This window comes from Notamacropus eugenii, chromosome 6 (genome assembly GCF_028372415.1).
Source record: "Notamacropus eugenii isolate mMacEug1 chromosome 6, mMacEug1.pri_v2, whole genome shotgun sequence".
Classification (NCBI taxonomy): domain Eukaryota; kingdom Metazoa; phylum Chordata; class Mammalia; order Diprotodontia; family Macropodidae; genus Notamacropus; species Notamacropus eugenii.
The window spans coordinates 369,226,445-369,367,802 of record NC_092877.1 but is presented as its reverse complement, the minus strand read 5'-3'; the positions used below and the strand labels follow the sequence as shown (position 1 = coordinate 369,367,802).

General features: G+C 41.6%; 2 protein-coding genes and 1 long non-coding RNA gene across 4 annotated transcripts in view; 2 read left to right on the top strand and 1 right to left on the bottom strand.

Moving 5' to 3' along the window:
* The window catches only part of SLC33A1 (solute carrier family 33 member 1), a 15,797-nt gene extending 14,650 nt beyond the window's left edge, over positions 1–1,147 (bottom strand). The window contains exon 1 of the mRNA XM_072618664.1: positions 385–1,147. Within this exon, the coding sequence (XP_072474765.1) occupies positions 385–1,147 (763 nt within the window). The remainder of the gene's footprint in view (positions 1–384) is intronic.
* A 22,339-nt stretch (positions 1,148–23,486) lies between these two features.
* GMPS (guanine monophosphate synthase) lies at positions 23,487–88,027 on the top strand. Of its 2 annotated transcripts, none has more exons than XM_072618663.1 (16): positions 23,487–23,643; positions 46,471–46,652; positions 48,483–48,597; positions 54,063–54,160; positions 55,624–55,727; positions 60,410–60,603; positions 61,749–61,914; positions 65,516–65,667; positions 67,270–67,443; positions 75,514–75,619; positions 77,528–77,643; positions 79,008–79,133; positions 81,835–81,950; positions 85,739–85,869; positions 87,503–87,675; positions 87,905–88,027. In XM_072618663.1, the coding sequence occupies exons 1-16, from the start codon at positions 23,617–23,619 to the stop codon at positions 88,004–88,006; spliced, it is 2,082 nt and encodes a 693-aa protein (XP_072474764.1). In that variant the 5' UTR covers positions 23,487–23,616; the 3' UTR covers positions 88,007–88,027. The 2 variants fall into 2 exon arrangements, with proteins under 2 accessions (XP_072474764.1, XP_072474763.1); XM_072618662.1 differs by lacking the exon at positions 23,487–23,643 and adding an exon at positions 42,698–42,817.
* Positions 88,028–125,912: 37,885 nt separating this feature from the next.
* Positions 125,913–134,263, top strand: LOC140510215 (uncharacterized). The gene is made up of 4 exons (XR_011969150.1): positions 125,913–126,153; positions 126,531–126,624; positions 127,559–127,696; positions 128,096–134,263. It is a non-coding gene; the product is annotated as an uncharacterized lncRNA (long non-coding RNA).
* The last annotated feature ends 7,095 nt before the right edge of the window (positions 134,264–141,358 follow it).

Sequence of the window (141,358 nt, the reverse complement as noted above, 5' to 3'; positions counted from 1 at the left end):
CCCAGAAGACTCCTCACCCCCTGCCGCCGCTGCAGCCTGGAGTCCTCTGTGAGCTCCGTGGGAGCAGGCGCCGGCTGGCTACTTGTTTCACGTTCTAAACCCGTGCTTTGTTACTGTTACACTTCAGCTGCTTCTTACGTTCTGATTTCTAGGGAGCCGCTGAATAAGGAACGTTATTCATTAGGAAATCACCCCTGGAGGGAGACATACTGGTATTCTTGTAAATCTATCTCCACTTCTGACCGAACCGAGCAGTCACCTGGTCGGGATTAGACCCTGTTCGGTATCACACTGTGCGTCCAGCGCTTCAAGGTCAATGTACAGGGCACGGCACCCGCTAAGTGCCCGCACAGCGCTCTCCCCCAGACCCCACGCCCGTCTCACCTGAGAGCGTCACGATGCCCCGCGGCTGCGGCTCCGAGCGCAGGTACTTGTTGCAGAAGTCGGCCGACTCCAGCGCCAGGAACAGCACGTTGCCCAGGAAGTAGCCGGCCGTCTGGCCCACGGAGTTGCAGGTGGACGCGTAGCCCACGTTGTCCCGGGACAGCATGGTCAGCGCCCAGCCGTCCACGGCGATGTCCTGCGTGGCGGCCAGGAACTCGAACAAGAAGAAGGCGAGCGTGAGCGCCACGACGTCGGGGCCGTGGGCGCCGCCCAGGAGGCGCTCCACCTGCGTGGACAGGTAGATCATGAAGAGCCCCAGGACGTACTGCGTGGGCACGAGCCACGACTTGCGGCGGCCGAAGCTCCGCACGTACACGGCGTCCACGAGCGGGGCCCAGAGCAGCTTGAGGCTGAAGGGCCAGAAGACCAGGCTGAAGAAGGCCTGGTCCGTGTAGCTCACGTTCTGGCTCTGCAGGATCAGCGGAATGCTGCCGGCCAGCCCCAGCGGGATGCCCTGGAGCACGTAGAGAAAGAGCAGCAGCAGCAGGCTGCCCAGCTCGCTCCGGTAGCCCCGGGGGGGCCTGGCGCCCGCGGCCCACAGCAGCGCCTCCGTGTCCCCCTCGCCGCCCACGCCGTCGGCCGGCGACTCGTCGTCCCAGGCGCCCGGCGGCGGCGGCGGCCCGCTTTTCAGGTCCAGGCAGTGGTTGACGGGGCCGGGTCGCCGCTGCCGGCTGCTGTCCTTGTGGGAGACGGTGGGGGACATGGCCGGGCCAGGCCGCGGGGGGCCCGCTTCAGGGCGGGAGGCGGCGCGGGCCCTTCTGGCCGCGGCCCCGAGGGGCCAGGCTCGCGGCCGCGGGGCGCCTAGGCAGGGCCCGGGCCGGCGTCCCGGTCGGGGCTGCCGCGCCGGGCCCCGGGCTGGCCGAGGGGGCCGTGATGCTGCGCGGGGCGAAGGCGAACTCGCCGCGGCCGGGCCGAGTCGGGGGCCTGCGGAGGCGGCTGCGGGCCCGGCTCGGGAAGCCGACCCAGCACCTCAACTGCTCCGTCAGCCGCAGTAGCCGACGCGCTCCGTCTCTCCCTTCCCTGAAAGGATTCCAGAGATACTGGATGACTTCCGGCGGCGCAGGACTTCCGGCCTCGCGCGGCAGGAAGTGGTCCTGTTCTTAAAGCCGTCCTCTTTCGGGCCGGCCGCCCCAGGCGGACCAATCAGGATCTCTCGCCCTCGCGCGGGACGCCAGAACGACTGTTACAACCTCCGGCGCCTGCTGGGAACGTTTTAAGCGCTGCACGGAGCCTGGGGGCGGGGCCGAGCGCCGAGGCTGGCGTCGGCCCCGACAACAACCGGAGAGCGTGGTGAGCTTCCATTGGCAGAGCGCCGCGTACGTCACGTCCGGGGCGGGGCGCGCAGCTCCGTCGGCGTCCTGGGCGCCTGGAGAGGTAGCGTCCTCTCTCATAGAGCTTCCCCGATCTCGGAACGCCTACCTTCCCAGGTAGGTAAGAAGCGCAGGTGCTAACGTAGGAGAAGCGCGGAGGCCCCCGCTAGCCTCCAGGACTCCGCCGGGGCTTGTCGTCCGCCTTGGAAAGGGGAGGAAGCGGAGGCACAGAGAGGCGGTGCCCGCGGCAGCCTCGAGCTCCGGCCTCGCCGGCCCCGGGCCTTCTCCGCAGACGGATTCGGAACGTGGGCCCCTTCCTTGACGACAGGACCGTCAGAGGGCCCTGCTGGTCACCGGGAATATCTCTTGGGTGCCCATTGCGTGCCAGGCTCTCGCCTCGACCCGGGGGTACCGAGGAAGGAAGGAAAGAAAGAAAGGCTGAAGGGTTCCTGGCAGGAGATGCGATCCCGCCTGGCATCGTGGGCCGCTGGACCGGAGGCTCCGGAGGAGAAAGTGAGGCCAGGGCCGGGGGCAGCACCCCCCACCCAGCACGGTGTCCGGCGCCAGGCACGGCATCGCCTTTGGGGAGGACACACAGCCACGACACGGCCCTCCTGGTCACCCGTGGCCCTCACCTGTATTCTTCAGTTCACTTACTTTCCCAGCATCTCTTGTACATGTCTCCTCTGACGCTGTCATCGAGCCGGTGTGTGTCTGGACAGTTGTAACAGCCTTCCGACTGGCCTTTCCGCTTCCAACACGTCTCTTGGATGGCCCATCCTTGATCCTCATAAACCACAGGCCGGCCCACGTCATCCCCCTCTTCAATAAATTTCAGTGGTCCTCTGTCACCTCGAGGATCAGATACTCAGATATCTGTTTGGCATTAAAACCTTTCATAGTCTGCTTTCCCCTCCCCCTGTCAGGGTCTCTTCACACCTTTCCCTCCATGCCTTCCTCTTCTCTTCAGTGACTCTGGCCTCCTTGCTGCTCCTTGCATAGGACACTCCATCTCCCAACTTGGACCATTTTCACTGGCTGTCCCAGTGCCTGAACCCTCCCTCCTCTCTGCTGCCTGCCTTCCTAACAATTTTGGCTGAAATTTTAAGGGCAGCTGAGTGGCACAGAGGAGAGCACCAGGTCTGGAGTTAGGAAAAATAGTTCAAATCTGCCTCAAACACTAGCTATGGGACCGTGGGCAAGTCACTTAACTCTGTGTGCCTCAATTTTCCCATCTGTAAAAATGGAGAAGGAAATGGCAAACCGCTGCAGGATCTCTGCCAAGAAAATCCCCAGGTCTGACAGGACTGAAAATGACTAACAACCAAAATCCCACCCTTTGCAGTAAATCTTTTTCCAGTGCCCCTTAATCTTAGGGCTTTGAGATTCTCTCCAGTTTCTCCCTTATGTACCTTGTTTGTATGTAGTTATTTCAGATCTCCTCCATCAGACAGGGATTGTTTTCTCTTCCTTTCTTTTTGCCTGTTTTTGTTTCCCTAGTGTGCAGCTCGTTACCAGGCACAAAGTATATGCTTAATAAATGCTTATTGACTTAATACCACAGACCCCCATAACTCTTGATGCTTTTGGTATTTAAAGATCATTCTTTGGTTATTTATTGGCATATGAGAATAATGTCCCTTTGAACCCATGTAGGCTAGTCAGAATTGTTATTGATAATTTCAAGAAATCTTTCGAAACCATGACATCTGTGAACATACCAAGGTTCCAAGTCTTACTACACCTGTTCTCTCCCACACCTTCCCTAAGGAGCAAATTTATGTTCTTTTTCCTAAGTTTCCTAATTTTCTAATGGCATGAAAGAAGTCATGTGACCCCTTTAAGTTGAGGGAGAATATAAAAGACTAATTACCTTTCTGAAGGGAAAAAAAATGAACATTGTGCTCTGTGCTGTAGGTACAAGTCTGTCACTAATAAATTTTATTAATTTATCATTAATCCAAGCATTGTTCTACTCAGAGAAATGTCCAAACTGACAGAATCCCCTCATGCCCTGGATCATCACAAGTCTTTTAAAAATAATTTTATATTTTTTATTCTGGTCTTAACAAACAATAACCAAAGCAGGAATTTACATTTACATAGTGGTCCAGAAAAGAGATTGTATGTGAAACTGCAGCTCCCTGTTACATAGAGTTTGCTCTTCTTTTAAGTACAGGGTATGCCAAAAGTCTTAGCACTATTTTAAGCTTTAGTAGCAAAGCTTTTGGGCCCCATTGTATATAATAAGTTTGATTTGTGGCTTTCAAAACTGACCTGTTTTTCTGTGGTTAGTTTTGGCTTTTCTGCTTTCTTTGCATTTGAAAAATAGATGCCTCCATGATCTCTCTTATTTTTTTTTCTTGTTTGCTACTCTGCACCCACTCAAGCAAACCATCTGCTCACCCCAGCATTGGAAAAAGAAAAGCCAAGGCCTTGCTGGGCTGAGGCAGTCAGCTGATATGTTTGCATAGCAATGCAAAACCAATTCCCATATTGTCTGTGTCCACAAATGTATTTCTCATTCTGTGTTGTGAGGCTGTCTCACCTCTCTGTCAAGAGCTGGGTAGCATGCTTCCTCATCATCAGTATTCTAGAATCACAGTTTTTGTTGCTTTCATTAACGTATTCAAGTCTTTGAAATGTTTGTTGTTGTTTTTTTTTAAATGTTCCTGTATAAGCTGCTCTTCTACTTACTTCGTTCTACATCAACTCATACAAGTCGTAACAGGTTTCTCTGAAACTATCCATTTGAACAGTTCTTTTTTTTAAATAGCATTTTTTTCCCCAATTACATGTAAAGATACTTTTCAACATTTGAACAGTTCACAATGGCATGATAATACTCATAATGGCATGAGACTTCTGTTTGGTCCGCTCTGATTTTTAGGGAGTTTGTTGCCTGCACAAGGTTTTGTTTTTCTCTTGTGCCAAGCTATTCTCTTAAAATTCTTTTTACATATATCATTTCTTTTTTTCTTCTTTTTACTTTTTCCTCTAATGTTTCCCTTTCATCTGTAAGTTAAAAAACCACATTTTCAACTTCTTCTTAAAAAAAAAAAAAACTCCTACATCATCTCTCCTAGGAATTCTAGTTGATGTTGTTCCCAAGCCATGTTTTACTTTGGGACTTGGTTTGTTGATGTTTTGGAGTCATCCTTTTCTGGGTTTGTGACTTGAGCATCCCTGTCATCAGTTTAGTATCTTTAGTTTCTTTTTTTTTTGATTGTTGATGTATTCATCCAGCCTACTTCCTGACTGAAATTGATGTTTGGGCCAACCTCTAGGCACATCTGGGGCAAATATCTGGTCCAAGCGTCTGCTTATATCCTTCTTCTTCTTGGGAGAATTGTGTTTACTTACTTCAAGATCTCAAGGATAGTTGAGACTGCAAGCATTACTGATCCCAGAGTGATGTGATCTGGGGTATACACAGGAGGGCCTGCTGTAGAGGTTCTTAGATCTGCTTTTCTGAAAGGAAAGCAATTTTTGAGGGGTCAACAGTCTACTTTAATTAAGCACAACCAGAGAGAGAAGCACCAACATCTGGGTTTTCAAAGCAAGGGGGCTCCTAAGTGGCCAGTCTCATCTGGCACACAAACCTTCTTCCAAAAACTAAACCCCAAAGTAAAACCTCACCTCAGATTATTTATACACTTTGGAGAGCCAGAGGGCATCACAATCCTAGAAAACCAGTGCCTCATTGGAAATTAACAAAAGCTGTGGGCCTTCCAACAACAAAAAATCTCCCCTAATCAAGCTTTCCTTAATGGGCAGGCCGATTAATGAGTGAGGAAGATCTTGAACTCTCATTAGCATTACACCCTCTGATCTGAGTTCTGCAAGTTCCAGAATTAAGTGTGGGTCTGTTGTCTTGTTCTTGTTTGGAAATTTGAGTAAACTGAGTCATAACAAAGATAGGAAGCCCAGTAGAGAGGTGGACTGGAGGGTAGCACTGAGACCCTGCTCTCCTCTTGGGATCAGTGTTACACTTCTCACTTCTGAACTTTTTCTTCTCTCAGTACATGGCTAGGATTCCACCATGCCTAGGTGCAGGTTCCCTCCTCAGTCCACTCTGAATCTGTGATCTGGAACTGGGTATTACTGAACAGAGCTGCCATATGGCATTTGTTTCTGTACCATGAGCTAGTTCTAGGATCCCCTGGGATCTCTTCCTAACCTAGGGCTTCTTGCTCAGGTGCCCGGTCTCAGCTGTCTTTCTATCTCTGGCTGCTGAAATGCTAAACACACAGTATATTCATGGCCAGACCCCTCTGCAATGTCTGAAAACTTCTCTGTTTGTCTTCCTAAGATGATCTGGGCTGGAAAAATGACTTGCTGTGATATTTTTTTTCTTGAATTTTCAGATCAGAATTCAGTCTGGTGCATTTTTTAGATCTTTGTGAAGAGGTGGTGGGAGAGCTAGACTGTATTTCCAGCTACTGAGCCATCTTGACTCCATTTCCTAAAGATCTTTTCTAAAAGATGCTTAAGGTTGGCTGGCTAAGCATTCTCAACTGAAAATCTTAGTGGGGAAGCACACATGGATATTGCCATGAAAGAATTCTCCAGATTCCTCAGAGATATCCCTAGAACCTGATGGGGAGGAGTTGCCCATTTCTGAGGCCTGAACCTCCTCAGTGGGAGTAAGAATTGGAGTAAGGATCTTGAGAACTTAAATGAGCTACAACTAGTTGAGAAGTAAATAGATTGTGAGTTCCTTGAAGGCAGGATGATCTTTTGCCTCTCTTTGTATCCCCAGTGCTTAGCACATAATAGGTGCTTAATGAATGTTTATTTAATGACCCTAAGTACACTTGACAGTGCCTCAAAGGTGGAATAATTGACGGTAGTAAAAGTAAAGGAATCCTAAAAAAACCATCAATCACCACCTGAAAGAGATCCCAAGTTGAAAATTCATAGTGACATTATAGCTAATAATTATAGCAGCAGGTCAAGGAGAAAATATTACAAGCAACAGGAAAGAAATCATTTAAATATTGTGGAGCTACAGTCAGGATAACAAAAGTGTACATTAAAAGACTGAAGGTCTTGGAATCTGATATTCTTAGGAGCAAAAGAGCTGACTTTGCAACCAAGAATAACTTACCCTGCAAATCTCAGTGTAATCATGCAAGGGAAAGAATGTATATTTAATTAATTAAAGGACTTTCAGGTATTCTTGAGGAACAGATCAGAACTGAACTGAATATTTGACCTACAAGAATCAGGAAAAACATAAGAAGGTAAACATGAAAAATCAGTTATAAGGGGTTTAATGAAGTCAAAATGTTTACCTTTTTTGGGGGGAAAATGTTATCTGTCACTCAAGAATGTTATCATTACTATCTATATATGCTTGAAAGAGCATATATAGATAGAAGGCTTGGGCTTGAATTTGATTATGATGGGATGATTCTAAAAAATTGGGTAGAGAAAGGTAAAATGGAGCAATTATTTCATACAAATGAGGTGTGGATGGAAGAACTGTTACAGTGGAGTGGAGTGTTGAAGAGAGAGATGGGAGAGTTGGTTCAAAATGTGAATGAATTCATTTTGACCTCTGTAGCCATTGGGAGCTTTATTGATGCAAAAGCAGCGGGCCTGAGATTTAGCAAGGAGCTAAACAAAGGCAATGATATAAGAAAAGGATCAAACTTAGATAGTACGATTTTAGGGTTTCTTTATGGGTGTTGGAGATCGAGGGTCAATCTTGCAAGATAAAGACACCGGATGAGGATTATGAATGGCACAAGATAAGGGAGATAAGGAAATCCCATTTCCCAGGATGAGGAATGGGGACAAGGAATTTTGTGGTCCAGGCTAAGGGGAAGTTTTGTGGCAAGGGGAGACTTTAGGGCACCTTGAAGTTAGGAAATAAACCATGGGCTTCACAAAGTCAGTCCTTAATATTATTTTTAACTCTTAGGGCACTGTTTGTATCCACATCAGTAGGAGTACAGGATGGAGGGCTGGTAGTGCTAGAATCTTATTTTCATCAGAACTGGGTTAAAGAGGGAATAGCCTAGGCATAAAAGTCCTCTTAATTTACAGAAAAATGGTAGGGTGAGGGGATAGGATAAGGGAGGGATTCTTAAAAGGGTGTGCAGATTAAGAAATAGAAGGGCAAGGGGACAGGATAAGCAAGAGGCAGAAGGGGTGAAGATTAGGTAGGCAGTAATCAGAAATAAATTAGATGCCTGAGGGAGGGACACCATAAAAAGATAGTGTGTGGGATACCTCAGGTCCCTACATAAATCAATTACTCAGAGGCCTCTCAAAGTGATGACAGAAAAGAGATGTATTCGATTCTCGAGTATCTGGACAATCCTACAGTAGTTCACCTGGAGTAGGAGAGCCAAAGACAAAGAAAAGACAGTGATTTATATAGACTCTAACGCAAGTCCCTCCCCCCCCACTGACCATTATTCTCATTAGCTGAGAATATGATCTTACATTCTAGACACAAAATCTAACCAATCCCTTTTGAAATGAAGACATTGAAGAATTAGGTAAACTTTATCCAATCATTGAGACCCTAATGTACTACATAGTTTTATATCCTTATATGGAATTATTCTGTTCTAAAAAATATAGTAACCTTGAGCCTCTCAGTCTTACCTCACCCCTGGGAGAAGAACTACAATCTGAGAAGTCTTCACTAAACCTATCCCACTCAATAGGAAGAGAAATGAGGGAAACCAGGATGAAGGGGAATACACAACTAGTAATTACAACTTTGAATATAAGTGGTATGAACTCACAAAATGGAAGTGGATAGCAGAATGGGTCACAAACCAGTTTGACAATATGTTGGTGATAAGAAACACATTTAAAGATGAGAGACATATACATAACATAAAAATAAAGGGCTGAAGTAGAATTCATTATACTTCTGCTGATATAAAAAAAAAAGCAAGGGTAAGAATCATGATCTCAGAAAAAGTTAAAGCTAAAATAGATTTAATTAAAAGAGATAGAGAGGCTACCTTATGTTAAAAGGCACTGTAGATAATCAAGTAAAATACTAAATCTATATGCACCAAATACTATGACATCCAAATTTTTAAAGGAAAAGCTAAATGAATTACAAGTGGAAATAGATAGCAAAACTATAATAGTAGGGGGCTTCAACATTCCCCTCTCAGAACCAGGATAAATCTAACCAAAAAATAAATAAGAAGTCAAGGAGATGAACAGAATCTTAGATAAGCTAAATATGATAGATATCTGGAGAGAATCTAATAGGAAATAGAAAAGAATATATCTTTTTCTCAATGGTACATGGTACCTTTACAAATATTAACCATGTATTTTGAGTAAAAAATCTTTGTAGTTCAGTTCAGGGAAGCAAAAATATTAAGTGCATCCTTTTCAGATCATAAAGCAATAAAATTATATTTAATAAGGGACCATGGAAACATTAAAAATTAATTGGAGACTAACCTAATCTGAATGACTCAGTTAAAGAATAAATCATAGAAGCAAAAAGTAATTTGTTTAAAAAGAATGATAATAATGAAAAAAACATGGGATTGCAGCAAAAATAGTAATCAGGAAAATTTATATCTCTAAATGCTTACATCTATAAAATAGAGAAAGAAAAGATCAACGAATTGAGTATGCAATTTAAAAAAAACTAGAAAAAAAATTAAAAATCCCCAATTAAATACCAAATTGGAAATCCTAAAAATTAAAAATGAGATTAATGAAACTGAATGTAAGAAAACCATTGAATCAATAAATAAAAGTAGGTGTTGGTTTTATTTTTAAAAAGCAATAAAATAGATAAAACATTGGTTAATATGATTTTTAAAAAGAAAACCAAATCACTAGTCTCAAAAATGAAAGGGATGACCATATAACTAATGAAGATGAAATCAAAGCAAGTGTTAGGAGTTATTTTGCCCAATTATATGCCAATAAATTGAACAGTTTTAGTGAAATGAAAGTATATTCACAAGAATATAAACTGAAGAGGAAATAGAATATCTAAATAAACCTATTTTAGAAAAAGAAATTGAACAGGTCATAAATGAGCTTCCTAAGTAAAAAGCATCAAGACCAGATAGATTTACAAGTGAATTTTAACAAACGTTTAAAGATCAACTAATTCCAGTATTAAATAAATGATTGAAATGATAGGCAAGAAGAAATCCTACCAAAATGTTTTTGTGAAATAAATATGGTGCTGATAGCTAAACCAAGGTGAGCCAAAACAGAGAAAGAAAATTATAGACCAATTTCATTAATGAATATGGATGCAAAAGTCCTAAATAAAATACCAACTAGTAGACTACAACAGCCTGTCACAAAGATGACTGTTGGGTACTGGCCTTCATTCTCAAAGAGGACCAATGACACCAGGAAGGATACGTCTTGACTTGCAAGTGAATTGGATTTAAGTGAGGCAGTGCTGTGCATAGGGAGGAAAAGAGGAAAGGTGTAAGTAGGAAAAGAGGGAAGGAAGAAATCCACAAAGATTATATATACATTGTGATCAAGTGGGGTTTAGATCAGGAATGGAGGGATGTTTTAATATAAGGAAAGATATTGACATGATTCGATTATATCAATAACAAAAGTAACAAAAATCATGTGATTATATTAATAGATGCAGAAAAAGATTTTGACAAAATACAACATTCATTCATATTAAAAAGACGTGAAAGCTTACGTGTAAATGGATTTTTTTCTTAAAATGATAAGAAGCATTTACCTAAGACCATCAGTCAGCATTATTTTTAATGGGGATGAGCTAGAAGCCTTTTCAATAAGATTAGGAGTGGAATAAGGATGCCCGTTATCACCAATATTATTTAATATTGTATTAGAAATACTAGCAAAGCAATAAGAGAAGAAAAAAATCAGAAAAGGCAATGAGATAATAAAACTCTTTTGGATATATTTGGAAAATCCTAGAGATTCAACTAAAAAGCTAGTTGAAACAATAATTTTAGCAAAGTAGCAGGATATAAAATAAACCCATATATAAATCATCTGCATTTTTATATATCACCAACAAAACCTTGCATGAAGAGATACCCCATTTAAAATAACTAGACAACATAAAATACTGGGAGTATATCTGCTAAGATAAACCTAGGAACTACATGAACATAATTATGAAATATTTTTTATACAAATAAAGTCAGATTTAAATAATTGGGGACCTTTTAATTATTCATGGTGGGCAGAGCCAATAAAATAAAAAATGATAATTCTGCCTAATCTACTTATTCAATGTCACCCCAATTAAATTATTTTTAAAATATTGAGCTAGAAAAATAATAAAATTCATTTGGAAGAACAAAAGGTCAAGAATATCAAAAGAATTAATGAAAACAAATATAAAGGAAGGAGATCTAGCAGGACCAGAATTTAAATTGTAATCGAAGGCAGTAATTATCAAACTATCTGGCACTGGCTAAGGAATAGTAAGGTGGATCAATGGAACAGAGCAGACATACAATACACAGTAGTAAATGATTATAGTAACCTTATGTTTGACAAATGTAAAGATTTAAGCTTTGGAGATAAGAATGCACTATTTGGTAAAAATTGAGAAAACTGGAAAGCAATCTGGCAGAATTTGGGTATAGACCAATATCTTACACCATTTACCAAGATAAGGTCAAAATGGATATATGATCTAGATATAAAAGGAGATACAAGTAAATTAGAAAAACATGGAACATCTTCCTTATCAAAATTATGGACAGGAGAAGAATTTATGAATAAACAAGAGAGAGCATCGTGAGATGTAAACTGGATAATTGTCATTGCATTAAATTAAAAAGGCTTTGTGCAAATAAAACCAATGTAACCAAGATTAGAAGGAAAGGAAGACACTGGGGAAAATAATTAATAGACAGATTCTCAGATAAATGTTAGAAACGCACTTGACAGTGAAAAGTATCAAGAAAAATTTATTAGAGTTCAGAGGAATTGAATGCCTTGGCCAAGGTGCACTCCACCCTTCTCCAAAAATGGGGAGAGAGAGAGAGAGAGAGAAGGAAACATGGAAGTGAGGGCATTTTTATAATGTTAGTACAGGACAGATCCTCCCATTAGAGGATGGATTGATCTGTTCTCTTTCAGGTCACAATCTTTTGACACACCTATGGTATGTCATTAAGCAAGTGCAGTTGGATTTTTAGGTGGCCCTGCCAGTTTTTATTCAGTAACCTTAGGGGCTAATGACTTTTGTGAACATTTAACCCCTGCTCTTATGAGTTTCTGACCTTTACCTGACTCTGCTAGTTCACAACTCTGATTAACTATCACCACTGAAAATTAAGAGTTTTGACCCTGTGGAAACAATTCCTTCCTCTGTTTCCCACATAAAGGTCTAACATCTCAAATATATATAGAATATTGTCAAATTTATAAAAATACGAGTCATTTCCTAATTGATAAATGGCCAAAGGATATGAATAGGCAGTTTTTGGATGCAGAAATCAAAGCTATTTATAGTTATATGAAAAAAATGCTCTAAATTATTATTGATTAGAGAAATGCAAATTAAAACAGCTTTGGGGTATCACTTCATATCTATCAGATTGGCTAAAATGGTAGATGGGGATAATGACATATGTCAAAAGAGGATGTCGTAAAACTAGGACGTGAATACACTGTTGGTGGAACTGTGAACTGATCCAACCATTCTGGAGAGCAATGTGGAATACTGCCCAAAGAGATATAAAACTATGTATACCTTTTGACCCTGCAATACCACTATTAAGTCTGTTTGCCAGGGTATTCAGAGAAAAAGGAAAAGAACCTATATGTTCTAAAATATTTATAGCAGTACTCTGTATGGTGGCAAAGAACTGGAAATTGAGAAGAAGTCCATCAGTTGGAGAATGGCCAACCAGATTGTGGTGTATTAATGAGGTCAGGGAACCATAATGATTAGGTTTGGGGTGCTTGGGGCCCCAAAAAATCAACATGCCAGGTCCTGCCAAATGAATTCGACTCAAGCCTAAAGATTTGCCATATTGGGTTGACTCTTAAGAAGCCTAACTATTTGTGAGGCTTGTATTGACAAGCCGACCAGACAGAATCCCAGCTAGACAGAATCTAAGAAGGATTAAATCTGAGCGCCTTCATGAAGGCGAGATGGAATTTATATACAGAAAGACTGTGACCTCCCACAGTGGGGGTGGTCTAGTAGTCTGGGAGGAGAGGCCTAAGGAGGATCTTCATGGAACTGGGGTAACTAGTGAAGGCAATTGGGAGGTATTAGACCATGGAGGGCTTGGTTGGGAAGTCATCAAGGATGGGCTGGGCTAGGTTAAGGGTAACAGATTTGGGTATGAAAAGTCAGATTAAGTGGGAAGATTCAAAGAATTTTCCAGAGTCTATACCCCATCAGTACGATTGTGATGGAATCCCACTGTGCTGTGAGAAATGATGGCTACGTTGATTTTAGAAAAACATGGAAAGATCTGCATGAAATAATGAAGTGAAATGCGCAGAACAAAGAGAATGTTGTATGCTCTGCCTAACCATGAATGATTAAGCTATTCTGACTTATAAATATTCAAACCAACTACAAAGGACATGAAGGAAGGTGCTCTCCATCTCCAGAGAAAGGATATAAGGATAAAAGTATGCACAGTACAGTTTTACCATATACACATACTCATATACATACATATAGATATATATCCATCTGTGTGAAATGGTGGCCTGGAAGGAGAGCTTGGAACTTAAAATGTAACAAAAAATTTTAAAGTAAATTTTTAAAAAAATAAAGGGATCCTGCCCTCCCATTCACCATTAATGTTTGTTCAGTTGAATTGAATGACTAATTCTACTTCCTGAAACAATTTGAAAGCTTGATGGTAAGGCATTAGGGCAGCTAGGTGGCACAATGGATAGCGTGCCAGGCCTGGAGTCAGGAAGACTGCCACAGACACTGGCTGTGTAACCCTGGGCAAGTCACTTAACCCTGTTTACTTCTGTTTCTTTATCTGTAAAATGAACTGGAGAAGGAAATGGCAAACCTCTAGGATCTTTGCCAAAAAGATCCCCAAAGGTGTCACAAAGAGTTGGGAATGACTGAAATGAGCAAACAACAGCAAAACATTGCTGTGTGTCAGCCACAGTCCACAGAATTATCTAAACACTCAGGAAAGGGAAAATTTTTTCTATTAACGGAACTTGGCAACAGCAGGAGGAAACAATGACTTGGAGAACCTTATGCCAGTAAGATAACAATTTAATTTTGTTTTGTCTTTTTCTTAATGAGATGTAAAACTTTCAACTCATCTGCTGTTTCATCGTGTCCCTGGAGTGTAGCAGCTAAAACATCTAGTAGGCAGAGGAGTATCACACACATCCTCTCTAGCTGTCCGCCAGCTGAGTTGAATGGAGACTCTATATGAAGAATGATTAATCAAAAAGTGTTTGGCAGAAGCTTGCAGTTGAAACACATCCTCATTGGCTATATTTTGAGACTTGCCCTTGTATAAATTTTCTGATGCCTATTATCATAATACCTACTACACAGACATGGTGTGAAAATAAATAATGGAATGCATAGGAAACATCTTGAAGTCCTAAGAATAAATGTACCATGTAATTTTAAGGTGTTCTCTTTATTGGTGGAAGCATCTCCTAAACAGACACGCTTCATTTCCTACCCATTCGTCAGTTCTGTGAGGTGTCATGTTATTTTCCTCTCCTTGTCCCTTTTTAAATATATGAACAAAAGCTGAATCCGCTTAATGACTTTGACTAAAGCATTGCCAATACCAAATTCCATCAGAACAGTTCACCCTGAGCAGTATGGCAACATGGACACAGCCATGACAGTGTCCGCAGGGGCTGATGCTAAATGCATCTGCAGATCCATCATTACGTAATTCATTGAGAGTACAGATCTATTAAATACTGTCATTAGTTGTTGTGTTCCTGATATTTCCATTTCTGCCCATACAATGAAACTGTTGACTCATTCAAAATTCTTGGCCTCCTCTCCAACTAACCGTAGTATGGCGAGATTCAGTCTATAAGCTGGGTAGTGCTGTTGTAGAGTATGCATCCAATGCATTTTTCCTACATTTCCAGTTCAATTTAACATTTATTAAGCACTCATTACCCCATACCTTAAATGACTTCAGTCATCTGTCACCCCATATGTTATGCAGACCACTTCATTATGTCAGCACAAGACGATTCTAGACATCTTTTCCCATGAAAGACTGAGAGACTTGCTAGCTTCTGTCCTTCATTGTGAACTTATATTTGGATATATAAATCATTGAGAGTCACATTGTGGAGTTAAACATTTCTGTCCCTAACTTCATGGACCTTTCCTTATTGCTCAACTCTGTGTTTTTGCAGTTGATTCTGATCTAGGTCATATTCTGTGAAAGTTGATGACTAAATTAAATGTATTCTACAACCTCTCAAGAGTTCCAGGCCATTTCTGTGCACTGAGCATTGTGAAGAGGACTTATTTTGTGTGTTCAATTTGTAAAATTTACGTTGCATTTAAATGTAAGCTTTTTAGCTTAGGTAGGCAGATGAAAATTTTAATTAATGATCAAATATTAAAATATCTTACATTTCACTAGAGGCTATTGACCCTTGTAACGCTTGGTAGTAAGGTTTCCATTTTTGATTTTTAATTTTGCTTGGGAAAATGGATATACCATATGGATGTCACAATCTGCTGTCACATGCCAAACCAGTGGGGAAAGGGATACCAAACAGCAAACACTGAAAATCACCTCCATTGTGAGATACGCTTATCTTCCCCAATGGAGTCATTATCTTTATAGTCATGGTGTACAGGTACAATCTTTTCTAAGAAAATCTGATATTTAGAAATTGGAACTTGTATTATTGGAAATTGCATAATAGTAATTTGCATTATAAAATGCTGCTTAAAATGACTTATCACTTATAAGCCATTTCACTTATATATCACTTATCACTTATTACTTATTAGTATCACTTATATAGACATTTCTTATTGAATTTGAAAAGATATAAAACATTTTTTCTGATGCTGTACTTTTCACTATAAAAATGCACATATGACAGTATTAAATGAGTTTCTACATGATTAAAACCCAAGTATTACTATTTTTTAGCATCATATTGATTCCTGTAGGAACTTTACATTTAAAAACTTCATTGCATTTTATTTGGAAAAATTCCATAAAGATGACTAGCCACCCCTAGTGGAAAAAATTGGAATTACATGAAAGCCTGAATCATGTATCTCTCCATACTCATCTAGTGGTATTTTTCTTCATTAATACATATTGAACAAACTATTAAAATATTTGCTATAATGCAAATTATAATTTAAATTATTTTATTATAAATACTATTATTGATTATTCTTGATAACTATTAACCAGGGAGTTATTTTTATTATTATTTTGTTCAGATGTTTTTAGTCATATTTGACTCTATGACCCTATTTGGGGTTTTCTTGACAGAAATACTGGAGTGATTTCCTTCTCCAGCTCATTTTACAGATGAGGAAACTGAAGCAAACAGTGACTTGCCTGAGGTCTCATAGTTAGTAAGTGTCTCAGGCCCAAGCTGAACTCAGGAAGGTAAGTCTTCCTGGTGCTTTATCCATGGCACACCCTAGCTGCCCATTCTTGTTCACTATTAACCAGAAAAGTATTACATTAAATACAGAATGATTTTGGGATTGATTAGCTAAATGGGAATTAACTACTTCGAATAAGTTAATTTTGTTACTATGAAATGCGAAAAAGAGTAGCATTAGATGTAGTTGCTGTTAAAAAATGAGGCTGCTTTTTAGCAGTTGTTCCAAACCTTTTCCTAATCTCCAGTCTTTCCATATCTCCTGGCCCAGGTCTTGCTCATCCTTAAAAATATCCTCATTTGACCTGCCCATCCCCTCAAGTTATCCTCCTTCATTTCTTTTCCCTTTCAGAGCCAAACTCCTAGAAAGTACTACTTCCACTTTTCCACTCACTCCTCCTTAATCTAACTGCACTTGTCAAAGTTACCAATGTTCTCATTAATTGCTAGCTCTGATAGCTTTTTCTCCATCTTCATCTTTCTGGACCTCTCTGCAGAATTTGACATGGCTGACCGCCCTATCCTCCTGAATACTTTTGTCTGGGTTTTCTTAACACTGATTTCTCTTCATTCTGCCGGGCTTATTGATTGTTTCTTCTTGTTGTTTAATTATTGCAGTCATGTCTGACTCTTCGTGACCCCATTTGGGGTTTTCTTAACAGAGATACTGGAGTGGTTTGCCATTTCCTTCGCTAATTCATTTTATAGATGAGGAAACTGAAGTAAGCAGGGTTAAGTGACTTGCCCAGCGTCATAGAGGTAGTAACTGTCTGAGGCCAAATTTGAACTCAGGTCTTCTTCACTCCAGGCCCTACACTCTATCCACTGTACCACCTACCTACCCTAAGGGCTTCCCCCTTACCACTTGGTATAAGTCAAGGAGTCACTTTTCGCTTCAGACTCAAATACTGCAAAAAGCCCCATCTGGTGCTCAAGTCAGGCTGTCTTGGAGATGTGGCAGTTCCTCTTCCTCAGTCAATAGAAAAAGATTCTTCCCAAACATGCTAGGCCAGTGTGGAAAGTCCTTCATGCTCCCAGAAGCAGCTCCCTAGTGGATGACACCATCTTGGCAAACTGATGGTACTTGCATGTGCTACAGTCTTCTATGATAGAAACATTAAGCTGCAAGACTGCTAAGCACTTTGGTGCTAAGTGCACCAAAGTAAATATGATCCCAGCAATCAAGGAATTTATATTTCTATGAGGAATGATACCTTTAGAGCAGCAGCGCCTGGAGAGGGAGGTTTGATTTGGAAAGTTCCTGGAGTGAAAGCACAGGGGAACTAGATTGACTTACCCTTTCTAGGATAAATGTCAGCTGATAGTTCCATAACTATAAAGGTCTGGAGGGGAAGGGGAGGTGGCTTTGGAATGAAAAGTAGTATGGCTATAGCTAGGCTTGGATGTAGTGGACAATGACCCTCTTGAGGCAATGCCTCATCAGGAGGCCCTGTGGGATTTATTGAAGTGAAGAGAAAGTTAAAAAATGAGCTTTGGCAAGAAGGCTTCTTTAGAGGATGGACCAAAGGAGGAAAGGCTGGGCCTTGATGTAGAGTTTTGAGGTTTGAAATGAGGGAGAAGAGGAAGCTCCCTTTGGTTGGCCTCTCTTTGCTTCATAAAGAATAGAGTTCCTTTGTGGAGGAGGGTAGAGGGCTAGTATGGGGCCAGGGCAGAGAAAATTTTGAATAGCTCTTGTAGGGAGTGTCAGTTGGGAAAGAATTAGAGGCCAGCTGCCCAGCAATGAGAGCTTGGTTGGGATTAGATAACTTTGGAGTGAGCCTAGTTGGCCCCTCATTGTTCGTGGGATGGGGACAAGAGGACAGTAGCTTGAAGGGTTAAGACTAACAGAGTTGAACTGATCAGTCATCGAGTCAAGCGCTGGAAAGGGCACAAAAGGAGGCCAGAGCAGGAGTGCTCCACTGAGGTACCAGGGGGTAGGGGTAAGGGTTCCTGGTGCAGGAGAAGTGAGGCAGCAGGGGAAGCACAAGGATAGGAGGTTATGATCAATGGGCATATTCAGATTCCCTCCTATGAGTGTAGGAGTTGGGGAAGACTGAACTGAGTGTTAGACTCTTTGATAAAAGAAGCGGAATGAATGGCTAGGAGACTATAACAAGACCTTATGTGACAGAATGATGAAGGCGGGAGCAGGCAACCTCAAAGCAGACAAGGTGCAGAATGATGGGTGGCAAGTTCTGTCAGGGTTACTGCGGGGCTCTTTTTTAGTAGGGATTCTTTTGTTTTTCTTTTAAACATTTGTGTTTGAAGTTTGGGGTTCCAAATTCCGTCCCTCCCTTCCCTTCCCCCCTCCCTGAGATGGTAAGCAATCAGATATAGGTTATACATGTGCTGTTATGTAAAACATTTCCATATTAGTCATTTTGTACAAGAAGACTTGAATAAAAGAAAAAGAATGAAAGTGAAAAATAGTATGCTTCTATCTATATTCAAACCATCAGTTCTTTCTCTGGAAGTAGATAGCACATTTCATCATTAGTTCTTTGGAATTGCTTAGATTATTGTATTGCTGAGAATAGCTAAGTCATTCACAGTTCTTTGTCAAACAATATTGCTATCACTGTGTACAGTGTTTTTCTGGTTCTGTTCTCTTCACTATGCATCAGTTCATGTAGGTCTTTCCAGGTTTTTCTGAAATCATTCTGCTTGTTATTTCTTACAGTACAATAATATTCTATTACAATCATATACCACAGTTTGCTTAGCCATTCTCCAATTGATGGGCATCTCCTCAATTTCCACTTCTTAGCCACCACAAAGAGAGCTTTAGCAGGGGCTCTTAATCTGGAATCTGTGAACTTTTTTAAAAAATAGTTTGGTAATGATTTGGTTTCCTTTGTAATTCTAGTATTTCATTTTATGCATTTAAACCATTCTGAGAATGGGTCCATAGGCTTCACCAGATTGCCCAAGTCATCCAGAACCCAAAAAAGGTGAAGAACTCATGCTCTCAAGTACATGGTGTCCAAGATCTTCTGTCTCTACAAGATCTTGTCACTTTCTCCTCCTTTCTTCCAGTCTCTGATGAGGTAGCCCCCTCCTAGTCAAGGAGAACTCCTCTCTATGTGCCCTTGAACCCATCTCCTCATGTCTTCTCCAACAGGTTGCCTCCTTAACCATAATCTTTTCTTTCTCTAATCTTTAGTCTCTTCCTGTCTACTAATTCATTCCCTACTTCCTTCAAGCCTGCCCAGGTCTCCCCATTGTTATGGCAGAAATACGTCTTCTACTCCATATGGTAGATGACTTTTGCCAAATGTGTGTTCATCCTTCATTGCCAAAGAAGACCATGCCATCAGAGAAATAATGACATGACTTGCCACTTGACTTTGTTTTGAGTGAGGGAGGGCTGTGCAGGTCACCAGCCTCACTTCTCCTCCAGAGCCATCTGAATCCAATGACCAGATATTCATCAGGATGACTGGAGATGACCCAGGATGAGGCAACTGGGGTTAAGTGAGTTGCCCAAGGTCACACAGCTAGTGAGTGTCACGTGTCTGAGGTGAGATATGAACTCAGGTCCTCCTGACTCCTGCACTGGTGCTCCATCCACTGCCCCTATTTTTGTCAAATATATATTTACTGTAATACTGCAATCACAGAGGTAAAAACCTAGGCTTTGTTATTATGCTTAAGTACAGGTCCAGGCCTCAGAGAAAACCTGAACAATCATGAGGGTTCTGACGAGGCTTCTTACAGACAAAATTATGGCAAAATGACAGAAAAATAAGTCTTTTATACATTGTGATCCTGTACATTCCTCTTAGGCTGTAAAAGTTAAAGAGAAGGTAGATCCATAATCCCACACTCCTTCAATGTCATGAAAGTTGAACAAAATTAAGTAGAGTAATAATCTCATATATTGCCTTAAGGAAACAAATTTTGTCATAGATAAACTAAGTCAGGTTACAGATTTAAACTGGAGGATTCATAAATGTTGTTTTTTTCCCCGGAGGACCAATGACATCATGGGGTGGTGCATTGCTTCTGGAGTGAACTGGATTGAAGTGAGGCAGAATTGCACAAAGTCATCAGCCTCACTTTTTATTCCAGTACCAAAACAAAAGTCAGGACAACTGGCAATGGCCTGGGATGCAGTGAACTCAGTCTTCAATGTCTGATCCAAGTCTAAGCACCTACTTCCACTTTCTTCATGGCCGTGGATCAATTTGTTCTCATCTGCCCATTCTGCTGGGAGACGTCTTCACATGCTTAGAGTACACATCCCCTTAACTCACCAAAGGGTTTGAGACCTGTCCATTCCCCTCCACCAGGTTTAGCCTGTGGGTGAGACAGTTTTAAAGGGGTGTGGTTGCTGAGAATGCTTCTTGGTATAGAGGTGAAAGTAGAGTGAATGTAATGTTAATTAGAGAGTTAAAGATTTTCCCCCACCCATTTATGGGTCTGCCCTTTAAGAGAAGTTTGACTGGGAGGTCCACACCTTTTGTTAATTTCTAATGCACTGGTTCTCAAGGGTTGTGATGCTGTCTGGCTCTGAAAAGTGCATAATACTCTGAGGTGAGGTTTTACTTTGGGGCTTACTCATTAGAAGTGTTTGTTTGGCCAGACCGGACTCTGGGCAACCTCTAAGGAGTGGACTTCCCCCTCCTTTGAAAACTCAGATGTTGGTGTTTCTGTCTCTGGTAACTATGTATGTGTGGTCAGGCAGTTGGATCTGTCTGTTGATCTGTGATCTATGTATTCCTTATGGTCAGATAGTTGAAAGCCCTATCTCTTGGTTGATCTTTGTTTCTCTGTATTTTCTCTTCTGAAGTTCAGGGTGCTCACTTTTTCCCCTGAACTAAGTGAATGATACATGTGCTTGACTAAAGTAATTGTTGACCCCTCAAAAGTTGCTTTCCTTCTAGAAAAACAGATCTAAGAACCTGTACAGCAGGTCCTCCTGTGTATATCCGGGTCCTTGCTGATATAGTGAATCAGTTGTACATCAAAAGTGGAAGAGCAGCCCTCACACCACAGATGCTTATCCACCCTGAACACCCCTTACACCTCACAGATAGGCTGATTAAGGAGAAGGATTTATATATCTTTCCTCTGGCTTCTTATCTAAGGAATGCTTGAGGCTATGAAGTACATTTTTACATCCATGTTTTCATTAGGTGAGGTAAATCTTAACCAAAAGTTGCTGGAGAACTAAAAGGAAATAAAAAATTTAATATCATCCTTAAAAAAGCCTAAACAAACCTTCACTAGAAGGTACCATGGCCTCAATCCTTTATCTCCTCATGTTCATTATCTTCCCCTCTAAACTCTCCCTTCCTCTTCTGCCTTCCCTATTAGTGTAGAGGGTAACACTATCCTTGCAGTAGCCTTAGGGGGCATCTTGGATTCCTCACTATCTCCCACCACACCCTCTTTCCCCCCAGCTGTTAACAAGGCCTATGGATCTCACCTCTGCAACCAGTCTCAAATACAGCCCCTTTTTCTCAGGACACTGCCCTCACCCTGGTGCAGGCCCTCATCAACTCACCCCTGAATTATTGCAATAGCAGCTGGTGGAACTGCCTGCCTCCAATCTCTCCCCACTCTAACGTTTCCTCCATATAGCCACCAAAGTGGTTTTCCTAAAATACAGGTCTAGTCATGTCATTCCCCCTACTCAGTACACTCCAGTGGTTCCCTGTTGCCTCTAGGAGCAAAAGCAAGATGCTCTGGCATTCAAAGACCTTCATAACCTAGCCCACTCCTACCTTTCCAGTTTTTTTATCCTTTCCACCCTCCATGAATTCTTTGAACCAATGACACTGGCCTCCTGGCTTTTCCATGAACCAGACACTCCATCTCAGCTCAGGGCATTCTCTCTGGATGCCTCCCATGTCTCGGACACTCTCCCTTCTCTGCTCTATCAAATCCCAGTGAAAATCCCATCTTTTACTGGAAGCTCCTCTTCTCAGCTCCTATTAATTCCAGTGCCTTCCCTTTCTTAATTATCTCATATGGGCCTTAAACACAGCCAGAAAGAATCTCAGCTAGACAGTCTGAGCTGGATTGAATCTAGGCACCTTCATGGAGGCGAGATGGAACTTAAATACAGAAAAGACTGTAGGAGGGATCTAGAGGTGGTCTGGTAGTCTAGGCTGAGGGGAGGAGGGGTTTAGGGAGGGTTTTGAGAAGTCCTAGGAGGACCTCAGTGGGACTGGGGTGACTGGTCAAGGGTTGGAAACAGCTGGAGATAATCAGGAGATATCAGACAATGGAGGGTTTGGGTGGGAAGCAAGTGGGGTAATCCAGAGGTAACAGAAAATGGAAGGCCAGGTTAGGCCAAGGGCAACATATTTGAATATGAAAGGCCAGATTAAGTGGGAAGATTCAAGGGGAGTTCAAGGAGGTTCCCAGAGACTGAGCCCATCACTAAGACATTTAGGTAAATCACTTTATTTTCACTGATGGAGGAACAGAGTCCGGAGGACTTTGGTTCAAATCCTGCTGGCCTCACGCAGGTGACATTTGACTATTGGATGGTAATTTTAGCCTGAGCCTATTTCCTCAACTCCATGATATCTGCTGCCATATAATTCATGTCTAAAATGAGATAATGCATCTAAAAGGCATTATAAATGTCAAAAAGCTATTATTAATTAGAGTCGCAAAACAAGTGGTTTATGTCAGCCGATGAACAAGCTTTTAATACCCCGGTACTGCGCGCGGAGCCTTGGGGGGTACAGAGAAAAGCAGCCCCTACCCTCAAGAAACTTCAGTTGTAATGGGGAGCCCACATATGCAAAACATATACAGGATATACATATACATATATACACACACACAGCGTGAATGGAAGGTCACTTTCGAGGGGACGTACGGAGGGGTGGGGGAGCTTTGACAGCCCTCCCCCCATCATGAAAACTAAGGAGCCTCGTGGAGCCCAGATACGTCCTGCATCCGAACCCGGCTCTGCAGATTCCGGGCCGGTTCCCTTCATTCCAATGCGGGCTTAGAACACGTGCCCACGGCCCGCGGGGGGGTCGAGGAGCTCTCCAGGAGCCTCGCGGGCCCGCGTGTCCATCCCCAGAGCCCGCCGGGCCCCGCCCCTCACCCGGCCGAGCTCGGGCTCCTCCCAGCGGCGGCCCCCGGAGGCGGTGGCTGCGTGCGGGAAGCTCCGCCCCGCCCCCTCCTCCCCTCCCCCTCCCGCTGCCCCTCCTCCTCCTCTTCCTCCAGCCCGCCCCCTCCCGCCGGGGCCCAGAGACGAGGTCGGAGCGCCGTCGCCGCCCGCCCCTCGCCGTCTGTGCCGCCCGCGCCCGCACCCATGGCCCTGTGCAACGGAGACTCCAAGGTCAGTGAGCGGAGCCGCCGCCGGCCTGGGCGCGCGGCCTTGGCCCGGGCTTTTCGGGCGCCGCGGCGGGAGAGTCCCCGGTCGGGGCCTGCCTCGCTTCCCGCCGCCGCCGCTTTGTTGGGACGCGAGTGTGCGCGCGCGGATGTGAGCGAGTGAGTGTGAGTGTGAGAGTGTGAGTGTGTTACTGTCCGGACGTGGGGGCTCGTGTCCGGCGCGCGCGTCCTGGGCCCGCGGGGGCCCGAGAGGGGGCGCGCGGCGGGGGGCGCAGGGCGGGCAGGGGGAGCGGCAGGGCCGCCTCCTCCCCTCCCCCAGTCGGTCCGTCGGTCCATCCGCCCGGCCTGGGGGTGACGGGCCGCGTGGCTCGCCCTGGCCCACGTGCGGAGCAGCGCCCCGCCCGGGCCCCACGTGGCTGCCCAGCTTGGGCCTGGGCACGTGGGTGGGGGCCGAGAGAGGAGGGGGAGAACCCAAGGCCCTGGGCACCCCCACCATCCCGCGTGGCTCACCTGCCCTCCGTGGGATCGGCCCCTCCCCCACCGATCACTTGCCCTCTGGTATCGCCTCGTCCGCCTCCGCCGTGGGATCCGATCTCTGGTCTTCCTTCACCCCCGCCATCTGGTTACCGCTCCTCGGATTCCCCCCAACCCGCGGGGCCGACCCCTCCTCACCCCCCTCCCCCCGAAGCCGGCCTTGTTCTCCTTTGGCATTTCTGACTCTCGTGCCGAGGGCTGAGAGTGAGCAGAGTCGGGTCTGGGCTTCCAGGCCAGGAGCGTCCCTCCCTTCACCCCGGAAACTTCTCGGAAAGGCCGCTTGGGCACCACTGTCCGTGCCCGGGCCCCCCAAGCAGCGCTGCACGAGGAAGGAAGCTTAATTCGTATATGGAGAATACAGGAAAAGCAGCGCGCGGTCCTGAGGAGGACGAGGTGACCAGGACCCTGGGCCCTTGCTCGCCGGTCACATCACTTCTTGGACCTTAGTTTGCTCATCGGTAATGTGGGGATGATACATGCTTCCTAAGGCTGCTACATAGTATCATAGATTTGCGGTTGTAGACGCCAAACCCTTCATGTTACAGAATACGGATCTGTCTGGGTCCCTGGAAAGTTAAGTTACCTCTGACAGCTTTAGAGGCAGCGTTTCAACGAAAGCCCTCTGACTCCTGGGCCACTGCAGAGAACGTCCATGAGTTGCTTTGCAAACCTTAAACATCACATTACTATTATTTTCATAGGTTTAATGAACAAGAAACATTTTAAGACCAATTTATATTCCAATTAGTTTCAGTAATAATTTAGTGCATATAAGTCACTTATAATTAAAAAGGGACCTTTTTGCTCCAAACCTGGAGGTTTGCCCTCATCCCCCAATGAATGTTACTAGTTTAATTTAACTTCTAAACCCCGCTCCCCAGTATAAAGCTTGTAACCCTTTTCCTTCCTGTTTTCGTGTTATCTGCTTCATAGCTGGGACCCACTCTGGAAATTTATGGGGTTTGAGGATGACCCGACCAGACTTGATCAGGATGAGGTGGGAACGGGTCACAGTTTGTTGGAAGGTTTGCACAGTGCTAGGAGAAATAAGTAGTGCAGGTAGAGTTTTGCCTTAATTTTTACAAATAAGCCAACTGAGGAACTGAGAGGCGAAATGATTAGGGCTTATAGATTTACAGCTGTAAGGGATTTTAATGACCTAGTTCAACCCCTTCATTTTACAAATGAGGAAGTCAAAGCCCAGAGGTTTAGTGACTTTCCTAGGATCATGCAGGGAGTGACAGAAGGTAGAATTTGAACCCAAGGCCCCTGACTTCAAATCCATTGTGTTCTGTCCACTGTGATTAATGTGCTGATCACACAGCTAAGAAATCATTTAGGGGGAATTCCAGCAGAGTGCTCTTGACTCCAAATGCTGCTTGCTGTGTTCCCTCTGCCGCACCTACTGCCCAAGGGATATGAGTTTTAAACGCTGAAGACCCCAAATCGAAATAATTTTGAAATAGTTGTGCCCTAGTGGAATTGTTAATTTCTCCCCATTTAAAGACATTTGTTATCTCATAGTATTATTAAGTCCTGGTTTTACTGGTAGATCAGATTTTAAAATTAATCAGGGCTAAGTTGATGAGACATATTAAATAAGTCCTAGAAGTCAGAATGGGAGTTTCAGTGGCCCACCGTTGTCCTCCCCACATTCCCCAAAATGTATTGTCATTACTAACTCGTTTTAACTCTGTACTCCTTAAAGTTGTGCCACTTAAGTCACATTCAAAGTGCCTGTTTTAAAAATTATTCAAGGGAAGTTGATGGTGAATTCTTTTGTAAAATGACCCATGGTGGGTTTTTTGGTTTTTTTTTTTTTTTACTTTTTTAAAGCAGGACAGCTTTATTACATAGATTCTGTAGACCTTTCAGGGATGTAAAAATGTGGTTTAAAATTTCACCTTTTTTGTTCATTTAAGTAAACTAGAACTATAAATAAAACAGTTATTAAGTGTTTACTATGTACCAGGCAGCTGGGGGTGGTGGCACACACCAGGAGTAAGTAATCCTTTTTTCTGGGGAGGCTGAGTCTGATGGATTGCTTGAGCTCAACAGTGCTAAAGAAGGGTGAGTGTGCTAAGTCTGGAACTAAAGTGTTGAATACCCTGGAGGGGTGGGGTGCTACCAGGCTGCCCAAAGCTCTGATCAGAAACAGCAGGTCAAGGCTTCTCCATTGATTTGCTGTGTGATGGACCTGTTCGAGAGTTGGCTATTATTTTCTCTGTGGGTAAGCCAGGGATTCCTGGTCTCAATTTAAACCAAGATGAAACACTTGTTTCCAGGTACTGCCAGAAATGATCGTGGCATGTAATTAATTCAGCATCTTTATACGGATAAGGAAACTGAGTCCTAGGGTTACAGAGATGAGACCTCCATCTTCGAGTTAATGCAGCCATTTAGATTGGGGGAAGTGGTTGGGGTGTTTAAGGCTAGAGAGGGTCTAAAATGATGGGAGCCCAGGCAAATCTCCCAGTCAAAAACATCTGGTGAATTCTCTTAGGGTGCTGCTGTTACTAATACAATGACATTTTTGTAAGGTCTTCACTTTGAATTAAAACACAGAAAATAAAATTTCTAGTCTCTCATTAAAATCTCAGGTTATTTTATTTTTGTTACTTATAATTTCCACAAAACTCTTGTTTTTGTAGGAAGATCATTGGACCAGGAGTTACGTGGCCTGTATTTCTTATTTAGATTGGGGAAATGGACGAGTGGCAGGGTATCTTATTTGACTTCTCTTCCAGTGAAGATGACTTATTTCACCTTAGGAGACTATTATTTTGGTATGAAATGTGAAACTTCTGGTAGCTTTTTGGGTAAAAGGCTTTAGAAATGTCCACTTAGGAATTGTATGTGGAGTTAAATGGCCTGTTGTGGAATGTGAATAATTTAAGTGTTTCAATTAAATATTGCTTGTATAGTGAGCTTATAGGTGAGTGATGACCTGTAAGGTTTTTGAGCTACTTATTCTTGAAAGGAAAGACCAGTGTGTCCTGGTGGATCAGAGCTGACCTTTGAGTTGGGTTCAGGTGGAGCCTTTGAGACATGGCTGTGGGATCCTCCCTTAATGAATTTCTCACCAGGGTCTTCTTCCTATACTATCCCTGGTCTAGTGGGAAAAAAAGTCTGCAAAATAACTAAATAGAAACTTTAAATTATGCTCAGGGTATGTAGCATATAAAAACGTCTTCTGATCACATAATAAATGTAGTCAGTTGTATGTGAGAGGTAGGAAGACCAAATATTAAACTCATTTTCACAGAGAGAAAACAAACTTGGAGGTTAAGTAGCATTTATATGGCTCCTACTGTGTGCCAGACACTCTACTAACTGCTTTACTGATATCTCATTTGATCCTCACAACGACACTGGGAGGTGCTATTGTGACCCCCATCTTATAGTTGAGGAAACTGAGGCAGATAGAGGTTAGTGACTTGCCCAGGGTCACACAACTGGTAAGTGTCCAAGGCTGTATTTGAACTCAGGTGTTCTTGGCTTCCATCCCACAACTCTGAATTGTCCGTGATGGAGGTAGGATTGTCTCAGATTCCAAGTCATGTCTCAAAGACTTGTTATTTCAGTCTTAACTTTTACTTCAGTTCCAAAGATTCCCAGGCTATAATGGTGACTGGAACATAGTAAGTATGTAATAATGGCTTATTGAATTCAATGTGTCAAAAGACACTGGGTACATGCTGCTATTAGTTTACTTTCAGTGGCATTATGTTGCAAAAAGTTGGAAACTTTGAAAATTCTCCAGGTAGTAGGCTATTATTGAATGAAGAAGACAAAACTTGTTACTTGAGAAGTTTTTATTTTGTTTTGTTTTGTTTGTTTTTAAAGGACAAATGTTTCCTTTTAGGTATTGAAAACTTTTTGAAGGTCTTATTTATGAAATACAAAGTAATTCCTTACAAAGATTTGTGGGAAACCACGAGGAACTCTCCTTCACCTCTAATGGTGTTTGGAGTAAACTATTCCTCTGCTGTCTTCAAAACTGTCCATTGATGAATGATTTTAAGGCTTTGTAGACTCCTTCCCCTAGGGGCATCTGAGGTTCCCTCTTCCTGCCTCTTCTCTCCCAAGAAGAGCTTGCTCAGTTTGGTTCTGATTGACTGGAAAGGACCTTGGATCATAGCCAAGAAACTGGGACTTGGGTCTCAGCTCTGATACTTACTTTGTCCGTGGGAAATCACCGTGTTGCACTGTAAAAACAAAACTAAGAATCTATTATATAATTCTTACCCTTCCTACCTTAGTTGCTTTCAGGAAAGAGCTTTATAAATATAGCACTATAATGTAGCCTTTATTAAGGGCCTACTGTGTGCCAAGCTATATGCTAACTATTAACAATAGAAAGGTAAAAACTCCCTGCTTTCAGGGATATGCTAATTCTTTGTCAAAGGAAATACCATCATGCATAATATTTAATGGAGTCTAATTTGATTAAAATTCAAAATGGTAAGATTATTTTAATTAATGTAATATAATTATAAACAGTGAACCAGTCACTATCATTTGGAAATATTTAGTGTCTGTTACGAAGTACCCTCCAGAATCGGCCTCCAGGGTTCATTCTGGGGAGGTCCTGTTAGTAAATAAATCCTCTTGGCTGGAGACAATTCTACTGTATATAGTTCTGGTCAATTTCATTTGTTTTTATGTCTGGATGTATGTTGTGTCATTGGTTTATGGTAATTAGAAAGATTTAAAGCAAGTCCATAGGTAATTTATCTTCCCTGAGCTACCAAAATGGCACCAAGAAGTTTAACTTGGGATAGTTTGAACTTTGTTTTTAAAATCAAACAAGTGTGTTAGAGATGCACTTGACACACAAAAAGGTATTAAGGAAAATTTATTAAAATAGAGTTCAGAGGAGGGAGGACCTTCTATGTTCATTCCTTTGAATGAACAGGTAGTCTCCCCAGTAAGGCTACCAGAAGACTACAACACGTTTAGAATAATGGAAGCTTCTTAGAGTGTTCCGAATTTTTTTTGTGTTTAGCCGGCCACCATCCCCTGGCCATGTGACTTTATGTTCTCCTCTCTGATAGGCTTTCCCCCAAACAACTCATCGAACCTTCGAACAAGTTTCTGATCTTTAACTGACTATACTAGGTCATAGTCCTGATCACCCAAAACTGGAAATAGAACTTCCTTGTTTCCCACAAGTGGTAGAGGAACTGCAGTGCTCTCTGCTCCTTGATTGCTTTTCTCATTAGTATTTCCAGCTGTATAGCATTTCAAATGTTCCATTTGTCCCTTCTCTTGGAAAATGACATCTCCTCCAAAAGCCATGGAGGATCTCCCTCTATGCATGTACAGCCTCTGTTTTGTAGGAAAGAGAAACGAATTCAAAGCCTTGGCATTGGAAGGGATGGTGGAGGCCTCTCAGTCTAGTCCATACTCTCATCTCTGTTGCCATTTTACAGATGAGGAAATTGAGGTTGAGTGACTTGCTCAGGGTCACACAGCTAGTAAGTGTCTGAGTTAGGATTTGAACTTGGGTCTTCCTGACTCTAGGCCCAGCTATTTGTGCACTGTGGTGCCACCTAGGGGCCTGTATCTTACTTTGCAAGATAAATATGCTTATGAATAATTTTCAAGTGAATTTCTTTATTTCAAATCCTGACTTTCTATTGACCAAAACTGTACTTTTTGAAGGGGATTCTCCCCTTTAAAAATAACCAACTTGGTTTTCAGATATAACAGAAATGCCAGGCAAGAAATTATTTAAAGTCAGATTTGAAGAAGCATTAATTTTTAATAGGAAGCAGGTATTCAGAAAGTTATAATGTTAATGCAAAGCAACTATGGCTATATTTTTTTTTTTGTATTTGGCACAGTATCTCAAAGTCCTAAAAGGAAAAAAGAACCAGTACCAGTTGCTTAACTGAATGGAACCTGATGACAAAATGAAATGTGGCTAAGCCCTGACAGGCTGTGCCCTCCTTGCACTGTGGCTTTCCAGGGGAATGCTCCCACCCTTTTCTTAGCACTTAATGGAAGCTTGAATGGGCTGATTTGTGCTAAAGGAATAAGATGAACATAGAGCTGAGGTCATAACTTGGAATGTTCTGGGGAATGATCTGTTGGGGACAGGGCATCTTTTACTGAAACCTGAGCCCCATACTCCTTGAAAAGCAGTTAAAAGGGTTCTTCAAAGTACTCTATAACAATTACCTGACTTTAATCTAGGAAGACTAAATTTTTATACATAGTAAAACCTTAATTACTTGTAATCTATAATTAAAGGATTTTCCCCCATTAAACTTTTTTTTTGAGAGAGATAAGAAACAAAGGCTAAAACCAAAAAGGTTTTCTAATTAATCTTTAGTTAACTTGAAAGGTTAATTTGATCAAAATATTCTTTACATCGAACATTCTGGTTAAGTGCTGTATTTTAATTTTTTATTGGGATTTCTTGTTATATACTTCTTGAAGAAATATGCAGATTTTTTTCAGGGTTGCATTTTAAAGCTCACAGAAAGATAAATGGAATGAATTAACATTTTTTTTCCTAATTTAATGTATGCAAAGAAGAACTTTTAGTGCTCTTCCCATTAAACTTGGCAAAAAATAAGACTGGTAAATAATTGTAGATGGCTTCCACATTAGGTTGGTGCCCTGAATGAGAATAGTATGCTCTGCATGCCACCTAGTTGCATATTTGTAGGCATCAGGGAAAGAATCAGTGACTTGCCCAAGGTCTCATAGGTAGGTTAGTAGTTGAACTCAATTAAACCTTAATCTTCTGTCTCCTATTCTGCTCTTGGCTGTGTTTTCCCAATAAATAATTATTGATGAAATGATAAGAAAATAAAGGCAATAAGGGACCATTGATTTTTAAAGCATTTATTTAATATTTCCCCCAGTTACATATAAAAACACTTTTAACATTTTTCTTTAAACTTCGAAGTCCATATTTCCTCCCTTCCTCTCCCCTTCCCCCATTGAGAAGGCAAGCACTTTGACATGTGGTATACTTGTGCAGTCATGCAGAACACTTCCATATTAGTCATGTTGTGAAAGAAAAAACAGACCAAAAAACTTGAAGAAAAATAAAGTAAAAAGTATACTTTGATCTGCATTCAGACTTCATCCATACTTTCTCTGGAGATGGGCAGCATTTTTCACTGTAAGCCCTTAGGAATTGTCTTGGATCATTATATTGCTGAGAATAACTAAGTCATTTGCAATTGCTCATTGTACAATATTGCTGTGACAGTGTACAATGTTCTCCTGGTTCTGCTCATTTTACTTTGCATTGGTTCATGTAAATCTTTCCAGATTTTTCTGAAATCATCCTGCTTGTCATTTCTTATAGCACCCCATCCGTTTGTGGGTTCTGTTGCCTCAGAATTTGTTTTGAAGCATTATTTAAAGTTGTTTGGAGGGAAATTTGGAAAGGTTAGGCAGGTCCCTGCCTCTTTGCCATCTTGGCTCTGCCCCCTCATGGATGGTTCTTGAGGAGGGGTGTAAGTAATGTGACTAAATTTTTCTTATTCTTCCTTTTGTAAGTTTTAAAATTTATTTTAAACTTAAATATAAAATAAAGGAAGGAGAAAAAAACCCAATGCCATGTACATAAAATTAATATAAGAAAGGATTCAATATAAACAATAAATTTCATTTCAAGCAAACTTGCATAGTAAATAAATACTACACATTGTTTTCAAAGCTATCCAGCTTTTCTTTGCTTCCTTGTGAGTTTTCTTTTGTTCTCTATTGTGCACTTTTTACTTTATTCCCCCCCTTCTCTGCTTCTCAAAGACTGCAATTAAGCATGGAGATACATATATGTATGTATATGGTGTGTGTATGTATGCATGCATTCACACATAGATATCTATAAACATATACACATGGGCATATACATTCATACGCATATGTAAGGCTGTACTGTGCTTATTTCCTCCTAATATCTGTTTCTCTGAAGGCCGATAGCATCTTCCTTCCTAAGTCCAAGTCTGTCCATGTTTTTCTTTTTGGTTTGTTTGTTTTTGGAGGGGGGGATGTCAAGGCAATTGGGTTTAAGTGACTTGCCCAAGATCACAGAGCTAATAAGTGTCTTGTGTCTGAGACTGGATTTGAACTCAGATTCTCCTGACTCCAGGACTAGTGCTGTATTCACTGTGCCACCTAGCTGCCCTATCCATGTTTTTCTCAATCAACCAGCTCATCATTTTCTACACAGCAGTATTCAAACCCAGTCACATTTTATTTCAGAGATTGTCTGTAAAAGTTTTTTCTGCCCAATTTTCTGCATTCCTTCTGTCCTTGGCTAAATAGGTTTTATACAAGAAAATTTTAATTTAAAATAATAAAAATTATCCATTTAACACTTCAGCAATGTTCTCACCTTATAGTTTAAGGTCTCATACTGCTGAATTTACAATTTTTTCTGACTCAGTAAGATAATTTTTTAATAATGGCTAAATTGTTCTTAGGAAGACAGTCTGGCAGTGATGTATAGGATGTGTTGGAAAAGAGAGGCTGGAGTTAGTCTAGGAATGAGGGATAGTGAAGAAAAGTATGAAAGGCAGCGTACTGGTCATGGACAAAGCTCTAAATGTGGTCTCAGAAGAGGAAAAGAGCCCTGGGCTCAAGGCCCACCTCTGTTTTCTCTGCTGTAAAATGAAGCAGTTGGGCCAGAAGATCCCTCAAGTCTCTTCTAGCTCCCAATCCATGATCCTGTAAGCTGGATTAGAATGAGACCTCTGCTGCATTTCTAACTTGGCAAAGTTGGGTGACCTCTTTGGTGGGACTCTTCTTATCTGTAAATGAGAGGATTTACAAAAGGCTTTCCAGGGTCTCTTCTAACTCTCAGTCCTGTTACCAATCATAGTTAGAAATCTTTCCTCTCTGCTTCCTTTGTGAGAAGCCAAGAGGCAGCCCCTCTTGGCATTCCTGAATTCACATTTTACTACCACATAATTTCTACTGAAAATACCTTTAGTATCATAAGGAAATTTCTGGGCACTGCCATGGTAACTTAGTGCTAATGTTTGTAGTATCTTCTTTTAAGGTAACTTGTGTCTGAAGAAATTGCTGATTCTCCAAATCAGCATTGATACCAGTTAGTTACCAATTTGATATTGATTTAAAGTTTCTTGAACCATAAGCTGCAGTAGTCTTATCAAATATATTCATCTTAATGCTTTATTGTGCTTATTTTTTTCTTGGTATTTTTAATTTTGCTTTCAGCAAGTAAACATTTTATCAGGTGCTACTTGTGTAAAAGAAGAAAAATGGGATGGTGTGAGTGCTGTGGGGACAATGGGAGTGCTTCAGGAATGGCTCCAGTAGAGCCTCTTTCAGTTTCTACCCCTATTCTTACACTGACTGTTTTTTCCACAAGGGAGGCAGGGTAAAAGGAAAACGGAGCCATCCAGTGTTGAATCTTACAAGTGATGGTAAGAGCTTTCCTGTAAGAGACTGAATGGAGGTTGAATTTACCTCTCAGGTTCTGAATTTTCTGTAAGTATGGCCTAGTTAAATTTGAGTATTGCCTACTCCCCCGAATGCCATTGCTCATAACCTGTGCAGGTCATACCTCCCGCACTGAAACCTCAGTGGATTTGAAGACTAGGCTGCATGGTTAAAAAGAAATGCAGCTTTATTACATACACACATGGAGACAGTGAATAAAAAGACAAGCCCTTTTCTTGGTTAGATGACAGTGGTTTATCTGTTCCTTCCTGTAAACCAGGATTTTCCAGACTATTTTCTGCGTTGTATACAGGTGTCCCAGGTGAATGTGTCAATGCTGGTGACATTCGCCTTCTAAAATAATATGAAATAATTTAGAAAAAGTGCTGAATGTCAAGGGCAGGTTTTCAACATGAAAATCAGCTTTATTTCTCCTGAGGTCCTTTATAACTCCCAGAGAGAGAGGGAGAGAGAGAGAGAGAGAGAGAGAGTGTGTGTGTGTGGGGTGTGTGTGTGTGCGTGTGCGTGTGTGTGTCCTCTGTTTTGTGTTAGAGTTTTATTTACAGTGTAGAGAGGCTTCCCTGTCCTCATCCTTATCTTGGGAGTGTTGCATATTCCTCTACTCCCTGGCTTTAGAATTTATAAAGGTTCTTTCCACATATTTCAAACTACTGTGACTATTTTGTAGCCAGGACATCATCTTAAATATATTCAACACATACCGAAAGGCCTGTTTGTGTCATGTTTACTTAGAAAACAGTTATTCCACAGAAAATGGAAAGTAAATTATGTTCCACTTATTAAGAATTCTGAATTGTGGTGTTCAGAAGAAGAACTTGCACTGTATGACTAAAAAGCCTTCTGAACCTCACCCAGTGGCTAACTTATCTCCATCATTATTGATTATGTCTAGTAGAATAGTTGGGACTTTTTCTCCTTCTTCCTCTTCCTCCTCCTCTTCCTTATGCAACATTTGATATTAGACACCGTCTTTTTCTTGATACTGTCTCTTCTCTCTAGGATTTCCTGATACCGTTCCCTCCTAGCTTTGCTGCTACCCATCTGACTGCTCCTTCTCTGTTTTCTTAGTTGAATTCTCAGCTAGCTTGTACCCACTGACTGTGACTGTCTCCCCAGGCTCTCTCAGATCCCTGAATATTCAGTTATCATTTCTGTAAACTGAACTTTATCTTACTTAAACTATCTCCTCACTTTCATTCTCACATCTCCAGCTTCTTATTGGGTATCTTGAGTTGGATGTTGGAGGGATCTCCCCTAGGAACAGGAAAGTTGCCAAGCCTAGAGGCCTGTATTGGGCTACCCGAGTCTTTCTTACCTGTCCAGGTCTTCGGCTGGCCACGCCGGATGCACGTATGAGAGAAAGGACGTTCCAGAGTCAAACAGGGGTTGAGCTTTATTACAGGGTTTCGGTTACAAGTGCAGGGCGTCTTCTTTCTTAGAACGAAGAGGGGGAGATTTCCTAAGAAGGCTAAGCTTAAGGGATTGGAAGTAGAAGTACAAGCGGGGAGAGAGGGGGAGGGGAGAGAGGAAAGAAAAGAAGCGGAGCCCTACTTTTCTCTTTGGCTCCACACGTGCTAAGAGAGCTTTTAGGCTTCCTCATTCCTACTTAATCTTCAGCCACACAGTTTGCATCTCAATACCGTGCTGTTAGGTAACTAGGTGTGCTCCAATCCAGGACGACCTCGAGGGCAGGGAGACTCCACCCATCAGGTATCTCCGGGGGAGAGGCGGAAATACCCGAGCTAGCCGAGCTAGCTCGGTCTGACCTTCTCGAACCCCCGCTGTTCATGGAGGGCCTCGTAAGACTCTAAGATTTACAAGTCCCACTTTTACCTGCCCGAGACTGTCCACACGGAATTGAGCTTCCAGTCCCAACAGAAAGTGAGTAGAGTTTATTTGGAACAAGACACTCTTGGTTTTAGTCTTGGAACTCAGTTCCAGGCCATGTAGGCTAAGGATTCTTCTCAGCCCTGAGTTGGGTTTGACTGCACTAGGTCTGGATCACTCCATCACTGTTTGGAGATGGAGACATCAAGTAGAACTCAGGAAGAAGCTCATTTTATGTCCCTGTAATTCATAATAACAACTAGCCTTTTTGTAGCATCTACTGCATGCTGGCCATTGTGCGAAGCACCTTTCCAATATGACTTCACCTGGGCCTCTCAACAACTCTGGGAGGGCGATGCTGTTATCATCCCCAGTTTATTGCTGAGGAAATTGAGACAATCAGAAGTTAAGTGTATGGCCAAGGTCACAAGCTAGTAAGTCTTAAGCTGGATTTGAACTCAGGCCTTCCTCTCTCCAGAGCCTGCACTCTATCCTCTGCATCAGCCAGCTGACCTATAATTCATGGCCGTTCTGGTTTTTCAAATTGCTCCTCAGTAAAGATTAAGCAATTAAGTAATAAAAAGTAATAAAGGCTCACAGGGGGAATGATCATAGAAGGTTAACGTGTCTACTAGGAGTTTAATAAACATTAAAAAATGGATGTCTCTAGTTTGTTAACAGGCATGTTTGTGTAGTCTGCTTAGTGAATCATGCCAGTAGGTTGTGTTCATGGTTAATAATTTAGTTTTTATTCTATGCGGTAACATATTCTCATAGTTTTACACGTCTGGGGATTCTGGTCTGAATGGCATGGCTTGGACTGTTGTGCATATGAAAGCAGTCAGCGTGTCAAACAAAGGAAATGGTTGTTTACATTCATTTTATTTGCATGATTTCCTTCCTTTCTCCATTGTATTGTTCTTAAATAGAATGAAGCCTAGGATTATGTGAACTTCTGAATCCGAGTTTTAACCATAACCCTCAACTTACAGAAGATATACTTTAAGGGATGAATTTAAATATATAAATGAAAAATTCCTTTGGAGACTTGGTTTCTGAAAGTTTTTAATATGTGATAGCATTTATATGAGAGGGTCAGAGGAGAACTTGGCAGGAGGGTTCCAGGGCAAAGCACTTGGATAGGATTAGTCAACCAGTAAGCATTTATTAAGCACCTGTGGGATGCCAGGCTGTGTGCTAGGTTCTAGCTATACAAGGATAAAATAGGAAGCAGTTCCAGCAGTCTAACCAGAAACCTACCTGTTGGTGCTCTAATCCTGGGTCTCCCCGCTGCCCACATTTTGAGGGGAGAGACCATAGGGGCATATAGAAGTATAAAGAGAATAAATACAAGTAGCTGCAAAGTAATTAAGTGCAAGATAGTTTGAGGGGAAGAACCTGAGCAATTGAGCAGATCAGGATTTCTGATCTAGGACTTCCCTTTCCTTTTGGTACATTTAAAAATTTTAAACTTAAAATATGAGAAAAGAAAAGAAAAACGTTGCCATGTACACAGTCGCCATAAGAGAGGATTCAGTGATTCAGTGTAAAACAATACATTTCCATTTCAAGAAAACCTACATAATAAATACTACTACACATTGCTTTAAAAGATGCCCAGCTTTTCTTTGCTTCCTTGTTTTCTTTTGGTCTGTGCTGTGCACTTTTTACTTTATTCCCCCCCAAGAAGCCTGCAGTTAAGCATAGATACATATATATATACACACACACACACACATCTGTACACTCATACACATATATGTAAGACTGTATTTTGCTTATTTCTTTCTATAATCTGTTTTCTGTGAAGGTGAATAGCATCTTCTTTCTTCAATCCAAGTTTTTCCATGTTTTTCTAAACCAACCAGCTCATCATTGCCTACACCATAGGAATATTTCAACCCAATCACATCCTATCTGAGAGATTGTCTGTGAAAATTTTTCCCCCTAATTCTTGTATTCCTTTTATTCTTGGCTACATAGGTCTTGTTTATACAAGAAAGTTTTAATTTAAAGTGATTGAAATGATCCTTTTTACCCTAAAACAATGTTCTTACCTTATAATATAGTTTAAGATCTGATACTGATGAATCTACTTCTCTTACATCTTTTCCCTCCTGGTTTCTTTGAAGTACCTGACCTTTTCTTCCAGATGAACTTTGTTGTTATTTTTCCAACTCAGTAAAATAATTTTTTTTAGTAATTTAATTGGGATGACATTGAATAAATTAGATACATTTTTTCATTTTAAAAATTATTGGCTTTGCCCACTCATGAACGATAAATATTGACTTCACTTATTTAGATCTGAGTGTATTTGTATAAAAAGTGTTTTTTGTTTATGTTCATATAGTTCCTGTGTCTGTTTTGGTAGGTATGTGCTCATGGTTTTATACTGTCTAGGTATTTTAAGTGGTCTAAAGCAATATTGAATAATATTGCTGACACATAGTGTACTTTCTCTGTTTTTCACTTTTGATTAAATCTATTTTAACTTTAAATCTGTCTGAGATCATAATTACTATCCTTGTTGTTTTTACACACTAAATTCTACCCCTGCCCTTTATTTTGTCTTTGTGTGTCTCTCAGTTTTTATTGTTTCCTGAAAGCAACATATCGTTGGGTTCAAATTTTTAATCTGCTTTCTGTTTCCTTTTTATGGGTAAATTCATCCCATTCACATTCTAAACTACAATTACTTGTGTATTTTCCTCTTTCCTATTTTTCCTCATTCTTCTCCATATTCCTATCCCTGCTAACCCCTCCACTTTACTTTTACCCACTACCTTGTCCTCCTGTTCCTTAACCTACCCACCCCCTAAGAATTCTGCCGTTATCCTCTCTCCCTACTCTGTTTCCTTGCCCTCTTATTTCTGGACATAGAAGATTTTTATATCCATACATATATATGTTGTTTCCTTTTTAACCCATTTCCAGTGAGAGTAAATTCTAGCATTACCCGTCCTCCCCTCTAACAGCTTCTTTATCAGTTTTCCTTGTATGCCTCATTTGTGTGAGATAATTACTCCTGTTTATCTCTTCCTACAGTTTTTATTTTTTTAGAATTGCCCTGTCATACATAGCTCAGCCCATGCCTTTCTTTCAGACTACCAAATAAGAGCACTGCTAATATTTTCACATAAAAAAGATTACAGTTTGATCTTTAATGTTTACCTTATGTTATATGTTGAATTTTACCTTAAGTTTTGGGGTTTTTGTCACAAAAACTTGAACATCTTTGAGTTTGTTAAATATCTTTTTTTTTCCATTCATAATTATACTTGACTTTGCTAAGTTACCCTTGATCATCATCTCTGCTCCTTTGCTTTATGGAATATAGTATTCCAAGACTAGCTGCTAGGGTCTTGTGTAATCCTTATTGTAGTTGTAGTTCCATGATATTTAAATTGCTTTTTTCTTGTTTTTCCAATATTTTCTCCTTAACCTGGGAGCTTTGGAACTTGGCTATAATATTCTAGAAAGTTTTCTTCCTGGGATCTCTTTCAGGTGGTGATTGCTGTATTTTTTTTTTTTCCTATTTCTGCTTTGCCTTCATGTTCTAGAACTTCAGGGCAATTTTCCCTGATAATTCCTTTTTTTATCATATCTGACCATTCTATTATTTTTTATTGATCTGTTCTCCAGATTGGTTGCTTTTCTGATGCTTCACTTTCTCTTTTGTTTTTTCATGTTTTTGATTCTGTTTTATGATTTCTTGGTGTCGTAGAATGTCATTAGCTTCCCCTTGCCCAAGTCTGATTTTCAGGGAAGTATTTTCTTAATTGTTTCTTTTTTCATAATTTTCTTGGGTTGTTTTATTTTTTTTTTCTATTTTTTTTCCCTCAGTCTCTCTTATTTGATTTTCTTTTTTTTTTTTAATTTAATTTGCTTGTTTTCAGTTTTCAACAGTTATTTCCATAAGTTTTAAGTTTTCTCCCTCTCCCTCCCTGAGATGGAATGTAATCTTATATGGCTTCTATACATACATTCTTATTAAACACATTTTCACATTAGTCATGTTGCATAGAAGAATTAAAGCAAATGGGAGAAACCATGAAAAAACCCAACTGAAACATAACACGAGAAAATAGTCTGGTTCATCCTGTGTTCCAGTTCCATAGTTCTTTCTGAGAATGTGGATGGTATTTTGCCTCAAGAGTCCTTTGGGAATGTTTTAGATCCTTACCTTGCTGTGAAGGGCTAAGTCTATCAAAAACACTCCTCGTACACAGTGACTGTTACTGTGTATAATGTTCTCTTGGTTCTGGTCATTTCACTCAGCATCAGTTCATATAAATCTTTCGTTTTTCTGAAGTCCACCTGTTTGTCATTTCTTATAGCACAATAGTATTCCATTACATTCGTATACCACAACTTATTCAGCCATTCCCCAATTGATGGGTCTCTTACTTGATTTGCAAAGTCCTTTTTTAAGTTCTTCTAAAAACTCTTTGTGCTTGAGACCATTTGACATTTCTCATTGAAAACGGAGTGACTTTTTTAGCTCCATTATCTCCCACTAAACAGTGAACCCAGATCTGAATTCCTAGAGTAGCTGTCTATGGTTGGGTTCTTTCTCCTTTGCTTACAAATGTATGGTTATTTTTTGTTTTATTTTATGTAGCAGCTGTTAATGTAATTAAGTTGTATTCCTGAGATTTGAGGAATCATGTAACAAGCCTTAGGTCCTTCTTACTGTTATTTTCTGAAGTCTGTCTCTGGGTCCAACCTTGGGCTCTCCCCTCTACTCCTAAACCACAGCTAGGGCTCCCAGGCACCCTGTTTCACAAATGATCTTATTTCCTGAGGTCCCTCTGGTGGCTGCAAACTGCAGCTGTTCTTTCTGCCCTGAAACTGAAACCAGGGCCTCTGCTCCCCTGCAACTAGCAGAGTCTGTGCCGCTTTGCTACTCCACTCATCGTATGTGTGCTAGCTCTTTCTCCCTTCATCCTGAGATGTATCTAGGCAGCACTGCTGTGTTTGGCATGCCTGGACCATGCAAGGTTGTTCAATCTTTTCAGCCATCAGACCCCCACACGGTCTGCAGGATGAAAGTTTCCAAGGCTGGTCCTCTACCCAGCTGTCCCCAGGGCTTGTGGTTAGTTGATTCTGCAGAGTTGAACTTGGGGTGTTTGCACTTTACTGAAGCCAAACCTCCAACCCTGGAGTTCAGGTCTTTCCTGGAGGTCTTCTCGTATTGTCTTAGGAGGACATCTGCCTTAGTCTTTATTTGTGCTCTGAAGCAATGTTCTGTTCTTCTTTATGGGGGAAATTTGGAGGGCTGAAAGTTTTCTGACCCCCCCCCCCCATCTTCCCAGAAGCCCCTCTCCTTTTTTATTTCAAATTTGGTTGAAGGGGAAAGTGGCCTTCATTCTCTTCCTCCAGCTTTGCTGAAAGAAAACAATTAATAGCAGACAATAGTAATGTCACAGTAACCTAAGATTCCCTTCAAATAAGTACAAAATCCACACAACCTAGAACATTCCCTGAAGGCCTGTCATTACAAAATACCTTAATTAGTGTTTAGAATAACTAAGAACCATAAAGTAAATATTTCATGATGATCAACATGCCTACTCTTTTTGAAAAAGTGGTATAATGCATCAGATATTTTAGACAGGTTCTGTCTAAAATGGCTAAAATAAAACAAGTTAGTACTAGAGCTTTAGTGTTCCTTAAAACCTCAGTTAGCCAGAACATTTCCTTCCTGAAGGATGCAGATGCACTGTATTCACTTGCATATCTCCTATCTCCTTCAACTCTCAGTAAAAAATCCAAAATTTTTTCCTAAAATCCCCTTGTAGCCATCTAGTCCTCATATGCACGTACATAGCTGCCTTTGGACCTGACCACTGGCCGAGGTTAAAAGTTTCCCAGGCAGTTCTTCCATCGAGGAATACTTCATGTAAGAAACTGAATCGCTTCCATTTGAATTGTCTTAGGAAGATTCTGAAGATCACCTGTCAGAATAAGGTACCAGACGCTGAAGTCCTTGCTTGAGCTGAACTGCCAAGTATTCAAACTATGCTTCAGAGAGCGCAGCTCCGATGGGCTGGCCACGTTGTTTAAATGCAAAATGTACGCTTGCCAAAAAGACTGTTTTATGGAGAACTTGCATGGAGCAGGTGATCACATGGTGTCCAGAAGAAGTGATACAAGGACACTGTCAAGGTCTCTCTCAACAATTTTTTATTTGACTATGCAACATGGGAGACACTGGCACAGGACGGCTCAGCATGGCGTGCCCACATCAGAAAGGGTGCTGTGCTCTTTGAGCAAAGCAGAATTGAGACAGCACAAAGTAAACGCAGGATGTACAGATTTGGGATATCCACCCCAAATATTCATATGGACTATCTGTGCCCAACCTGTGGAAGAGCATTCTGAGCTTGTATTGATCTGATCAGTGACAGTTGTACACACTGAAATTTCACTTTACAATGGTGATGTCATTTTGGTCCCCTTCAAAGACTAAGGACAATAACTAACCAACTTCACGTAAGGCAGGCTGAGAAAACTTTGGACCTTGGTGCCACCAGGGCTTGACACATGGATGCTCACTCCAGGTCGTGAAGAAAAGGGGATACTCCCTCTGCTAAGGGCCCAAGACCTCTGTCCTTAATCATTCTACCTGCTTCTCTTCTTTCTATCTTCCCTGAGCTGTCCATGGGTCAAGGGGTATACAAAGTTTTATATCTCTTTGGGCATAAATCCACATTGCTCTCTGGAATGGTTGGATCACTTCCACCAACAGTTTATTCATGTCCCGTCCAACATTTGTCATTAATCCCTTCTCATTTAGCCAGTCTAATAGTTGTGAGATGATATCATAAAGTTGTTTTAATTTACATTTCTTTAATCAATAATGATTGAGAGCATTTTTTCATGTAACTGTATGTAGCTTTGATTTGGTCATCCCAGAACTGTGTGTTCATATTCTTTGAACATTTAGCAATTGGGGAATGATTCATTCTTATGAATTTGACAGAGTTCATCTTGTCTTTATTTTTTAATAGTAGGGAAATGTTTTATAATCTGTCCTCTGGGACCATGATTGGCCATAGCATTTAATGCGTCACTGAGTCTTTGAATACTGTTTTTATCAATGCTGTTATCATCATTGTGTATATTTTTCTTGTGGTCTGCTGTCTTTGCTCTGTGTTAGTTTCTGTAACTGCTGCCAGGAATCCAAATTCCTCATGGTCATTATTTCTTACGATGCAATAACATTCCATTATATTCTTATGCCATAGTTTATCCAGAAAATTCTAACAGATAGGCACCCCACTGTCTCTAAGATTTTTTGCTATTACAACGAATACTGTTATAACTATTGCTCTGCTTGGTGTTATATGCCCAGTCAGGTGAGGTCATTGGGTCAGTCCATGTGAACGTCTTAGTAACTTTTTCTCATAATTATATTATGCAGTGGCTGGACACATTCATAGCATACTAAGAGTGTGTTAGTGTGCCTGACTGCCCTTTGTCATCTTTGCAGTTTGTTGACTGTCTGTTAAAACTAGAATTTACATTTCTCTCAATTAGTGATTGAGAACATTTTTTCAAATGGTTTTTGATCATTTTTAAGAAAATTGGTTTTTTTGTAAGATCTATTGGGAAACTTCTTAGTCTTATGTATTTGTATTCCCTTCATGTCTTTGATTTCAGAGGATTTTTAGAAAAGTTTGATGCAAATATTTTCTCCCCTTGGCAGCTTCTCTTCTTATTCTGGACACATTGATTTCCTGCAAAAAAAATTTTTTTTTAAATAATTAAAATTGTCCTTTGTCTTTATCCCATTTTTGTTTTGTTTTTTTATTTTTATCAACAGCTGTGAAAGAAACTGCCTTTTTTCCATTTTTAAAATGATGTGACTACATTTTGGGAAGCTAGGCTGCACAATTGTTAGAGCACCAGACTTGGAGTCATGAAGACCTGAGATCAAATCCATCCTTAGATACATACTAGCTGTGTGACCCTGGGCAAGTCACTTAATCTTGTTGGCCTCAGTTTCCTCATCTGTAAAATGAGTGGGAGAAGGTAAACCCCTCCAGTGTCTTTGCCAAGAAAACCCCAAATGGGGTCAGAGTCGGACACAACTGAAATGATTGAATAACAGCAGAATTTACCATTATGTTGCAAACATGTGTTTGAAATTCCCATTTTATAAATGAGCAGACAGATCCAGTGGCTCTTCCAGGTGGACACATCTCGTAAGTCAGTGAGAGGCAGGAGAGATTTCAGATTCTAGTTTCCCTTTACTCTTAAGTCCAGTTCTTTATTCATGATAGCAGGTTCTTAAAAAGAAAGTATATCATTCTTTTAAAGCTTGGATCAAGTGTAAGGGATGGAAGCTTAATGGGTTGTACTTCTTGAGAGAAGACAGGCAACGCTGGCGGTAGTACAGCAGGTCATGGCTTTACCTCAGCTTGTCATTCACTTCTGTGGCAGCTTCCGATGTTGTGCCTACGTAGGAAGCTAAGAGGACAGTGAAAACCTTTGGTCATGATTTGGGTGTGTCTGTCTACCATCTGTCTCATTCAGCTGTGGGCGAAATTGCATTGTAACTGTCCTCTTTAGCATTATCCTTCTTGTGCCAGCCATTGCCTTACGGAAACAAAAAGTTGTATTTTAAACTTGTGTGCATTTCTCTCTCTCTGTCTCTCTCTTTCTCTTTCTTTATCTTTCTTTTCCTCTCCTTTTCTCTGTGCACAGTAGTATTATGTTACATTCATTCATAAGCAGTATTTTGTTCAGCCATTTCCCCCATTGATGAACGTCTCCTTAATTTTCAGTTCTTTGCCACAACAAAAAGAGCTACTATATAACAATTTCTGTGTGTAGGAGGCCTCTTTTTCTTTATAGGCCTGCTAGTGGTAGGCTGGGTCAAAAAGTATGCATTATTTAGTAAGTTGGGGTATAGTTCCAAACTATTTCTAGATGTTTGGACCAATTCATAGCTCAGGCAAGAGTGCATTACTGTATCTGTTCTCCCAACATTTGTCATTTTCTTTTTGTTAACTTTGCTCTCATACCTACAGTAGGTATGAGAAACTCAGACTTGCTTTAATTGACTTTTCTCTAATTGTTAGTGATTTGAAGCATTTTATCATATGATTATTTTTAACTGAGATTTCTTCCCTTTAAGAGGTAACTTGTTCATATTCTTTGACTATCTGTCATTTGGGGAATGGCTCTTATTGTAGATTTGAATTCATTCTTTTTATAGCTTGGTAATGAGATCTTTATCAGTGAAACTTGGTAAAAACAATTTTTTCCCCAGTTAACTGTTTCCTGTCTAATTTTGACTGCTTTGATTTTGTTTGTGCAGAAACAATTTAATTTTTCATAATTAGAATTAACCACTGTGTCTTGTCTACTATCCCTTGTTTGGCCATGAACTCATACCCTATGTATAAGTCTAAAATGTAGTTTCTTCTTTATGCTTCTAATTTGTTTACGATATTTGTCATATTTTCATTTGGATTTTATCTCTATATGTAGTGTGAAAGATTGCCCTGTACCTAGTTTCTGCTAGACTGACTACTTCATGATTTTTTAACTACTTTAAATTCTCCAGCAGTTTTTGTTCTTAATCCAGAAGTTGGGGTCTTGGTTTGTCCAAATACAAGGCTACTTGGCTCTTTTGCTTCTGTATATTGGGGCCCACGTCTGTTCTATTGATAGACCCCTCTGTTTCTTAACTAGTACCAGGTCATTTTGGTGACACCGCTTTGTATTAGAATTTGGGATTTAATATTGCAAATTCAGTTTCATGAAATCCTTAGAGATGCTTCTTAGAATTACATGTATTAGTGTGAAAGTAAATATCTTAAATTGATTAAATATGTTTGATAGAGATTGATGTGATGTACCTCTTTGTGGTCAACAGATAGGAAGACCTAGATCTGTTGTTTGTCTCTAGACCTGCAAATGACTTGACGGCCCAGGAAGTCTGAGTCTTACTTTTGTCCTGAGATGTAGGGTCTGTGTCTTCCATTAAGCGCAGGACCGGAGATGGAAAAATCTTCTAAGGATGATCCGGGTCTAGGCTGGTGTGGAGTAGAGAGGGCTTCTGTGAGTGAGACATCCTGGCTATGGGGAAAGAGCCTTGGAGCTTGGGCCATTGTTTGAATCTTGCCTCCATGGTTGCTAAGTGAGCTGTGATCATGGTCAACCCACTTCACCTGCTGGAGCCTCAGTTTCCTCATCTTTAAAATGGGGCCATTATTTGCACCACTAATCTCATGAGGTGGCTATCAGGAAATTGCTTTGTAAATCTTAAAGTTCTGTATAAGTTAGTTATTATTATTTTTTGCCCCTATTAAACTCCAGTAGATTTTATTCTCAAATTTTATAGATGATATATTTATTCTTCACCATTCAGCACTAATAGCAACTCTCCTTTAGGTTTTTTCATAGACATTATCTTTGTTCCTATGGAATGGAGAGATATTGGCTTTTAAAGGAAGTTTGTAAGCCTAATATTTTAGAATTAAACGTTGTTTAAATGGCTCATGAGAAATCCCGAGACTGGAGGGAAATTGTCTTGGAAAGGCCAGATAGTAATTAATCTTTTCCTGTTTAAAAATTGCCTGGTTTGGTGATTCACAAATTGAGAGGCTAAAAATAGTGAGGGCTTTGGTTGTGGGGGGAGGCTGTGAGTTGGAAGAAACAAAGTGTGGTCAAAGGACTGACTTTGAATTTTTGGTTGGAGATATTTTCAAAAACTGGATTTCTATCAAGTGGCTTAGTTCAGGCTTGAAAACAAGCTGTGCATCCATTTTTTTTTTTGCATTATAGGAGGAAGGTTTTTCATTTTCAGTTTTTAACACTCCTCTGTGGGGACAGTTATTGTTAACTATCCTTTTTTGAAGTTATTTTGTACTGGTGACTCACTAGCTCCCCAATTACCAATTTTCCCTTCTATATTTATTGAAGTAGATGCTGTTACTCCTCTCTTTCTCTCAGTACTCATTCTCACAATTGAAAATCCTTTTGTAAATTGTATTCACAGTTGGAGAACGCTGGAGGAGACCTCAGTGATGGTGGACTCCACTATGAAGGGGCCGTTGTCATTCTGGATGCTGGTGCTCAGTACGGCAAAGTCATCGACAGGAGAGTGAGGGAGATGTTTGTGCAGTCGGAGGTCTTCCCTCTAGAAACGCCAGCATTCGCCATTAAAGAGCAAGGATTTCGGTAGGCTTGGTTCTGGACTTGTGCAGGGGTGCTTCAAGAACCTGGGGCATTTGATCCTTGTAAATGTCTCCATGCCATGCTCCGGGAGGTTTTGTTCTGAGTTTGTCTGGGCATCAAAATCTTCTAAGAGAACAAGACATTTTCCAGTAATGTTCCGGAAGTTACTCTTTTTTAAAAGGAAAAATAATCTAGGCTTATTCATTTATTTAATTTTTAAAAATATTCTCAGTTCTTATAATTAGACCTCTTCCTTAGGCAAGCTGAGGACAGCTGTAGACAGAGCCCTGGGCCTGGAGTCAGGAAGACCTGAGTTCAAATGTGACTTTAGACTCAGCTGGGTGACCCTGGGCAAGTCCCTTTCACCTTTATTTGCCTGAGTTCTTCATCTGTAAAGGGAGATAACAGCCCCTACTTCCCAGGATTGTGAGGGTCAGATGAGATACTTAGATCAGTGCAGGGCACTGTATAAATGCGCATTCCCTTCTCTTTCCCCTCTTTGTGGGGATACGTTATTTCATAGGTTTTCTTATGTGTCAAAGTTTACTGGTCAATATTGAAGTGTTAAACAATATGCCTGTGAAAGAAAGTGGACAGGGCCTTGCTAGAATACTTTTCCTTAAAGGGAGAACTTCTTTTAAAATTAGTCTGTTCTGTTCTACTGTGCTATAAGAAATGATGACCAGGTGGACTTTAGAAAAACCTGGAAAGACTTATATGAACTGATACTGAGTGAAGTGAGCAGAACCAGGAGAACATTTATACACGGTAACAGCCCCAATGTATGAGGACTGTTTCTGATAGACTTAGCCCTTCACAGCAATGCAAGGACCTAAAACATTTCCAAAGGACTCATGATGCAAAATTCCATCCACATCCAGAGAAAGAACTATGGAATCGGAATGCGGAATGAAGCAGACATGTTATGTTTGGTTTTTTTTTTCCCATGGTTTCTCCCATTCATTTTAATTCTTCTCTGCGACATGACTAATGTGTAAATGTGTTTAGTAAGAAAGTATGTGTAGAACCCATGTAAGATTGCATGCCGTCTTAGGGAGGGAGGGGGAGAGAATTTAAAGCTGATGGAAGTGATTGTTGAAAACTGAAAACAAAATTAGCTTAAAAAAATTAAAAAAAAATTAGTCTATTCTGATTTCATACAGAGGGGATTTAGTTACAAAAATACCAGAAAGGTCTCTTAAGTCTAACTCAGAAGATACACACAGAGCATGATGACCCCTGAAGACACTGCAGCAAGATTCTCCAGTATTCAGTTTTCAAAGCTAATTTTTTAAATAAGTTTTTATTGATACTTTACATCACCCTAGTATTCCACGGATCTCCCTCCATAAGCCTTTCCGCCTTCCCGCCTGCCTTCCCTGCCCATTCCCAGGAAACCATCCCATAGGACAAATGATATTTTTAGAAAGGAAAAAAGTCAGCATGTTTGATCATTACATTGCATAGTGTGTGCCACCACCTGTGGTTCCCCTCCCTTCACCAAAGGGCAGGTGAGGGGAAGGGGGGGGTTGGGTCTTCTCATCTCTCTCCTTTCAAGTCCCACTTGATCTTCCTAACTTTGTCTCTCCTCTGGCAGGCACTCCTAATCTTAATTGTCATGAGAAGTTACAGAAATGAAACAGGATTCTGTGAGTGAGATGAGGCCAGAAGACTGGCTTAAACAAGGTGCCATAAGAAATCTAATGTGAGAAAGATCACTTGTAGCTGCCGGGATTAAGGAGAGTTTTAGGCAAGATTGGTATAACTGGGCTGGATGGAGTTTAGAAAATGTAACGTGATGTTCCCGGGTAATGTTTCCTCTTTCATTCACAGGGCCATCATCATCTCTGGAGGACCAAATTCTGTGTATGCAGAAGATGCTCCCTGGTTTGATCCAGCAATTTTCACCATTGGCAAGCCAGTCCTTGGAATTTGCTATGGCATGCAGGTACTCTTAGTCGACATGTCAGTTTGCAATTAGGGATTTGTTTTGAGCATTATGTTTTGGTCTGTAGTTGAACCTATACCAGTATTTTTTGTGCTTGGGATAAAATATGCTTTGAGGTCATTAAAATTGTACCTCATATAAGGAACCAGCCACAGATTTTATGATGCTGCAAAAAAAAAAAAATGTCCTTGCAGCACTGGAAAACTTGGATAAACCAGAACTTAAGTAGTCTGGCCAAATTTTTTTTTTCTTCTTCTCCACTTTGGAAGAGGCAAATCACAAGGAAAACAAGCCCATGTGAGGAATTGGTTTCTGAAACACCAAACTCCAACTCCTAGGGTTCACTAGTGCAGATGCAGCCCACGTCTTACCTTCTACAGCTGTAATCTAGGCATGTTTTATGGCTTCTCTGGGGACTTCGATATTTGATGGAAATGAGTTTTCCCCACTACTGAAGTTTTTACTTTTAATTCCTTCACATTTTAAGTTCTGATTACTAGGCTGGTTTTTTCTTCCATTTCCTATTATTTTTTTTTTATCTGCTTCCTCTTTAAAATTCACACTTTGTCTCTGAGATTAGTTTCATTTGAAGTGTTTTGCTTCTCAAGTCTTTTCCTGCATGTACTTTCTCTCCCTTCCCTACTATCCTTTCCCAAATGGGGCAGCTAGGTGGTGCAGTGGATAGAGCACCAAGGCAGGAGTCAGGAGGACCTGAGTTCAAATCTCACCTCAGACACTTGACTCTCACTAGCTGTGTGACCTTGGGCAAGTCACTTAACCCCAACTGCCTCATCCTGGGTCATCTCCAGTCATCCTGATGAGTATCTGGTCACTGGATTCAGTTGGCTCTGGAGGAGAAGTGAGGCTAGTGACCTGCACAGCCCTCCCTCACTTAAAACAAAGTCAAGTGCAAGTCATGTCATCATTTCTCTGATGGCATGGTCTTCTTCAGCAACGAAGGACAAACACACACACAGCCTTTCGTAAGTTCTTGGATTTTACAGAGTTTTTCAGCTCTTTTCTTTCTCTTCCCTCTCTTAATTGAGCTGTTATTGCAAAGCCTCTTCCTTCTTCTCCCCCAGCACTTGAGAAACTTTTCTTTCACTGCGCTTTTTCTAAGGAGCTTCTTTGTTATTGTCATTACTTGTTTTCCCTTCCAGTCTTCTGGTCTGTGGGTGATACGCTTCTCTGTTCCTTCTTTATTCTCTGTCTCACATGGGGTTAAAGCTTTGGAATGGTTGGTGCATCAGAATGACATCACTGTGTCAGAGTCACAGTGTGCTGTGTGTCCCACACAGACTCTGCAGGCTTCACGGTCATGGATAGTTTGTATGAACACTTGGAGTGGAGAGTCTAGATCTGTGTACCTCACATTTCCTTTATGCTACTGGGATGCCTTCTTAGATGTGTGCATGCCATACTGGGCCGTCCTCTGCCAGTGTCTCCCATGACACACAATCTGTTCCAGAGTTCTTCAGAGAGACCTTGAGAATGTCCCTGGAGCTCCTTGCCTTAGGCAAGTTCTCTGGGGCAGCTAGATGGTGCAGTGGAGTCAGGCAGACCTGAGTCTCAGAAATATACTGGCTGTATGACCCTGGACAAGTCATTTAACCCTGTTTGCTTCAGTTTCCTCATCCGTAAAAGGAGCTGGAGAAGGAAATGGCAAACCACTCCAATATCTCCTCCAAGAGTACCCTAATGGGGTCAGGAAGAGTTGGGCACAATTGGACAACAGCTATGAAAGCTTTGGAGTACACCAAGTGTGACTTCTTGTTTCTAATTAATTTCCATATTGCCTTTGTAGGTCCTGCTCTATCCTCCTTTATTCCTGCTATGCGTCACTTGAGAAATTTCAATTTGTAAGGGAAGAAGGGTTGGCCAGAAGCAATCCTGAGTGGGAGAAGCTGCTCAGTGTCAGTTGCTCAGTCAGTAAACATGTTTTAAGTACCTACTGTGTGCTTGGCACTGTACTAATTGCTGGAGATTTGAAAAGAGACAAAGGACATTCCCTGCCCTCACAGAGCTCAAAATCTAACAGCCAGCACACAAGCACAAAGCCAGCTCTGTACAGGAGAAATGAGAGGTAATGAACAGAGAGAAGGCACTAAAATTTAGAGGTTTAGGAAGGTTTCCTGTAGAAGGTAGGATTTGATTTGGGCCCTAAAGGAAGCCAACGAGGTCAGTAGTGAGAGCATAGGAAGGGAGAGCATTCCTGGCTTGAAATAATGGCTTACCTCTTTTAATTAGACCTCCTGAAATGAGATGAACTAGTATATCATTTTCTGGTAAACTCATCCCTTATATATGTCTTATATAAGCCTCGAGCAGTGTGTTCTAGGTTACTGAGACTGCTGGGAGTGCTCTGCTATAAGCACAAACAGCTTAATCACTTTGCTGCTGGGTTTGAAAGTGTCAAGGACCAATCAGCTTTTGGCTAACCGGGATTTAACTTCATCCTTTGTGGATTATCCTGACCCTGGTTCCCTTCTTCCTGCTCCTGACCTTGGACCATTCCCCTTGTTGCTAGCATCTATGAGAGATGATGACAAAGTAGATATTTGTAGAGGGAGGGAAGAACCCTACCTAATGGGGTAGAAACTAATGAGCCAAATGAGTAATGTAATTTAGTCATGTAGTAGTTGGGTTGTGTTCACTAATTTTTTTTTCTCTTTCCAATTGAGCTGTTTTAAATCCTTCTGAGGAAAAAGGCAAATTTACAGTTTCTGTAAGTGGTCAAAGCAGGTGTTTGCTTGATCAAAATATGACCTGTGTGTCTTGATACTGAACGTTTCAGAAAGGAATGCTGTTAGAAATCAGGAAGTGTGCAGATTGATCTCTTTCCCTCTTTTAGCTGGCTCACAAGCTTTGAAAATGAAGGGAGGAAATAGAAATCAATGTTTCATACATGGGCAAGGAATGCAGATGGAGGCATTGTTCCTCTTATTGATACGGGTTCATGATAGTGGAGAGCACTGGCCTGTGAAATGCCTCAATCAATCGATTGCAGATTTTAGTTGGATTAATTCTTGGGAAAAGAAATACAAATGGAAATCACCAGTGATATACAGTCTTAATGATCCATATGCTTCCTTTAAGGCAGCACCTCCAATGAAAGGGTTTTCATATGCTATTCACCTTCTTTGGCATACCATAAAAATGGATCTTGCCTAATTCAACACTGGAAAAATACTGCAAGAATTTAATAAATGTATTTTTGCTGCTACATTTATTTGCTTTCTGGAATGCTGGGGGCTTTAGCCAACTATATTCCAAGTTGTGTCAATTAGTGGAAAATTTGTTTAGGTTTTTTCCCCCCCTGTCTCTTATGGATAGGTATAAATATCTCTTTAAACTAGCTTTTACAGTTGGGCATTTACAGAATTCACTGATAGTCCTTTGCCCAAAAAGTGATCATTGTTCCTTTAATAAATTTATGATCAAGCTAAGAATCTTGCAGTAGGAGGGAGTGGCTTGAGCCTGTTTCATGGAGAATTGTACAGGATCTCTATTCAGGACTTTTTATAGAAAAATTGGAGAGGAAAGTGTACCCATTTCTGGCACAGAGGCATCTGGAGAAATCTCTTCGTGATTTCAGCCTTCTACATAAAGGACCAGTTTCTGTCTCAAGAGACTTTCACAGAGTGCTTCAGGACAGCCAAAGCAAGGGCAGTCATATCTTTATTGTTGTTTATTACTTGAAGTTTCATGAAAGGGAGGAATGGGGATGCTGAAAACTTTTCTGTTGACCTAGTCTTACTGCACTGCTCAGATGTTTCTAAGAAGTCTTCGTGTATTCAGGCTTGCACATTAATAATTTGTGAAAGCAGGTCATAAAGGTGACTCTTGTTCCCATATTCAATCCAGAGTACACGTCTGACTCATCTTTCCAGGGTGTATACCTGGGTCCCTGCCTGAGCCTCCTTCCCAAGGTTACTGAGAGAAGAGCAGGCTAACGCATCTAGGCTATAGATCAGTAGCCATGATCATCCTGAACAGATGCTTGTTAAACACCTTCGTAGTATATTAACAACCTTTCTTTCATGTTTGGCTTGAGAGGCACCAAGTCAAAACTGGAATTAAATGGTGAGATTGATGGAGATTTCAGGATGTTGGTAAATGGATAAAGTGTTTATGTTCATTTTTGGTAAGGAGAGTTCTGTGGAGTCTGAAAGGCAGAGTAGGGAGACCAAATGAAACGAGTGTATGCAATGATGATTACAAGAGCCAGCACTTACAGAGGACTCTCAGCTTGGTGGTGCTTTACAAATATTACCTTATTTGGTCCTCACACAACCCGGGGAGGAGAGGTGCTATTATTAGTTCCATTTTACAGATGAGGAGGAGGCAGCTGGGTGACCCAGCAGATAGAGTGCCAGGCCTGGAGTCAGGAAGACCCAAGTTCAAATCTGGCCTCAAACATTTACTAGCTTTGTGACCCTGGGCAAGTCACTTAACCTCTTTGTCTTAATCCACTAGAGAAGGAAATGGAAAATCACTCCAATAACTTTGACAAGAAAACCCCATGTATAATATGGTCAGTGGGGTCACAAAGAGTTATATACAACTGAACAACAATTACAGATGAGGAAACTGAGGCAGGCAGAGGTTAAGTGATTTGTCCAGAGTCACACTGTGAAGAAGTATCTGAGGGAGAATTGGAACTCAGGTCTTCTGACCCCAGGTGTTCCCTAGCTACCCCATAGAGTATGGGAACACCATGAGATCTGTAAGAAGCAGCCTAAGAGGGGCTTGCTCTCTGTTCCCCTGCTTTTTCAGCTGTTTGTTTGGGGCTCAGGCCGACCAGAGCTGATCTGGCCCTGAGCCTTGTGGGTAACCTTCATTTAGAAGAGATTGAAGTGTTTTAAACCAGCCTTCCTGTCAGAGCTGTGAGATGTTGGCCTCCTCTTGAAATTCTAGAAAAAAAGTCTCCTCTGAGCATTTCATTGTGAACCAATTCTGGAGCAGTGAAATCCCCTGCTCTTCATAATGACATTGAAGGCCATGGGGCATGTTGAAGGAGCTGTTGGGGATAGAGCTGTCTTATGGCATGTTCCCAATTCAGTAATCTGTGTTCTGTGTTCCTTTCTCCTGAGAGTGTGTTATCTTGTGACCACAGAATCTAGAACCTGCAGCAGGGACAGATGTCACAACTTCTTAGTCTGAAATGCCCTAGTAGTGCTTATCATCTTTCACTTTAATGTAATGCAACAGACACCCTCTGAGAAAATGAGAAGAGCCCCAGACATGGACCTGAGCTCAGACTCTGCCACCAGCTTTGTGATGTGAGGTCCTGAGCCTTGTGTCTGACAATTCGAGGAGATGCTGAGGAAGCCACAGTACAGATGGACATGGTTGTCACCATTTCCAACGTGGTCAGCAAAGCCAGCACACTCTTAGTCATGTTCCTTTGACACATTTGGAAACTTCTGTTTTTCCTGGTGTAATCGTAATTTTTGCTTTGACAGATGATGAATAAAGTATTTGGAGGTACTGTGCACAAAAAGAATGTCAGAGAAGATGGAGTCTTCAATATTAACGTAGACAACACCTGCTCGTTATTCAGGTATTATAGATGCTTTTGAAGAGATGGGAATGGAAGACCATCAGAAGTGTAGTGCTAAGGTTTCTTCTTCCTTGTTACCTCTGAGAATAGTTTTCTCAAGTTTAGGACTATTAGGCCAGAATCAATATCCAGAAGGATTTCAGGGCTTGACATCCCTGTGTGGTGGTAGGGGTGGTGCCAAGCACTTAGGGGGAGTGCTAGCATTAGTTTGTAAAAGTCATCTTTTATTTTACAACCACCTTTTTCCCCACCCAAATAAAGCCAGTACGATGCCTGCCAGAGCAAGTCACTTAATGCTTGGAAGGCATCTCTTCTTAGCATCACTTTTTGTGTCTTTGTTTTTGTTTCATTTATGAAGATCTGCCGCTGCCCCAAAGCTTGCAGTGCTTTGTGCCTGTGTACTTGCCTTCAGAGTAGATAAGATTGGAGTTCCTGAAATCACTGTCTTATATACCTTGCCTTGCCTTCAAACTAAAGCATAGTTCTATTTTCAGCTTTGAGCAAAGGGGAATGGAACATTTTTCTTTAAAAATATTGATTTTGGAAAAAAAAAAAAAACTACTTTTCCTGGCCAAGTCTGGAAAGGCTGCATGTTTGTAACATGAAGAGAAAGTCTGTAGTGATTTGGTAGTCAGGGTGTCTGGGTTGGCATCCCCAGGGACCACAATGGCAAGAGAGTTCTGAGCCTCAGTTTCTTCATTTGTGAAATAAGACTAATAACACTGATGCTGCTGACCTTACAAGGTCATTGTCAGGGAAGTGCTTTGTAAAATGTGAAGTTCTGCTGTAAGTGGGTGACATGATTCTGAGGGGACTTTTTTGCAACCATCAGTTACTTTATGGACTATGATTTGAAGGCCAACAAATGCTTTACCTTCACTGAGACAGAGTGGTTAGCTCCCCCATTCTTGTGGCTCAGTCCTAAGACAGGCTTTGGGGGTATCTCCTAAAGGCTGGAGAGCTCCACTGCCCAGGATGGGAGAAGGAAACCTTGGCTCCTGGGCCTGACCCTGTCACCATGAGCCATCACATTGAGGGCCATCCAGACTGTTGCTTTGGCTTCTCTGGCCTCTGTTATCTCTGAGAGTAGTGGGGCCAAGTTAGAAGATCCATTTGGGTCTGAATGTTCTGATTCTGTCATGGATTTTTTATTTTAGGAAAATTACCAAATTATGGCTCTAGAAGATTTTGGAAGTCAGAGTTCTTCTTCGCCTGAGACTCAGACATGAGCTCCCTGATTCCCTTTTGAGCCCAAAGGCACTTTTATTGTCCTACTGCTGTAATGCCACGGTGTGGGTGTCATTTTAGTGCATGTTCTCTCCATAAACTCAGCCCTGAGCTGCTGTTCAGGGGCTGCCTTATTTTATGGTTACTTTTCCAAGACAAGTTTTAAAGCTGTGTGTCTCTATGTTGTATGTTAGGCTATTGTTTGCATTTGACTCTAATTAAAATTGTATTTTCAGGGGTCTTCAGAAGGAAGAGATTGTGTTGCTCACGCATGGAGACAGTGTAGACAAAGTAGCGGATGGATTCAAGGTTGTGGCACAGTCTGGGAACATCGTAGCAGGTGTGGCTTTTTTAATGTGTTATGGGTTCCTTGTGTTTTTGTTTGTGTGTATAGTATAAATGTATCTGATATTTTAGAATATTGGTTTCTATTCTCATTTTCAATGTTACAGCAGTTAAACAACTACTTTAAAAGAGAGAAGCCCCTCATGCTCTCAGTTACATGACTCTGGGCCTCTTCACCTTGACAGGTTCCCTCCCCCCCTTTCCTTCCTTTTTGAAAAGGAGATTGGGAATTAGAGGCTTCAAGTCCAAACCCTGTCCTTGCCAGGTAGTATTTGTGTGACCATGGGCAAGTTAATCTTTGTGCCTCAGTTTCCTCATCTATAAAATAAAGGGATTGGGCTAGACCTCTTGTGGCTTCAAATGCAAAATCCTCTGGCTTCTGGCTTCATGCTGTAACAGAACAATGGGAAGAAGCCACTCTAACGCTGCTGATGGTGGGAAGAGGGCCAGCATGCGGTGTGGTCAGTGAGCCATCAGACAAACGGGCCTAGTCTTTGCTCCTTCTACCTCCCTGTCTGTTCCTCTCTGCTTCCTTCAGAGCTCGTCTCCTGGTCCTTCTCTCTCTAGAAGCCTTCCCTCTAGTGATGTCTCCACTGAACCTGTCACTGCCCTTTCCTGGTTCTCCTCCTGGCTCTTACTACTTATCTAGGGCATGTTCACTTACTGCCGGTCCTCCAGGATCTGCCCTAGGCCCTCTCCTTTTCTCTTTTCCCTCTGGCCTATTTCACTTGGTCACCTTGTCAGCTTCCATGGATTCAGTGATATTCTCTGAAGCCCCTCTGCTTACCTCTGGTCTTACCTCTCTGTACGTCTGTAGTTGCCTTCCAGACTTCTCTGACTTCTCATGATGTTCTCTGATGATCCTCTGCTCTCTGTTGAGGGCACCCCGGCTCACAGACCATCCCCCGTAGCCAATCAGCGATGGAGTCTTGTTTTCATCTCACATATGCCCCCTTCTCTCCTCTGACCACCATGGTCTTTGCCCCCCACATACACACTCTGGTGCAGGCCCTTGTTGGCCCTCTTCTCCTCCTGCATGGACTATTTCAATAGCTTGAAGCAGGGTGAGGGGCCTGCCCACCTCTGTCCTCCACTAAGCACCCATGTTGTTCTTTCTAAAGTCCTAGTCCTAAGGCATCACTCTTAATTTCATAAAGTTCCCTGTTAGCTCTAGGGTCAGACCAAAGTCCTTTGGTATCTGAAACCCTTCCTACGAACTTCACAGTTTTCTGTATGAAGCTCCGATCCCCTCCAGGTATTCTTTCGGACAGTGACTATTCTTCTTGCTGTTTCTTGCATAAATCCCTCCCCTCTCCCAACTTGGAACATTTTCTTTGACTCTAATGCGTGGAGCTCTTTTTCCCTCTTTATCTGTGCCTCTCCGTGCTTCCATGTCTTCCTCAAAGCCTCAGCTGAAGACTTACCTTATGCTGGAAGCCTTTTTAAAAAAATATACATGCATATATATATATATATGTATATGTATATGTAATTTATTTATTTTCAGTTTTCAACATTCACTTCCACAAGAATTTGAATTCAGAATTTTCTCCCCATCTCCCCCCACTTTCCATCTCCCTCTCCTCTATTTTCCTATAGGGCAAAATAGATTTCTGTACCCCATTGCCTGCACATCTTATTTCACAGCTGCATGCAAAAACAGTTTTTAACATTCATTATTAAAACTTTTGAGTTCCATATTCTCTCCCTTCCTCCCTCCCCACCCACCCTCAATGAGGAAGCAGGGAATTCAGTATAGGTCTAACATGTGTAGCCATGCAAGATACTTCCATAATAGTTATCTTGTGAAAGACTAACCACATTTCCCTCTGTCCTATCCTGCCCTCCATTCCATTCTCTCCCTTGATCTGTCCTCCCACAATAGTGTTTGATTCTGATTATCCCTTTCCCCAGTTTGTTGTCCCTTCTATTATTATCTTCCCTCTCCTACCCCTTCACCCCCTCCCTTCCTGCAGGCTAAAATAGACTTTCATACCCAGTCGAGTGTGTGTTATTCCCTCCTTAAGCCAAATCCCATGAGAGTAATTCACTTATTCCCTTTCATCTCTCCCCTCTTTCCCTCCATTGTGAGAAGCTCTTTTCTTGCCTCTTTTATGTGAGATGATCTGCTACATTCTACTTGTTCCTTTCTCTTAATCCTAGTACATTCCACTCAGCCCTCCCTCACTCAAAACAAAGTCAAGTGCAAGTCATGTCATCATTTCTCTGATGGCATGGTCTTTTTTGGCAACAAAGGATGAACACTCACACATTCAGCTCACCTTGTACCTCTGTGTGTACACACACACCAGTCTACGTATACATACTTACACAAATATATATTCACATACATATATACCCTTACACACCTACATATATATTCCCTTTAACCTAATACTGAAAGGTCTCATGAGTTACAAATATCATCTTTCCATGTAGGAATGTAAACAGTTCAGTTTTAATAAGTCCCTTATGACTTCTCTTTTCTGTTGACCTTTTCGTGTTTCTCTTTATTCTTTTATTTGAAAGTCAAATTTTCTATTCAGCTCTGGTCTTTGCAACAAGAGTGCTTGGAAGTCCTGTATTTCATTGAAATTCCATTTCTTTCCCTAAAGTATTATACTCAGTTTTGCTGGGTAGGTGATTCTTGGTTTTAATCCTATCTCCTTTCACCTCTGGAATATCATATTCCAAGCCCTTCAGTCCATTAGTGTAGAAGATGCTAAATCCTGCGTTACCCTGATTGTATTTCCACAATGCTTGAATTGTTTCTTTCTGGCTGCTTGTAATATTTTCTCCTTGATCTGAGAATTCTGGAATTTGGCTACAATATTCCTAGGAGTTTCTCTTTCAGGATCTCTTTCAGGGAGTGATCAGCGACTTCTTTCCATTTCTATTTTACCTTCTGGTTCTAGAATATCAGGGCAATTTTCCTTGATAATTTCATGAAAGATGATGTCTAGGCTCTTTTTTTGATCATGGTTTTCAGGTAGACCAATAATTTTTAAATTATCTCTCCTGGATCTGTTTTCCAGGTTAGTTGTTTTTCCAATGAAATATTTCCATTGTCTTCTCTTTTTTCATTCTTTTGGTTTTGCTTTATAATTTCTTGATTTCTCATAAAGTCATTAGCTTCCACTCTAATTTTTAAAGAACTATTGAGCTTTTGGATCTTCTTTTCCATTTGGCCAATCCTGCTTTTTAATGCATTCTCCTCATTGGCTTTTTGAAACTCTTTTGCCATTTGGGTTAGTCTATTTTTAAAGGTGTTATTTCCTTCAGCTATTTTTTGGGTCTCCTTTAGCAAGCTGTTGACTTGTTTTTCATGATTTTCTTGCATTGCTCTCATTTCTCTTTTCTTCCCAATTCTCTTTTTCCTCCACCTCTCTTACTTTCAAGGTCCCTTTTGAGCTCTTCCATGGCCTGAGACCATTTCATATTTTTTTGGGAGGCTTTGGATGGAGGAGCCTTAATCTTTCTACCTTCCTCTGGTTGTATGCTTTGGTCTTCCTCATCCAGAAGGATGGAAGAAAATACTTTTCACCAAGAAAGTAACCTTCTACAGTCTTATTTTTTTTCCCCCTTTTTGGGCATTTTCCCAGCCATTTACTTGACTTTTGAGTCCTGTCAAATGGAGTGTATACTACCCCAGGCTTCAGAGGTTTTGTGCAGCTGTTCTCTGAGATATCTCTACAGACCTTTCAGTTCTTGGTTCCTCTAAAGTGTCATAGTCAAGGGAGAGGTGTTTGCTCCTCTCTTGACCTTCGCTCTGGTCTGTGAGCAGCTCCAAGCACTTTTTTCTGCCCTGGAACAGGGAATAGGATTCTCTCTCCATAGCCACCACCAGCTCTTCCATATCAGCCCTCCTCAGCTACCCAGGACCAAGACCCGGATCAGCTGCTTCATTCCCCCAGGGTCTGTAGGCTGCTGATACTGCAGTGACTGCCACTGCCCTGGGGCTGGGCTGGACCTGCTCCCCTTTGACCCAGGTGAAAGTGCCTACTAACTGACCTTTGAAGCTGTCTTTGGCATTTGTGGGTTGAGAAATCTGGAAACCTGCAGCAACTGCCCGTGATTCCACTCCCTGGTCATTTTGTGGCTTCGGTTGCCCTAGAATTTGTTTAGAGTCATTTTTTTCAGGCATTTTTAAGGGCTTTGGGAGGAGAGCTTGAGCAGATAGGTGCTTCTACAGTGCCATCTTGGCTCCTCCCCCTGGGAGGCTTTCTTATCCTGTGTAATCTTCATGTTTTCTCCTTGAAATGATGCCATCTTGTTTGTATGTGAAGGTTTACAGGTTGTCTCCACTATTAAATCTTGATAGCCTCCCGAGCCGGGCCTGTTTGGGCTTTTCTTGGTATCCCTAGCCCTGGGCAAAATGCTAATTGACTGACCAGTTATGACTTGGCTTTTTAGGTATTGTCTCTTCTTGATAAATCCCCTGCCTCCAGGGCCCAGCACCTTGATTGTAGAAGGCACTTGAATAAGGTGGTTGGACTGAATTGAGTTACTCTAAAGAGGTGACAGGCATTTTGTTACTGTGGTGTTGTACCTTGTGTATTTTCCATGCCATTCCATGCTCTACTTGTCCTCAAATTTAGAAAGTAATTGCAAGGAAGAAAAAACAGTCTTTTCAAACATGAATAATATTTTAATAGTTGGTAATGTATTTCTATGAAGGTATAGCAAACGAATCTAAAAAATTGTATGGAGTACAGTTCCACCCTGAGGTTGGCCTTACAGAGAATGGGAAAGCAATCCTGAAGAATTTCCTATTTGATATTGCTGGCTGCAGCGGGACCTTCACTGTGCAGAATCGAGAGCTCGAGTGCATTCGTGAGATCAAGGAGCGAGTGGGAACATCCAAGGTTCTGGTGAGCACCTGGAACAAATGAGCTGGGACTTGATGCCAGCTTGCCTGATTTACTTCTCTTTTTCATCAGGGTTCATGAAATGGGTTATTTGCACATGAAACAATTATCCCTACTTAATTTTTGTTTTTAGCTCAGTAGTTCCAAACCTTTTTCATCTTGTACTTTTTAGTCAGTAAAAATTTTTGAACATACACCTTCTAAATTTGTGTATTTACTTATAAAGAAATTAAATCCCCATATGATTACACTAATCATTGTATAGGTTGTACAATTTACACAAAAAATAGAAGTTTTAAAAAGGTGAGATAAAAATGAAGCACTATTTGAGTCTAGACGCAGTAGGGAGCCAGTGGAGTTTATTGAATAAACAAATTTATTGGTCAGACCTGGGCCAGGGGAAATTTGTTCATTTGGGCACCTGTGGAGGGTGGGTTGGGAGGCAGGGAGAGACCCTACTACAGTAGGCGAGAGGTGAGAGCCCTGGGGCAGTGTCTGCCTGGCAGAGATGGCAGGATGGTGACCCAGTGAAGACGTGGGCTGACACAGAGAGCAGCAGCAAAGATGATAACTGTGGATTGTAAACTAAGGCCCCTGGAAAGATGGCAGTGCCGCCCTCAAAAGAAAGAGGAAAGTTTGGGAGCAATGAGTTTGAGGAGAAAGGGAGTGGCCTCAGTCTTCCCCACCAGGAGGGAAGTATCTCCTTTACTGACTTCTGCTTTGGAATACTGAGCCTCAAGGGCAGTGAAGGAAAGCTGAGGAGCCTAGATTATTTAATGTAGGAAGTCATTGGTGGGATGGGATTGAAGGCTGGGGGTAGTTATGTTGAAGAGAATTCCATGATTCCTCTGGGTGCGATGGCATGGGTCTTCCCATCCTCTGACTGATCGTATCCCTGTGGGGGAAGCCTGGGCTCCCCCTTTCGAGATCTCTGGTCTACAGGAACAAATCCTGGTTAACACTTTGTGGAGCTGCTTCAGAATGTTCCCATCAGCTGCCTAAAACTCGATAGTGGTGATGGTGAAAAATGAGTGATTAGAAAATGCTGAGGCATGCGCAGTTGGCCTTTGTGCAGTGCCTTTGTTCAGCCTCTTTTCATGTGTTTGAACCAGTTCCATTTTTCCCTCTCTCATGTCCTTCCTCTTTAGGTTTTGCTCAGTGGTGGTGTCGACTCAACAGTTTGCACAGCTCTGTTGAATCGAGCTTTGGACCAAGATCAAGTCATTGCCGTGCATATAGATAATGGCTTTATGAGGAAGAGGGAGAGCCAGTCTGTGGAAGAAGCCCTCAAAAAGCTTGGGATTCAGGTCAAAGGTACGGCTCAACATTTCTTTCCTACGGAGGTGGGTTTCTCCTCAGTGTATATTCTGTGTGCTTCATTAAACAATGTCACATCCTTTCACCAAGACCTGTTGAACATATTCCCATATTCCCTGAATTCCATTAAGTCCCAACTAAAAATCCCATCTTCTACTGGAACCCTTTCCCTCCCTCTCTTCATTTTAGTGCCTTCTCTTCATTAATTATTTCCTGTTTTTCTTGTATGTAGCTGGTTTGTACTCGTTGTGTGCTTGTTGCTCCCCTGTGAGTTTGTGAACTCCTTGAGGGCATGGATTGTCTTTAGCCTCTCTTTGTGTCCCCTGTGCTTAGCACAGTGCCTGGCACGTAGTAGGCCCTTAATAAATGTTGATTGATTGATTGTAGGAGCTTAAAATTCATTTCTTCCCCTAATATAGCATCTTAAACCAGACTCATCATCACTTTGATATTGTCAGTTACTATGTTATTGATGGTGATCTTTGAGCTCATCTTTTCCCATCAGCCCTAGGGATAGTCTTCAAAGACATCGTTGGGCAAGAATTATCATTAAGCCAGCGAATTTGTATTTGCCCAGTTCACATTTCACGGCATCACATTTCTTCTTCCCTTTTACTTATCCTCGTGATTTGTAATTCTATCATTTTTCTTGGGTTGTTTTCCCTTTCTTACTGGTACCATATTAGGACAGGAGAACCCAAAGATCTCCTTGTTCCAGATTCCTCTGAGTCACAAAGATGGTGGAAGGCAGATCGGCCATGCTTTCCGCCTTTGTTAGAGGTCCATTGCAATCCTTAGATATTTACAGGGCTCTGGTAGAAAGGCCCTTGACTTTTCATTTTTAGTTAATTAAAGTCAGTAGTTAGTGACAAAGTGTGTTTGCTCCTCAGTCAGCTGGGGATGGGTGGACAGTTGCCCAGCATGAGCAGATGGGATCTGGCTGTAAGTGTTCAGGAAATTCTAGTGGTGGGCCAGTTGTGATGCTTGGTGCTGGTGATACCAGCGCCAGCACTGTAAGTTGTGCTTGGCATTTTCTTGTGGGTGATGTGAACCTGTGTTAAGTGAAGGGCTGTTGTGAGGGAGAGGAGCAAAGGAGATTATGTATGTATATCTATATCTATATATTTATGCCCTTTTCAAACCTTGAAAATGCTGTTTGAAAGAAAGAATGAATTCAGTGCAAAGTAAGACTGGTCCTGCCCTCCATGAACTCCTGCTCCAGTGGGGGAGATAACACTCAGGGAAGGTTTCAGCTGCAAGTCCAGTAGAAAGGTCCCAGGTCCTTAGGGTGCTACTAGCAGTTGAGGGGTGGAGGAGAGGAGCCATGAGTCAGTTAATCAAGAAAATGAGGGATTCTGAGAGGAGAGAGTGAAGGAGGAATTAATTTTGAGCATGAGGTATACAAAGATGGAAATGGGAGGTACCGTGTCATGTGTGAGGAGTGGCAAGAAGGCTGTTTGGCTGGACTGCAGAATACAGGATGGAGACTGGGGCCAACTGTAAGCTTGGCTTGGTCCCACCGCCTTTCCCCCTTCTCTGTGCCTGCACATATGCTGTGGCACAGAGCTGAAGTGACTGGCTCTGCTGCAGCCTAGCAAGGCAGCCCCTCCCCCCTCCTCAGCTGCTTCTCTGTTCCTTCTCAGGGCCCCCATGTCAGCGTTTCCCCTCTTTCTCAGCTGAGGACCTCACTGCTTACCAGGACAGCAGAGACCATTTATCATGAGCTCCTCCATATCACTGAACCCCTTGGCATCAAACTGAATTCTCTCCTTTTCTGCTGCAGTCACTAATAAAGCCACAACCTTTCTGGCCAAGGCCAGCCCATCTCTGTGTGTTCTGGGTCCTGTCCCTTCCCATCCTGTGCTCCTCTGGCCTCATGTCCCCAGCATGCCCCCCTCCAATCCTGCCCTGTCTGCTGCCTACAAACCTGCCTGAGTGTTCCTCATCTTTAAAACAATACCACAACCATCTCCTTTAGTGCCCTCTTTCACAGATAGACTTTTAGAAAAAGTAGCCTCTGTTTCCCTCTTCTCTCACTGACTTTTATGGTCTGACTTCTGACCTCTTTGCTCAACCAAGAGTCTTCCCAAGGGCTCCTCCTGCTGACCCTTCCTGACCTCCCAGACTTGCTGTTTACCTCAGGCAACAACAGCTAAAATGATCTGCCTTCCCTGGCTCACAGGGTGCATTTGAGAACTCTTCAGTGGGGTCGATGGCAGTTCACTGATGCTTTTTCACTGTTTGTGATCTTTTTTGTTCCTAGAGGATCAGAGGGAGGGGAGGGCAGAAACTCTTGGGAAAGCTGGAAGTGCCATAGAACACAAGGTCATTTTCTTCATTAGGTTTTGAAGGGTGTGGTGGCATTTTTATAAGCATGTGCCCCATCAGGTCACTTCTAGGGCCTGAGAGCTGATTATACTCAGTAGGTACTTAGGAAATATGTTCGTTAGCTACTCTGCATATATTTCTCCATGTGAAAGCTTATTTTAAGAGCTGACACTCCCTCCCTGTTGGGAGTGGAAATTATGACACAAAATAATGTTACTTTTAGAATGTTATGAAACTTGATACTTCTTGTCAAAAAGATTAGTATGAATGTTTCTGGAATCCTTACAGAAAGTGACCCTGTACAAACACTGCCTTTCACCTCTGACCTTTCTTGCCACACCACTGGATTGCCTTGGGAAAACCCATTCTTCCTATTTATGCCACTTGGACCCATCCTTGGTGGCCCAGCTTGTGTTCCCTAGAGTGTCCAGTGCATTCTGGTAACACTCATTCTGGGTCTCTCTGCCCCATTTTAGCAAACTTTGCCTTTCTTGTATCTCTGCACCACCTTGCCAGGTAGATCAGGAGCCTTTGAGAGAGTAGGAATGGCTCCTTAAACTTGTTTTTGGGTTCCCCTGAAGTCCTAGCTCAGTCTTGTACATAGTAGGCCCAATGAAGAAATGTTTGTTGACAGAACAATTATATATAACAGTGATGATAACAGCTAATATGGTGCTTGCTAGGTGCCAGGCACCGGGCTAAGTACTTTACAATTATTGTCTAATCTGATCCTCACAACAACCCTTCTGCTGTTATTATCCTCATTTTACACTTGAGGAAACTGAGGCAGAAAAAGGTTACATGATTTGTTCAGGGTTACTTAGCTGGTAAGTGTCTGGGGCCAGGTTTGAATTCAGATCTTCCTTCCTCCAGGCCTAATGCTTATGTGAATATAAAGAGTTAATTCATGAAAATCAGTATTTCAGGTCTAAGTGGGTAACCCGGAGAAGAAATGCAATAGATGAATTCGTGTTGTTTTCTGGGTACTTGGATCCCTGATCTCTCTGTAGTTCTTCTGGCTGTGCCAGGAATTGGATTCTAGATAGATGAGGTGGAACTTCACTTTTCTGGGACTGGGCTAAGGGAGATCCCCTGGAATCTTTACAGAAACTCTCACTGTACCTTGTTCTTGAGAGCAAGTGTGACTCATGAATTGTTGTAAGTGAGCACCTTTAGTTCTGGCAAATGTGAAAGACTCTTAAGAGTTTGGGAGGATGACTTATTTAGGCTTTGATGGTTCTTTTAAAAAAAGTGTATGTTTGTCCCACAGTGGTAAATGCCGCTCATTCTTTTTACAATGGCACAACAACTTTGCCGATATCTGAGGAAGACAGGACTCCCCGAAAAAGGATCAGCAAGACTTTGAATATGACCACGAGTCCTGAGGAAAAAAGAAAGATCATTGGAGACACCTTTGTTAAGGTACTTCTCTGATTACTTCTGAAGTGACTGTTTTACATGGGCTGTAGTACTGGAACTGAAGCTTCTGTAGTGTTTCTCAATGACTCTCTGGGGAAGCTGCTGAAACTATTATCACCCCATGGAAAACTGCAGCTTAGAGATCACTCACCTTTTAGGAGGTACTGTTGTCCAGAAGCGAACTGGCCTGCTGTGAGAGCTGGAGGGAGGCAGGATGGCCCTCAGTGATAGTGGGGACGGCTTCTATGGGGGACTGGACTTGGTGTCCCTCAGGAGCTTCCCAGCTCTTAGGTTCTGAGATTCTCTGAGAGGCCTAAAATGAGAGGATTGGAGTGTGCTTGTTGAGCTCTCATTCAATTTCTGAATCTAGGATTCAGAGTGTTTAACACTCAGTCACAGTATGTGTGAGATTGCGTCATCTAGTTTTCCTACCACTGCTCTGAAAAGAGGGCTTCTTAATTGAACTCTTTTTTTCTGTCCATGTTATGAAATCAGAAGTTGCTTGATTTTTTAATTAAGTTGGGAGGGAACCCACTAACTTTTCATACCTGCTTACTGAGTTTAATATTAATTAGCCCACAGAAGTTGTGATTGAAATGATAAATCAAAGAAAAACTGAGAGTTCAAAGCCAGTCTACATGATTTTTGGATATTAATGTTTCACTTCATGACAGGTGGTCTTGGGATTTCATGCTGTGGGTGGTTGAGTTTCCCTCTATCTCTGAAAGGGAACACTTGCAGTCGTATCCCCAAGGTTTACTAGCCATGTTTGAAATCAGTGTTCTGCATGCTTGGCTACTGCACTCTGATGCAATCAATTCATTTGGGTGTGTTTTTTCTCCTTGGATGAGAATATGAGAAAAACACCTGTTGAGTTCAGAGAGCTGCCTCTGGGAACAAGAGAGGGAGAGATGAATATTGTATGAGAGGCCGAGCCCTGAGCAGAGCCTTGTCAGCAGGGGATGAGAGGAAAGAGGTTACTGGGCTGTGACTGCTGCGACAAGGGATAGAAAAGCTGACCACTTGGTAAAGAGGCACAGTCTTTTGAGATGAGAGAGACCCCTTTTGGCCAGGCTGCAGTCAGTCAGTCAGTAAACATTTATAAAATGCCTTCTATGTGAAAGGCACAGTGCTGAGCACTTCTCAGTTTTAATTCTGAATTAGTGGGTAGGTCTTCCTTCTGTGGGGGCAGGGAGCTCCTACTATACAATGTGCCTGCAGGCCTGGTGGAGCAAGCCCACTTCCTGTCCACACATCCTGCTCTCCTGCCTCAGGTGTAGGGGATGATGGGGGAGGAAAGATGGAGGAGGAGGAGGCAGATGTGGGAGGAGGAGGCAGAGGTGGGTGGCGGAGGCAGAAGTGGCAGCATCTTGCTGGTCGAGGCATTTGTCAACATTCTTAATTCGTTTGGTGTCATACTGTGATGATCGTGGGAAGAGTGAGTGGTTTGGAGACTTTGATAGGGAAGGCATGCTTCTGTTTCAGTCAGACGGAATGGGCCTAGCATTGTGCTGCTCTTCCACCGGAGCAAGATGAACTGGGGCAGCTCTGTGACAGAAGGATCCTCCATCTGCTTGAGCCTTGTGTCCATCCTTTTGGTTACAGATTGCTAATGAAGTAATTGGAGAGATGAACCTGAAACCGGAGGAGGTTTTCCTTGCCCAGGGAACACTCAGGCCCGATCTTATTGAAAGTGCATCCCTTGTTGCAAGTGGCAAAGCTGAAGTCATCAAAACTCATCACAATGACACAGAGCTCATCAGGAAACTGAGAGAGGAGGTAAGCAGATAACATTAGTCTGTCTCACATGCAGGAAGCATGTCCTACATCAAGGCAGTTGTTCTGATTGCCTTTGTATAGAAGGGGGTTCGTGGATGCCAGGGAGCGTGGGTGGGGACAAATGTATTCTGCCCCTTAGAAAAACTCAGGGTGTGCCTGGTCCTGAGGGTGTCAGCAGTGCCAGCTTCACCTGGGATATGCCAGGCTGTCAAATACCAAGCACCACATGGGGAGGGGTGGAGGAAAGAGCACTGGCCTGAGAGGCAGAAGGCCCAGACTCAGGCTTCAGCTCAGCCTCTTAGTATAGCAACTGGGTGGCTTCAAGTGGCTTTGACCTCCATGAGCCTCAGTTTTCCAGGAGGTGGAACTAGGTCATTTCTAAGACACCTTTCACTTCTAACATATGAGCCTGTTATTTTAAGCCACATTTGCTAATGAAAAAGACTACTTTGGATACAAAAAAAGCCTGTCTTTTTAAAAATTCAGTTTAATTTTATTGTCACTTCCATATTCTTTCCTCCCCCCCACCTATTGAGGAAGCAAGAAGACAAAATCCTTTACAGATAATGTATGATGAAGCAAAATAAGTTCCCCTATTAGTTTTGTCTCCCCAGAATGCTTCAGTCACCCTTTCTGTCTAGAGTGGGGTGGGGAGCATGTTTTATCGTGAATCCTTTGGAGTCGTGGTTGATCATTGTGTGATCAGGGTTCTTAAGTCTTTCCAAGCTGTTTATTTTCAAGATTGTCTAAATTGTTCTCCTGGTTCTGCCCACTGCAAAATTTTGCATCAGTTCATACAAGTCTTTCCGGGGTTCTCTGAAAGCATCCCCTTCATCTTTTCTCATGGCACAGTAGGATTTCATCATGTTCATGGACCATGACTTGTTCAGCCATTCCCAAGCTGATTGGGATCCTCTTATTTTTCAGTTTTTTGCTACCTGAAAAGAGCTGCCAAATATCTTTTGTACATGTGAGAAATATGTTTGTACATAGAAGTATAATTTTGTGCATATATGGGTACTTTGCTTCTGTCTTTGCTCTCTTTTCAGAATAGACCTACTAGTGTTGTCGCTGAATTAGAAAGTATGCACAGTTTAATAGCTTTTTGGCCTAGGTCCTAATTGCTTTCCTGAATAGTTGGACTGGTTCACAGATCCACCAACAGTGCGTCAGTGTACTTGTTTTTCCCATAGCCCCTCTTAACATTTGTCATTTCCCTGTTGGGTCAACTTTGCCAGTCTCTTGGGTAGAAGTTGTTTTAATTAGAGCTGTTAATCAGAGTTGTTTTAATTTTTCATTTCTCTAATTATTAGTGATTTAGGGCTTCTTTTCATGTGGATATTGATAGCCTGGATTTCTTCCTCTGAAAACTGCCTATTTGTATTGTTTGCCCATTTATCAGTTGGGGAATGACTCAAATTCTTGTAAAATTGGCTGAATTTACTTCTTACTTGACACATTGTCCAGGACCTTTCTACCTGGGAACGCCACTTTGGTTGCAGGTCTCCTTGGTATACTTTGAATTTGTGACCTGGAACTAGGTAGTAGGAATCAAATCTGCCAGTGCCTGGTATGAATTGGGACCTCCTCTTGCCTTGATGCATTGCTATGCTTCTGGCCAGCCCCCATCCCTAATGTCTGTGGACCTCTCAGTTTCTCACCCTGTGTTGACCTTGGGCTAGAAAAACAGCTCATTGACTTTTTCTGGGATTTCCCAATCAAAATTGGATCTGGTGTGCTTCCTAGATGTGCCTTGAGTAGTTGTTGCGGAGGGGAAGCTTGCTGTGACTTGGCCATCTTGGCTCTCTGATTCATTTATGATATCACCCCGTGTGTCTGTGCTCCCATTTGGAGCTTGCCTTGGTGTGCTCTGTGAGGTGCTGTTCTGTGTCCCAGCAGCTTTTGTGGGTCACAGTAGCTGTGAGCCCTGGGTTTCTGGAATGCTAGTTTGTGTGCTTATTGGCTTCAGTACACCTCATTTCTTCTGATCAGCCTGTTTCTTACCCAGCTCCAAGTGGTTTCAGTGATTCCGGCTCTGCAGTGTGCTCTGAGAGCTGATGCTGCCACTTACCCTTCCGTCCCACCTTTGTTCCATTGATTCTCTTGGTAGTGACTTTTTGTTTCTCCAGGTGGGTTTTGTTTTATTTTTTTAGCACTATAAAGTTAGTCCTTTGGCAGTTTGGTTGGGATGATACTGAGTAAGTAAATTTAGGCAGTGTCGCCCTTTCTTGTTACATTGGCTCGACCCACCCATGAGCAATTAATACTTCTCCAGCTATCTATATTTATCTTGATTTGTGTAGAGAGTATTTTGTTATTTTCGTCTAGTTCTTGTGTGTGTATTGGCAGAAAGACCCCCAAATATCTTACGCTGTGTGTAGCTATTTTAAATGAAAATTCCCTTTCATACTTTTCTGTGTCTGTGCCGATGATTGTGCAGATGTCTTGCAGTTTTGGTGAAGTCGTTGTTCTAGTTTTATAGTTGGCTGTCTAGGCTTCTCAGAGTAATCCACTGTATCATCTGCAAAAATTGATAACTTTGTTTCTTCTTAGTCTGGACTTATTCCTTCAAATTCTTTTTAATGTCTTGTTTCTGCATATAGCATTTCTTAGTGCTATCTTAAGTAGTGATGGTGATAATGGACATCTGTACCCTTGATTTTTTTTTTTGAAGGATCTTTAGCTTATCCCAGTTAAATGTAATACTTACTCTTGGATTTTACTACTTGTCATCTTCAGAAAAGCTCCTTTTATTCTTTTGCTTTCTAGTAATTTTGACAGTGTTGTTGTTATCTTGTAGTTTTCAGCATCTGTTGATTGCGTTATATGACTTTTATAGTTTTTATTGATGTGTGGTCACTTACCTTTATAGCGTCACTGATATGGAACCAGTCCTATGCTCTTGGTCCAAATCCAGCCTGATCACAGTATCTTATCTTTGTCATGCATTGCTGTGGTCTCCTTGCTAGTGTCTTATTTAAGATGTTTGTATCAGTATTCCTTGGAGTTACTGTTCTGTGATTCCCATTCTCTGCTTTGACTTTCCCCAGTTTAGGTATCAAGACCATTATTGTGTCATAGACCCCTTCTATTTCTGTTTTTGAAATTTATGGAGAATTGGAATTAATTGTTATTTAACTGTTTGGTAGAATTCATTGGTAAATTCATATGATCTTTGGGTTTTGTTTTTGTTCTTTTTTCCCTTTAAGAGATCACTAATAACTTGTTTCAGTTTCTTTTTCTCAGATAAGACTAAATACTTTATTCCCTGTTCTGTTAATCTGGGCAATTTATATTTTATTATTAATTTCATTTAGATTGACAGTTTTGTTGGCATATAATTTGATAAAATAGTTCCTATATTTTTTATTTCTTCTTCATTGGTTGTGAATTCACCTTTTTCATTCGTGATATGAGTAAATTTGGTTTTCTTCTTTATGGATCAGTTAGCTAAGGCTTATTTTCTCAATTTACTCTTAGTTTTATTAATTAATTAAGGGCAGATTTTGCTTGTCTCTCCCCCTCCCCCCATTTTAAAAATCTCACCCTTGATTTGAAAGATTTCCGCTTTGGCCTTTAATTAGGCATGTCAGGTTTGGGTTTTTAGCCTTTTTAGCCTGGCTTCATTCATTCTACTCTTTCTCATTTTTTATTGATGGAAATGTTCAGAGACACAAAATTTCCCCTAAGCCCTGCTTTGGTATGTTGTCTCATTGTTGTCCTTAGCTTTAATTAAATTACTGTTTTTATCATTTCTGTGAGAAATTCTTTAGAATTAAGTGATTTGGTTTCCAATTTTTAATCTTTGCTTCAAAGGCCCTTCAATGAATGTAATTTTTAGCACAATATGGTTGGTAAAAGACACATTTAATAGTTCTGCTTTTCTGTATCTATGAGATTTTTAATGCATGGTAAGTTTTTGTAAAGATGCCTGAACATCTTAGAAATGAATCTATTCATTTCTATCCCCATTCAGTGTTTTCCAGACATCCATCTTGATCATATCCAACTTTTCTAAAAGTTTATTCTTTCATTTTTTTTTTTTACTTATTTTAAAAATTAGGTTTATCTAGGTTTGAGAAGCGTAAATTGAAGCTACCTATTTTTAGTTTTACTAGTTTCCCCTGATATTCATTTACTTTTTTGTTTATATGTTATGCTGTTCGGTTCATGTATATTTGGCACAGATATTAATTCATTGTCTGTTATATTTTAGCAAAAATGTGGTTTCCCTGTTTCTCTTCTTTCATTAAGTCTATCTTTGCTGTTGCTTTGTCTGAGGTTGTGATTGCTGCTTCTCTAGCCCCTTTTTAAACTTTTCTGTTGTATTTTTATTTCTAATCCATTCTGCTATCCTCTTATACCTTTTATGGACGAGTGAGCCATCCCACAAAACTTTAAATCCATTTCACTCTGGAGCTCATAGATTGGACCACAATAGGTCCCTGCCCACGCTCCACTTAACAGATATATTTTGGGCCCTCCTGGATTAGAGTGAATATCAGTGGTAATTGTTTCTCTTTGGAACGGCAACCTTGAGGGTCTTCCCCTCCCAAACTGATTTTTTTTCTAATTGAAGGGACCATCCCTTGCCTCACTTCTTAAAGAGGCCTATTCACTCAATGGGTATTACCTCACTCTAAGTGAGTACCTGAAAAGGCCTTAGTCTAAAAGCCAAGGTCTCCCATTTCATTCTGGGCCATCTCCAGTCTTCCTGATGAATATCTGGTCACTGGATCCAGATGTCTCTGGAGGGGAAAGAGGCTGGTGATCTTGCACAGCCCTCCCTTCTTCAAATCAAAGTCATCTGTAAGTCATGTCATCATTTACCTGATGTCACAAGTGCAGTGATGGGCGTGTTCTTCCTTCTCACGTTTATAGTTATTGATTGCTAATTGTATATTTCTCTGTCTTTTGTTCTTGTACTTTTCCTTCTCTCTTTTCCTGGCCTGTCTTCAAGAGTTTGTTTTTCTTAATCTATCTTCCCTCTAATTCTCCACCCCCCTCTTCCATTTAACTCCCTCCCCCCCCACTTTATTTTTTATTGGGTGAAATGTATTTCTGTACCCAACGTGTGTATGTGTGTGTGTGTGTGTGTGTGTACTTTTCCTTTGATCATTGCAGATGAGAGTGAAGTTCACGGGTCCCTGTTTTCCCTCATTTCTCCTTGTTTAGACTTTTTACTTGTGCACACAATTAATGTAAGATGATTCTTCCTGTCCCTTTCTCCTCTACCAGTGTATTCTCTTTCTCACCCTTTCCATTCTTCTTTTAAGATCGTCAGAACAACAGAATCAGACCCTCTGTCTAATTAGATTCTTTCTATAACAGTCCTTCTCGCCCCCGTGGTGATCAGGGTCTGTGACAGTAACATCCCCATGTCAGAAGGCAGACGGTTTCTCCTTGTTTAGTCCCTTGGTGATTCCTCACTCATGTTTAAGCCTTTATACTTCTGGATTCCTGTGTTTGCATCTTAATATTTTCCTCAGCTTTGGTCTGTCAGGAATGCTTGAAAGTCTTCTGTTTTTCATTCAAGGTCCATTTATTCCTCTGTAAGATTATATTTAGTTTTCCTGGGTAAATTATTCTCAGTTGTAAGTCTAGGTTTTTTGTTTTCTGGAATATCTTATTCTAGGCCCTTGTTCCTCTAGCGTGGCGCCTGCTGAGTCCTGTGTGAGCCCAGCTGTGGCTCCTAATGCTCGAATTCTTTCTTTTGGCCAACTACAATGTTTCTTTGTTTGTGCTGGGAACTCAAGGTTTTGGCTTCAGCATTCCTGGGAGTTTTCATTTTGGGGTTTGTTTTAGGAGGTTACCTTTGAATTCTTTCCGTTCCTAGAAACTTTTTTTTAACATTTCTAGAAATGTGTGTAGGCTCCCTTTTTGGTACTGAATTTCAGGTAGTTCGATGATTTTTGAATTATATTTGTGCAGGCCCTCATTGTCTGTCACATCTGGCCTACTGTAACACTAGCCTGCTGTTGGGTTGGCCCGCCCCAAGTATTTCCCCTCTCTAGTCCTTCCTACATTTAGGGATCAAAGTGATTTTCCTAATACACAAGTCTGACCATATCACCCCCTTATTCAGCAAACTCCAATGACTTCTTATTGCATCCAGGATCAAAAACAAAATCTTGTTTGGTGTTCCAAACCCTTCATGACCTCACCTTCTGCCTATCCCTCAGCAGTGTTTCCCTCCCAGGTCCCCATACATTTCCAGGCTTCTTATACCTTACTCCCTGACATGTGCTCTTCAGTGTAGTAATACTGACATCCTGGCTGCCCCATGAACAAGACCCTTTCTTTCTCAGCTCTGAGCATTTTCTCTGACTTGTCCCTCCTCTCCTGTCCTCCCTAAAATCCCATCAATCTCATCTCCTACAAAAGCCTTTTCCAACACTTCTTATCTCTTTTAATCATTTCATACTTAATCCTGTATTTAGCTTGCTTTTGTATGTTTGTTTTCTTGTTGCCTCTTCCTTTAGACTGAGGGCAGGGCCTGGCCCCAGCCATTAGCACAGTGCCTGCTTGGGTGATATATCCTCAACCTGTTTTCCTGGTCAATTTTTGCTATGAAATACCTGACATTTTCTTCTGTTTTTTCAGTGTTTTTATTTTTAATATTTTTTGATGTCTTACTGAGTCAGTCATTTCTAATTTTCATGAAGTTATTTTCTTGGGTAAGATTTTGTATATTTTTCTAAGCTATTTTTTCTATAGTTCTCATTTCTTTTTCAATTTTTCCTTTTGCCATTCTCATTTGGTTTTTAAAATTATCTTTTTAGCTCCTTTTTGAACTGTTGCTTTAACTCTACTAGGAATATTTGTTGGGCTTGTGTCCCAGCTTCATTCTTCTTTATTGCTTTCAGATGTATTGGAGTCATTTTCTTTGTTTGGGCCTGTGTCTTGAACTTCTGTCATCATAATGGCTCTTTATGGTGGGATCCTTTTTTTTTGTTTGTTTGTGTTTGTGTTTGTGTTCATTTCGGCCTCCTTTTTTACTTGAACTTTATGTCAGTGCTGTTGGGTTCTTCTCTTTTGGTGGGGGGCGGTGTCTGGCCTGAACCTTTGCTTTCTTACGTCTTTTTGCAGCTTTCTCAGCTCGGGTTTAGGGCTTGTACACTTTTAGTGTAGTGACCTGTGGTGAAGTCTACTCACTGCCTTCCTGATCTGAGCTCTGCAAGTTCCTGAATCAAGTCGGTGTCTTTCAGCTTGTCCTTGCATGAGAGTTTGGTAGATGACTGCTGGACTCTGTCACTGTTAGCCATCTGGGAACCTCTGTAGGTTCAGAGCAACTGAATCACTGTCTCCCCTAGTCTGAGATTCCTGCCCTGCTTCCTCCCTGGCAGGCATGCTCTGTGTAGGGCTGGGGGCCAGCCCTAGTCTTCCCTGCTTTGCTCCTGGGATGACAGCCACACAGCTAGGGCTCACTGGCAGTTACTCTCCTTCCCTGCTCCTGCGTTCAGATCCCCCACCACGCTCCCACCTGGATTGGAAGCACCCTGTGTTACGCAGTCCTGAGATCTCTTCTGGCCCAAGGGCTATCAGCTCTGATGTCCATTCTCACTTCTCTTTGTATCATGAAGTCACATCATTCTCCACATGTGGCATGCTCCTTGATACACCCTGTCCCCCATGTCTGCAGACTTTTCTCTCTCCCTCAGTGGCTCTGGGCTACAGTAGTGGCTCAAACAGTTTTCTTTCATTTCCCATCAGAATTTGGTCCACGGTGTTTTCTGGAGCTCCATGTGGAGGGTTTGGTGGTGGAGTTATGCTGTATTTCTTCTTGTTCCTCTTGCCATCTTAACTCTGCTCCCCAAATGGATTGTTTTTACACCTAAATAAGCCTGTAGTTTTTACCTCACAAGGTGTTTGTTGTGAGGGTATAAACTTTTTCCTTAAAAGCAGAAATAGATGGGGAATAGCTCTCCATGATCTGCCTTAGGGCACAACCTTAGTGACCACCATACCTTACCAACTGTGGTTTTTGGAGTCAGGTTGCACCAGGTGCCTTGTACCTTTTGGAGCTCCAACAGATATGTGTTATGCTGAACAACTGTGTTTTCTTTTTAGGGAAAAGTCATAGAACCTCTGAAAGACTTCCATAAAGATGAAGTGAGAATTTTAGGCAGAGAACTCGGTCTCCCTGAAGACCTGGTCTCTAGGCATCCATTCCCAGGTAAAGAATCTGGCGTAATCTGTATGTGTCCCATAACAAGGCAGGTACAGAAGGATATGGAGTCCTTTGTTCATTGACTCAAGTCTTCAGTGCAAGTGAGGGGCAGAGATGGAGGGTCAGGACCCCGATGCCTGTGTCCTCCCCTGACTGGGCCCAATTCATGTGCAGTTCAAAGAAATGAAGCACAAGTACAGCCGTGGGTAAAGTACTTCGGTGTCTTCTTTTTGTGCAGTAACTGTACTGACCTTAAAGACCTTTATCATGGAATTGGAAAGGGCATAACTGTCATTCAGGTTTGCAAACCCCACAATGCCCTGTGAGGCTGATGGCACATCACTCTCATTGAGGTGGTCACCCTGGTCTGTGGTGACAGCTTTTCTCCATATTTGCCATGAAGAATAACCTGATGGAGACATTGTAACGTAAGCGGCTTGGATCTTAGTGCCGATATCTGGGCCCTTAAAGTACATTCTATAAAAGTGCTTTCTTCATATGCCAGTAGCAGCGTACCCTGGACAGGCCTTTGGAGTGGAGAGACCCACTTTGGAATTTCAGATCTCCTGCTTCGTTGCTATGTGTGACCTCAGTCAGCCTCAGTTTCCTTATTTGTAAAATGAAATGATAATACTTGTGTTGGAGTTATAGTGCAAATAGCCCTAGTTTTCCTGGATTTGAATCCTAGCCCTGCCACTGGCCATAATACTTTGAGAAAGGGGAAAGTATTGCTAAGTCATGTCAATAGGCATAGTTCAGCTGTGGTGTGACATTTGTGAATGAACATGCTTCTAATGTGGTACTGGTAAGTACCTAATGTAGAAACCAGTAGGATCCCTTTGCCTCTGAGTAAGGCTTCAGGAAGTACCTGGAACTGAGTGAGATGAGGCCCAGGCACTTGTGGCTTGGCTTGGGTCAGACTCTTCTTCCAGGCCCAAGCAGCCCACTGGCAAGGATCCTGAGCTCCAATCCTACACCAGCTGCTTCCCAAAGGTGAGGCAGAGAAGCGGGATGGACTCTAAGGCCCCTTCAGCTCTAATTGTACACAATTCTATGGTCCCCTAACAATCCCCCAATGGCCAACATTTCCTTCCAATGCTAAATTCTGTGACTGCTCTAAGAAAGGCTTTTTGTAACCTTTAAGAGTTCAATAAATGTATCAAGGTGTTATTACTGTCATCATCATCCTTGATGTTCGTGCCAATTAACCTTCCTAATCCTTTCCTACCTAATCAGTGTATTTCTCTGTCACGACACTTTTACAGACTCGATCTAGTTGAGAGTTGTAGTTGGAGAAGTATCATCATAGATCTTAGATAGAACATTTGATAGGGCCTTAGACATAATCTAGCCCCAACCCTGTCATTTTACAGATGAGGAAACTGAGGCTTATGGATGTTCCATGGTGTGCCCAGAGTTGCACAGGTCCTCTGCAGGCCACAAATATGTCCTCTTCCCACTGAAGGAAAAGTGGCCTCAAATAACCGTAAACGATTCTGTAGTAGGTCCTTTGCCTTATGGCAGTGCTCAAAGGCCTGGCTGTGTTGTGAAGGGGCTGATTCACTTTAGGAGCAAATTCCCAAGTGGCCAGGAGAGAGTCATTGCCTCCTGAGTTAATGATTTTGCATTGTCTTCATCTCCTTCCGAAAAGTATCATCATTTGAAACATCTTCACAGGGAGCATTCTTTCACCTAAATCCTGTGGTTTGCCACTCTGACAGTCGGTAGATTGAATTGTGTGATTAAATACGTGTGCCTGTAGAACATCCTTTAAGATCCGGGGGTTTGTAACTTGTCCTCTTTTATACCATTCCGTTTTAAATGAGCTGATGGTAAAGCTGAGGCGCAAGCAGGTACTTGGATATTGATGTGGTTATTTAATACTTGAACTGGAACTTTGACTCTGCTCTTTAGGTCCGGGTCTGGCAATAAGAGTGATATGTGCTGAAGAGCCTTATGTATGTAAAGACTTTCCTGAAACCAACAACATTTTGAAAATAATAGCTGATTTTTCTGCAAGTGTTAAAAAGGTAATAATATTTGTGCACAATTTATATGTATTAGTAGTTTTAAGGAAAGAAACTAGTGATTACAATAGATAGTAAAATTCTTGGTTTAATTTTTTAAAATTAGACTTAATTGCCTACAAACTTGTATGCCATTAATTTGGAATTTGTAATAATCTATGTGTTCTGAGATATATTTTTAAGTCTGATTGAAAAAGAGTTTGCTTTGGAAAATAGCATAGGACATAGAAAAATCTGTGTTCAGGGAGTGGGAGTGCTAAAATATATGCCAGTGATTTCTGAAGGTTTCTCATGGCTATTCATCAGGGGTAGGCAGCAGGCTAGCTTCACAGCCCTGGGGCGTTGGCATCTGATTGTGGCCTTGTGAGTAGGGGCATAATCCTGGCTCTGGGTCTGGTTCTGCTACCAACACCTTCAAGTCACTGCATCTCCCTGCACAGAAACACCTCATTTTCTTTTGTGAAACAAAGGTCTGTGCTAACATCTCTTAGACCTTTTCCCACTCTGAAATGTTATAATAAATTCATTTTTCATGAGTTTATATTTGTGTTGTTCTGCAAATATTCTTAGTCAAGGCCTGAAGCCAAAAGGCAGTTTGCAGAATGGGAAAAACCTGGGATTGGTCACAAAATGTGGGGGACCTCTTGCCCCAGCATGTAGCAAAGGGCCCTTCCCACTGTGTTGGGTTTTCACTGCTTCATGCCTGATCCAAAAATGTACCTCTGTGTGTCATAGTGGTGGCTTTCTGGACTCTGGGATCCTGCAGACTTGACACTGAAGCAGAGGGCAGTTATTTTATTACAAAGACAGACCTCCTTGTGGAGTGAAGTAAAAATGAAGCAGACAGCACAGACTCTCAGAATGAGGAGAGGGTTTTCTTTCTCATCCCACGGAGCCTTCTTTCTGGACTTTAATGTGACCTGGGCCTTGTCCTCCTTGTACAGCCACCTTGGGCTGTGTGGCTGCCTCACTGCTGTGCCTGCGGGACCTCCATCACCTATCTCCCAGGAGGCCTTGGTGGGGTCTGGCCCTGTCTGCCTGCCCAACTGTCACTAACTTCTCCTCCCCGATCTCTGGTGCCCAGTGCCAGGGCCTTCCCAACAAGCTGACCTTGTAGAAATTTGTTCCTAACTAGGTGAAGCCGTGGGGTCATCTCCCCATTTCTGCCTTTTCATCCCCAGCACCTGGCACCAAGTGGAAATGGTGTTGATAAATGCTTATTGATTAGGTGAATTACAGCTGAAAATCTATGGCAGTTAGATCTGTGGGATCCCTCCGAGCAGATGTGGTCTTTTATTACAGATAGTGAACTCATTTCCAGAGAGCTGCTGGACCTCAAACCTTTTGTCTTTCTCCTTTGTGCTCAGCCCCACACGCTGTTACAGAGAGTCAAAGCTTGTACGACAGAGGAGGACCAGGAGAAACTCATGCAGATTACCAGCCTACACTCGTTGAGCGCCTTCCTGCTGCCCATTAAAACCGTAGGGGTGCAGGTGAGTGTCCTCAGGTGCATGCCTACAACATGCCCCCACCTTGCGGTTACTCAGCCCAGATTTGAATGTCTGTGAGTTTGTTAGATGTGAGGAGAGCTGATGAGCCCTCTGAAGAAGAGGCAGGCGCCATGTTTGGAGTTGCTGGAAGATATTTAGGAAAGAATTAAGTACTTGAGTTGAGATTTCCTTGGCCTTGGACTTGTGTCTTCTTGAGAGTCCAAGGTTTAAGGGCAGATCTTTTCACACCCAGTTTGGAGATGCTTTCCCATTCACTATTTTGATCCCAGATGAATGCTGTGCAAGGCATCCTCTTTGAGAATGGAGGGAGATTTCTTGCCATAAGATTTTAACCAAAAAAGAATTCAGCCTGCAGTGTGTTTGCGTAGCCTTTTAAATTTCCTGAGACTAAAAATGGATGCCAAATCAATGTCTTCTTTACCCTAACGGAGTCAACTTGTGGGAGGGGATTTTTAAAAATAGTTTTTTCTCCCTGAATACGTGTGAAGCCTGCTGATTTGTTTGGAAGGATGATCCTTCACTCAATTACCTTTTAATTAATCTGAAAATATTTGAGATATTGAAAAAACAGGTCTTGGACTGTGTTAATTACATCAAGTAGAGAACACTGACTAAATCCTGACTTTAATAAAAGATCACAGTTTTCTACCAGGCTGCTGAAGAGAAATTTTCTTCCTTCCTCCCCCTACTTAGGGAAGTTAGTTGGAGCAGTGTTCTTCAGAATAGTTGAGAACTAAGCGTAGGAGTACGTTCATTCCTGATCAGGTTTGTGAGTGGAGTCTGGAAGTCCACTTAAAGCCATAAGTGTAGATCTTACAAAGGCTTTGTCATTTTAAGGGAAGAATTTAAAGTTTAAATTGACTGTTAAGGAAAAGACTCATCAGTTTCCTTTTTTTAAATTAAATTATTTTATTTGTTTTCAGTGTTCTACCATCACTTTCATATGTCTTATATTTTTTCCCCTCCTTCCCTACTCCCTCCCTGAGATGGCATACAATTTTATATAGATTCTACACGTGCATTCCTGTTAAATACATTTTCACCTTAGTCATGTTGCACAGAAGAATTAAAATGAATGAGAAATCATAAACCAAAACGTAATACAAAATAAAATGGTCTGCTTCACTCTGTGATCAAATTCCATAGTTCTTTCCCCGGATGTGGAAGGCATTTTGCCTCGAGTCCATTGGGAATTTTTTAAGTCCTTGCATTGCATTGAAGAACTAAGTCTTCCAGAAAAATTCCTTGCACACTGTGGTTGTTGTTGTGTACAAAGTTCTCCTGGTTCTGCCCCTTTCACTCAGCATCAGATCATATAAGTCTTGCCAGGCCTCTCTGAAGTCTTCCTGCTCATCATTTCTTATAGCACAGTAGTATTCCATTATATTCATATACCACAATTTATTCAACCATTCCCCAATTGATGGGCATCCTCTTGTTTTCCAGTTGGGAAAATATGGGACCATATGGGACCCTTTCCCATTTTTATAATCTCTTGGGGTACAGTCCTAAAAAGTGGTATTGCTGGGTCAAAGGGTATGCACATTTTTGTAGCCCTTTGGGCATAGTTCCAAACTGCTCTCCAGAATGGTTGGATCAGCTCACAGCTCCACCAGCAATGAATTAGTGTTCCAACTCTCCCACATCTTCTCCAACATTTATCATCTTCCTGTTTTGTCATGTTAGCCAGTCTGATAGGTGTGATGTGGTTCCTCAGAGTTGTTTTGATTTGCACCTCTCTAATCGATAGTGATTTGGAGCATTTTTTCATATGACTATAAATAGCATTAATTTCTTCTTCTGAAAACTGCCTGTTCATATCCTTTGACCATTTATCAGTTGGAGACATCAGCTTCTTTTGGAAATTAGGAGGGAGCTTTTTAGAGGATGTTTTTATTATATCTTGGTTGGGAAAGGTTGGGAACTAATGATATACAAAGACCTAGATTAATAGTTTACTGTCTTTTTTGGAACGAATATCTGTGTATCCCACATTGAGCACCTTGCCGACCCATTTATTTACTAAGGAGTTCTTGAGTTTAGAGGATATGAGAAGAGGTAGCTACTAAGGTGGGGTTTCAAGAAGCAGAGGAGTCTCTTACTGAGCCAAGCCAAACATTTTTATTAAAAGGAGTAGGAACCTCCATGTACAATGGGAGAGCAGTGAGACAAGTAGCATTTTGTGCCTTTGGACTTTGAGTTACAGTGGCAATTGTAGATAGGAAGATAGAAATAATCTAGGAAACCAAGATGAAGGTGAGTTAACACTGGGCTGGAGGGCAGGGCCCGGGAATTTAAACTGAATCTAGAAATACTGCTTCAAAGCCTGGGAGTAAGAGGTTTTCATATTCCTGAGAAGAAGCTATTAACACTTTGCAGATAACCTTGTCTTTTCCTAGAGCTGTGTCTTGTGCCATCAGCCTTAAATTTAAGGCAGCTGTCCCCACTATTACAAAAAGGGAAATAAAGGCATAGGACAATTGTTCTGTTTTCAAAAGTTGAGTGAGTCAGAAGCAGATGGAGCCACAGTTCTGTGTATCATCTGGTGTGCTCCTTAAAAGAGGAGTGTTGTGGCTTCACTACCTCCGACCTGTACACATGCATGCACACACATGCACACGCAGTATTCTTTTGTCCTGGCACAGCCGCTTGGCTGATAACTTGTCTCGCGGTGTGTTTTCAGGGGGACTGCCGCTCCTACAGTTACGTTTGTGGCATTTCCAGTAAAGATGACCCTGACTGGGAATCCCTGATGTTTCTCGCAAGGCTGATTCCACGCATGTGTCACAACATTAACAGGTAAGTCTCCGGCTGCTCAGGGTCTGCTCCTGTGGAAAGACAGACCTGTGAAGGACAGCATTTGGGCTTCTTGGCAACATTGGGTATAGGGTGATGCGAAGAAAACTGACTTGGAAATTTCCAATCTTGGGTTGTTCTGTTTGACCAAAGCCTTATTCCCTGGAATTTTATTTATTTGAGAATATCTTTTGTGAAAGGGAATAAATAGGAAGTAAATATTTTTACAAATAAGATATTCTATAACTATTGGGATAATCTAGTAATATTTTTAACTTTGCCCATACTTAGAATTCTTTCCTAGCAAACACTTCTCCCATCTTAGATAACAATTTTAGGGGTTCCTTAGCTTGCCAGTTCTTCAGTGTATTTGGTCTGGTAGTAGAGAAGAAACTGTTCATTTTCTTCTTTTGCTTCAGTCTTCAAGTTTTAAGTAATTATTGAAAGAACAAGTGGTATTTGTCTAAATTAGAAAAATAATTTGAAGGCAAAAAAACTGGATGCTAGACCTTACAGAAATAGTGCCATGTCTGTTTGTCCATATTGAATCACTATTCAGTCTAGTTTTTGGTCAAGAGGTGCCATGTTTCTAAGTCTGCCTTTCTTCTCTTGTACTCTTGGATGGCCGTAAACAAGGCAAACTCTGCTCTGAGCAGTTCCACGGAGTGGAGCTTGTGTTCTCAATCAGTCCACCATCCTGATTTCATATTGTGTTTAGATGACCAACATCAAAGAGGAGAAAGGGCATTTCGTGGCTCAGTTTGCATGGATTTGTGACTGAAATTTCACATTAGCTTTTTAACATTAAGTAAACAATCTCTAACAGGATAGGAGCAGTTGTGGATGTCGCTTGGTACCCAGGGAAGCTGGAGCACAGTTGTTAGGGGTCATCCCTCAGAGCCGTGTGACTTTTGACAATGGGACAGCAACAAGGGGTGTTCTGCAGACATGCTGCTTGATACGGTGCATGGGAATGACAGATTACTGATGGTCAGAGGATTGACAAAGTATGACTGCTTTTAGTGAATGAGCTTATCTGTCAGTTCAAATGGTGCTCAGGAGCATAATTATGCCCAGAATGGTTGCCCCCTGCTGGGTTTTATCAGTGTTCTGGTCTTTTCCCTAGTTTTCACTCTGTTGTTCATATCTTCAGCCTCTCTGGACCACCTTTCTCGTGTGTAAAAGGGAAACAATGCTTCTGCCTCATAGGGTAGTTATGAAGAAAGTACTTAGAATTAAGTGTAGAAATGAGTTTTTGTTGCAGCTCCAGCTGTTTGGCCCCTTGCTCTCAGAAGGCTGAGCTGCTGCTGGCGCTGCTCCTGCTCTCTGGCTCTTTCTCCTGAACCAAAGTTTCTGTCCCAAATCAGAAGTTCTTGTTAGGCAAAGAAAGAAATTTAAATTAGGATCATAGTACTTAGATACTGATTTGCTTTCTCTCTAATAAGTGCACCCAGTGACAAAAGAAATGGCTTTTAAAAGAAGACATTGGAGGTGATTGAGGATTCCATCCACTGCATTGTTGAAGCTGGGGCTCATTCCCCTGGAAGCTCTTTGAGAGAGAAGACAGTTATGTTCTTAGCATCTGTCTCCCCAGAGCCTAGCAATGTGGCTCACGCAGGATAGACATTTAGTAAATGCTTACGGACTGATTTTAATCTGTGTTTTCTTCCTCCTCCCACACTCTCAGATGAGAAGATAAAGGCTTGTCTACTCTGAGTTTCCTTTTTTCCCTTTCTCTACTTTTCACAAGCTCTTGATGCACCCCTACTGCCCCCCGCCCCCCACCCCCATTCTTCCACCTTCCTCTGCTCCCGTCCTTGCCAGAACCAGCCGCCTTAGGTGGGCCTGACCCCATCCCCTCCAGGCTTTCCTCTATCAAGCTCCCAGTTTACAGAGTTCTAGCCTGAGCTCTACAAATGTCGATTGTCCTTCACTTAGCCCCATGTCCCCCTATGTCCCTGTACACTGTCATCTTCTGTCTTTCTCTTTGTAGTCACACTCATGGAAAACAGCTATCTGTGGTCATTTCCTCCACTTCCTCCTTGAACTCTTCGTGATGTAGCTGCCAGCTTCACTCAAATGAAATTTCTTTCTCCAGTGTTATTGATCTCTTAATAGCCATCTCTGATGTCTGTTTCTCAGTGCTCATCCCATTTGATCTTTTAAACGCTCTCTTTTCTTCCCTGTTTTTTTGTCACACTTATTATACAGGTAGGACAAAACCAGGGGTGAGAGTGGCCTAGATAGCCCAGAGATGGGAGAAGGTGGCTGGCCATGTCACATGCACATAGCAGATAGTTGGAGCAGATCAGGACTGAGAACAGACCATCAGCTCATTGGGAACTTTGGAAAAAGCAGGTTTAGTTGAGTGAAGGGGTTGGATGTCAGATTGCAGGTGGCTGAGGAATGAGTGAGAAATGAGGAAATTGAGGCAATGAGTTTCACTTGCTTTTTCTAGGAAGGTCTTTAAGAAGGGAAAGATGGAGCAGAGACCCTTGGAGTATGTTTGAAAGCAGCAGCAGTATTACCAGTAAGTGGAGAAAGATTAGGAAGGAGTGGGGAGGTTGAACCCTCGTTGTGCTGGAGAAAATTGGAAGAGCTAGTAGGAAACACAGAGAGGGCCATGGCCTTGGCTTTGGAAAGGGCCACCTCATTGTCAGATGTCAGAAACTGCGGGATGGTCAGGGAGTGAAAGCTGATTAAAAGGAATTTTTGGGAGGAGAGAAGGGAAAAGGGGGAATTCATGGCATTTTCTCAATAGAATAAGAAGGCAGAGTCTTTGGTTGAGGTGAGGAGAGGAAAGTGTAGAGGCTTTGAGGAGAGGAGGAGTAGTTTGGACTGGCTTCTGCAGAGAATGGGGCAGGGAATCAATTCTGGAAGACCCCAAGAATTTGGTTACGGGAACAGCCAGGTGAGATTAGACACCAGTGTGATAGCCGTTTACTCTTTTGTGGTCCGATATTTTTTGTGAAATTATACATGAGATTTGTCACATCCATTTAACTGCGACAAGGAGCTTTGTGAGAATCAAATGAGAAGACGTCCAGGTGAAGTGGTCTGTTGGCTGTATGGCGCTGTGTACGTGTCTACTGTTGTGGTGTTGTTATTGTTGTCAGTTATAACATGGAGTCCAGGGTTCCTGATGCTGCCTTGTGCCCGCCTTTTGTTTAGTCAGAGACTGAGGCCTTGTTCCAGAAGCAGCTGTTCGATGTGCAGGCTGGGTCGCCTCACACTTCAGCGCGTGTGTCTGCATCCCAGGCTGGGCAGTGAGCGCTTGGCCTGTGCCTTTGGATTGGGTGCCTGCCTTCCACATGGCCGTCAGTGACCTTCAGGCAGGAGCCCTGGCTAAAGCTTCAAAACAATAAGTCTGATAATGAAATTATTAACAGAAATGTTAGTAATAAATGTGTGAGGTCTGTCCTTCCGTGCTGTGGACATCAGGTGCTCGGCCTTTGTTGGAACCTCTTGCTAAGGACAGCCTTCTTGATATACTGGCTGCCACTCTGGCCTTGGACTTGGAAGGCCCGTCTTCATGTCTCCTCTCTAACCCATCACAGTCGTAGCCTTGGTCAGTTTTCTTGACTTCTCTGAGGCTCAGAGAAGGATACGATAATCCTTATTCCACCTCATCCTATTGCTGGGGAGCATTGTGATCACACAAACAATGTCTGGCAAGTGTTTGATGATCGTGTATTAATGGGAGATTTTAGGTGGAGTATCCCCAAGAATGTGAGCAAAAGCAGCATACTTCCTTGTACTAAAAGGAATATTTCTCATTGTTTGACCTCTAGAGTCGTCTATGTCTTTGGGTCCCCTGTCAAAGAGCCTCCCATGGATGTCACACCCACCTTCTTGACCACTGGAGTGCTCAGCACACTGCGGCAAGCTGATTTTGAGGCTCACAATATTCTCAGGGAGTCCGGTAAGGTTCTGTATGGTCTTGCCACTTGGGAGGAGAGAACCAAGAGGGAAGCATGGGTTTGTGAGGAAGATTGCCCACCATGTGCAGCCGTTTGATTTTTAAGACAAGTATCTAGGAATGAACTTTTGAAATTTTCCTTGATCAAATATGTTGGTACAGAAAGCCTTAAAAATGCAGCCCCAAGAAGGGAGGGCTAGGTATGGGTCCTGTGAATGTGGAGGGCAGATGGCATGGCTCTCTCTCCTCCCCTTCTTTTCTATTTCTGTCTGCTCCCTACCAGTGTTCTCACTACACCGCCCCCATCCATAGCATACAAGACAAAGCTCTTGTTACTTTCTTTTCCTGTTTATGGTTGAAGACAGAGAGGGCTGTCTACGGTAAATGCAGAAAGTTTGGTTCAGGAGCCTCTTTTGGGGGTATGGGGCAACCCCCTGCCCACTACAGTGGTGTGGCAGGTAAGAGAGGTCCTGGGCACTTTGGGGGTGGGGTATGGTTCTGAGAGCCTCTGGAGGAAAGAAGCGGGGTATGTCTCTAGGTTTGTCATTTTCACCACTTTGGAGGTGACAAGGGTCCTTCCTGCTCCGTTTCCCATGTTATGAGTGAGTAGGACAGAGTCCTGTGGGATTGACAAGTACCTGGGCTCCAGCAGTGCCCTTGGAAAATTTGGACTTTGGGGAGGGGGATGTCAGCCTGAGCCCCAAAAGCCCAGCTTAGCTGCTTCCCCTGTTGGACTGCTCTACCATGCAGGGTGGGGAAGCTGCCAAAATTCTCCTAGTCTGACTTGCTGGCCACTGCTTTCCTATTAGGTCCACTGTGTGGAGGGTACAGAGGGCAGGGTAGTATTGCAGCATATGGTATTGGATCCAGCCCTGCCTTAGAGGGTTGTGGTGGCTTAGTCGGTTGCTTCCTATTCCCCCTCTCCTCACCGCAGAGAGTAGGGATGATTTGAAGGTCTTTCCTGCCCTCCCTCCCCACCCCAAGACTCCTCTTCCTTTAAATGTGGTAACTGTCTTTGCAGTTTTCCTGAACATTTTTCTCATCTCTCCCCCAAAGGTCCATCCACATTGGCCTTCTCTGTTCCTAACACAAGACTCTCCATCCACATTGTCTAGGCTTCTACCCTGCCCATTCCTGATTCTTCCTCACCTCTGCCTTGGAGAATCCTTTGCTTTATGCAAGCTGGAGCTCTCACTGCACCTCAGTTATGAGTACCCTCCCTCATCATTAACTAGAACTACCTTCCACTTATTTTAGATTTATTCTGCATACACTTGTTCAGTATATAATTGGGTCTGTACATCTCCAGCTCCTAGCCCAGTGCTTGGGACCTGCTGAATAAATGCTTTTGTCACTTGATGGCCAAGGCTGCTTAGACCCTGCAAGGGAGGGGTGTTTGTAGGGCTGCTGGTACTAGGCATTTCCCTTGTGTGCTCTTGAGATTGCTTTATCTGTGTGATTAGAGTTTTGTTAACATACTCAGAAAGTGTCTGAATGACTTCAGACATGATGTGTGGAAGATTATTTTTGGCAAGATGGGTTTGTGGTTACTCACAAAAAATGTCTTTTACCTATCATTTACACTTGAGTCACCCTCAGGCAAAGTGAGGCAGACTTACTGCTTGCCTTCCCCTAGGGTATGCTGGGAAGATCAGCCAGATGCCAGTCATTTTGACACCACTGCATTTTGACCGAGACCCTCTTCAAAAGCAGCCGTCCTGCCAGAGATCGGTGGTTATCCGAACCTTTATCACAAGCGACTTCATGACTGGTGTCGCAGCAACACCGGGCAATGAGATTCCTGTCGAGGTAACTTTATTTTAAAACGTAAAAAGAGGTGCTAATGTCCTAAAACAACATGGCTATTCTTTCTGGGCCACTTAGTGTTCTGTGGGAGAAAAGGCCCAGCCTGAAGGGCTGAATCGTAGAGAAGGGACCCCTGGGGCCCAGATGGTAGCATAAAAATTCATGTGCCAGCTTGCTCAGAGCTGCCTTTCCCAGGGGCCCATCCACCTCGACCTGCTTTGTTTTACCGTAGGTGGTGCTGAAGATGGTCACCGAGATTAAGAAGATCCCGGGTATTTCTCGAGTTATGTATGACTTAACATCAAAGCCCCCAGGAACTACCGAGTGGGAGTAATAAACTTCCTTTTCGATCCAAGTGCTGTGTGCCGTTGAAATGATCCGAGACGTTGCCAGTGTTGACATGCAGTACTGTGAGGAGGGCAGCCAGGGCTGCTCCTTCCCACCTGGGTCCTGTCCTGGAGCCGCAGGTGCCAGGGAAGAGCCGTGTGGGAACCCTGAAGGGGGGCTGAGGATTTGTACGGGTAACTAGCCAAAGCGCCATGGCCTGTGCTCAGACAGACTCATCTGACTTTTGCCTTTGTGTTCATACATTCATTCTGTGCTGGGTCTTACTGTTACAGTCACTGAGCTGCTTCTTTGTTCTCTAAAGGCGTATCTCTTCTGGGTGACTTTTGGGGTGCTTTCTGTCTCCTGCCGGGGGGTCAGGGGGCCGTTGGAAGCACCTGTGACCAACTAATCCACTGTGGGGGGCACAAGTCTCTGGGAAAACTAAGTTCACAGGTAAATCACCTTGTTCCTCCCTCCCCTGGGCATTTACATATCAAATTATCACTGGCACAGGAGGATTTTGGAGCTGTAGAAGTTAGGGCACTTCGGAATGGGGGAAGCCTTCCCAAATTGCTCAGAATGCGGCACCATTTACTACCCCTCCAGGGTAAGGACATGTCAGTGGCCCTGGGAACTTTCTTTTCACTAGTAACAACTTTGAGTTGTCTCAGTATCAGATGTACTAGAATCACACAACTTTTTAATGTTAATATTTTTCCTAAGAATAAAAGGAGAAAGTAGTTTGTGTACAAGCTTTCTTGTCTTTGAGGCAGGGATGCAGGTAGTGAAGGGAGAGGCTGGTGCCATCTTCCTGGGCTGGATCTTCCATATAGGCCTGCGGTAGAGGGCTTAACAGCAGTTCTAGATCAGAGAGACCAACGGGACAGAAAAGTACCATGTGACAGCAGCTGCATGGGGGGATGGGGGATGAGGACTTGGAGGTCCTAGAGAAAATGTCTGCACCCTCAGACCTGCTTTGACTTGCCAGCTGGCTTGTGTTTATGGATGATAGAAGACATTCTTCCCAAACTTTTTATGCAAACTAAAGCTGGAGTTCTCTAGGAAAAATTCTCTAGTACTTCCCCTGATAATATTAGCAACTTTCAGAGTCCAGGCACTCCTAGGATCTACCCAAATATAAAATAATAGCTTTGCAGTGACCACAGCCAACAGGAGAAAGACTACATGGTTTTTCCTGGATTGTGAATACTTCATCCTCCCATAATACTTTTCTCATTGTTTTCAACTTAGACTATCCTTGAGTTGTGGGGTAACCCAGTGGCCTTCACAAGCAAGCCACCTGGTCTCCCTCAGCATCTTCCTGGATGAAGTACAGACCTCCATTTAGGATCTGGGGGACAGGTTAGTATCCTAATCTTCCATCCACCTGGCTAGCTCAGAGGACAGGGAAACCCCAAGGCCTTTGGGTGACAAAATTGGTGTTTGCTTCTGCCTGAAGTGGAGGAACTGGGGAGTAATTAGACTATGCAAAGCCCCAGAGGGCTCAGTCTCTCCTGTCACAGATGGTGGTGTCAGACTTTCTACCAGCATATGTCCAAGTATAAGTACTTCCTATTTCTGGTCAAGATCCCTTTTAAAGGGAGCTGGTCTTGTGTTTCTGAATTGGCCATTGAGGTCTGGAGTATCCATTTCTGGAGAGGAGTTGCTGGCTTAGGAATTTGGTATCTTAAAGATCAAGAATTTCATACCAACACAATATACCTAAGACAATCCTTGGATGCAAAAATGCCTAATTAGGTCACACAGCAAAACTATTTTCTCATTTCTTCTTCATAACAGCCCTATGAGTTAAGATCTGAGTCTGTGCTGAAGTGAATGTACCTCAGTCACACAGCTAATTATGTGAATAGACCTTCAATTCAACCTCAGTCCATATACATTGTGTATGGTTACTTTTATTATGTGAGCCCTCATTCATCTGAATTAAAGAGGAATATCTTTGGAAGACCCCTTTTGACTGATGCAGATATAGGTGTGATGTTTTCCTGCTTTTACAGATAGATATAGAATGAGATTGCCTTGAAAAACTGACACATGAAGTCACACACTAACCATATACCTGCCTCTGAAGGTGTATCCCAAGCAGGCTAAGGGGGTCGAGTTAGGAAAAGTAGGAATATCAGCATGGATATGACTGCTGCTTTTTGACCAAGCCTCTGAAATGATGCTGCCTCACAAGTGGGCTGAGTCAAAGCCATTTCAAACTTCTGCTGCCTTATCTAGGACTATAGTTGATTTTTAGAAGTGGCAGCATGTTAATCACTTTGGGCTTTACCTGGAGACCAAACCTTCATCTTCATCCAGAAAACCTAGCAACCTCTTTCTTTTCAACTCGAGTTTGTAGAATAGGAGTTGGGAGGGACCTTGGTGGCCATCGGCATCTGGACAAGGTGGTCATCCAGCCTTTTACTTGCAGATCCCTCTAAAGGGGAAGCTGCCATCTTCTGAGAGCAGGGCATCCTAGCTCTAGTTGTTAGAAAGTTTTTCTTTACATGAAGTCTGAAGTTCCCCTCCTGGTTGGCAGAATTATTGTCACCAAATAATCACCCCAGCTAAAGATTACTTGTGTAATGTTGCTGAAAGACGAAATGAACGAGTTAATAAAGAATGCTGGATTAGAAGTTAGGAGGCCTGGGTCTGAATTCTGCCTCTGACATTTATCAGCTGGGTGACCTTGGGGAAGTTCTTCTTTCTTCCCCTCCCCTCCACACACTCTCCTCTTTCTCCAAATGTCAGGAATATCCAGGATTTCAAACGTGATCTCTTTTAAAGAAAGCTTCAACATACATTCCCAAGTGGTGGGGGTGCTTCTGTGGACCCCCGAGATGAATCCAGGCTGGCTTAAGGAGAGGGTGGTTGGTAGGATGTGGAGGAGGGGAGTAATTGTAATCCCTTCAGTAGTGGGGAGAGTCAGTTCCTTCCACATGAAATATAGAAGCTGTATCAGGAGAAAGGATGATGGCCATGGTGTGAAGGGTTAGATAAACTGAAACTTCCAGATGGTGCTCCCTGGTTCTCAAGTCAGAGGACCTCCATTTGAGTGTTGTCTTTACTGTGAGACCAGGAGCCAGTCATTTCTAGGCCAAAGGTTTGCAAAGCCCTTTTCAGCTCCATGATTTTATCCTAGCGTTGGTTTTAATTTGCTAAAATGAGAAATGACTTGAGGCCACGTAAAAAGTCAGGGTAATCTCTCTCTCCGTCCGTTCCAACTCCTACTCGCTGCACCAGGAGAGCTTTGACAGGTCTGCATGCCTATATCTGGAGATGAGTTATCTGAGCTTACACCCCCAACAATTGGGTAATCTGACTCCATGGCAGTTTAGTGTTAGTCTACAATGTAAAGCGTAAAAACCCGTAGTCTTGTCCCTTTGTTACACATATGAACAAATAGACCCAGACTAGGGAAGTGACGACTTGGGAAGACCCAAGTCTCCTGACTTCCTGGTTATTGAACCTTCCACCTCATGGCAAGTCTTACTCAATTAACTACTATTGGTATCCCCTGTGGTGGGTAAGTCTTGAATGTTGTAGACATTGTCTGGAGTTTTTCTTTTTGTTCCTAGGCCTTTTCTTTCCTAAGACTATAGCTCCAAAGGTCTTACCTGGATTCCCCCACCTTCCATAACCCGGATGGAGTGTATATACGTATCTATCTATGCCTTTAGAGAATATAGGTTACATAACAGTAAACTGTACATTTTGTGTACCATATAAAAAGAGGCAGTTTATGTACATTTACCAAGACCGTTGTTACAACTTTATAATGGAAAATGGGAAAAAAAATGTGACCAACTGCTTTTGAACAGATTTGTTATAAATAAATATTTTGCCAAATGGAATAGTGTAGTAGATATTGTTGAACTGTGGAAATACTATGTATTTGTTGGCTGTGTGCTGTTAAGTCTGTTCCATGTTGTTCAGGCAATAATGTTGAAATAACAGTAACCTGGCTAAGATAATGTGAAACGACCTTCATCTTTCTCTTGCTGACTTTTATCCCCTCACTTTCCTGGAAGCAGCAAAGCTGTTTGTATAGAAGACTTTCATCTTCTAATTCCTTAAGCTTTGGTGTCTGTGATAAAATGGGAGAGAGGAAGCCAAAGAGGATGCTCTGCCGGCATCTACAAAATGAGGCTGAAAACACGCAAATCACATCATCTGCTCACAGTCTGCTTGGCATGCCTCAGATGGAATAGTTTAAGTTTGTAATCGCATGCCTGTGTTATCTCATCAAATCCTCCAGATGCCATATTGAGGTAGTTAGTGCCATTATCATGCCCATTTGGCAGATGGAGAAGGTGAAGCTCTGAGAGGTCAGGTGACTGGGTTAGCCAAGGTCACTCTAGGCCTGGGCCTGGACTGCTGGTCTGATGCTCCTTGTCCTACGTTAGAGGATGTCGGACTTTTATCTAGAATGTGAATATTGGACATAAAGTTGAGTGGTTTTTTATCCCCATCACCAGCGAAAGATGTGTACTCTTCATTTTTCTTTTTTAAATTCCATGAACAAGAAGCCTTCAAATCCATATGCAAACCTGCCCTGACCTCTCGCACATGCCTTTTTCTATTGGACCAGATTTGTTTTCACAGTAACACCCCGAAGATGTCTTTTTCTTGATTGATTTAATTTCTGGGTAGCTGTCTTCATGGTTGGCTGTTGATGCATCAAAAATATGGGTTACGGTGGTGATTTCTTTGCTAATTACTGAAGGCAGTCATGCTATCCAGAAAAGAGAATCCTTAGTCCCAGTGGCCACCCTCCTCTGGTACGTTTCCTTGAGGCCAAAGGCCCAGTGCCTTCGACTACCTGAGAAGTTTGGGTGTTTTATTAGAATTGTCCTTGGTGCAGCATTCGGGCTTCAGGAGAGTGCTTAGCGCCCAGCTTGGCGTCTTTGGTGGGCAAACAAAACTTTTAAGAAATAAAATCATTTCTCCCTGGTGGACTCCTACATGGTTACTACTTTCATTACCCTACCATTCTCCCCCCTCTCAAAATTCAAGACCAATTTTATAAAAAGCCATATTTCACACCAGTCATGTCTCTTTTAATTTACAGCAGCTTCTTAGTGGATTTTTAGTTCTATTGGTTTATGTGACAGGTTATAGGAAAAGCAACCTGGAACCACCACTTTCCCTGTATCTAATGTTCCTATCTGCCACGTTCATTCTTAATGTCATGACATGCAGCGTTGCTTTAGAGGATGCGTGTAGTACCTTTGTGGGACCTCTTGTGATCCAAGTGATATCAAGTTAAACTGTGCTCCTCTCTGGGGCTCCATACACATCCTTGCCTAATTAGACTATATATGTTAGCATTAATTTTAAGTAGGAAAAGTTTCAAATAGATGTTTAATTTAAAATGAATAAAAATAAGAACTTGACAGGGTAAAAGAAAAATTCCTCTCTTGGGTTCTTTGAGAAAAACCTTCTCGGCTCTACTTGTGGTTGGTTGTGTTTCATCAGAGCCCCCAAATGGAAGGCATTCTATGGTGCTGACCTGTTATTTTTTAATTTTGGGCAAATCTCACGTACCAGGAATTGCTTTTCATCATGACCACCAAAGGTACTAATGAGCCTTTTCGATGTGCTTGAGTGGGCCTTGTAGCAGATGTGTGGAATTTCACCACAAATAGCCAGAAGTGATTAGATAAACAGGAGGAGATTTAGGGGGGAATTGGAGACAAATACACTTGAAACTGCTGCTAACAATTAGCTTCATTTAGCTCTGCCTGACAGTAAGTGGTTAGAGAGAGGCTTAAAGCTTCACCACTGAAGGAGGAAAATGTCATTTTAAACTGTCAAATTTCCACATGTGCTTTTAAAGGCCAATCTCTTAAAGTACTTAATAGAAACTGGTATTTTTGATTTCATTATGGTAAGTCTTCATTCCTCTCAGTAGAGTTAAGTTATAGCTTCTCTTAAGGTATTGTTTAAAAAGGAGTATATATGATCCCAGCTTTCAGAGAATGGGTTTTTCTGTTTTCTTGGAATGTGTTGCAAAGATTCAATATTTAAATACCTTATCTTTATAGGAGTGGTGTAATGAACATACCATATATGTCTACTTGTACATATATATGATATGTATGGATCTAAGTTTGGTCGGCAGGTGACCTTTACCATCATCATTCCTGTAGAGGTTTGTAACAACCCCATGCTTTTTAGAACCATCTCAGCTAGAGAAGGGGTTATTTTTATCTAATATCTCATGTACAGAATTGTTACTATATTTAAGGATTCCCTTGTGTCAAATAATGGGAAGTAAACGTGTACTGTCTTATGTGGGGAAATGCTGGGGGGCTTTTTTAAATTTTAGAATTCAGTGGACAACAGTTACCCCGGCCTGCCTTGAGTGTGTTCTATGGAATTTACACGGTGTAGTTGTTGTTTTGTTCCTACGGAGAGGAAGCTGATGCTTTGCCCATTAATTTTAAAAGGAATTTAGCTTAAAGCCTACTAAAGGATCGTAGCTGCCCTGTACAATATGTTCATTTCAAGTCTTCGGTCGAGTCATATGTCAGCATTATTTTAAAAAAATTTGTGCTGGGGTTATTCTCATTTTAAAAGATCCTGCTTGTGAAACAATATAAAGTACTGTGAGCCTTAATTTTTATCCACAAATAAAAAAATTTAAATTATGTTACCAGTTAAAACGTGTGGTTTTGTTCTTTGTTTCATGGACTAGGGGACTGTGAAAGGAATGATGATTTCCATATTAGTATATGTGTAATGAATGTACTAATTTCAGTTTCTCAGAGCTGCCTTTTTCTCAGGAGACTCTGACTTAAAGGGATTAGTCAACCTCCTGACAACGCTCTCACAAACACGACATTGCTACATCTGTGAAAGCTGAATGAAGCCCCAAGTAATGTTGAAGATGGTCCCACAAGACTGGAGAACACCTGAATTGTCTTACACTTGTAGGCTTGTCTTGGGAAACTGCTCAGGCCCTGGAAATGATTGTATTGTAATCCCAGACCCCCAGGGCCCCTTTCCACTCGTGATTTACGTATATAAACTGTGCCTTCATTCTAGCATGTGGGGGGCTCCTCAGGAGAACCTCCAGGGTTTGCTCACTGAGTTCCTTGCTCTGAAATGGATTGAACTGCTGTTTGATTTCTAACAGCTTGCCCCTGACCTGCTGTTTCCATTCTCAGGTTAGAGACTGGTCCAGTAAAGTTCTGTTAACAGGACCAAATCTTGGAAGAGTTATCGTACAAAAAATAAGACTTTTTAGAAAATCTACTTACAGCTTAAAATTTTCAAAGCATCTGCTGTGCTTCCTAAGGTAAAGTTTCTCACCATTAATAAGCATGAGAATTACTTTAAGAACCTATTTTATTAGTAACAGTTGGCCTTAGGACCTGCTAATAATTGGAGCTGACTTAATAACTAACAGTTACATAGTGAGGGCAGCTGGCTGGTACAGTGCATAGAGCGTTGGGCTAGAGTCAGAAAGAACAGAGCTCAAGTAGGACCTCATCCACTTATTAAATGTGTGAGCCTGGGTAAGTCACTTAAGCCCTACCTGTGTCAAACTGGAGAAGAACATGGCAAGCTACCTTATGTCTGGAGAAAACCCCATGGACACTTTGTCCAGGGGGCCCAAAGAGTCAAACAGACTGAACAAAAACTGTAAGTTTGCAAAACACTTTACAAGAATCTTCTTTGGTATTTGAAACATCTTTGGGGGAGAGCAGGTATGTGCTATTATTATCCCCATCTCACAGATAAGAAGTCCAGTCAAACAAATGTTAAATGGCTTACCCAGCTGCCCTCTCTCCTACGTGCGCAGGAGCATGGACATGGAGACCATCTTTACCATCTGAAGGTTTCCTGTACTTCAGGCACAGGTTGGGACGTCTCCGCAGGGACCCAGCCTAACAGAAGAGCGGCTGAGCCAACCCAGGTCCCAGGGCCCTCACCGTTGCCTAGCAACAAGCATGATTCATTGGCTGCACCATCCTAGTCTGTAAGACCCTACCTCTGTTGCTTTCCCTTTCCTTTTGTCTCTGTGTTATCAGTCCCATAGAAGCAAACTATCCCCCAGCCTCCATCTCCTGCTCTCTCATTCCCCCCACTCAACATCCGATCTGACTGACTACCCTTCCTTTGTCATTGCATTTCGTTCCACTCCCCTTCATCCTTTCCCATTCCTTCCATCTCATCCTCACTAGGAGCAGCCTTCCCCAATCTGCACTGATCCTGTATCATTCTTCGGTGGAGACTGCACATTGACTCCTCCTCTGCCCCCTCGTACATGCACTGATCTTGGCCGGAGACTTGGGACACTCTGCTTCCTACCACCACTGCCTGATTCTTCCTTGTGTGCTTTGTTTTGGTCCGAGATGGTTGCTGTTGTCTGTCCATCCTTAGGCGGTACCTGACTCAGTGTGGTCCTCCCCTCCCCATCTTTTGCTCCTCCCATTGCTTCTCCGTCAAACTTCCTAACCTCCCGATACCTCAGTCTCCTTAAATTCTGGGTTCGATTCCTTCTCTCCACCTCAGTTACACACAGACTTGGTCACAGCCTGGATCTCTTTGTATTCCTGTTCCTATTTAATAACTGACACTTCCCTATCTAACTGGCCCTGCAATGCCAAACAACCCCCTGAACTCGATAAATTTCAGGATCAAATAACATTCAAAGCCCTTTGTAACCTAGCCCCCTCCTACCTTTCCAATTTTCTTACACAAGTCCCCAGCACATCTTCTTCCATCCAGGAACACTAGCCTCTGGGCTGTTCCATGAAGAAGACCCTTCATCTCCCGACTCGGGACATTTGCTGTGACTGTTTCCCTCACCTGCAGTGCTCTCCTTCCTCTCTACTTAATAGCTTCTCTGGTTTCCTTTAAGTCCCAACTAAAATCCCATCTTCTACCAGAAACCATTTCCAACCCCATCTAATTTTAGTTCCTTCTTTCTAAAAGTGATCTCCCACCTATCATGTGTGGTGCTTGTTGTGCTTTTTAACTCCTCCCTTAGATTGTAAGTTCCTGGCAGGCAGGGCCTGTTTTCTGCCTCTGTATCCATAGTGCTGAGGACAGGGCCTGGCACGTTGTTTATTGACTTGGCCAATCATCCGTCCGTTATTTCATTTTGTAGTGATACAAGTGTGTTAGCACGGGCTCCAGACACTGCGAATACCTTGTATGATAAGCACCCTTGGAACCCCTCTCATCTATGTGTAGGACCGACTTCGTTTCTTTCTGGTTTTGACTTGTTCTTCCAATGTGCCCTTGGCACTAGCAGAAACAAGTTCCCTGTTAGACCCCTACGACATGACAACATGGAGACACTCTCAGGATCTTAGGACTGTCTGTTGAGGGGAAATACACTTCCCCTCTCCTAAACACTAGCTCTTGAGCCCTCATTTAATACAAGTTTTGTCTACAACCATTCACACTAATGACACTTTTAAATCTTAAAACAATCATTTACCTAAGGTAAAAAAACAGAAGGCAAATACATAAATAATAAAATATATTACATATGTACATGTATATGTGATACGTGCACAGGTATACAGGTGATAGTCTATGATAGCTATTATGCAGCAACACATGACACGTGGATATGTGCACATACACACATGAGGTATGCATGTACATGTGATGCATACGTGCATGTTATATATGCATACATGGATGTATTATTTTGTGTGTATGTGTGTGTTTGCATCCAGATCACACTTGTACAAATATGCTTAATAGCTAAAAGTGAAAAGTGGACTTCCATCTAAAGGATTCTGGCAAGGAGGTAGAAGAGGGAGAAAATGCCCAGGCTTAGGGGAACTCAGCTCTCTGGACTACAGGCTCCCATGTTACTGGTCTTTCAGGAATATTGAGACCACATGGAGCTGTTTTTCTGCTGTTAACCTCTTCAGGAGAAATCTCTCCTCAAACAGCTCTCTGAAAAGTTTCCCTCTTTGGTGTCCTTGAAATTGGACATTCTTCACATTCTCATTTCTCTAAAAGATCTTTCTCTGCTTCTTTATAACTTTAAACCATTTGCACACAAGTGAGGCTTCCCCTGATATTTTTAACAGAGATCCAAGTCCTCATATCTACACCATAGATAATTTTTTTCTCCAAAAGTGTACAAAATCCCATCTGAAAATTGTATTTCTCCATATACATATTTTTAGAAGCTTATATTGGAGCAAAAATCCTTCTCTACTAGTATTAGGTATCAAAATGTTCGTCTATAACAGTAGCAATGTTTTATATCCTTTTACACAAAACACGCTTTTTCTGTCCCTTTCATCATTAACTACTTATGAAATGGACCTTAAAGAAAAAAATGCATATCGTTCCATCTATCCCTGTGCCTCATCCTTTCTGAACCTGTTCATTATTCTCATCATAACCTCCAATTAATCCATTTCTCAGAACTTTTCCAGGGCGTTATTCTTGCTCTTGCTTCACTTCCCTCTCCCCCTTTCCCAATCTGGACCCAGGAGTTAACCAATCACTTGTGTTCCGTGATCAGCTCTAGAATCCCTTGCCCCTTTGTCCTATCACCACTGACCCCTTGCCAACCATCAGCCTCCATCGTTTGCTATTCATGTGCTGCTAATTGGATAGATGTAATCAATTCATGTTATTTGACTTCAACTGGACTCATTGCAGAAATGATATAATTTTATTCCTCCTAATTCATTCCCTATCTCACTTTCTAGAAGTTATTATAAATCTCTCCTCAAGCACACCTTCTCTTCTTATTCTTTTGGTTGAAGACCTCACCTATTACTTTAAACAGAAAATTAGGTCCATTTTCTTCCTTCCTTTCCTCTAGTCTCTGATCATGGAGTGATCCTTTTCCTAGTCAAGGTTAACTCCTGTATATGTGTTCTTAATGTCGTCCCTTCCTATCTTCCATTACATTGCTACCTCTCTCATACCTATATCATTCTGTCTGTCTCTCTCTGTTCTCTCTTTTTTACCCACAGTGTCTTTCTATCACAAAGGTTCCTTCCCTACTGCCTACAAACATGTCCGAATCTCCCCAACTTTAAAAAACATTTCATCAGACCCTACCACTACCCTCTAGCTGTCATCGTCTCTCTTTTCTCCCTTTCTTAGTCAAATTCCTAGGGGAAAAAAAACGCTGTCTACGCTCATTACCTCCACTTCCTTTCCTTTTGCAAATTGGCTTCCAATTTTATTCTCAACAGAAACTTCTCAATGACGTCTTCATTGCCTAAACAAATGGTATTTTCTCAGTCTTCATCCTTGACCTCTCTGCTGCGTTTGACACTGCTGGCCACCACCCTTTCCTCCTGGTTACTCTCTCTTCTTCAGGATTTCATGACATTTGCTCCTAGTTATCCCCCTACTGGAGGGACCTCCATTTCTTAGTCCCCTTAGTTTGCCTCTTTTCCCCATCATAGCTTTGGTTGTGCTGTTATGGGCCCTCTTCTTTCTCGATGACTTCATCAATTCCCACGATTTTAAGTATCTCTATGGAAATGACTTCTGATATTTTAATCTCTTGCCTGATTTTTCAGGTTGGATGTCCTTGAAAATTCTCCAACTAAACATGACTAAAGCAGAGCTTTCCCTGCAAACACTACTTTATTTTTCTTGAAGGCACCACTATTCTTCTGCTCTCAGGTTTGTGACTTTGATGTTGGCCTTGACCCCTCAGTCTCCCTTGATCCTACATTTCCAGTCACCAAATCTGGCATTTCTGTTTTCACAAGATGTCTCTCATCTCTACCCTTGGTTGTTCTGATTGATAATTAGTCTTCCTTCCCCCAAACTCTGCCTGCCGCAGTCCATCCCACATACTGTTGCTGCTAAAAATATTTTTTCTTAAGTACAGATGCACTTCTCTTTCCAAAGTTATCAATCTTCTCTTAATTGCCAAATCAAATGGCATTTTCCAAATGGTGTTTTAAGTAACTCCTTGACTCTCCTAGTCAATCAACCCCAGTGGTTTCTGCTTGGTTCTTGAATAAAGCACAAGTGCTTGACTTTTAAAGCCATATACAACCTAGTCCCAAACTATCTTTACAGTCTCACTGGACATTACTCCCCCTTCCATACTGAGTTACAGCCAGAGCAGTCTTCTCTCTGTTCCTCATATAGGACACTTCATGTGTTGTCTCTAGGCTTTCTATTGATTATTGCCCATACCAGGAATGTACTTCCTTCTTACCTCTGTCTTCTAGAGGACACAGGCTAAGCACCATCTTCTTTAGGGCAAAGGAAGAGAGCTAGCTTTTTAAGCACCTACTATATGTCAGTCATTATACTAAGAGCTTTACAAATATCTCGTTTGATCTTTATGAAACTTTTCTTGATCCTTCCACATTATTAGGGCTCCTCCAACTACCTTTTATTTAACAACCTGGTATTTCTTTTGTATTCCGCATATATATACTTATTCCTTATATAATAGTGTATATACTTGTGTCCCTTATAGAATATGCCTGACACATAGTAGGTACTTAATAAATTCTTGTTGGTTGATTTTTGACTGACTGAATCTGAGAATGTTTCTAAAGGGAAGTAAGTTCCTTAGTTTCCCTGGTCAGTCTCCAGAAGGGTCAGGTCTTTTGTCAGGGCCAGTGCTTGATTGTATTAAGTGTTTCAAAAATGACAAATTAATCACTTCCCTCTCTAGCTACAGAAAGTCTAGGATTCATAGGTCTTTAAAAAATCTGTCTGAGTTCCCAGTAGTTTGTCAGGTGGAGTGATATCTCAGAGCTCTATCTTTTCTCAATAATGGATGAAGCCATTCAAGGAAGGAATGTCAGAAAATTTGCCTGCCAGGCAACAGTTCTCTTTGGTTCCTTTTGAAATGAGTTATTAAAGATTGATGATTATTAAAGAATAACGACGATGTTCAGCATAAATGTGTCTCACTTTGTCGGTATCACAGCAAATTTCCTTGACTTCTCTACTTGGATCCTTTCCTTGGTGTAAAAATGTTATTCCTTGGCAATCATAGTTGGGACTTCCATTCAGTCAAGTTGGGTTGTCAGCCTGACATCTTCCTGCTGGTGGCTCAGGCAGGGAGTCTAGTGAGCCCCTTCCCAGTGAATAGGAGACTTTTTCCTTATGCCCATGGTAACAGATGTAGTACTGCCCAAACCAAGGAGGGGGAGGGCTCAGGAAAACTATTCTTGCCACTGCTCTTGCTTCCAGCGAAACCAGTTTTCTCTGCCCTGCCCATAGGCTTGCCTCCTCTAATTTTTCCTTTTGTAATCCAACTTCCTCCTGGCTGCCAAGCTGATATTCTTAAGACACTGATCTCATAATGTCGCTTCCTAATCAGAAACCTTCAATGGCTCCATATCCTCATTTCTCAGCACAAGACTTATTTCTCACCATTCCATTGAAAGCCTTCCACAATAGGTAACATCTACCTGTCTACTCTTATTTCCTGTTACTCCCCCTTTCATGGTCTACATTTCTATCAAACTGATGTGCAACTGTTCCCCGTATGGAATAGCCTCTCCCTTGATGCACATGGTCCCTCATCTATGGATTGCATCCCCTTCTCACTTTACATCTTCAAAGCTTAGCCTATGTTCCATCTCCTTTATGAAGACTTCCCAGATGTCCCTGGTGGTTAGTGCTTTTTCTCCCTCTAAAATTGTTTTCTGTAATTTTGTCTGTACTTTATATTGGATTAGCTGTGGTTTTCTATCCATTCAAATGTATCCTATACTTTGGCAAAGGAACTGATTTTCATTTTCTTTTGTATCCTCATTGTCTAGCACTATACTTTGCATAGTGTAAGAACCTAATACAGATTTGTTAATTCACCATCAGTAATAATACTAATAAATAGCTCCTAATTCTATATAGCATTTTAAAGTTCTCAAGTCAATCCTATAAGGCTTTTGATATTATTCCCTAAAATGGGTAGAGTAGGAAACATCCTTAGAATGATTAAGTGACTTGACATGCATATGGTGCCATACTTATAAGGCTTCAGCACTGAGCTGCCAAGTTGGTTGACTATTGGGTAGGGTGGAGAAAAGAAAGAGAAGGGTTATTGAGGTTAGAAAGAAGGGAGGAGCCAGAAGAGGAATAAGTCTGGTGATGGTGACAGATGTGCATATGTAAATGAAATCTTTTTACAGACATTCATCATCTTAATGCCCGAAAATGCCATATTTATAGGACTTGGAGCTGAAAGGGACCTTAGAGGTCATCAAATCCAATCTCCACTCTCACCCTTCATTTTTCAGAAGAGGAAATTGACATTGATCGACACTTTCCCACAGTCACAGAGCAATTAAGTATCTGAATGAGGACTTTATAAAGGACTAGATAGAGAATCAATTAATTACCTGCTAATAATAATATCGAGCATATATATGGCACCTTTAGATTTTTGCAAAGCACTTTACAAATTTTATACCACACCATGAGCCAAACCTTGTGCTAAGCTCTTAGGGATACAAATACAAGCCAAAAAGGCAGTTTCTTTCCTCAAGGAGATTCATTGGGGAATGAATGGGGAAAGGCAACATAAACGGGAGCTGAAGGGAGAAGAGGAAGATGGGAGATGGGGCAGGATACCCATGCAGGGCCAAGGTTGCTGGTAGGGAGGTTGAGAAACATGAGGAGTGAGGAGCAGAGCCAGAAGTGAATAGAATGTGGCCAAAGTGCCTCATGACATGGTATCTGAGGCCAAGGACTAACTCATCTGAAGGGAGGGGCACTGGGCAGATGGCTTTCCAAGGTGAGGGGGTGGAGAAGGCTTGAGAGGAGTTGGAAGTGGACTTGGTGGGGCTATTTATCTATTATTTTGCTTCCATGAGCTGCTTTTCATCAGGTTTTGTCTTCCCACCGGGATCCCTCATTTCACCCAGAGATTCTGCTCAGTATCCTAGGAACAGAGAGGCCACACCTTTCCTGCTGCACTGCTCTGGTGAGTCCTTCATATTCATGCAGTTTTTCTACTCCCTGTCACCCTCCCAAGGTAAACAGTTTAAAACATGGAAAGGCCAGCATAAAAGAAGTTATCCTTGAGGTTTTTCTTTTCTTTTTAAAAAAATGCATTTTTATGGATGTCTTTTGTTTTTACATTATCTATATTTACCATTTTATTCTTTCCCCTAACTCTTACCAAGGATAATCCCTTCTAATAAAATATGAAAAAAAGAAAGAAAATTCACAAACTAAATAATGTGTCAAAAAAGTCATATTTTAATACAGCATCTCACAGCCATGATCCCTCATTTCTGCAAAGGAGTGGGAGAAGCTATATTTTCATATCTATTATTTGGGACTGAGCTTGCTTATTATAATTCCATAGCATTCAGTTATAATTGTGTAGTTTTTATGATTCACTCCTTGTACATGACTGTAGTCATGTATATTGCTTTCTTGGTTCTACTTCATTTATTTTTTCTTAAGTTTAATGGTTATTTTTTCAATTAGCAAGTATTTATTTTCTTTCCTTTCCCCCCCATTATTTCATTTTACATCTGTTCATGTAAATCTTCCCATGGTTCTCTCCATTCATGTTTTCTTATAGCACTGTAATATTCCATTACATTCATGTGCCACAACTTGGAGAGTTATGTTGTAGTAAATGGGCTTCTACTTTGTTTCTGGTTTCTGGCTGCTATAGAAAGTGCTGCTATAACTATTTTGGTGTATGTGTGTGGGTTTATATTATTTTTGTCATCAAGGAAGCTGACTTTTCTTATAGAAAATAAAATTTTATTTAAATATGCTTTATTTACTTTATTAGATATTTCCTAATTACATGTAAGTCAATTTTTTTAAGCAATCATTTTTTCAACATTTTGAATTCCAAATTCTCTCCTTCCATGCCTTCCTCTTCCTTGAGAAGGCAAGCAATTTGATATTGATTATACACATAAAAACAGTTCCATATTAGCCATGGTGCAAAAAGAAGACTAGACCAACAACAAAAAAAAGAAAACAAGAAAAGTATAGTAAAAAAAGTTATGCTTCAATCTGCATTCAGAGTTCAATCAGTTCTCTCTCTGAAGGTGGAGAGCATTTGTCATCCTGGGTCTTTTAGAACTGTTTTGGACCACTGTCTTGATCAGAGTAGCTAAGTCTTTTACAGTTGATCATCATTACAATGTTACTGTTGCAATGTAGAGTGTTCTTCTGATTCTGTTCACTTCACTTTGAATCAGTTCATATAATTCTTCCCAGGTTTTTTGGGAAAGATCAGGGATTACATCCAAGAAAGAGAAATCATAAGGGACTCTTTATGATTAAACTGTTTACCATGACTTTATTTCTTAGCCAGTCCTAACTGCCCTAATAATAATAAAGTTCTTAGAAGCTCATGTATCACCTTCCCATATACAAAGGTAAACAGTTTAATCCTATCAAGTCCCTTATGATTTCTCTTTCATATTTACTTTGTATTGCTAGTCTTGAGTCTTGTATTTGAAAATCAGTTTTTCTATTCAGTTCTGGTCTTTTCATCAGGAGTGCTTGAGAGTTCTCTATTTTATTAAGTGTCTTGTTTTTCCCTTGAAGAATTTTACCCAGTTTTACTGGGTGGGTTATTCTTGGATGTAATCCCTGATCTTTTGCCTTCCAGAATATCATTCCAAACCTTCTGCTCCCTTAATGTGGTAGCTGCTAAATCTTGTGTGACATTGACTGTGACGCCACAGTATTTGAATAGTTCCTTTCTGGTTGTCTGAAGTATTTTCTCTCTAACCTAGGAGCTCAAGAATTTGACTATAATATTTCCAGGAGCTTTCATTTTGGAATTTCTTTCAGGTGATGATCAGTGGATTCTTCTCTTTCTATTTTGTCCTCTGGCTATAGGATATGAGAGCATTTTTTTTCTTGATAATTCCTTGAGATATGATATTTAGACTCTTTCTTTGATCTTGATTTTCAGGTAGTCCAATAATTCTTAAATTATCTCTCCTCTATATCTATTCCAGGTTAGTTGTATTTCCAAGGAGATATTTCACAATTTCTTCTATTTTTCATTCTTTTGTCTTTATTTTATTATTTCTTGATGTCTCATGAAGCCATTAGTTTCTAGTTGCCCCATTATAATTTTTAACGAATTATTTTCTTTATTGAGCTTTTGTACTTCTTTTTCAACTTGGTCAAGTCTGTGTTTTTAAAATAATATTTTATTTTTCCCTAGTTTCCAATTTTGTTTTTAAGGTGTTTTTTTCTTTGGTATTTTTTGTACCTCTTTTACCAGACTTTTAATTGTTTTTCACAATTTTCTTCCTTTGCCTTCATTTCTTTACTTAATTTTTCCTCTGCCACTCTGATTTTGGCAGTCATTTTTTGACACTTGCAGGAATTTTTTTTGAGCTTGTTTTCAATTCACATTTTATTTTCTTTGAGGCTTTGCCTTGTAGTTGTTTTGATTTCGTTGTCTTTTTCTGAGTTTGTGGCTTGATCTTTCCTGTCAACATCATAACTTTTTATGGTCAGGTTCTTCTTTTTCTTGTTTGACCATTTCCTCCACCCTATTTCTTGATTTAGAACTTCATGTTAAATTTCCCTCTGTTGCTGCTGGAGTAGGTGTGGGGGGTCCTGTCTCGTACTGTTGCCTTGAGAGCCAGTTCTGGAGGTTTGGAACATGGTGTTTGGAAGGTGGCTTCCAAGGCGTTGTGTTCTGGGAAGGGGTGTAGTCCTTGCTGTGTGCTCTGGTCCTCTTCTGGGAAGTTCCCCTGATCCCCTGTGACTAGAAGGGATACTGCTCCTCAAGGCCCCCTGCTCCCTTGGGACCAGAAACTATACTATTCTTGTGATCAAAAGTCATACTGCCCCTCAGGGATCCAATTACCTCTTGAGGGAAAGTGCTCCTCTTTGCCCCTGAACTGTTGCCCAGGCAATGGAGTTGCCAAATAGCACCTGGTCCTATGTCCAATGCTGGCACTGGGGTCTCCTGTAATCTCCTTCTGACTAGTTACCGAGTCCTTTTACCATCTCTCATTGAAGAACTCCTGAAACTGCTGCTGCTTCTGTCCCCACCCCCAGGTCCCACCACTTATGTTTCATCCATGTGGGCTCTGGGCCAGAGGAGGATGGCTTTTCAAAATGAGATTGAAAGTCTTTTTAGAGCAGTCCTGACCTGCTCAATTCTACCCACATAGCTAAAGGATTCAACTCCCATGGGTCAGTCTTGTTGTCAAAGGCCCCTGGGATCTCCCAAGAGTGCACTTGATTCCAGTATCTGGAAGGATGGCTGTTTAAAGGCTTTCGGATAAGAGTCTGATAGCTGACTCTGGATGCCCTCCACCATGGTAATACCAAAAGAGCATCGTGAGTCTTGAGCTTTGTCTGTCCCAGAGGAGAAACTAATAATATGCGAATTGGGCAGCCTGCTCCCCCGGTCTCCTGGGCACCCAGACTGACAACAGTTTTATTAGCATGCCCGTGAGACTTTGTATCTTATGGAGCTTTCTTTGAGTTCCTCAAAGGGAAAAATGCTGCCAGGCCCAATAACAACAAACTGTTATCAGGACCTGTCATGGGTAAAAATGTCTGTTAGATTCTGGGGGAGGTACAAAGTTTACATAAGTCATGGTCTCTGAATTTAAGGATCTTACCATCTAGAGCAGAATGGGGGGAGACAAAATGCCAACCCAAATTGCCATAGCATGTGTTATTACATGGAATGTACCTTGGATTGTGAGCTCCTTGAGGGCAGCGATTGTCTTTTGACACTTTTTGTATCCTTAGGGCTTATGATGGTGACTGGCACATAGTGATGCTTAATAAATACTTATCGACTGATTGTGCAGTAAAGCAATAAAGGGCTATGTGAGATCTGAGGGGGTCTTCCTGGAGTAGGTGGTATTTGATTTGGGCTTTAGAGGGTGGATAGAAATAAAATGGACAAAGAGAGGGAAGGAGTCATTATTCTAGGCACAAGGAACAGCCAGTGATTAAAAAGGGTATGGTGGGTTGGGAGCACAGAATGGGATCTGGAGTAGTCATGTTTAGCTAGAGCGCAGAAAAGGGTGAGGGAAAGTAATCTGATTTAAGCCTGTGAAGGTAGGGTGGCACCCATCATGGTAGCTGAAATATCTATGTCTACATCTGCGTCTGTATTTACATATATATATTTGAAGTTCGCAAAACACTTTCATTGAAGGCTCCCAAGAACCTTTGTTCTCATTTTATAGATGATGCAAGTGAAAGTTGTGGAGAGCCTTGAATGCCAGTGAAAGGAGTATGAACTTTACTTAGTTGATGATAAAGAACCAGTGAACACAAGGAGGTGGCCTCACTCCTTACCAAGACTATCCTTCCACCCTCACAGCAATCTCATTCCACCCCTTCTCCTCCACTCCCTCTCTCCTTGTCTATTGGTTAATCCCTTCTGACTACAAACATGCCCATGTCTCCCCTCTCCTGAATAAAACCTCACTGATTCCTCCATCCTTGCCAATTACTGTACTGTATCAAAGACAAAATACAAATCTTCATAACCTAGTCCCCTCCTTGCTTTCCAGTTTTCTTACATCTTACTCCCTGCTATATACAAGGGAAAGTCAGATAGTACAATGGATAGAGCACCAGGTCTGGAGTCAGGAAGACCTGAGTTCAAATCCAAGCTCAGACACTTACTGGCTGTACAGCTCTGTTTGCTTCAGTTTCCTCCTCTTTAAATTGGGAACAACAGCAGTACTTACCTCCCAGGGTTGTTGTGAGGATCAAATGAGATAAAATTTGTAAAGGGCTTAGCACAGTATCCGGCACATACTAAGCATTTTATAAATCTCAGCGTTTATTATTATTACTGTCTGATCCAATGCCTCTAATCTCCTGGCTGTTCCATGAACAAGACACTCCATATCCCATTTCTGGGCAGTGTTTCTGACTGTCCCCCATCTGAAACACTGACCATCCTCTTCTCCAACTACTGACGCTTTGGCTTCCTTTACATCCTAACCAAAGTCCCGCTCTTTTAGAGAAGTCCTTTCCCAAACCATCTTGATTCCAGTGTCTTCCCTCCGTTAATTATTTCCTATTTATCTCTACCACTTGTTTGGTGTATATTTGCTTGCATGCTATCTCCCCCTGGTCCTTGAGGGAAGGGACCATCTTTTGTCTCTTTTTGTATTCCCAGCACTTAGCACAGTGACCAGCACATAGGAGATGCTTAGCAAATGTTTACTGATTAATTGAGCATTCCAGGAAAAAAGAATAGTCCAGTTTGACTGGATTATGGAGTACATGGTCCTCAAATTACTAAGCACATGTAGCTGCATCCCCAGAACAGCTGCGGGGTTCAGGGTATGGAACACGAGATCTGAAATCAAAAAAGACTTGAGTTTAAATCGTTTCAGACACTTACCAGCTCTCTGTAACCCAGTGCATGCTACCTAACCTCTTTGTGCCTCAGTCCCCTCATCTGTAAAATAGTAGCAGTTATCTCCCAGGGTTCTGGTAAGGATAAAAAGATTAAATAGTTATGACATGCCTTACAAACCTTAGGAGTATGTAAATGTTAGCTAATATTGCTTTATTGGGTGCTAGAAAGATAATTGAGTAATTATTAAATAATGTTGTAGAGAAGGGGTTCTTTAAGGATGGTGGAGGAATTTCTCAGACTTTCTTCATCCTTTTCAATGAATCCATAAGATCAAAAGTATTTTCATGATACTTCTAAGATATTTTCCTTTTGAATATAGTAAGTATTGATAGTTATAACCCACATAAACAAAAGTTCTTGTTTTTTAAGAGTGTAAAGGGGTCCTGAGACCAGAAGGTTTGAGAACCTCTGATTTAGACAGACCAGGCCAAGATGTCACTTGATGTAATTGGACAAAGGTATTCAGCTTTTCAACCTTCAGTACCCACATGACTGCTTGTTATTCTTTAAGATACATTTTATTGATGTTCCATGTATTTCCATCCTCTTCATTTCCTCACATCCCACCTCCTCCTTTTCCCTCCCAAAGAGTAATATTCTCTCAAGAAAAGTCAATAAGCATTTAGTAAGCACTTGCTACATTCTGGGCACTGTGTTAAGCTCTGGGGACACAATATAAGCCAAAAAAAGAGTGCCTGCCTGCAGGAAGCTTACATTCAAAGAGAGAAGACAGCACACAAAAGGAATCTAAAAGTGGGGGTAGAGAGAAGTTACCTATGTGAGAGCAACCAAGAAAAAGCCCAGAGAGGCAGGAGTGGATCTCAGACAGGAGTGAAGATCAGACTGGCCTGGGTCCTTTCCTTAACGTGAAAATCGAGCTTATAGAACCAGTCAATAAAAGGAAGGGATGATGGGCACAAAGCAAGATGTCCAGGAATAGTGTGAGTATTCTCATCTGTGTAATGTGTTATCCCACAATAAATAGTGAAACATCCATTTTTATAAGAAATTTGTGCATTCAACTGTTAGATACACAACCTATGAGCCTCAGAAACTCAACATTATTGCCCTCTTGAAAATCACAATCATCATTTTGCAGCCTTATCGAGTTTGCTACACACTCTATAGTTTGGAAATTGGCAGGTAGCACCTACCATGTTATTTCAGGATAAATAACACCTTTTCAGACAATTCTTGGTTAGTTCTTGCAGAACTATAAAATAGAAGCTAGGAGTTGGAGGGAGGGCCTCTTCAGAGTCAGAAAACAGATGACTGAAGCAGATTTCCTTGTTGACAGTAAATAACAATCCTGCTCTTAGTCTACAGAAACATGGTAATGTGGAGTGGATTTTTACCTAAATCATTTTCAATGTGAAAAATACCAAGGAGGAGACAGCTTCTCTGGCAGGGAAGACATAGGTTCTCATACTTCTATATGAGAATGATGTGTATGAAAAATGGATCTTGAAAATGTTGCAAGAAATTGGGAACACATAAAAGGTAACTATTACCAGAAAATGGCCATTATTATCTGCACTAACTCAATAATTCAAGGAAATTTGGCAAAGACCCTAAAGAAATGAATCTCTTCTGAATTTTCTTCTGTTTCCTTTTTGTTTGTAGTATTTTTGTGGGAGAACTTTTAATGGATGTTCTTTAGGTAAATGAATATAGCACTGACTTTTGGAGTCAGAAGACCTGGAATCAAATTCTGATTCTGTGACTTACTGTACCACCTTAAGGAAGTTACTCAACCTTTCTCAGCCTCATAAATTTCCTGGTCCATAAAGGAGAGCTAAAACATATGCTTCCAAACTCACAGAGTTATGTGCGCCATGTGGGAAATGTCTTCTCTAACATTACCAAGTTGGACCTCCATTCTGGTGTGTTCTTCCCAATGTTAATCATCAGTGATTAATGTCACCATTGTTTAACCAATTTAATGTCATTTCATGTTTATAAAGGAATATTAGTGGGGAACTATGGCAAGAACATAAATTATACACATTTCCCCCTCATAGCAGGGAGTGGGGGGCACACTATTCCATATAGCATCTCAATTCTTGGGGAGAGTTGACTCAAACTTGAAGCAGTTTCTACCAATCGAATTCACTTCCAAGTGTTGCATGGTGGTTTGATGAGTTGCTATCACTCCTCTTTGTTTGCTTTTGATGGTCAAGAAGGCCATTCAGGACAGCCTCACAGGTCTCAGCTGTCTACAAAATCTGTATGGACCAGGCTGATATTTCTTCACCTAAGAACAGGTCACCTGTAGGCTTATGGCGCATCTTCTTCACTCAGACCAGCCAACAAAGAAAGAGAAAACACCTTGGCCCTGTTGGTACCTTTGGAATGCATGCACAATTAGTTCCAGTTCGTCAGTTAATCAAATGTTCATGTCTTCACTACACGATTAGCAGATAAGAATATCTTCATGACCTCACGTGCTCAAGAGCCCACTTTGAGATAACATCAGTGAAGCATGTTGGCCATACTCCCAAGGCTGGGCTTGGCTAATTGCTGATACAATTGTACATTAAAAAATGAAATATAGTTACTTCCTTCCAGGTTCCTAACATTTTTATCCCAGCAAGCAGCTCTACCCTGATGAGAATTTGATCAGAATAAAATTTCTTCCTGTTGTTTGCCTTTTGAAGACAAAAGACAAATGAAGTGAGAAATTTTTAGCTCTTCTGCTTTGGGCAGCAAGAATTCTAGAAGATGCTGCACCAGGTTTGTGGTCTATTTCCCAAATTTAAGTCTTTTTCCTGCTCTGGTATTTTGTGGTCTGCTCCAATGACAGTATTGTTACCATGTTGTTGCCTTCATTGATATTCCCCAAATTGCTGTCTGCCATGCTTCCCCAGTCTGGTTTCAGGATTTTGTTACATTACTGTATTCTTTAAAATACAACAATCCTTTACCTATGCTTTTTCTTTTGGATGTCCTTCTGGAGCCATGTTCCAGTCCTGGGTCCCATCCTACAAAGTTCAGTGGATAAGAGTACCGGACTTGGATTCAGGAAGACCAGAGTTCAGTCCTGCCTCAGACACTTACTAGCTGTGTGACCCTGGGCAAGTCATTTAACCTCTCTCTGCCTCAATTTCCTCATCTGTAAAATGGGGATAGTAATATCATTTACCTCATAGAATTGTTGTGAGGATCAAATGAGATGAGTTTCATGAAATACAGTGTTAGATAACTGTTAGCTAATATTATTATTATTATACCTTTGAGGTGCAATTTATCTCCGTGGATTAAGATCTCTAGGTCATCAGAATTTTTGCCATGTATTTCCACATAGATGTCTGAGACCATAGTTCCTTTCTCGGCTTTTCTGTCTCTTCCATCCTCTTTGCTACATCACAGCTGCCTTCCTAGGGTATCTGGCTTTGTGGATAGATGAAGGCAGTTTTCTCTTTTTTCTATTCTTTTCTAGCTTAAAGGTTTTTGATCAGATTTAAGAAACTCCAAAGAGTTTCACTAAGCCCAGGGTACAAATGGAATACTTATTTTACTTTTTGCAAACCCTTGTTTTTGAGAAGGTTCAAGTCCTAAGCAGGTGGGTCTAAGTTCATACAGTCCTTATTGTTTCTATGTGGCTGTGAAGCTCAGAGCTGGAGCTTCCAATCTGGACGTACTCAGAGGGCCTCTAGACTGAGGCATACCCCAGCATCAATCAATCAGCAAACATTTAGCAAGCTTCTACTATGTGTCAGGCACCATGTTGAGCACTGGAAACATAAAGAGAATCCTTGCCTTCAACGAGCTTACAGGCTAATGGGGGAGACACCATGCAACAAGTATCTAACAGAGCAAGATAGGAGATAATTACCAGAGGGAAGGCCTGGGGATTCAGAGGGACTGGAGAAGACTTCCTGTAGTAGGTGGGATTTTAGTTGGGGCTTAAAGGAAGCCAGAGAGGTCAGTAGTTGCCAAGGAGGAGTGAGAATGCTTCAGGCATGAGGGACAGCATGAGTCCTGTCCAAAAGTCTAGACTGTCCCCCACGTCTGATGGCTTTCCCTCTTCATCTCTGCCTTGAGTCTTCCTTGCTAAAATCTGATCTTCTACAGGGATCCTTTCCTGGATTTTAGTGCTTCCTTCTGTGGATTATTTCTGATTTATCTCATACATAGCTCATTGGTACACAGTGGTTTGCATGTTGTCTTTCGCCCATTAGGCTGTGGGCACCTTGAGATCAGGGAGTGCCTTTTGCCCTCCTTTGTATCCCCAGAGTTTAGGTTAGTGTTGAGCACATCATAGGCACTTAATATATGTTCATTGACTGCCTGACTGAAACATCCTTTCCACGCGGCCCTTTTGGCCTTTGCTTGGAGAACTGTACAGACAGAAGATCAATGAACCCATCTTGTTATCAGATTCACCTTTTGCCCTAATTTTTGTTTTACTCTGTTTCCTGTATTCTGAGTCAAAATCTGCCCCTGTAATTTATTCCCATTGGTTGGCACACAGTGCTTGACACATAGTAGGTGCTTATTATATGAGATGTAGACAGAGACAGTGTGAGATTAGAGAGAGACAGAGACAGAGAGAGGGAGACTGTTCTAGTCCAACAGTTTTAAGATGTAGCCCATTCTAGCTATGCAGCCAGTTGAAGGAGGCTACTTCTATACATTTGAAAAAAAAAAAAAAGATGTTTTCTCCCAGAAGCAGAGAAAATTCAAGTTAGGTGATCTGGGCATGTTCCAAAGCCTCCATTACGTTTGTGTTGTATTTCAATTTCTTTTGGTTATAACTTTCTGGAAAAAAAAATTGTTGTGATCCTAATTGATATTACTTCATGCCATATTTGTTTCAGTCATTCAGTCAATTAACATTTATTAACATTTATACACGTATAGGTATATGTGCCAGTCCAGCACTAGGCATATAAAGAAAAGCAACAGCTAGACTCTCCTGTCTTTTTTGTCATTATTTTTTACATGTGAAGTCATGCAAAATAAATTTCCATTAGTTATGTTGCAAAATAAAACAGAAAAAAACCCAACAAATAAAGTAAAAAAAAAAAGTCTACCTCAATCTACACTCAACAGTTCTTCAGTTCTCTATCTGAAGGTGGATAGCATTTTTCTTCACAGGTTCTTTGGAATTGTCTTACATCGTTGGACAGATCCTACTCTCAAAATCTAAAGGAGCTTGCCAACAACTATATAGAAGCAAGTTGTGTGCAAGAGAAAGCCAGAAATAATCTGCAGAGAGAAGGCACTAGCGTTAAGAGGTTCAGGAAAGACTTCCTGTGGAAGCTGGAATTTTAGAGTTCTCTTTCTTCATCTTGAAGGATTTTTCTTTTTCTCTTTAAAGTGTAAAAGAATGTGTCTGGGAGAAACATTTTAAGCTCATTGGAATTGGGTCTGATGGAACATTTTCATTTATAGAGTACCATTTTGGGGGGAGTTGATTCTAGAAAATTTTGGGGAAAATTTATCAAGTAGTTTCTTACCTATTTCTAAATTCTCCAGAATTCTAGTCATCCTGAAAGATTGATGGATTTGGAATCAGAAAATCTGGGTCCAAATTTTGGCTCTGGAACGTATTGCTTGGTTGATGCTGAATCCCTGGTCTCATCATCAATGAGGAGCAAACCCCAGTACTCACTACAGAATTCCATTGTGTGAAAGGGACCTTTCTTTCCTACTCCTTTAATCAACCATTGAGAAAGATGACCCTACATTGCTAGGTTGCTTCCATAATATCCTGAGCTTTTCAGATGTTAACGTACAGATAGACACTTAGAATCCTTTGTTTTTATTTAATTTTAATTTTCCCATTTTCCTCCTCTCCACCTCTACCCCCACTCATTGAGAAGGCAAGAAGAATGATCCCTATTATACATATACAGTTATACAAAACCTATTTCTGCAACTAGATTCCTTTAGAGTGTTAGCTCCACACACTCAGAGATGGTCAAGTTTTCTTGGAGTACACTTACTGGATCTTCTAAACACTCACTGCAGCCATGAAAAGCCCAGAGGATTATCTTCCTCCTTAGGTGCTTTCAGGTAGAGAAAGAGACCCGAAGGTTTGGCTTAGATAAAGCTCAATAGTTTTTTGTCAGTATCACATGGAGAATTCGATGACTTACCTTTAAATTTCTCTGGGGTCTTGCTCTTGTTATGCTAGTGAGTCTAACAGAATTCCAGTGTTTTGAATCTGTCTAGGACTAGTTCTCTACACACTTCTCAAATATAACCCTCCAGAATCCACTCATAGGAAGTAAGCTACCAGTGTTGCACATGAAAAAAAATTCAAGGATACATACGTGTGCTCAGTATCCTGACAACCATCTAATTTCTCAGATGTTCTGGTTCCTGACAGACCAGGCAGCTCATATGGTGCCCTTGAGTTGCCTGAGTTGCCCTGATGGTTAGGGGAGGCATTGTCTCATATGCAGGAGGTTAAGGGAGCTGGAGCCTTTGGTCAATGCACCAACCTAGGCCAAGTAAAGCTCAGACAGCTTTCAAATACACTGACCATGAATGAGCTACATAACAAGGCACCCCAGGGTTTATTTATTATTAGGATTCCTTGGAGTTGTCATTCATATCTGTCAGTCATTCTGGCCCATCCTGATGTGCCTATATCAATGTTTATTTTATTTTATTAAAGCCCTATTGCATTTTGATTTTTACCATTACAATCACTTCCAAATATATACCTCACCCCTGCTAGCCATAGATAGTTCTATGAAAATAAAAGAGTTAGTAATCATAACTGTGGAAAAAATTTTACAGCAAGTTTCTCTGATAAAGACCTCATTTCTCAAATATATAGAGAACTGAGTCAAATTTATAGAAATAAGAGCCATTTTCTAACTGATAAATAATCAAGGTATATGAACAGGCAATTTTCAGATGAAGTAATCAAAGCTATCTCTTCTCATAAAGAAAAAATTGTTTCAAAATATAGCACAATGTCTGTTAGCCAACATCTGGCTTTTCATATTCACTCCTCATCCCTTCTCCACCACCTGAGAGGAGGAAGGAATGCTTTGTTATTTCTTCCCTGGAATCAGTGTTGCTCATTTCATTCAGGTTGAGTTCAGGGGCCCTTTCATGTTATTTTTCACTTACATTGTAGTAGTCACTGTGTATATTGTTCTGATTTTTTAAAAAATGCTCAGCATCATTTTATAGGTCCATAGGCTTTTAGGTCTAAAGCTTCAAGGACCCTAGAGGTTGTCTAGTTTAACCTCATTTGACAGATGAGGAAACTCAGATCCAGAGAGCCCGGGGTGGTAACATGAGAAGCAGGGTTAAAGCCAGGTCCTCTGACTTAAGAATCATTGTTCTTTACATTATTTCCAGATGCCTCCCAGTCTTCCTCAAATTTCTCCTATTGATAATTTCTCACAGTGTAATTAAAAATACAAAGTATTCTGTTACAACCAAAATTGGTCCAAATAATTCCCTAATCATTTGACACTCATTTGTATCCAATTTTGTTTTTTTTCCTAATCCAAAAATGTTACTAACTATTCTCGTAATTAGAAAGTACTTTCTGTCTTTGATTTCCTTGGAACACATGCCTAAAAATGAGATTTCTGGATCATCTCCTGGATAATTACGTGAATTATCCACACTGGGTTGCTTGCTGGACTTCTTGGTCTCTGAGTGGCTGCCATAAGGCAATGCCAGATACAGGAGATGATGGTTTTCTGTCAGCAGGAATTGATGCTTGGATGTATATGTTTAGAAAGAACATTATCGTTTATGGTCCCACTTCCTTCTCATCCGCTGGAGAGGCTGAATCATCTACAGAATCAAGGGCGCCCCTGAAGAGCTGAAATAAGTCAACACGCGGCTTCCCAGTAAAAGAGTTTCTCCACATTTTACTTAGCCTCAAATGCAAAAAAAATACTTTCTGGAAGAGGGACAGATTTTGTGGCCTTGCCAGCTAAAGACAGAACCAACCCAGCTTTTGAACTCCTCCAACATTTCAGGGTATTGAGAAACCTCCTAGTGAAAGTGGCATGCTCAGTCTTATGCCTCAGCTACATAGCCCCATCCTTGCTTTTTGCATTTCTGCCCATCTCTTAAAGTCCAAATCACTGCTTCTTCCATGAAGCCTACTCTGATTCCTTCTACCCTCACACATAACAGTAAAGCCTTCAGATTTCACATGGCACAGGTGTGCAACTCTCTGATGCAGTTATCATGTAACATGGAATAACAGTTATCTGTGATTGTCCTAAGCTCCTAGGAGCCTAGATGTAGAGCTGAGAGGGACCTTCAAGACCAGTCCTTTCATCTTATAGATGAGGAGACTGATCTCCTTCCCTGACAGCTCAATAAAGGCAAAGTCTGTGGTGGTGTTTAAGTTTTGTATGCCCCTGGCTCCCAGCACAATGCTCTATTTAGGGAAATCCCTTAATAAATTCTAAATGAATGAATGAATGAATGAATGAATGTGAGGACTGGTTAGCAACTAGTTAATTTGATGATTACTCTTTGTCTCTTTCTGCCTTTAACTGAAAGGCTGCAATATCTCTGAGCCCCGTCTCATCCTCAGAATTATAGGAGTCATTGTACTCCTGAGGGATTGTAGGGTTTTCTTTAAGGCTATGGAACCCCTTGCTCTGACACTGGGGCTACACTCTCATCTCTATCCTTTCAGTCTGTGGGGAGAGTGGGCTCAAGCTTCCAAGTTCCCTCCCTAATGTGATGTAGCCAAAAGATAGAGTAAATCCCTTGCTGCTGCAGGAAACATTGTCTTGGAGTCAGTCAGTTGTTGGTCTGGATCCAGAGGCTGATCCTCAAGACCTTGCTGGCACACTGGGCTCAGCTGTTGGTAAGCTCTGGCATGGTTTCTGGTTCCTGGACTGACAACTGCTTGCTCTCCAGATTTTTGAAGCTTCCAGGTTGCATCCATTTACTTCCCCTTAGAACAGAAGAGATCAGACATCATAGAGAAAGAAGCAGTAGCAGGACCACATGTGCTCATGGCTTCTTGTTGGACCTAGTGGGGAGACCAGGCCACTGGCCCTCTCCCTACTGAGAGATTAACAGCAGTGATTGTCTCCTTCAATTGGAAGCAGAGAGATAGATGGACTTGCCCCTATGGCAGGTAGCTTTGTTTGTTTGGTTAGCCTTAAGGACTGGAATTGCAGTACAGCATTGGGTCTTTGCAGGAGGATACATGATGTGATCAGAGCAGTAGGCACAGCTTTGGCCAGATCCTTTGGAGGCTTTGGGTTTGTCCTTGTGTGCTCTCTCTAATCTCCTAGCTAGCCACAAGTCAGCAGCCAGGTTGACAGGCTCTCTGTGCTGAGTTCCTTCTGTGCTGAAGGCTGGAGCACTAGGGGAGCTTGGGAGGATCTCCAACAACTCTGTGGGCAGAAGGACACATGAGGCTATTCTTTATTGGAGCAAATGAGGGATTGGAAATCATTTCTTTGACCTCTCCCTCCCCCTTCTTCTTCCTTCACTCTCTTTTCAAGGAATTAGAAAATCCATGAAGATTTTTGCACAGGTCTTCAAGTCCTTTTCGGCCAAGGAGACATACTAATCTAATGATTATGTATCTTGCCTACCTTCACATCATCTCTCTCATCAGATGCCTTTTCTCCACCCTCACAGTTACCTCCTTGGTTCAGGCCCTTATCACCCCTCCCCTAGATTATTCCAACAGTTTCAAGTCTCTCCCCACTCCACTCCACCATCTTCACAGGAAGCCTTTCTTGGCCTCTGTCCCCTCAACTGCTAGTACCCTTCCTCCCAAATTACCTTACATACATACACATATACAAGAATATATATATATGTATACATGTACACACATACACATATGTATCTGATTTGTGTGTCTATACATACTTTATATTTATGTAGTATATATTTTTAAATTAATATAAATTCTTGTGCGTAGGGACTATTTGATTCATCATGGTTGTATCCGCAGGGCCTAACACAAAGCTGGTTTTCAGTAACTACCGGAGAATGAAGTTATGGGCTTTAGGAAACATTGCTAACAGAAAGTTAAGTGGAGGTGACGAAATTCCAGCTGAGCATCCTGAAGATGCTGTTGAAGTGCTGCGCTCCAATATGCCAGAACATTTGGAAAACTCAACAGTAACCACTGCATTGGAAAAGGTCCATTTATGTCCCAGTCCTAAAGAAGGACAATGCCAAAGAATGTTTAAATTACTAGACAACTGCACTTATTCCACAGTCATCAAGTTTTTGCTTAAGATTCTTCAATTTAGATTTCAAAAATATTTGAACTGAAAAGTACCAGAATAGCAGGTTTTTAAAAATGTTTATTTATTTATAGTTTTCAATATTCATTTCCACAAAATTTTGAATTCCAAATTTTCTCCCCATCTCTCCCCTCCCCCCACCCCAAAACACCAAGCATTCTGATTACCCCTTCCCCCAATCTGCCCTCTCTTCTAACATCCCTCCCTTCCCTTATCCCCATCTTCTCTCTTGTCTTGTAGGGCATGATAAATTTATATATTCCATTACCTGTATTTCTTATTTCCCAGTTGTATGCAAAAACAATTCTCAACATTCATTCCTAAAACTTTGAGTTCCAACTTCTCTTCCTTCCTTCCTCCCCACCCATCCCCACTGAGAAGGCAAGTAATTCAATATAGGCTATATATGTGTAGTTTTGCAAACGACTTCCATAAGTCATGTTGTATAAGACTAACTATATTTCCCTCCATCCTATCCTGCTCCCCATTTATTCTGTTTTCCCTTTTGTCCTTGTCCCTCCCCAAAAGTGTTTACCTCAAATTGCTCCCTCCTCCCTATGCCCTCCCTTCCATCATCCCCCCCACCCTGCTTATCCCCTTATCCCCCACTTTCCTGTATTGTAAGATAGGTTTTCATACCAAAATGAGTGTGCATTTTATTCCTTCCTTTAGTGGAATGTGATGAGAGTAAACTTCATATTTTTCTCTCACCTCCCCTCTTTATCCCTCCACTAATAAGTCTTTTGCTTGCCTCTTTTATGAGAGATAATTTGCCCCATTCCATTTCTCCCTTTCTCCTCCCAATATATTTCTCTCTCACTGCTTGATTTCATTTTTTTAAGATATGATCCCATCCTCTTCAATTCACTCTGTGCAGTCTGTCTATGTGTGTGTGTGTGTGTGTGTGTGTGTGTGCGTGTGCATGCATGTGTGTGTGTGTGTGTAATCCCTCCCAGTACCCAGATACTGAATAGTTTCAAGAGTTACAAATATTGTCTTTCCATGTAGGAATGTAAACAGTTCAACTTTTATAAGTCCCTTATGATTTCTCTTTGCTGTTTACCTTTTCATGTTTCTCTTCATTCTTGTGTTTGAAAGTCAAATTTTCTTTTCAGCTCTGGTCTTTTCATCAAGAATGCTTGAAAGTCCTCTATTTCATTGAAAGACCAATTTTCCCCCCGAAGTATTATACTCAGTTTTGCTGGGTAGGTGATTCTTGGTTTTAGTCCTAGTTCCTTTGACTTCTGGAATATCCTATTCCACGCCCTTTGATCCCTTAATGTAGAAGCTGCTAGATCTTGTGTTATCCTGATTGTATTTCCACAATACTTGAATTGTTTCTTTCTAGCTGCTTGCAATATTTTTTCCTTGACCTGGGAACTCTGGAATTTGGCCACAATGTTCCTAAGAGTCTCTCTTTCCAGTGGTGATCGGTGGATTCTTTCAATATTTATTTTGCCCCCTGGTTCTAGAATATCAGGGCAGTTTTCCTTGATAATTTCATGAAAGATGATGTCTAGGCTCTTTTTTTGACCATGGCTTTCAGGTAGGCCCATAATTTTTAAATTGTCTCTCCTGGATCTATTTTCCAGGTCAGTTGTTTTTCCAATGAGATATTTCACATGATCTTCCATTTTTTCATTCTTTTGGTTTTGTTTTGTGATTTCTTGGTTTCTCATAAAGTCATTAGCCTCCATCTGTTCCATTCTAATTTTGAAAGAAGTATTTTCTTCAGTGAGCTTTTGAACCTCCTTTTCCATTTGGCTAATTCTGCTTTTGAAAGCATTCTTCTCCTCACTGGCTTTTTGAACCTCTTTTGCCAATTGAGTTAGCCTATTTTTAAAGGTGTTATTTTCTTCAGAATTTTTTTGGGTCTCCTTTAGCAAGCTGTTGACTCACTTTTCGTGATTTTCTTGCATCTCTCTCATTTCTATTCCCAATTTTTCCTCCACCTCTCTTACTTGATTTTCAAAATCTTTTTTGAGTTCTTCCATGGCCTGAGAACATTGCATATTTATTATGGAGGTTTTGGATGTAGAAGCCTTGACTTTTATATTTTCCCCTGATGGTAAGCATTGTTCTTCTTTATCCAAAAGGATGGAAGAAAATACTTGTTCACCAAGAAAGTATCCTTCTCTAGTCTTATTTTTTCCCCTTTTTTTGGGCATTTTCTCAGCCATTTACTTGACTTTTTAGTCCTTTGTCAAGAGGCATACTCTAAGGACTTGCAAGTTCTCAGTTCCTGCAAGGTGGCACAATCAAGGGAGGGGAGTTTACTCCTCTCCTGGCCTGCTCTCTGGTCTGGGAGCTACCAAAGCTTTTCTACCTAGGATCTGCAAGTAGAATTTCCTTTCCAGAGCCTCCACCAGCTGCATTCTGTCAGCAAGCACTCTTCCTTACCCCAAGGCTGAGACTCAATCAGCGGCTCAATTCCCCCAGGGTCTTTAGGCCAAGGGCTCCAAAAATGGACGCTGCTGCTGCTGCTGCTGCCGCCTGGGGCCAGAGCTAGCAGAGGACCCTGCTCCCTTCTCACCCAGGTAAAAAAAGCTTTCTCACTGACTTTTGAACCTGTCTTTGATGTTTGTGGGTTGAGGGATCTGAGAACTGCAGCTACTGCTAGGGATTCTGCCCCCAAGTCCTGTTCTAGTCCTCTTCCTGGTGGTGCTGTGTGGCCAAGGTTGGCTGGGCTCTGTGGTCTGTGCTCCACTCCACATCCTGTGAGACAGACCTTTCTTATCAGCCTTCCAGCCTATCTTGGGCTGGAAATCTCTTTCATGCTGTTGTTTTGTGGCTTCTGCTGCTCTAGAATTTTAGTGTCATTTTTACAGGTATTTTATGGGCTGTGGGGGAAGAACTAGAGTATGTGCATTTTTCTACTCTGCTATCTTGGCCTAGTAGGTTACTTTTTTAAGAGTTAGAGTAACCAGAGACCAAATTGCCAACATTAACTGGATTATGGAGAAAGCAAGGGAGTTCCAGAAAAAAAATCTACTTCTGCTTCATTGACTACTCTAAAGCCTTTGACTATGTGGATCCCAACAAAATGTGGCAAGTCTTCAATGAGATGGGAGGACCAGATCATCTGACTTGTCTCCTGAAGAACTTGTATGAAGGACAAGAAGCAATAGTTAGAACAGTATATTGAACAACTGCTTCATTTAAGTTTGGAAAAGGATTATGACAAGGTGGCATATTGCCACCTTACTTTTTTAACTTATATGCATCATGTGAAATTCCAGGCTGGATGAAACAAAAGCCAGAATTAAGTTTTCTGGGGGAAATATAAAAAAATCTCATAAATGCAAATGATACTACCCTGAAGGCAGAAAATGAAGAGGAATTAAGAAGCCTCTTTCTTGATGAGGGTGAAAGAGGAGAGTATAAAAGCTGGCTTGAAACTTAACATGAAAAAAACTAAAATCTTGGCAACTGATCTCATAATTTCCTGGCAAATGGAGGAAGAAGAAATGTAAATAGTGTCAGATTTTATATTCTTGGGTTTAAAGATCACTGCAGATGTTGACTACAGCCACAAAATTAAAGAGGCTTGCTCCTTGGAAGGAAAACTATGGCAAATTTGGACAGCATACTAAAAAACAGAGCCATCCCCTTGCTGACAAAGAACTGTATAGTCAAAGCTATGATTTTTTTCAGTAGCAATGTATGGTAATGAGAGTTGCACCATGAGGAAAGCTGAGTGCCAAAAAATAGAAACCTTTGAATTATGGTGCTAGAGTAGAGTTTGGAGAATCACTTGGACAGGAGAGAGACCAGATGCTTACAATGCTTACAGAAATTAATTCCGGCCATTCACTGGAAGATCAAATACTGAAGCTGCAGTTGAAATGCTTTAGCCTCACAAAGAGAAGATGAAACTCTTTAGAAAAGACTCTGGTGTTTGAAAAGATTGAAGGCAAAGGAAGAAGGGGGTGGTAGAGGATAGGATGGATAGATAATGTCATAGAAGCAATGAACACGAACTTGGACAGACTTTGGGAGACAGTGGAGGATTGAAAGGCATGCAATGGTCCATAGGGTCATGAGGAGTCAAACATAATTGAACAACTGAACAACAAAAATAATTTTGATTAGCTCTCATGTTTGAGATTCTGTTTTCTTTACATAGGAGTCATTTTTGATAGATCATTATATTTGTTATTAAGAGTTCCCTTTTAGTATATAAAATGATAATCATCATTAAAATTCTTTCTTGACAAAATTGTGAACTTATTTTGTGGAATTCAGCTGGACCAACATTTAGAAAGGACTTAGAAATCCTATAGGAGAGACTACAAAAGAAAAGATGGTGCAACTCTGAATTTCATCTTTGTTCTGCTTTCATAAACATGTATTGTCTATAACTGACCCAAGAAATACCTGTTATCCATAACTCTGACCCTAGAAATATCTATTTTTGTCAACTCTAATCCTTGTTTAATATACCTGTCTCTTGTGGCCCATGGCCTTGATCTTGGAGCTCTGCCCATATATGGTCTGGTATTATATGACTAGCCCCAAAATATTTTGTACCAAATTATTTGAGGGAAATGCTGCCCAAACCCAAAGTAATTATTCAAATAGAGGAAATATTAGCTATCCTGACAAGCAAAGGGGAAAGGGCGAACCAAAGATAATTTGTAATTTTAGTAATTAATGGTGATTCTTTACTGCTAGCATCTTAGCTAGGTGATTCTTGTATCCAGAGTTCTTGAAGCTTCTCAGTCCTGGTCAAAGATGACAACCAAGAAGAAAGAAGCCAGCATGTTGTCCAAAAGGGACAAAAATCTCATGTACAAGTTTGAGAGCAAATCTGAAAAGTAGACAAAGGGAAAAGTTTGAGACAAGGTTAACAAACTGGTTCTATTTGATGCAACAATCTTTGATAAAGTCTGAAAAGAGGTTCCCAACTCCATCCTCATCACTTTTACAGCAATCTCAGAGAGATGAAAGATCTGGGTTCCCAACCCTGCACAGCTCTCTGATGCCTGCTTGGAAAAAGTCTGATCAAGCTAATTTGCAGCACAGAACACAAGTGATCTCTACCAGGAAATCCAATGATGGAGATGTTCCAGTTGGTGGTGAAGATGTGTGAAGTAGATCAGCCATATTTTTTTTTGTACATCAGCAAAATACAAAACAAACAACTGCTTCAAATATTGTCCATCTACTAAGAAGGGATAGGGATGAATTCAGAAAGGTGACTCATGGTTGGAAAGAGGACTCAATTTAGAATCAGAGGAACTGGATTGAATTCCCACCAGTTGCTAGCTTCTTCTCCACAACCATGTATTTATTCTGAATATGCCTTTATATGTCCACATTCTTTTGTTAGAATGTAAATTCTTTAATAGTAAATACTTTCTTTCTTTTCTTTTATATCTGCAGCACCTAGCATAGTACCTGGTATACAGTACCAGCTTAATACATGCTTTCTAAATAAATTATTAAATCCTGACTCCATTATTTGTGTGACTGTGCGTAAATCATTTTACTTGTCTGGGTCTCAATTTCCTCCTTTAGAAAATGAGGAAATTGCACTAGATGCACTAATGTCTCTCCCAGCTCTATAGCCTATGAGCCTAAGAAATGAAACTCAAGCACCTTTACATTGACCCCAAATCCAGTGACTTTTTAACTTGTCTTGATTTGGTTTGACTGAATTTAGTGGCTATTGACAAGGAAAAGCAAAGCAAAGAGACAGAAAGACAGTGTGTCCACCTTTCTCAGTTTTAATTTTCTCATATGCAAAGTAGCACTTACCTGATAGTGTTGGTATGAAGATCATATAATATGTGTGAAGTGCTTTGTGTTCCTTAAGGCACTGTATAAATGTTTGCTATTATTATCATTTTTATTATTATGGAGGCTTGATAGGGCTTCATGACTAATGATTTTGCAACATGAATTTAGGAGACAACACATTGTAGGTGAGAGAGTACTGGAGTTAGAGGCAGGAAGACCTAGATTCAAGTCCTTTTTCTTTGGAGGGGGGAAGGGCAAGGGAATTGGGGTTAAATGGCTTGCCTAAGATCACATAGCTAGTAAATATGTCAAGTGTCTGCGACCGGATTTGAACTCAAGTCCTTCTGATTCTAGGGCCTGTGTTCTACTCACTGCATCACCTAGCTGCCCCAAGGGTTCAAATCTTACTACATTTACAGACATTTATAGTAGTAGGGCCCTATGAGTAAAATGGTCAGTTCCTGCCTGAGACTCTTACTAGCTGTGTGACCCAGGGCTAGTCACTTAAACCCTCTGCCTCATTTTCCCCTTCTGTAAAATGAGGGGATTGGACTTGGTGACTTCTCAGGTCTATTTACCCCTTCCACCATTCTTTGGATCTTAAATGAAAAAACCTCTTTGAAAGAACATCCAAGTTTGGGAACCAGACTAGGTGGAGAGTAGAGGTGTTTGTTGCCAAGGGTGGAAATACTAGATGGGAGGGCTGTCTGTGGGGAAAGAGAGGATACTAAGATGCCTCTATTGATAAAGGCATCTCTAGTGGAGCCAACGGGACTGAAAATGAGTAGCCTTTTACTTTGGGGTTGAACCTTTTGATTGTTTTTTTAAATCATGAGGATGGAATCAATTCTGTTCAAGTTGCTGCACTATAGAAGGCTCCTTTGTTGGCAGTCATGTGCCTGTATCCCAGCCTCTGCTTGTGGGCTTTCTGATTTGGTTTTTTGTGTTCCCCAATTTATCCTTATTTTACAAAAGTTCCTCCTAATAGACAGCATCTTCCATGCTTACTGATGCCAGGGCTTTCCAGGGAACCAGAGAGAAAGCACCTGCCAGGGAAAGGGTCCCTGGTGGTGCAGGTTTGGAAGGGTAGAGGCAGTGGGGACCTAAAATGTCCTTGGTTCCTATGCCTTATTTCCAGCCTGTCCTTCTGTTAACCCTCTGCTCCCACATCTGGTGTGCATAGCAGTGCCCAAAGAATGGCAGTAATTAGAGCCGGGGGAAAGGAGGGCTGCCTCCTGGGAGAGCCTGCCTTACTTTCCTTTCCAGGGGACTGGGAAGCCCTTCTCAGCTCTGGCCGGCTTAGATTCTCGTGACTCTGACATTGATCTTGCTTGTGTGGACTGGGCCTCCCCTGGTCTCTCAAATGGGGCCCCTCCAGCTGACTGGCCTGACTGGGGCTTATTCTCCCCCTTCCCTCATGGATTTCAAACGTCTCTTTGCTTCCTTGGCCTTTAAAGCAGGAAAACTCAGCCAAGTGGTGACAAACCACTTCAGCCCCAGCCACTAGAGAACAATTGTTACTATAACAACCTGGCACCACATGGGCATCTGGAGATGTTGGCTGTCTTCAGCTGGAATCTAGAGGCATAATGCACGCTTGGGCACACACAAACACACACACACACACACACTCACGCACATATTCACATATACATACACACACAAGTAAGCATATGTGAGTACAAAGTCATAGCTGATAGATTTTAATGTGAGAACACTGAATTAACTAGCTCCTGGAATGGCCTTTTGAATGGCATTATCTCCTTTGTTGTGTTGTTTCCAGTTTAGCATAATGGAGGCTATTTCCAGGACCAGCTGATAGACAGCTATGACAGTCGTTCGTTCAACTCCTGCTCTTGGGTAAAGTACTCTTAGGTTTGTCTTTCCTTTTAGAAACTTAACTCTCAGAGGACAAGGACTATTTTACTTTTGTTAAGTCAAATCCAGAAGTATTTATTAACGTACCTACCATGTGCCAGGCACTGTCCTAAGCTGTTGGGGATTCAAATAAACGCAAAGACTGGCTCCTGACTCAGACAGCTCTGTCCAAACAAGTTATGGATGGGATAAATTGGAGAGAGTCTGCAAAGGGAGGGCACCAGCATTAAGGGGCAATTTGCAAAGCTCTTGCATTGACTTTCCCGGAGTCTAGCACAGTCCCTGGCAATAGGCAATTAATAAATGATTAATTCAATCTCTTCCATTTGTAACCAGGACTGTTTTGTATTTTCTTTCAGAAATTAATGAACTCTGGCCTAAACAGCATCTGGGATGGATTTCAAAAAATACTGATAGGAGAAAATGTGATTTCATTGGTACTGGGATCCCCTGGTATGTAAATGTCATGTCCTGATGTAGATTAGCACATTACCTGCCACTCATTACCTTAGATAGTGTTGGAAGACACTGAAAGACCTGTCTATCATTCCACAGACAAGCCGTTAAAAAGAAAAAAATACAGTCCCTGCCCTCCAGGAACTTACAGCGTAAAAGGGGAAGACTTCTCTAATCCCCTCAATTGAAAATGATCTCCCCCTCCTAGAAACTCTCCCTGAATGTGTTCCATCTTGTGTTGCAGTCGTTTGTCTATTCTTATGCTCTCTACTAGACTATAAGTTTCTTGAGGACAAAGTCTTCTTTTCACACATCCTCCACAATACCTGCCCCAGATAATCCCTTGTGTAATTTAATCTTACAAAGTAGGTGTTTGGGAAATGCTTGTGGAAAAGAGGAGCTCTTCCTCACACTGAAAGATTGAGTGCCCTTTCTAAATCCTACCAGATCTTGAAGGCTGTCGACAGAATCATATTTTCCTTTCTCAGCCCTTCCCCATATTCCACATATATCCCATATCCATCCCATATTCTCTTGGCGGTGGCAGTGGGAATCTGGAGTTCTGTTCCCAAGCAAAAATATCTTCCATAGTGACATAGCTCCATTGGGAGTCGACTGGAAGTTCTACAAATGTTTGCTCTATCTGGTGATGACTTGGAAGACATCTTATTTCTAGTATTTTCAAATAACTATCAGAAAAGGGATGTGCCTCTAAAGCCTTTGTTGATGGCGCATTATGGTGCATTATATATTGGAAACCAGGGCGGAGCCAAGATGGTGGAGTAGAAAGACGCATATACTCTAGTGCTTCCCCCACAGCCCACAAAATACCTGTAAAAATGACTCTCAACAAATTCTAGAGCAGCAGAAGCCACGGAACAACAGAGTGAAAGGTAACCTGGAAGGCTGACAGGAAAGGTCTATCTCACAGGACGCTGAGTGGAGCAGAGCCCAGCCCTGACCACGAGGCACTGGGAGGAACAGGACCTGAATACACATCCAGGGCAGAATTCCCAGCAGGGAAGGTCCCAGATCCCTCAACCCACAATCGACAAAGAAAGCTCCAAAGGTCAGTGTGGGAGGGCTTTCCCAGCTGGGCAAGAGGGGAATGAGGTTCCCCCAGCACTAACCCCAGGAGGCAAATGGCTACAGTGGCTGTGGAAGCAGCCTGGGCCCATTGTCTAGGCAACTCAACTTAGAACCTCTGGTGGAATTGAGCAGCTGATTTGAACCCCAGCTCTGAGGGATGGCCCTGCCCCCACCCAAAGCCCCTGGAGGAGTTGAGCAGTTAATCTTAATCTCAGCCTTGAGCACGGTACTGGGGAGAAGAGGAGCACTAGGACCTTCCTCTTCACAAAGGATTCAGAAGTTAAGTAACTGACTGGGAAAATGCCCAAAAAAGGGAAAAAAAATAAGACCATAGAAAGTTACTTTCTTGGTGAACAGGTGTCTCCTTGCACCCTTTCAGATGAGGAAGAACAAGGCATACTGTCAGAAGAAGTCAAGGCTTCTGCCTCCAGTACCTCCAAAATGAATATGAAATGAGCTCGGGCCATAGAAGAGCTTGAAAAGTATGTCAACAGCCTGCTAAAGGAGAACCAAAAAAATGCTGAGGAAAATAACACCTTTAAAAAGAAGAGGCTATCCACTTTGCCACAGTATCTTCCCGCATTAAGCCCTTCAAAGGTAGGAACTCTTTTTCTCTTTGTTCTTGTTTGTATTCCCAGCACTTAGCATAGTACCTGGTATAAAGTCAGTGCCTAATAAATGCTCTAGCTCTCCATGTCTCTTTACCTGCAGCATGGTGCCGAGGAATAAATTCTGCATCTGAATAAAGGACACCCTGGTTTGGGTCCTGGTCGAGTCACTTCCTGCCATTATGACCTTGGACAAGTCACCTCAGTGCTCAGGGTCTCAGTTTCCTCATTTGTAAAATGTGGGAATTGGACTAGATTGGGCAACTTGGGGTCTCTGAACTTATAAAATGTTTTTGATTGCTGTAATCCAATATAATTAATTTCCTTTGCAGCCCATCCCGTCTGTGTCATTTCATGCATCTAAAATTCTGAGAAGGGTCATCCACATGCTTCACCACACTGACCGCTCTAGGGGACCAGGACTCAAAAATAAACCCCTGGATCCGATGATTTTTGAGCCAACTTCTGTCTCTAGAGCTATAATCCTAAATGGTTTAAGGAGATACAAGACAAAGAGCAAAGTACTATGTATAGTTTGAGGGCAAAGGAGGTACTGGCCTTGGAGTCCATGGACCTGAGTTCAAGGATTGCCTTTGATGTTCACTACAGTATTCTTGGGGCTGGTAGGTGATGCAGCATATAGAGCACTAGACTTGGAGTAAGAAAAATCTGAATTCAAATCCAGCCTCAGACACTTACTATGTGACCCTAAGCAAGTCCCTCAACCCTGTTTGCCTCAGTTTCCTCACTTGTAAAATGAGCTGGAGAAAGAAATGGCAAACCACTCCAGTATCTCTGCCAAGAAACCCTCAAATATAATCATGAAGAGTCAGACATGATTGAATAAAACAACATTATCCTTGTGACTGTAGAAGAGTCATTTAATTTCTCTGGGCTGCAGTTTGCCAATTTGTAAAGTGAAATGAAGCCATTGTCCTGCATGGTCCCTTCTAGCCCTGGGTGGATCAGTAGTGCTTCAATGTCCTCTTGGTACTACTCATTTCACTTTGCATCAGTTCATATAAGTCTTTCCAGATTTTTCTGGGAGCATCCCACTTGTCATTTCTTATGGAAAAATAGTATTCCATCACAATCAAATATGACAACTTTTTCAGCTGTCCCACAATTGATGGACATCCCCTCAATTTCCAATCCTTTGCCACCACAAAAAAGAGCTGCTATAAATATTTTTGTGCATATAGGTCCTTTTCCTTTTTTTTTTTTTTTTAAATCTCTTTGGGATATGGACCCAGTAGTGGCATTGCTTGATTTAAAAGGTATGCATGGTTTTATAGCCCTTTGGTCATAGTTCCAAATTGTTCTACGGAACGGATGAATCAGTTCACAACCAACAATATGTTAATGTCCCAATTTTCCCACATCTTCTCCAGCATTGATCATTTTTCTTTTCTGTCATATTAACTATTCATAATAGATATGAGGTGATACCTCAGAGTTGTTTTAATTTTCATTCTTCCAGTCAATAGAAATTTAGAGCATTTTTTCATGACTAAAGATAGCTTTGATTACTATCTGAAAATTGCCTGTTCATATCCTTTGATCATTTATCAATTGAGAAATGGCTCTTATTTCTATAAAGTTGACTCAGTTCTCTATATATTTGAGAAATGAGAACTTTATCAGAGAAACTTACTGTAAATTTTTTCCCCACAGTTATGATTGCTAACTTTTATTTCTCTCCATCCCAGATTTTTTCCCCAGAGAACTCCAAGTAGAGACCATAAGACAAGATAAACGTTTAGAACTGTGTGGTGATCTTATGAGTGAGGAGCTCCTACTGCCGTGGTCATTCAGGCTCTGCTTTGTAATTCAGAGAACTGCCCAGAACCCTGACAGATGGTGACCACCCAGGGTGGGCAAAGCCAGTCCTCTATTCATTATTTCCTACCACCTCTCTAAACCTTATTGGCCTTAAGGCTGGGAGAAGTAAATAAGCCTCACCACGTATCTCAGTATAAATAGATCATCAGATCCTTCCCTGAAAGCAGGTTTTGACAAGACAGGAGGGAGAGCCTTAAGGACTGGGTACCTAAGGGAAGAGGAGGGAAAACGTTGACCACAATGGGAGGGTGGGATACAGGAGAGAGGAAAAGCAAAACAAGAGAATCCATTTTTTAAACCTCTTTCACAATTTTTCCTTGGTTAGGTCTTGTTCTCCCTGCTTGTAAAATCTCCCCTGCAACCCTAGCATAAGTAGACATGATTTTTACCTTGGTCTGCCCACAGCTCAAAAATAATGTTTACAGCGTTAATTAAAATTCACTGTTGCCTTCCTGTGGGTTTGTGCTTTCATCTAGGCACTCATGGCCCGAGGGTAATCATGGTTTGGATGATTTGTTTTTCTGTTTCTGTGGGTTAGAGTTCCGCGGTTGCCTTTTTAGATTGAGTAGAGGGTGAGACAGGGAGTGGAAGGAAGCCATGGGGACAGAGCCTAGGTGGACCAGTACACTGAGCCTAGCCCCGTTTGGTGAACATCATCTGATCCTCATTAGCGATTTTCAACGAGACAAAATGGGGAATGGCGCGGGGGAGAGACTTGGTCTGATGATGTTCATTACCCCATTATAAAACATTTTCATTTTGTTCCTGGCAGCGTGGAGGCCAGAGCCTTTGGAAGAACTTGATTTCAAAGACAAACTGTCCTTCTGTTCCTATTACCGGCAATTTTCTATGAATGTATCCTGTTTTCTCTCCAAATGGAGACATAGCCTATCGAGCTTCTGACAATATGTAAAAGGCAAAGCAGAAGGTCACTGAGATGGGAGTACTTGAGGATGGTAAAAAAAACAAAAACAAAACGAAACTGATCTTCTGCCATAGCGTGTCAGGGAATGTGCCTGAGACTCCGGGACTGCCTGGAATTAGTGGAGTTCTCGTGAAGCACCAAGCAGTAAGGAGCTTCGCTAATCCCGGGAAGTTGGCTGCAAAGGTTAAATCAGACAGTGTCTGAGCTGCAAAATTCTCATCGACAATAATAATTACCCTATGGCTCAGAAGAATCATACCATTTTCAACGTCCTTTTACATCTGTCTTCCCACTGCGGAGTGACAGCAGCTCAGTCAAGTCACAGAACTGGTAGTGCCACCCCTGCTTTACAGTAGGCAGAATGAAATTTTCTATGAGACTTAATTTTTCTGGGGAGGGAGGGACTTAGGTCCTAGAATCTGATCCAGGGCCTTTTGGGGGCAATGGATTCATGGGTGATGCATTATTTTATATTACACTCTTCAGCCTTTTCTGAGGCTTAAATATGTAAAATTTTCATGCAATGACTGGGTAGTTTGGTTATGTGTTTTTAGGTGCATCTTTGATTTAGAAATAATATGCACTGTTCAGTTCTTTGCAAAAGGCTGTTAGAAAAAAATAATGGAGTAGGAGCAGAATACACCAATATAGTCACAAAATAAAGTAGTGAATGTTGCAGATCGCATGGACTGTTCATGGGGAGAGAGATCATGGATTATATTAGGTGTGTATTTCCCCCATCTTCTGGCATAGGGCTCTGCAAACTTTAGGAACTTAATAAATGTTTGTTGAGTTGGATTTTAAAAACAACACCAACAATGTTCATTTCTACCAGAGGGTTTACTGAACAGTACCAGGAAGGTGTGGATTATCTGTTTATTTCTTTGCAATTTTTCCCTTGATTATAGCATGATCTGAGACTTGTGAGCCATGGTTCATTTCAGAAATCATGGATAACAACTCACAACACAGACACTAGATTTGAACATTAATTCATAAACATACACACATATAAACACACGCACACTTACAGACAGGAGAATGGGGAGGAAAGAAGATAGAAGTGGAGAGGGAAGAAAAAGGAGTGAGGAAAAACAATTGAAATGAGAAGGAAAGGACAGGAGGCAGGAGGAACGAAGGGGATGGGAGGGAATAAGAGGGGAAGGAATGGAAAGTCAGAAGAAAAGAAAGGAGGGAAGGGGAAAGGTAGAGATTGAAGAGTAGAAGAGAGTAGAAGCCATGAAGACAATTTATAGAAGGACAAGAGGTACGTTTGTGAAAGCCGCCTGCTCTTAAAGATCACCTTAGGGGAGCAAGGTGCAAGTGTCGAGGTCCGGGGTCCAGGTCCCTAGTACCTCTTCCCCTCAAACATAGCTACGCACCAAGATAACATCGAAAAGACTACATGGAAGTGCTTGGCACCTGCGGAGTAAGACAGCCCCCAGCAGAAAAAAGGAAAGGTCAGGTTCCCTTCTCTATGGGGGGCCCAGGTAATGAGAAGATAGGCTAATGAAGAGACCACAACTCTTAATAAACCTCATTTGCTCATAGATGTGGGGCAGATTTGCTTCTATCTTCCTTGACTCTCCATGAATGAATGAATGAATGAATGAATGAATGAATGAATGAATGAATGAATGAAATGAATCAACCACAAAACTTTCTTATTTCTCCTTCTCCACCTTTCTTTGTTTTCAGCGTCCTCCCACTCCCTACCCGGGCATCTCCCGAAGTCCTTTGGCACAAGACGCCGGCTGCTCCCACTTGGCAGTATTGGAGAATCGTTTGGAGTCGGGAGAGAAGGGGAGTGAGGGGGGAGCTACAGCTGTCCTGTGTGTGTGCTCGTCCTTTGTTGCTGAAGACCGTGCCATCAGAGAAATGATGACATGACTTGCACTTGACTTTGTTTCGAGTCCATTCTTTTTAGAAAGCCGGTCCTTTCCTTCGAGCTCGGGTTTTGGACCCGGAGAATCTGCGGCCACTATTTTTGGATAGGCCCCTAGCCTCCCGGGCGTCCAAGAACACGAGACTCTGCCAGCCCAAGCTGGATCCTCAGTCCGTAGGAAGGAGCGAGGGCGCCCTCTTGACCTGAGGCGCCTGCCCAGGAGAGGTCTCCAGGACCCGACATTCCCGAAACTGGTTTTTGCTTGGAGACCTCCACAGTGTGTTATTACACAATGCTTCAGATTTTCCAAGATGTAATTTCATCGGCACACAGTTCCTGCCTTCACACAAAGCAGGCTGCATGCAGCCTAAGTACGAGGTATTCCGGAGTTGTTGTTTTTGTTGTCGTGTTTGTCCTTCCTTCTCGAAGAGGACATGACATCAAGGTGATGACATGACTTGCACTTGACATTGATTTGAGGGAGGGAGGGCTGTGCAAGGTCGATAACCTCACCTTCTTCTCCTGAGTCATCTGGGTCCAGTGGACTGATATTCTTTCGCAACCGAGTAAGATCCTCCCCGCCTCCTCTCCCCTCCCCGCCTCCTCTCCCCTCCCCACCTCCCTCGCCCTCAAACACACTTCCATTCTGCGGGCTACTCCATCGCCAAGTTTCTGAGGATGAACCTTACTAAACTCAGTTAGCCTGGTCCTCTGGAAGCAAGTACTGGCAGGAACAGTTGCTAACCGTATCAGTGAGATTTCTTTTTCCTTTCCATTTCTTTAAAGTTTAATAGTATTTTTTCCCCAATTACATGTCAAGAAAAATTTTAGTATTCATTTTTACAAGATTTTGAATTCTAAATTTTTCTCCTTTCCCCTCTCCTCTTCTGAAAATGGTAGGCATTTTGATGTAGTATGTACATGTGCTATCATGTAAAAATATTTCCATATTAGTTAGTTGTGAAAGAAGAAATAAATTAGAAGGGGAAAAACACAAGAAAGAATAAAGTAAGTGAAAAAATGCTTCCATCTGCATTCGGAGTCCATCACTTCTTTATCTGAATATGGACAGTATTGTTCTTCCTCCTCTGTTGAGTTATCTCATTTTGAGTCTTGGATCATCCTGTTGCTGAGAAGAGCTGAGTCATTCATTGCTGATGAATGAATTCATCAGCAAGGCTGCTGATACTGAATACAATGTTTTCCTGGTTCTGCTCATTTCACTTTGCATCAGTTCATATAAGTCTTTCCAGGATTATAAGTGAAGTACTTTAAAAAATTCTTCTGTTAATAAAGCTCTGTTTTCTCCATCTCACCCTTTTTCTTTGCAAAAAAAAGGAAAAAAAAACCCTCTTGTAACAAATATACACACTATATGTACTCAAGCAAAACAAACTCCTGCATGGACCATGTGTGAGTTTCTTTATGCAACTGTGTAGTGGGTATCATTCTTCATCAGCTGTCCTCCGGAATTGTTGTATTGATCAGAGCTCATAATTCTTTCAAAAATGATTGTCTTTATAGTACTGAAATCTTTTCCATCTTCAAAGGACCTGCCAGAAGACAAAGTCACCTCCCCTACATAGGGCAGGATTTCTCTGAAGGGTACTTATTATGATAATCATCTCTGATGGATGAAAGAATAGTTAAATGAGTGTGAATATAAATATACATCAGAATTGTGTTATCCTCGTCAGTTAATAATTGGAATTCAGTCTCTGTTAAATGTGATTCTCCCCTTCCCATAGTAATTACACAATAACTAATTCAGTAGGCCTTCAAGGTTTTCAAAACATTGTCCTTACAATTACCTAATACATAGCACTGGGTAGCAGAAAGATGAGTGAACTTGGAGTATTAGAAGAGTGGAGTTCAAATCTTGTCTCTGCAGCTTACTATCTGTGTATCTTTGGATGAATCATTTAACCTTCAGGGCCCCTGTTACTTCTTCTGTGAAATTAGGGGATTGGACTAGGTAACCTGTAAATTCCCATTTTACTAGTGACAAAATCTGAAGTCAAGCCCACCAAAACAATTCATGTAGTGACAATGGAATGACAATGTAGATATGACAATATCTTTTACAAAATAACAATGATGATTGTTTAAATTTAGTGTAGTCTTTCCTGATAGAATCAGAGATTGATAAAATACATGGAACTTCAGAGCTGGAGAAAGAGGAGGTAATGACCTAAGGGCATATAGCTAGTTAAATGAAAGGCTAAGAGTTCTTCATGCATCACTGTCTTCTTCACACCTTATGGAGTAAGGGAAAGGCGAAGAGCCTGCCTCTTCACAAACCTAAGGGAGAGTTCCTTGCTCATCAGTCTGGTTAATTTGAAAGGAGCAGCCTGTTCAGACTACAGTTGAAGGCAGCTACCCCCATCCACGAAGTAGGAGGAAACAGTGGTAGTAGATGCTTTCATGTTAGGTAATTTGGACATGGTCTGGATGTGGGGCATGAACCTTTGCATCTTTAATATCTGACTTTAAGCTTTGACTTGGCTTAATTCATAACATGCTTTTGAATAGGTCTGTCGGATTCTCTTGGCTGCTGAAGAAAGCATGGTGCAAATTGTATTAATGGCGTATCAAATGCCAGCCCATCCCCTGCTGGCTGTTCTCAGAGAGTCACAGAAGTTTTTTCAAATTAATCAAATAGATATTACACTGCTTTTTATTCTTTATGCCTTTTTATTAGGCTCTGTTAGTTTCATTTTGTTGCTTTTGCAGGTAATTAATGTCTCTTGATTTATGAGATCATTCATTATGTTTCTGTAACTACAGAGTATCTCTGCTTAGAACCTCAGCCCAACCTTCCAATAAAATCTTAATCAAAGATGACAATTCCTCATGTGTACATGATGAAAATCATACAGTATGTGGAACAAGAACTGTGGCCAGAGGGAGCAATGTACATCTTGCAGCTGAAGACAAATTAAGATTTTTGAGATAATTATGCCAGGTCTAACACCCCCAGGGCTTAGCACAGTGCCTTGCATGTTTAATAAGCAGGTGCTTAACAAATGTTTGTTGAATCACAAGCTCATGTATTTTTAGAAGTGAAATGAACCTCAAGGTAATTGAGTCCAACTCCCTCATTTTCTGGATGAGGAAACTGAGGTACAGAGAGATGAAGATTTACTCAGGGTAATGCAACCATTAAGCATCTGAGACAGGATTTGAACTGGACTTTTTCTCACACTGTCCAGTGTCTTATCTACTAGACCATCTGCCCAATCAAATTGAACTGAATTAGATATTTGTGGCTACTTTGTCATGAGTTGAGTCATATTGACCTTACAAGCGTCTCATACCTCTATTTCTTCTCAGATTACTGTAAAATGGTTATTGGCTAGCCATATTTCCCTATCCTGTAATGAAGTTGTTATATTTATTTGAGCCCAAGTTTAGGACTTAAAATTGATTCCTACTCAATGACATCCACTATTTTCTACTCTGTAGATATATCTTTGATCATTTATCATCTAATGAAGGACAGGTATAGGTACAAATTCTGCATATGAACTTTGTGTAAGGGGAAGAGTTTTGTAATGTGCAATTTATGTATGTATGAGTATGTGAAGTAAGTTCTAGGACCATTTCACTAAGCCCTCTTCTGGTTCCTCATAATGGCATTGAAGTCACTAGGAGACCTTGAAGTCCATGTTTTCCTGTGAGGAAAGGATTGAGGTATTGGCCCAGTGATGGATTATGTTTGCTGTTCTGGGTCTAATCCAGCTAAACTGGTAGAGACTCCTTGATCAGAAGATTGACTGGCTTTTAAGTTATTTTTGTCTTTGGTCATAAACTCTAGAAAAGCCCCAAAGGGCTGTGGTCAGCATCAGTGAAGTTTCATTGCTAATGAAATTGAGAATCCTTGAAGTATTGAAGCAAGGCCTTTTGAATGGTAATACCAAGTTTTTAGAGAATGTCAGCCTAGACCCTGTCTCAGTGTGCGTCCAGGGAATCTACCCAAGATTCAAGGCATGCTTTGATTCAGTGTGTATTCAATATATGTATATGTATATGTATATGTATATGTATATGTATATATATATATATATATATATATATATATATATATATATATATATATATATATATATATATATATATATATATATATATATATATATATATATATATATACATATCTCAGGAGCCCCCAATGGATGCTCCCCATATTTTTAACCAGAACAAACTAGAAAACATTAGTTCAAATACAATGGCAGGATAAAACATGGGAAATTCCCCAACCCCCTCAAATTTTCATGCCACCAAGGGGAGGAGAAACCTATCTAAGGGAATTTGCATATAGGACACCAATGGCCTCGCTAGCTCTTAGCGGCTCCTGGGGTCATCATTCTGCCTTCAGATGTATTCCTTCAAGCTTCCTCACAGTGATGCTGATTTTCTCAGTAGGGTTGTGGCTAGTCTGCACTGCCTTTTGCTTGTTTTCCACTACTGCCACCTGTTGGTTCTTTGATGAACTGAAGCAGCTCTTTCTGTTAAAATGGTTAGGATGAATTTCTCCTTCCTTCCTCATTACCATTTTGTGGTTCATTTACCACCTCAAGGCTGTTGACATCCAATAAAACTTGATTTCACACATATAAACATGGTGGTGATGTTTGCTGGTGTTCATACCTGTGTAGGGACAGTGAGGTCTCCACGCTTGAAAATCTAGGCTGATTGAAGTCAATCTGTCACGAAGCATTTGCTAAGTGTCTATTATGTGCCTAGTCACTGGAGATAAAAATAAAAGTAAAAGATGAGCCCTTTCCTTGAAGAGTTCACAGTCCCTGAGTGAGGCAAAGTGAGGCAGGGCAGCTCAGCTCCAAGACCCACTGATTAAAATTTGATGTCTCTCATTCTAAGTCCTGTCCTTGATGGATTCTATTCCCCATAAGGCAAGGATTCTTAACTTGAGGTTTGTGAACTTAAAAAAATCAATAACTGTATTTCAGTATGATTCATTTCCTTTGAAAACCTATATGCTTTATTTTATATATTCCAAAACATCATTTGGAGAAGGTGGAGAAATCCATAGACTTCCTCAGTCTGCTAAAGAGGTCCATGATCCCCCAGAAGGGGTAAGAATCCCTGGTAAGGAGGAAAGTGGAAGGACAAGCTGGCCAATTATGTGCAGAATTCTTAGGCTCATAGATTTAGCTGGAAGGGACCTTAGAGGTCACCCTTAAGACCAAACTCTGGATTTTGTTAATGAGGAACTTGGGGCTCAGAGAGGCTCATGTGTCTGAGGTAGTAAGGGGCAGAATAAGTTCTTTTTGGGGTTCTGTTTGTTTCACCCTGCTTTGGTTCCTGGGAGCCTTCCAATGGTTTTAAGATAATTTTCTTAAAGTTGTAATTTCTTGCTGTACAATACTGTCCAAGATTCAAATCCTGTACTACCCGGCCTTCTTTCCCCAGCTTTGCTCACCATGTGTTCTGATGTTGAAACTCTGAACAATAAACATTTGACTGAAAACAATGGTTTAGTCTATTTACTACAATTTCTGAACAATTAAATTAATTCATCCATGAAGGGTACCAATACCAAAGCTTCATACTGGTTGGCTCTTATGCCAAATGCTGGTTGTGCAAATGAGAGATGGAGCCAAGTGCTCGTTAATTCACTTGGAAGATGTTAGATCGAGAGCCATGTAAAACTCCACTTAAGACAGAATGGCAAAGGACTGGAGACCACTGTGGATTATGAAAATGGGATTTAGCTTGAAATAAATCAAAAGGGGAAATGAACCAGATGTTATTACCAACCCATCTTTCCCCTCTTCTCTCCTATGCTCTCTTTGCTCCAAGATGGTAGCCAGGCACAATCAAGCCAGTGCTTCATCAGTATTAGGGACCCAAAAAAATGATGAACAAAACTCACATCTTTTGCATAAAAAGAAGTCAGAAAGTAGCAGCAGGGATGCAGTAGCAGCAGGGATGCAGCAGCAGCTTTTTTCTCATTTATTTTTTATATTTTATTTTTAATTTATGAAATAAAACATGCAAGCAGTAGAGTAATAAAAAGATAATTGCACATGAAATTGCGCCTTTATTATGTACAACTTGGAATTCTTTTAAAATATATAATAAATTTATCATATAAATTTCTTTCCTTTTTTTTCCTTCCCCCCTCCACCCTAGAGATGGCTACCATTAGGCATAAATTTATATATGTGTGTGCGTGTGTGTGTATGTGTGTGTGTGTGTGTGTGTAAAATCATTCTATACATCTATTTATCAGTTCTTTCTCTGGATGCAGATAGCATCTTTCTTCACACGTCCCTTGTAGTTCATTTGGATATTTATAATAGTCAAAATTGCTTAGTCACTCAAAGTTGTTCTTAAAACAATATCGCTGTTACTGCATATAAATATATTTCCTTGTTTAAATGGAATGTTGCTACCAGGTCCACTAATGTAGATGAGGGAAAGGACAAGGCATTTGTGAGTCCTGGGCGAGGTTTGAAAATTGTCCCCAAAATTCTTTCCTTTTTTCTTCCCTTTTTGGGAGGGTAGGAGGGAATGTAGTTAGTAAGGAAATACGTTTGACATGACTTCATATGTATAATGGGTAATATATTTGCTGCCTTCTCAATGCATAGAGGTTAGAAAGAATTTGGAAATGAAAATAAGAATTTTAAAAAAGGTGTCCCCAATGGGTTACTATTCATCAGAGGCCTTTGTAAAAACTTTATTTTTGACTTTAAAAAATACCACAGTAATTTCCAGATATACCCCTGCCTCCAGGGAGCCTTCCCTAGTAAAGTCCAGTGACAACAAAATAACAATAAGGCAAAAACGTGTGACACAAGCATCCTAAGCTGAGGAAGAGTGCAGCGTCTCTCACCAGGGCTCCACCAGATGCTTTGGACCTTTGTGGGCACAGCTGGAAGATCTCAGTACAACTTAGAGATAAAGAAACAGAACCAAAGGGACCTGGCCAAGAGGACAAGTGATAAACAGAAGATGTGAGGTTCAAACCCATGTCTTCTGATGCAAAATCCAGGGCTCTTTCTACTATAGTTGGCTGTTGTCAAAGAGCACCAAACTGACATCACTAGGTTGGGGTCAAGATTCAGTGTTTCCGACTGTGGCTGATCAGACCAGTACAAGCTCAGAAGGTTCTACAATAGGTCAGGCACAAGCAGTCTGTATGAACATTGGAATGGAGATGTCTTTCAATTTGCACATCTCATGTTTCCTTTGAGCTATTTCAATTCTGCTTTGCTCATAGAGCACAGCATTTTCTCTGAAGCAGGCAAGCCATGCTGGGTGGTCCTGTGCCAGTGTCTCCTATGTCATGCAGTAGATCCCAAAGTTCTTCAAAAAGACCATGAGAGTGTCCTTGTATGGCTTCTTCTGCCCTACATGTGAGCACTTGCCTTGGGTGAGTTCTCCATAGAACAATCTTTCAGGCAAAACCTAGCTCAAATACCAGCATGCTCTGGAAAGCAGAATTCCTACCATTAAAACCTAGTGAACTTATAAAAGAGAATATTCAATATCATGTCCCTTTGATATCTCTCTTTCTCCCCCTGCTCTGCTTTGCTCCTGGCTGTGCAGAGCCAAGAAGACAGAGAATCACGAAGGCATGGGTACGATAGGGGCAAAGATCCTGCCCCTGGTTCAACATAGCCAAACCTAATTCAGTCACTGATTCTGATCACTCTAGAGGCTGTCCTCAAGTTGTGCTTTCTGCATTAATCCTGTAAGTAAAGGCACAAGGAGAATGTTCAGCACATCTATGAGAACAAGCTGTGTTCAACTAACTTAGAAATAGACATCTGAGTATAAATGACCTGCTATGAATTTTATAATTTATAATAGATTTATATCTATTCATCACAATACTTTTTTTTTTTTTGGTTTGGTTTTGGAGGGGGGGAAGGCAAGGCAATTGAGATTAAGTGACTTGCCTAAGGTCACACAGCTAGTATCAAATGTAAGCCTGGACTTGTGCTCAGATTCTTCTTTAACTCCAGGGCCAGTGCTCTATTCACCTAGCTGCCTCATCACAGTTCTTTGCCTAAGAACTATTCCAAATCCAATTCTGAATGAATGAATGAACGAGCCCACTTTGTCACTTCTATTGGGCTTCCTCCACTGGATCTTTATCCAGATTATGCTCACTAACTGTGAGTGCCCCCCAAGGTTCTGTCCACCATTTTTCAGCTAGTTTCTAATAGATAGATACTTTACTTCCAATCCTTGGCAACTAGAAAAAATGCAGATCTGTGTATTTGGGCATAAATTGGACTTTTTTTTTCCCAATCTTTCCAAGGTATTTATTCCTGGTTGGGCTTGTCAGGGATGCACACACGTTTGTATATATACACACATTACATACATACATACATACATATACAC

What these genes read in the sequence shown, in the direction of transcription:
- GMPS (XM_072618663.1), top strand. Translation starts at nt 23,617, where the DNA reads ATGGCCCTGTGCAACGGAGACTCCAAG. An exon ending in GAATTTGCTATGGCATGCAG is followed by an intron (nt 48,598 to 54,062) that starts GTACTCTTAGTC and finishes TTGCTTTGACAG; the next exon opens with ATGATGAATAAAGTATTTGG. An exon ending in CAATATTCTCAGGGAGTCCG is followed by an intron (nt 85,870 to 87,502) that starts GTAAGGTTCTGT and finishes GCCTTCCCCTAG; the next exon opens with GGTATGCTGGGAAGATCAGC.